Consider the following 104,973-nt stretch of genomic DNA (forward strand, 5'->3'; position numbering starts at 1 on the left):
CTACTTCGCTCGTCCAACTGCTCAGATTTTCTATCTTATTTGGCGGGAAACTCTACAAGCAGCTACAAGTACTGGAAGTGGCCTGAAAGGTAACAGATTGATGCATCTTTTGTGTAAATTTCATAAGCGTGGTTACTATCCTTGGAGACTTATGCTGGCTTCAATTCTTTAAAACCGTTTATCTCGAAACTTCTAATGTGCGATTTGGATTGTTTTTCCAAAATCCAGTCACAATTACAAACAAATTACATGAAAGCAAAGCAAAAATGATGGTCATTAATAGCAGTAGTAAACATTTCATTGTTTTGGTAATTATCCATTCCACATGCAATTGTGAGGGAAGTGTCTTTGTGAAATGTTAGGCAGATTAGCAAAGAAAGGGCATGTTCTAGTATCATGATGGTGGTGTCTACCAAACAGAATAGGTGGTTGTAGTGGTGGTATACACCACAATTCATGAAACGGGTGATGAGGCATAAAGAATGATACTACATTAATATTAGAGTAGCTTAGCATCAAATTTTGAGGAAATCGCTACGAAGTGGATAAAAGCACCAATTTTTTCTGAAGGTGTGTTGAAGCATTTGGACCATTTTTAGAAGGGGTGCCACGCCCCCATTATTATTGGTCACTACTTGTAGCAAAGAATCTAATTACTCTAATAGAGCAGTCAACCATCAACATATATAATATTGTAAATAGCTCCTTTAGTAAGCTGTAGGCTTGTAGCTAATAATGTATCACAATAAGAACAGTCTAAAATGTCACAACAGACCTTCTATAATCTAAAATATTCCTGGGGAAGATAAACCCAGACCCCAGAATGACATCCAAATGTGCTGTATTTTTCAAACTTCACTGTGTAATTTCATTTCCATAGTTACCCTATCCCCCACACTGCACGCTAAGAATATAGGGATAAGGAAAGCAACACTTTCTTCGGCTTCTCTTAAGTTACTTACTAAGTGTACAGTAAGTCTAATTTTCAACCTATTTGCCCTTAATTTTGCCAGTCTCATGGTAGGACAGCATATTGTAACAGTTTTACATCTTTGGTGCTAATGTTTATATGTGACATAATTACATTGATGATCTAGAAACCTATTATGCTGGGTAGTATAGTTTGTAAGCATTTTTTGAGTTTTTAAAATTACACTCAGCTACTGCATGTCATGGACAGCATAGTAATTGATTACAACCTCCTGAAGTAGGTGCACCTGTTATGACTATACGAATGCAATTTTACTTTGCAATTTTAGATGACACAATAGAGTGTCACTTGAATAGAAAGTCTACAAGGCAACCCAAGATTCAAAAAGATGCATGCAGTATATCTTAGCAAACAAACCTACATAACTGGTTATAATGGAGGTACTTGAAATGAAAAGTAGTCAACAGGCTGAATTGTCCATGTGGTTGCTTCAGAAATTATGATCCTCCATGCAAATTAGTTTACTAGTGAACATTGTATCATAACAATTTATTCTAAAGTGGTGGTGGCTCTGTGGCATTTAATATGCTACATGGTAATAATACAGCATGCAGACAGGAAAGGTTTGTAGACCAATGCAAAGCAAATGCTTGAAAAGTAATATTGTAGTATAATGCATCTAATTAGCTACGTATAACCAATTGTGGCTCAAATATTGATATAAGGTTTGTAAGGAGCTGGTGCTGAACACATTCTCTAAAATATTAAGGCAATTTTGAAAAAAAGCTTATATGTGACAGACTCTTTTCCACAACCTAACTTGTTTTCAAGGGAAAAGGCAAGAATGTATATTTTGGTAGTAGGTGTAGTTATAGTAATCATCCAAGAAAGTTGTCTACAATTTTGTGCATCTTTCCCAGCATCTTTTAAAGTTTTCAGCAATGTGAAAGATTTAGTATTGTCTCTAGTTTAAAGTAGTCTTGCCAGCCAGCCTGTATTTTTCTTTTGTCATTTGGTCAGGAAAAAATATTTGGGATTTGGTCTTTTTCGACCAAATGACAAAAGGAAAAATACAGGCTGGCTGGGGAGACTAAGTTTAAAGATGCAAGGGTAGGTTGTTCAGCAAATGAACTGAGAAATCTACCCTTGCATTCTTATCATAAAGACAATACTAATCATAAGTCTTTTACATTGGTCGAAGCTTTAAAGGGTGTCGGGAGTGATGTATAAACCTAATATTATGTGTGGGTTGAAAAAAAAGTGGCCATCAAGTAACCCCAGTATAGTACATTAACGGTATGCCATACACTTGAATGTGGAGTTAGTTTTCTTATTATATTGGGCATTCAATATGTACAAACTTGTCAAACAAATCAGTAAACTGTAGTGTAAGTTATCTTTTGCACATACACAATTTGCAATGAGTAGTCTTCTCTATGGGCTTAACGTTAACAGTCATCACCAAACTGCACTGTGTGTATGAGCTATACACTTTAGCTTGAGCCAAAAATTGTGTATTACATAGTCCAAATGCCTGTTGATGCATTGACCGCAGCACGGTTGTGAACATGCATCTAAAACATTGGTCACTAACTGGTCTAAGAAGGTTACTCAAATTGCACACATGCAAAATTACAGTGCCATTTGCTAATTCATTTGACAAGTCTGTACATATTGAATGTGCAATATAAAATAGGAAAACTACGTAAGGCCAGTCCAAGAAAATTCCTTGTTTCCCATTTCATTGACCTCAAAATACATGCGGGGCGGTTCATTATCCATTATCCATTATGGATCCATTACTCTGCCATCATAACAAGTGGGTGCTTGTCCAGGTCAGAAAACCAAGACATTGTTACCAATAGTGGATTCTTGTCAGCTAGGTGTTATTCCACTCAAGCTCAAAATCTTTGGTATCAGGTTGATCGTACCAAAACAGGTGTGACATATTGTTGTTCAGCAGTTTGTTTTGTTTCCTCTTTGTGCTAAGTTAATGTTGCCTAGTGATAGACAGTCATCTGTGCATATGACTAATTGTATGGTAAACAATAATTGGAGTAATTATCATGGACTGATATTTGTATTGATTATTATTGTACATAATTATACTATCACTTTGTGGTGTGGACTATCATTACATTGTGTTGGATAAAGAGACTGTTGATGAGAGTTGTGACCCCATGGGATTAAAGGGATTGGAATTACAAGAAAAGAAGAAAGAATGGTAGGCACCATTCCAGATGAAAGAATTGAGATTAAGAAGTGTGAGATAGTTGTACAATTGTGACCCAGTCTGCAAAAAGGGGTCTTATAGCCTTTCCGAATTGTCAAGTTTGACTAATCATGACTCCTCATGTTTTCAACCTATCACCTTCATATTACACCAAGCCATAGTGCTACGTATGTTAGGAGTATTAAAGGCGAAGGAGTTAGAGTGGGCTACTGCTATTGTAAAGCCACCCAGCACCCCAGAGAAATTTGATGTCACAAAGCATATAAGATTTGTTCCTCCTTTTCAGGAAACAGAATCAGACAAGTATTTTCCAAAGATTGCAATGAATTAAATTGGACCTTATTACTACAAAGTACATTAATTGGAATGGCTGGCTTGAGAGGTATACTCAACCTTATCCATGGACCAAAGCACTATCCTGAAGGCATGTGTACTGTATGTACCAGAGGCATATTGTCAATAGTTCCAAGCCACCAAGAAAGGTGTAACCAACACAGACATATGTAGAATTTGCATGGACCTAGTATTCATCCAGTTCCTGTAAATAAAGGTTTGAGAAAGACAGGTCATGAACAGTGCAGTGAGACTGGTCCACTGTATCCACACGATAAGAATCACATTGGCACATCAATCCAGATTACTGCATGTTATTATGAGTATACATGTTTAGGTTGAGTGTCCAGTCCTTGAGAGGAAGAGTAGCAAGACCAATTCTAATGCTGTTTTTGTACATCAGTGCCCAGGGAATGCTTCTGATCATGATTATGATGATGATGAGTAGATTAAATTATGATGTGCTCAACCAGAAGATCCCAGTTGAATATGACGAGTCTTTGTGTCACAAGAAACTTGTTGGCTCAGTGGAAGAGAGTCCAGCGACATTATTAAGAGTCACAGGAGCATCCCAGTCTCTTGTACTAGAAGGTGTTTTACCATTCTCAGGTGACTCAGCTACAGGAACTAGCATGTCTGCAAGGCATAGAACTGAGTGTACCCTTGCACAAGGTGCTTTTGAGTTGTAATTTGGTGAATGGCCCTGTGGTAATTGGTTGGAGTACCGTATACTTAAAACTTTTGAGGTGGAAACTTTTCGTAGGTCACCTTTCACCTATCCAGCAATTATGCATATAATTAGCTATTGTGACTGCCTAGCTACAAAAATTTTCCTCTGAATCTTGCCATAGTCGCTCATCTATGAAAGTTTTCACCTCAAAACTTTTTACATATACAGTAAGACTCTTTGCTGGTGGGAGGAATCACAGTACTCTTGGGAATGATCTAGGAGTAGTTGAGAACCCTCGTGTGTCAGAAATGCTGCAGATAAAATGCAACAGATTCTGGAGCTGTTTCCTGCCTGTGCTGTTACATGGGTTATGGTGAGAGCTACCAGTTAAGTTATCACTTGAACAGGGTGAGGTCTTAAGATTCTACACAGAATTTGATCACAGAGGACCAACAGCTGAATTTGACGGACACTTTTCTTCAGTGGATCCTCTGACTCCTTCAAGCAGTTTGGTAAAACGTTGTAGGTAAATTGAGGTAGATTTCAGCTAAATTTTATCTTGACAAGATCTTGTTAGAGAACAATAGGGTGATTCTGAGATACAGCCACACCTGTGAGTGAGAAGGTGGCTACTGTGGTGAAGGTCACAGGAGATTCCTGCTTGTGATGAATGGAAGGTGCTGTACCAGATTGTTCTCCCACAGATACTGAAGTATTGCCACAATGTATTACATCTGGCACATGAAACTCTTGTGGCTGGCCATTTAGGTGTCAGGAAAAGTGTTAAATCACTACTATTAGCCAGGAGCTCTTAGAGATGTGGAGAGTTATATTCGTGCATGCCACATCTGTCAGATGTGGGCAAAACTAATCAGAAGCCACATTTGGCTCTTGCGAAGCCCATCCTAGTGTTAGGTGAGCCTTTCTCATGTTCTTATAGATCATGTTGGACCACTTTCTAAGTCTCATAGTGATAACCACGTAGTTTATACTCACCATACTGTGTGCATCGACTTGTTTTCCAGAGGCTATTCCTCTCCATACCATTAGGACATCAAATGTAATGAAGGCTTTAGTTTTACAGTGTTGGGACTTCCCTGATCACTTCAGTCTTACCACTGTTCTAATTTTATGTCTAGCATATTCCAAGTGATGATGTTTCACCTAGAGCTGGGCAGTAGTGAAAAAATATCGAGTATCGCAATATTAATTTTCAAATCGTATCATGATATTTAGCCTCTACACTATCGTGATGGATGTAACACTTCTAAATGACTACTAAGTGGTTCTATTCATGAACCATATTCTTGTCTTTTCACAAGAAAGAAGCAATATTTAGGTGTAAACAATGTATAAATTAGCAAGTTTGTTCACAAAATTCTCAATTGTACAGGCAGCTAACTACTGATCTGTCATTTAGATACTATCGTGATACATATCGCTATCATGATAATATTCATTACTATCAATCTTCTTGTGAAACTTTTGCTATCACCCACTTCTAGTTTCACCTCGATATTAGGTAATGAAGTCAACCGCATACCATACTCAATCACAGGGTTTGTTTGAGAGATTTTATCACACAGTTAAAAACATGTCAAGAGCTTACTGTTTAAGGAATAGCACGAAGGCATTCAACTCCTACTGTTTGTAGTACATGGTGCAGGATATAAATCCTTCTGTTTGGCCTACACCCCATGTGAGGGTCAGCAATAGAGCAAAAATGGTGTCCAGGATCTCAAGATTTCAAACTTGGGATTTCTCTGGGATTTCAGGATTCCACAGAGACATATAGATTTCAAGATCTCATAAAAATTTCCAGATCTCAATGAGGATCTTGCTAGAAGATTTCACTTTTATTTCATAGATTTCAGTACTGTATGCAATAGCTAATAGTGAACAAGTTGTAACTAAAATGTATTTAATGGAGTTTAATTTGTATGAGTCTTTCTCTGAGTGTTCCTGGTTCCCCTACCCTCTACTGAATTCTCATCTTGGTTGCTACAAGTTGCCTGCTTCCTTCCCAAGTTGGCAAATCCTCCTAGGCTTCCTTTAGTTTGGCGGCACCCACCCCTTCACACAGAGTAAGCTTCCTCTCTATGCAAAGGGGTGGATGCTGCCAGACTAGGCTTCCTTGAGGCCTGCTCACTGTGTATTGGGCTATCAGCCATTGTTACACTCAGACTGTATATTCATTACTGTGCCTTGTAGCAATTGCTTGTGTTAATCGTAGCACGAGATTGCAAAGTTACGTGACTGTAATTTCTGTACTTTTATGGAAATGAAATAATTGGAAAATATTTATTAGTTGGGAATTCGGATCTCGGATTTTAAGCAAGATTTCAATGATAGGTGTCCAAAATTGCACTCCTGTTGTAAATTCCTCAACCTTGTGGCCTCTTAAAGCTTCTCAAGGAGTTGTAGTTAGATGAGGACTCATCTGATGGTCTCCTCACATGTATCTCAGATGGACAAGACAGATTATGTAGGCTAATGACTTGGCCCAACAGAAGCTTAACAAGTTGACCAAGTGTTAGTGTTGCTGACGATGAGGCAGTATTGGTTAGATAAAACTAAGCCCAAACAAGCTTTCAAATCGACCCAATATGCTTTCAACAAGTTGCTACGGAATTTTAAATATAATTTATTTAATGGAATTTTCTACTGCCTGGCTGACTGACTTACTGATACCTTCAGACAAGCGTAACTCAATGACGGCTAAGGTTACAGGCTTGATTTTTTCACTATTCGATGTCGGTTCAACCCGACAGGTGCCTTTTAGCATACCACAGTACGTATAGTGCATTCTTCATAGACTTACCAGTGTCCTCCTTTGTGTCTCATTCATCTTCACTGACAGCGAAAAGTATTGATTTGACAGTAGTACATCATGGCTTCCCTTCGTAACGGAAATCGTCCTTATTTTTCATAGTGGCTATTTTGATAGCAGAGGTGCTTTTCAGTAGGACTGAAAGTAAACGATCATGGTTTTTTAGTATTCAAGTACTCTCTAGAGTTAACGATCGAGTACTCACGAATACTAGCTATTTGTAGTCATATCCATTTGACATGTTTTGTACCAACCTTAAACAGTTTACAGCTTTTCAAGTAACAACAATGATACACACACTGTATTAAAGTACTGATGTTATAAAAAAATATGCTAATCAAAACTCTACAGCCTTCAATTATGATTATGATTATGATTATATACTGGGTCGAGACAGCATAGCTGATAATTGACCCAGGTAATTACAAACAAAAAAAAAACATTTAACACATACATGCATACATAAGATTATTTATTGTGTGATGACAAGGTGGTTGGTAAAAATTTCTGTGGATTGCTCTTCAATAAAGTTGTTAGATAAAGTGTTCCATTCTCTGATGACAAATACATCATGTGAGCTGGGTCACGTGATCCAAGTACCAAACCCTTAACGAGTACTCTCCGAGTATTAGTATTTGTTTCAGCCTTACTTTTCAAATATTTCTTGATTCGTACTGCTGTATAACAAGTTGAACATAGCCAAAAACGAAGCGTAATGGATCCTTCACTTTTCACACGATAATTGATATAACTTTTTTTTTTTTTTTTTAGGTATATATATATATTTTTTCTTTTTTACAGTACATAATAAACAAAAACAAACTATAATAAACAAAAACAAATTATCTTACATATGGGCCTCAGCGACCTGCACTGCAATCGGTGCCTCAGCAATGGGACAGCGCAAACTGGACCTGGCACCGCGAATGTAATTGATATAACTGGGGCACACGGCACCATTTCTGTATTTCGGTATGCGTGAATTGCAAAGGTACTTTTCGAACAGTTCTTGATTCAAAATGCTGTGTAACGTGTTGAACATAGCTGACAATGAAGCATAATGGATGCTTCACTTTTCAGACGATAATTGGGGCGCGCAGCACCATTTCAGATGCGGTGTGTGGGGGTTCACCAGTCATAATAATTATTTACAAAAAAAAGTTAACAAACAAGTACACAGAAAAATTTGGAATTTTCAACTAGAGTAGGGACCATAGCGCATCGATAAAAAGTACCAAAACAAACTGGAGTAGTACACAATATTAAATCACAGTAAAACAATAAGAAGTGTTATATCCCTACTGTGCATTTCTGTGTACTTGCTTTGTAGTAAAAATGAAAAACAGCAATCAGAGGTTGCTTTGGTGGAGAGTAATGATGTTTAAATACATCATGTTAAAAGATGAGATAAATGTGCTTGCAGATGCTCTGTGTAGAGCCACGTAAATGTGATTTTACAGCTTTATTCTAGCTTGTTTAAACCTTTCTTAGTGACACTGTAACTTTTTGCATGTTTTTTTTTTGGTTAATAACTCTTATATGCACCTGTACTCTGCTGCATTGTACGTACTTGCCATCCTGTTCATTTTGTATTTCACTTAGGGGTGTTATGGGTATGTGTGTTATGATGGTGTATAATTATATTGTGCATGACGTAAAGGAATTAATTAGAAAGTCATATCATACAGTACGGTAGTGCTGTATAATAAGGACCACAAAGGAGTGGGCATGGCCCATGGAGGAATATCACTCAAAAACCAGCCTCGCTTTTTCCTGACGACAACGAGGCAGTATTGGTTAGGTAAAACTAAACCCAAACAGCTTTCACATTAAACCAAAACATTTTCAACAAGTTGTTACAGAAGTTAAAAAAAAAATTAAGTGGAATTTCTTACTGACTGACTGTCTGCCTGACCGACCGACCGACCGACCGACTAAGTGTAACTTGGTAACGACTAAGGCTACTGGCTTGACTTTTCACTGTTCGACATCACTTTGGCCCGAGATGTGCCTTTTGGCATACCGCAGTACATACAATGCGTTCTTCATGCACTTAACAAGTTAAACTCAATTTAATTTTTTTGTAAAATAAAATTATGACTGGTGAGCCCATGCATACCGCATCAAACAAAAGAAATCACTCCACGTGCCCCAGCTACCAATTATTGTCTGAAAACTGAAGTATCCATTATGCTTCATTGTCAGCTATGTTCAACCAGTTACACAGCAGTACAAATCAAGAACTGTTCGAAAAGCACCTCTGTAATCAAAGTAGTCACTATCAAAAATATGGACGATTCTCATTGCAAAGGGAAGCCATCACATGCTACCACCAAATCAATACTTTTTGCTGTCAGCAAAGATGAAAGGGACACAAAGGAGGATACTGGTAAACAAATTAATGGAGGGAGATAGTTTGTGTGTTTAGTGCAGCAACACATTGCAGCTAGCCAGCATTAGATAGGTATGTAGCACACCTGCACCACAATGCTAGACCTACGTAGTATAGAACAGGAGGTATTAATTGGAAAACATTATGAATGCATAAACTACCGCATGTATGGGTCATTCCAAAGGTGTAACCAGGTGGAATAAAAGTCTCATTGGTGATAATGAAAAAGAAGAAAGGGATCAGCGATGTGGGCAAATTCTGGAGAGTCCAGTTTGGAAATTGCTTGTGCCACTACGAAGTGGGCAGGAGTGTATACGTGGTCAGTTGGGAGATGAAGTAGTTCAATATTCGGACAGTAGATTAACCAATTGCCTTAACGCCTGCCCGTTGAGTTCTTTCCATGCATTGCTGCGTGTGGCTTGTATGTTTGCCGGTAAACCAATGCGTTGTTTGTCAGCAGTAAGTCATGAAATGTCCCGCACGCTTGGAAATATTCAGTGTAATCCTGCAGAGGGTAGAATTATTTACCTTGACTTTAGGTACTAGGCATTGAATAAGGTAATCTTTGAAAATAATTACCATAAATGAATATCTCTATGTGTGCATCACCAAACCGGATCAAGTGGGATGTGTGGCCGCAACGTTCAGACGTGAGAATCAAGCTGTTATTTAGTTAGGTACTAACCTGGATGTGCCTGTTGTGGTTAATACACAAATATGAGGGGGCTAGGTGAGTAAAGTTAGTATTGCATGACAAGCACTGAATTTAATAGAGCAGTCTCACTGATATTGGTACTAATTGTTTCCTACTCAGGTTGGCAACTGGAATTAGGAAACACTGGTACCGGTAGTAGTCTAAAACCGTTGCTAATCCAAATAGCAATCAACGTAGTGTCCATTGCATCGGGGTTTTGGTGTACTGAATACCATAAAGAAAAACTGCCAGATTTAATGTGTGCAGTGGAAATGATTTAGTTACATATATTGACAGCAGAAGTCTAGCAGACCTGCAAGTTTATTAATTGTTGTACCCAGGAATCGTTTGTGCTGTAGGGAATTACCACTCTACCTTAGGTGCCAAAAGGAGTTAACACTCCTTGGTCTAGGGGCCCACTAATCCCTTGGGGTTCGCATTGTGATGGTCCACCAGGGGACACATGCAGCTTTGTAGCACCCTGTGTGTGGCTTCATAGCATTAAATAGTGTGTATATAGTAAAGGTGCCAGTGAGATGGTTCACTGAGTTGGGAAAATGTTGGTTAGTAAAGAATATAAAGCAAGTGGTGTGTGTTCCAGTAGTTGGCTGGCACTGGCATGACCCTCATTGTCATTTTCTTTTGTTATGGATCAACCTACCCCTTCTCCCCTTCCACAAAAAATTTCCCCTACTCTCCAACCAGTTACATTGGTTGTATATGATCCACCACTGAATCACAGTAATGGTATGTATTTTTTATATGTATAGTATCGTAATAAATGTGAACAATAGTCATTTGCTTTAAGGTCCAGACAACAGGGTATGTGCATGTGTGCCATTTATTATGTGCTGGCATATAATTTCAATCTAAACTGTTCATCTATGATGAGTAAATGTATGCTCTATTATAGTAGTTGATTTTGAAAATGTCTTTATAAATATATTAAAGTGATTTTTGGCTTACTTATTTATTTATTAATGCTTTACAGCACAAGTGCTGAAGGTCTGTAGGACACCTGGTCCTACAGCCTACTCAAAGACTTAAGCTACATAAGGTGTGTTTGAAACTTATACGCTTTGGTCTATAGATTGCATGGCAAATGTTAATACCACTGGTGGAGTGTTGTCAGTGGTCTAATAATGGGAATGTACTTCAGGTTTTCATTGTAATATGATTGTAGTACTTATTGTATGTGTATGTGATTCTGGAAGTGTGGCTTGCTACAGTAGTATGTATTCAGCTATCTATGGGTGTATGCCTTGAGCCAGATTGTATAAATGACAACAAACAGTAGACTCAAAAGATATTGTAGGTACTACAACAGTTTGTGGGTTTGCTATCTTCATCTAAAGTTTCTCCTACATTCTTGTTTGTTGTTTACTGTCCGTGGCCTAGTTAGTTCTAGATGCCCCTTCGATAAGGATGGATACTTCATTGCCTGCTCTTGGTGGTCTAGTGAGGAATGGATATTTGCTCAGGTTCTTGAATCCTCTATTACATCATCATGCACAATACTTCATTCTTACAGGTTATGTCCCATCTCCAATGCAGGGATCAGTGCTCTGGTTATTGGTGGGTACAGTGTGGGGTTCCTAGGTTTGTGCGGCTTGGCGGGAAAGTCTGTAGCCTTTCTATGGCCATGTGGCTTCAAAGTTGGGAACCCCCAGGTATTTCGCCCCCAAGCCTCGTGCAATTGGGAGCCACAATTTGTGGCTGATCATATCAATGGTCCTATTGCAAAATCATGTAGGAGAACCATGGAACCCTGCACAACTACCAAAACAACCACCATCATTGTTGGACAGCGGTTGACAATTGAACAATATCAGCTTGAAACAAATAGCAAATTATTCGTGGTTCTTTATTTAACAACCGACATTAACAAACAAGTACACAAAAAAATTTGGAATTTTCAACTAGAGTAGTGACCATAGCACATCGATAAAAAGTACTGAAACAAGCATGGAAATATTAAATTACAGTAAAACAATAAGAAGTGTTATATCCCTACTGTGCTTAAGATACCATAACAGAAATGAACAGTAGGGATATAACACTTCTTATTGTTTTACTGTGATTTAATATCATGCATTACTGCAGCTTGTTTCAGTACTTTTTATCGATGTGCTATGGTCCCTACTCTAGCTGAAATTTCCGATTTTTTGTGTATATATTTGTCAATTTTTTTTGTAAATAATTATTATGACTGGTGAACCCATGCATACCGCATAAAAGAAACGGCGCTGCATGCCCTAGTTATATCAGTTATCATCTGCACTGTTAAAGTTGGGTGCTCTCAAACACCCATGTTGCTGTGTTACCTAAACACCCATACCTGTTATGGTGTAGTAGGAACACCCTTGGGTGTTTGCACTGCACTAATTCAATTTTGAACACTTCTTGGTGTTTGTCAACACCCTTTGGTATTTATGTACACCTGGTTTAGTTTAAAAAATTAACACAATTCGGTCACACATTAAGTTTGTAAGTCAATAAGAGCATACAAGCTAGCATTTACAAACAAAAATATCTGCACATACATTAAATCATATACAATGAAGGAGGCAAAACAATGGAAGACATAATAGCATGTGACTCTACCGCTGATGTGTCTCATGCACATGCATAAGATGTACATGGCTACTACATGCAATAGATTTGTGTAGGTGTTAATTACAGTGAGATGACATTGTAATGGCATTATCATGTACCTGTACACTGTATTATTTCTTGTGACAACCATGCAGTAATTCATTTCAGAGCCTTTTAAAATGAAACCCACAATCGAAAGTCATGCTTATTGGTTACGTTATAAATACAAATTGAAAACTATAATAGGTAGGAAGAGTTGATGATACTGAATGTATGTATTACTATCATATATCCATGTTTCTTGTGTGTTCTTTGTGTCAATGATTTGATGATGTTTGAAATTGTTCAGTGAAAATGTGATTGGCTGTATAACAAAGAAAATAGTTCATTTCCATTTTCTTTTAAAATATCTTCTACACCCCATTGGTGTAATTGAAGTACCCTATGGGTGTAACAGAACACCATCAGAGGAGCCTGGTATAAATGGCAGCCATAGCACCCCAAAAGGTGTTTTACAAACACCTTTTTTTTAACAGTGTGAAAAGTGAAGTATCCATTACACTTTGTTGTCAGCTATGTTCAACCCATTACACAGCAGTATGAATCAAGAACTGTTTGACAAGCACTTCTGCAATCAAAGTAGTCACTATCAATAATACGGACAATTTCTGTTATGAAGGGAAGCGATCACGTGCTACTGCCAAATTGACACTTTTCGCTGTCAGCAAAGATGAATGGGACACAAAGGAGGACACTGGTAAGTCCATGAAGAATGCATTGTACGTACTGCAATATGCCAAAAGACACCTCTCAGGCCGAAGCAATATTAAACAGTGAAAAAATTATCCCATAGCCTTAGCCGTTATCAAGTTACGCTTGTTTGAAGGCATCCGTCAGTTACTCAGTCAGTTAATCAGTCAGTCAGTAGAAAATTCCGTTAACCCTCTCACTGCCACAACTGCCATGTGGCAGTTTTGATATATAAATGCCCATAGCATCACATTCTAAGCGCTCTGTAACTTCTGTCGAAAATTTTATTATGTCCTGCGCTTATCCTGTAGCAGCCACACCCTTAAGTGAACTGGAACAGGGATAACTGGTCTCTCGTGCATTATTGTGCGGTTAGATGATGCAATCATGTACTTTCAGAGTATCGATAACAAGCCATGTAGATGATTCTTTGAAGTGATAATGGCAATACTAATGAAGAGAAACAGTAAGGAGAAGAGTTATATTGGTTGGAGTGGCATGTTGCTACTTTTTTACGCTTCGAAACAGTAACCTCGTGTCTGTATGTGTATGCTCACTTGCTTAAATTCTGGAAAACCAGACTTGGTGATCATCGCTTCAACTATAAACACGTTAGGGATGTTTATTGTGTTATTATAAACAGTCCTAACCTGTAAAGTAGTGAAATTTCACATTTGGTTTCACTTAGGCTGATTTTTGTACTTTGAAGTTATATAATAGCTTTGTGGTTACTCTTGTGTAAACAGCAACTTGATAATCATATTCCTTGTTCTATAGCGATATATAGTTTAATAGCATTATATGGTACGGTGTGTAAATTATAGCAGTTTAGAAGCAGTAGATTGGAGGCCTCTACATGTTTGGCGGTGAGGGGGTTAAATAAATTTTTATTAAAATTTCATAGCGACTTGTTGAGAGCATTTCAGGTCAATCTGAAGGCTTGTTTGGGCTTAGTTTTGCCTAACCTATACTACCTCATTGTTGTCTGGAAGGTGAAGCTGGTTTTTGGGTGATTATTTTCATGAGCCACGCCTACTCCTTTATGGTCCCTACTATACAGTACTAGCATTCTGTATGATATGCTAGTGGAGTGTCCAAACATAGCTCTTTGTGGATGTTTTGGTTGGTTTGATTTGTCAAATCCTCAGATTGCTATCCGGGTCAGTAAATTGTCCATAGTTACCCAGTTCCACTGCTGGTTTTGTACATGAGGCCTCTTTATTTGTTTTGTATTTGTACACAGTCAATCTAAGTATTCACAAGCACATATACTGTTGACAGGTATTGACATCATTGTGGAGACAGCCAGAAATGAGTTATGTAAACGATATACACAAAGTAGGTATATACCATCAACAGATGACTGGCCACCCTACCACCCTAAGTATTATACACCACTGACTATTGTTCATCATGAAGGAAGATGTACTGAATCTGAAGTCATTAGGACAGCAGAGGAGATGGCATTAAGCAAAATGGGAACTGACAAATAATACCATAACAAGGCCATAAGAGATATTAACAATCTTTTTGCTCAATTTGATGGGACAACACCTGCTCCTTACATTATTCTTATTGAAGGAGCACCTGGAATAGGAAAAACCATTCTGAGTAAAGAAATCTCATTACAATGGGCTGATAAGAAAGTTTTAAGAAATAAAAAGATTCTTTTTGTATTGTTTATGCGTGACCCTCAGGTAAAACAAATAAGAGATATTAAATCACTTGTAAAATATTTTCATTTGTGTACTTCAGTGACTGCTAAATTTCCTGATTGGCTTATTAAAACTAGTGGAAGATATCTTACGTTTTTGCTTGATGGATATGATGAAGCCTCTGTTGATAATAATTTTATTATTAATGATATTATTGGCCGTAAAGTGTTGACAGAGTGCGGACTAATAATTACGTCTCGTCCTGCAGCTTCATCACACCTCCATAATATTGTTGACTGTAGAGCAGAAGTGTTGGGTTTTACTCAGGAAAATCGACTGAACTTCATTGAAAATGCTTTGCAAAATGATAATGATAAAATTGAAAAGCTTCAGGAATTCTTTCAAACAAATCCATTCCTTAATACACTAGACATATTAAAAATTTAAAATAAGAAATAGGGATCGCTGAAAAAAGCCACGAAACAAGAAGGGATCACTGGGGTGGTAATGTAATCCACAAATCCCTATTTTGACTTTTTATACTCAAATGGAGCATTTATAGAGAGTCAAAATAGGGATTTGTGGTTTACATTACCACCCCAGCAATCCCTTCTTGTTTCGTGGCTTTTTTCAGCGATCCCTATTCCTTATTTTAAATTTTTAATTTTTAATATGTCTAGTTTGTGTACTTTTTTCCAAATCCATTTATGGATTATAAGTTAATTGGCACATTAGTGTAGTAAGCTAACAGAGATTCCTTGGTTTAAAAGGCTAACTCATTAGATATGTTAATGCAATATTAATTTTGTAATCCATGATAAAGACTGTATTTTCATCCTGATTCATTTGTATACACACACAAAATATAAGGCAGGACCATAATTTCAGGCTCTGCAATGAACAGTCACTTTTGGCTTTCAGATAATCAATGTGTTTGGATAATTGATGCTGTAGTCCACTGCATGTGTAGGCTCCTATATCCAAGTGAACTCTGTTCAATAGAGCCACTTAATGGAACACCTACTGTTCTCAAAATACTCTAATTGAGCAGTCACGTATATTGTACAGTTAGGTAGTAATAGTTACTACAATGTTTCTATGGTTACTAGGTCTGGTTCAGCCAATGAGATCACTCTTGCTGGCAGGATAACATCATTAGACCTGTCTCCAGGTATGTAACTTTTTTATGCATGTAATGACAGAGCCACCACATCTTTTAGCAGCATTATGGGCTCCTAGCTTGTAATGATTTACCTATATCAGGAGCATAGGGAGGAGTTTGTAGTATGGGATTTGTAGTATAGGGTTTGTAGTATGGGATTTGTAGTATGGGATTAAGTGTCAAATACTAATGGCAATTAGTGCAAAAGAAAGTATTGCTTTAATGTACAAAGCACAATTTAAAATTCATAATTTGCTAATTTTGTGCTATGAATATTGTGAGCTCATGAAATTCTATGTACGTAATTAAGATAATATTTTTTTTACATTTCAACCGTTATCTAACTCCTGACTATAGTCTTACAAGGACTGTCTTATTTAACATTTCATTATTGTTATAGATGAGAGGTTGTTGTTATGCTGCTCACGAGATGATACCCTAAGGCTAATTGACTTGAGACAAAACTCCATCAGTGCCACATTTACTGCTGATGGGTTCAAGGTCAACGTGGACTGGTCTAGAGCCTGCTTCAGGTACTGTACAGCATATGTTAAATACTGTATATACTGTATATACTGTCAAACACACCTTAAGTAGTTAATGTCTTAGTGTCTAATGTCTTTGAGCAGGCTGTAGGACCAGGTATCCTACAGACCTTCAGCACTTGTGCTGTAAAGCTTTAATAAATATACTGTATATGTTGTACTGTGTTCCTTACACACCACTAATCTTTGTGATGTTGGTGTTATCCACCATACACTACTTTATATACAGTCTATGAGTTACTCACATATGTCATTAACTGCATTACATGGTTTATGTCACAAATACTTAATTAAATGGGATACTATGATTTGATTGGCTCTTAGCACAAGTACATACCATGTAGTATAGTCACCTACTGGGAAAATTTATACTGGTTCTGTACAGCCTTCATTTCTCACATACATACAGGCTGTTTTTAGCATATTGGTCCTAGCCCTAACCTAAGCAAGAGTTCATAATAAGAGATAGTAAACCCTTACTATTTTAACAGGATATTGGTCCTAACCCTTACCCTTACCAAGAGTTCATAATAAAAGATAGTAAACCCTTACTATTTTTAAAGGAACATTCCCACAGCCCAAAAGCCAGCTGTGGGTGTGCGCCTGGTTTACTGAAAAATTTTTCCAAAAAAATGTCTGTGTTTGTATATTTGTTTGAACCCATGTGAGCAAAAATGGCTTGTTATAGTTTGAACGTTCGTTTTGTTCCTTGCTAAACTACTAAGCATTTTTCTTTATGCCAAAATTGTTATTAATTTCCACTTTTACATATGTATGTCTTTTTGACCAGAAATTCCAGAACATCAGCCGAGAAAATATTCAGTCGTTTGATTTATTGTTCGTAAGCTTTTTAGCAAAATTGTAATGATAAAGAAAATTCAAAGCTTCATTCATTTACACCCAAAATGTTCAGTAACTCTATAAATGTTTAGTAACTCTGTTTTCTCTTTCTCTCTCTTATAGCTTGCATGGGTAATAAGTACAACCTCTAATGTACAATTAATCTACACATACAGTATGACTTGTGGTTTTTCACCATTTCACCACATAACATCCTTGTGGTGGGAAAGTGGAAATAATCAATGCAAGTTTTTTGTTGTTGACTATGTAATTTGTTTAATATGGCATTGTTTAAAGAATATACATCCTTTTATAAAGTGATCTATTGGCCACCAGTATTGGCCGCAAATTACATTCAAAAATGGTACTAGCTCAACTACATTTGTCACTCCATGAAGTCATTTATGCTTCAAGTACTGTATATACATATATGGTAATGGATAGCTACATACGTACCAGTGTATGCAGGGTTATTGCATAAAGTGGCCTTAGATCTTGGTGATCACGAGAACGTTAGTAGAGTGTGGTACAGCTACTGTGCATTAATCTTGCCTCACATAGGCTTGTGCTAGACTCCATATTGTAGTCTGCCTGTTTCATGGATCATCTGGTAGCTACGTAGTTAGAGAGCATGGTATGTAGATTGTAGGGATTTTCTGAGGTTCAGTACTGTAAGATAGTCACAATAGCAGTGTATTCAATGTTTAATAGGCTATTCTTGCCATATCCATACAGCTTAACTTGTGAATGCTCTATTAGAGTATTTTATTGTATAAAATGGTGTAGGTAACAGTTGTATTAGAGAGTATCGATGGCTCTATGCTGGCATGTAGTCTAAACGTTTTGCAACGATAATGCACAGTAGACTAGTTCTTTTACACTCTACTAGCGTTCTTGTGATCACCAAGATCTAAGGCCACAAGGCTGCTTTATGCAATAACCCATGTATGTGTGCTCCTAATGTGTTCACATCATGTTACCTTTGTGTAGTCCTGATGGTCAGTATGTTGCTGCTGGTTCATCTGATGGAACATTATTTGTGTGGGAGACCATCACTGGAAGTCACAAGAATCCCAAACAACACAGGTAATGTATGATGATATGTATGCCATATATGTATATACAACTTTGTGTATGTTTGAAATCAGTTAAGGATCAACAAGCATTACCATTTATTTGACATACAAAATAAATGGTAGCCAAACTATCAACAAATTTTCTTTGATAAAATTTATTTACATATTATAGTAACTAATGGCTCCTGGTAGTGATGCACTATTACTGACACTGCTTTTCAAGATGACGGCATGTGTTAGTAGCTGCTGAACAGAGTTGATAAAAATCATTAATTCTTTGAAAGAAGCCAGTGGTTATTAATACAGTGGAATGAGCAGTTAGCTACAAGCATGAAGTACGTACGTATGAAGTAGTCGTTTAAAGTCTCCAGTTCCTGTTAGGTTAGGTAATCCAAAGGCTGCAACACATGTTGCTGTCAGACCTTCAGTGCTGGTCACTGTAATGCGCTAATAACAATAACAATTCGTTTCAGCCTAATATTAATCCTTGCATCACATGACTGATGGCTACTAAACCAGCAAGCAACACTTTCATGAGTTGAGCTAATGTGTTAAGGTGGCTTGTTAGTTGTTTTTGCATCATGAGCTCATAGTGGTTCTAGTAGGACTACTTGAGTGGATGATGTTGACTGGATACCATCATTTCCTTTTGTAAACCTGGCTGCTGTTGATTGCCCAGGTTTAACATGCAGTGCTTGAAATTGCATATTTTTGGTCAATATTGCATATTTCGGGTCAATTTAATTGTTGTCCAGACATAGTGTCTGGATAACTCAGAATGATGATGAGCAGCCTTACAAAGACAGTGGAATTTCATTAAGTAATTTGTTGATATTTTGTGGGTGACCACAAGCCACAAGGTGTATACTTCAGACAAACATTGAGGTTTAAACACTATCCTACTTGTACTTGTCAGCTATATATGAAGATATAAAATGTATTTATTTAACCTTGTTTACCAGTGTTACCTTTGACTTGTGGGATCCTTGTAACTTCATCATACAGTACGATAGTAACTGTATAGTAGGGACCACAAAGGAGTAGGCGCGGCCCACGAAATAACATCACCCAAAAACCACAATTTTTGCTGACAGCGAGGAGGCAGTATTGGTGAGGTAAAACTAAGCCCAAACAAGTTTTCAGCTCAACCCGAAATGCTTTCAACAAGTTGCTACGGAAATTGAAAAAATTTTGTTCGACGGAATTTTCTACTGACTGAGTAAGTAAGTAACTGACTGACTGATGCCTTCAGACAAGCGTAACTCGATAATGGCTAAGGCTACGGGCTTGATTTTTTCACTGTTCGACACTGCTTCGGCCCGACTGGTGCCTTTTGGCATACCGCAGTACGTAAAATGCATTCATCATGGACTTACCAGTGTCCTCCTTTGTGTCCCATTCATCTTTGCTGACAGGGAAAGGTGTTGATTTGGTGCGAGCACGTGATGGCTTCCCTTCGAAACGGAAATCGTCCATATTTTTCATAGTGGCTATTTTGATTGCAGAGGAGCTTTTCAAACAGTTCTTGATTCGTATTGCTGTGTAACGGGTTGAACATAACCAACAGCGAAGCGTAATGGATATTTCACTTTTCAGACGATAATTAATAAAATTGGGGCACGGCACCATTTCTTTTGGTATGCGTAGATTGTAGAGGTGCTTCTGGAAAAGTTCTCGATTCGAAATGCTGTGTAACGGGTTGAACATAGCTGACAACCAAGCGTAATGGGTACTTCACTTTTCAGACGATGATTGATATAGCTGGGGCACGCCGGCGGCACCATTTCTGATGCGGTATGCGCCAGTCATAATAAAGTTATTTACAAAAAAGTTAACAAACAAGTACATGAAAAAATTTGGAATTTTCAACTAGAGTAGGGACCATAGCACATCGATAAAAAGCACTGAAACAATTTGGAGTAGTCCATGATATTAAATCACAGTAAAACAATAAGAAGTGTTATATCCCTACTGTGCATTTCCTTTATGGTATCTTGAGCACAGTAGGGATATAACACTTCTTATTATTTTACTGTGATTTAATATCATGGACTATACTCCAACTTGTTTCAGTACTTTTTATTGATGTACTATGGTCCCTGCTCTAGTTGAAAATTCCAAATTTTTTCGTGTACTTGTTGTAATAGTATAAAACTCATATTTTTCTGCTATACTTGACTAGAAACAGTGTGTACATTATGTTATGACATTGTTACAGTACTTTCAGTACTTTCAGCACTTGCTCCATGTGTTAAGCTGGTGTATGGGTCAAACTAGAACCGTGATGCAGGACAAATTTATACTTTGGCAGGTCATTTACTGCTTTGTCCAGACATTGTGACAGATCATTTTTAATACACTATTTCGAACACTGAACACGTTACTGCAGGTAATCTGCATGAAGTCACAATGTCTGAAACTCCATCTAGATGTACACCAGCAAAATTGTTGAAGCAGTGAATGGCGACCTTGATGAAATCTCAAACAAAAATGTCATGTGCAAGGTCATCACGTAAGGTACAGCGCACATGGAAACTGGAACTGAAATTGTCCAAGGCGGCGTCAATGTTCATGGTGATGTTTGCTACCAGTTAGCTGCCTGCCTATGTCTTTCCCATTGTATCAAGCAATGTGCCATACTGTTCTTTCACTCAGTTAGCTTCGATTCAGTTTCTTCACAGTGTACGCACGCATGCACTCACTTATAATTAGTCACCAATCAACACAAATCACAGTGCTGTTTGGACAATGTCATATGACTTTACAGGCTCATTTTTCACAGCGTATAGCACACTCCTTTCCCCATTATATACTCTTGGTAGTGTATATATTATATACAAGTACTCAAATCCAGCACACTAGGGATATAACACTTCTTATTGTTTTACTACGGTTTAATATCATGCACTACTCCAGCTTGTTTCAGTATTTTTTATCATGCTATGGTCCCTACTCCAGTTGAAAATTTCAAATTTTTTTGCGTACTTGTTTATTAACTTTTATTATAAAATAGAATTATTATTACTAGTGAACACATGCATACCGCATCAAAAGAAATGGCGCCGCACGCCTGTACCAATTATCGTGAAGTATCCATTACACTTCGTTGTCAGCCATGTTCAACCTGCATTACAAATCAAGAACTGTTTGAAAAGCACCTATGCAATCAAAGTAGCCACTATGAAAAATACAGACAAATTCCTTTACAAAGGGAAGCTATCACGTGTTACCATCTAATTGACACCTTACGCTGTCAGCCAAGATGAATGGGACACAAAGGAGGACACTGGTAAGTCCATGAGAATGCATTGTACGTACTGCAGTATGCCAAAAGGCACCTCTCAGGCCGAAGCGACACCAAACAGTGAAAACATCAAGCCCATAGCCTTAGCCGTTATTGAGTTAAGGCATCAGTCAGTCAGGCAGTCAGTCAGTAGAAAATTCCATTTAATAATTTAAAAAAATTTAAAAATCCATAGCAACTTGTTGAAATTGCTTTGGGTCGATCTGAAAGCTTGTTTGGGCTTAGTTCTACCTAACCAATGCTACCTCATTGTCGTCAGGGAAAATTGAGGCTGATGATTTTTTCATGGGCCGCGTCCAATCCTTTGTGGTCCCCACTATACAGTACTATCATACCGTATGATACAATGGAACCTGTGTTAGTCACCTGAATGAAGCGGTCACCTTTGTGTAACAGCCACTGTCACAAGGTCTCAAGTAGTGGCTTCCTCAGCCAATAACATGGCACCTCAATTGGCACCAGTTTCAATAAACTTACAGTTATTACACTTCCTGCCTTTCACTCTTTTTATTTTTTATTATTATTATTATTTTTTTTTGCGATATTTATTGTTTCTTGCACACTTTATGGAAGTATTTTCTATCATTTGCAGTCATCCAGTTGTAGCATGTGCTTGGCATCCTAATGGACAAGTAGTTGCTAGTGTTGAGCGTCACAAGAAGATGCTACAGCCAACTCTAATAGAGCAGTCATTTCTGTGGCTCAGATACCCAAGAATCCGGATAAGTGAGGTCCGGATAACTGAGGTTCTACTGTATATACGTATAATAATTACTAAATTGCATTATTACAAATGCACAAAAGTAAAATATCAATTATAAAGGTGATAGTTTTATCTCTTCCAGATGATCAAAAAATAACTGATATTTTTACAAATGTTCTTTATGCTATGGTTATTTATACATAGTTTCAGAGATGTGGACTTTTCAGAGTTATATACCACTCCTGGTCTCAAGGGGTTCAGATAACTGAGGCTCCACTGTAGAACATGTTGGAAAATGCATGTTGTTCAGGCTGTTTTGTTCAGTTATGCTGTAGGATTAACATTAGTTATGTGGTATGTATAGCTAGGAGTACTTAGATGTGTGTTTTTATATTATTTAGTGTTATTGATGGTGAATATAAGTCTTGCACAGTCCTGTATAAATTTCTATTAAATGGTAGCCAGACGATGTGGCAAATAGTACTTTATTGACTGATTTTATCAGGCTTGTATATGTACTTGACTGATCATTGACCTTCACTGCATGTCTTAATATTGTCTCACAATTCAGTGTTGCACTATACAGTTTCATTACCAGTGCTAAGCACTCAGAGTTTGTGCTAATTTGGACAGAGCATGTGCAGGTATTCAACAGAATCTGACATTTTTCAGTATCTAATTAAGATGACTTATAATTGATCAAAATTATGCTAGTCCTGTGGTCATCTTGCAAGTAGCCATACCATAAAGGATTAAGTTAGCTCATCAAATATCTAGCTACGAGCACTAAATATATTATTATTGCATGTATAATGGTATTATGTAGATTACCTCAAGATTTTTATACCAACCTTGTATGAATAATTGAAATGGCCAATGTCCATATGCATGCCATCACTGTGCCAGCAGAAACAAGCAACCTATTCATAGTAGTTATATGTTATATTTATGTGGCATTTACAAGCACTATATTATACTGAGACAAAATAGCTTGGAACACTACATACAGTGCATGTGGTAACTCTCAAAGTGAGAGGTCATAGCCATTTTTAATTCTGTGATCTTGCAATTGCATCTGGTAAGCAATAGTCAATAAAATAATATTAAACAAATGAATGAATAAGAAAACACCGCAGTATAGAGGGATCGAAAACTTGGGTGAATTTGGTGATTCGCTACAAATTTGCCAAAGTTTAACTCATAGCTCCTGATATTAGTAAACTTGACAAATCATGCTGAGTTTCTTGAGTTGATGACAATCCTTAGTTTTAGGTAATATTTCTCTGTATGTACAGTAGCTATATGTATTGGCTGTAGTTGTAGCTAGTATAGTAATATTTTTTTAAGGGAGACTGCTTCAGTATAAAAATGCTGCTTTTTGGCAGTGCCCTCAACATACATACATACATACATACATACATACATACATACATACATACATACATACATACATACATACATACATACATACATACATACATACATACATACATACATACATACATACATACATACATACATACACATACATACATACATACATACATACAATAATTAAAATAATAGACATCTAGCTACCTACATATATACAGTTAGTACACACAGTAAAAACAAACTCTACTAAATGTAGTGAACGTCACTACTAATGTCTGCCACAATACTCACTATATTTTTGTGTAGTGACGTTCACTACTAATTTTGTAGTGAACGTCACTACATTGACCACCAAGTAGTGACGTTCACTGCAAAAAGTAGTGAACGTCACTACTATATAAGTAGTGAGTATTGTGGCAGAGCAATTCACTACTAAATTTTTACAGTGCAATGACTAGTTTCCCTTTTGAATATTATTATTATAGCTAAATGAGGATTTAATGAGCTCCATGTCTGTGTTCCTCGGAAATAAAAACTGTAAATGAAACTGAAATTTATAGTGTAAGTATGCTTTGTTCCATTGTCATTATTGCATTCCAAAATCAATCACGTGGTATCAATTTCAAAATTTCAGCGATTTTTCATATTTTATTGGGCAGGGCTTAATACGCCTGCGCACTGCACTGAATGCAAATGGGTTTCGTTACTTTCACATCGTTTGGTGACCACGTCATAATTCGTAATAGCAATTAATCCATGACAGGAAATGAGTAGCCACGTAACATGAGTGTGCCCGTGCGAATGCATTGAACCTGAAAGCCTGAGCAACGCCGGATTGAGACTACTGCGACAGTCAACGCGTAACTACCACTGTAAGGTTTGCTTTTTGTGTTTTATAAATTAGAGATGTCTGAATGTAGTTAGCCCAGTTATACCCGGTATAATCATGACACGCCGGTGTGTACTGTGCCATACAAACCGAGATATAAACAACTTCTTCTGGGCATAGTTAGTGCCTAAGTGGGCACACAAACTAATGAGCTAATATTTAATAGTCTTAAACACACCAGTCACTCTTTACAGTGATTGTAAACTCCATGATGTTGCAACTGTAACAAAAGAAAAGTTACCAGTAGGGCATGCATTTCAAAGGGGTGACCTGGCGGTTGATGTATGACTGGTGAGATTCAGTAGACATTGAAGTCCATGCACAGCTGAGTGGTACTATCTAGCTGGGTAGCTAGCTAGTGCGAACCCATACACTAGTATGTTGCGATCAAAGATAGTAGGGGCGGATCCAGGGGGGGGGGGGGGGGGGCTTTGGGGGCTGAAGCCCCCCCCTTCATATTTAGGCTTTACTTGATCAATATGCTGAGTATTATAATGAAATTTTGTCTTAGCATAATTATATGATCACTAATAATACAAATACTCATAAAACCACCTTATAAACATCTTTCCAAGTGGATTTATGCTAAAGTTTATGTAACAAGGACCCGGATCAGCATTGGAGGTGTACAAGATCGAGATACTCTAATAGAGCAATCAGCTAACTACTCTAATAGAACATTCACTGGAAACATGTAGTTGGTTCTGTTATGGAATTTTTCCAAATCTGCCTGCACCTATACATATATACAATGAAGTGCATTGGTTTGTTTAAAGGGCTTCATTCATCCACTTGTGTAGTTAATATATATGGCAATACTTAATTCAGGTACACAATTTTCATTGAAAATGCTCTCAGATTCAATCTTGTATTGTTCAAATTTCAAAATTTTCCATGTTCAACATTATATTATTCTAACATGCACCTATTGGATGTTGTGCAATTGTGAGAGGGGTGCATCATGTACTTGGTTGTCTGTACGTACCCAAACATTTTGATTAACAAAATGCTTTAGAAAGCCATACCTATAATCTAAAGGCAGTATATGAAATATCTACAGGCAGAAAATATTATGAATTTTATGTGGAAATGTTTCCAAATTGCAGTATTTTAGCATCTATTTTTCAAAAATTTCCTGGGGGGCATGCCCCCAGATCCCCCTAGTTCCAGCATGCTTTGCATGCTGGGAAGTATGATTTGCACACCTCTACCCAACAGATTAGTACCTTGAGTTAGCCCCCCCCTTTTATAAATCCTAGATCCGCCCCTGGATAGGATCCTCAATCAGAAATATCAACTTTACAAATCTATTCCCCGTTGCTAGATCCACCATGAAACCGGAAGTAAGATGGTTGCCTTCACAGAAATATCAGTTGTAGCATATCATAAGGCAAACTTTATTTGTATAATTCCGTGGTGCACATCAGTGAAACTTGCTATTTAGCCAGGTCTTATCTATAGTTAAGTATATACACAGTAATAGGCAACTGATTTGCTGGATGCCAGGCACAGGACTGCATTCTCTGAAAAAAAGTGGCAGACAATGAAATACAATTGTTTTAATTCAAGCTTCACTATGTACCATCCAAAAAAAGCCAACCTTTCTTCAAATTGTTGAGATAAGGTTGACTGTAATGAGTATAGTATGTCTATGCTGTAAGTCTGGGACTTCTCACAATAGGAAATAATTCATGCCACTAAGTTCCCAGAGTTATAGGTGAGGCTGATTTAATAGGCGAGATTTTATATATATGTGAGAAGTTCAAGTAAAATCCAAATTTTATTTCTTTTAAACAAATCTTTTAAAAATGCAGATTAAAATTTAGCATTATGATGTCATCATTATGACTTCACCATGCACAAAATTATCAAAATAAGTTATTATGTTGATACGACATTCCTCACAGACTAAATTATATAATTGTATTTAAAAAAATAAGTTTTTAAAATATGGCAATAATACTTGGATTTTACTTGAACCACTCACATATATATATATATATATATATGCAGTGAATAACTGTCAATATTTAATAGTGTTTCAGCCTAAAAGTTCACCTTTATCATAGATAATCTACTCCCCTGTATTAGAAACTATATGTATTCTAAAGAAATGGCTGCATCCACACCTTCAGTTGATTGATGTTAACTTGGAGCAACTTCTTTAACTTCTGTTGTATAGTGCAAGTCTATGGCATCAGCAGTGGGAAGTAATTTATATGTTATGTGTTTATGCAGCAAGCATAGAAAGCTGTAAACAGAGGTTCCGTCAACAACCATGCAATTCCAATAGGAAGTAGAGAATCTATGCCTTTATCTGTTAGATTTATATCAATTTCCAATGTACTATGTTAATCATCCTTGTGATAACCATTGGGCATGCAATCCTTGATTTCACTTAGGTCTAAAAATTTCCTTAACTTATTAGTATAAATAATTATGTCTTTTAATTGGCGTCAGCATGACTATTGCACACTCTTAACAACTACAATTTGCTGTAAAGTAATAATGTTGTGTAATCATTGCATGCTGGATAACTGTCTGTTTATTAGTTAGGTACCATACTGACTTCTTGTACTTTCAATCGTAGCTGCATTTCAGAGGTGCTACAGTCAATTTTTAAACTATGAGCTTAAAGGTCGTGTCAAATAGTGGTTGAGTTGTTTGAATAGTTGAGTTTAAATATATAGTAGTTGATTACATTTTTTTAAACAAAGGAAATAAATGCTGGGGCATTTAACCAAGGAAATATGATAATTATATTGTTATATACAACCTATTAGGTGAATGTAGGTTTAAATGCAGGTCGAACTCTTTAACTCATGTGGTATCTCTTGGCGGCCAATTATGGCAAGTGGCTTGCTGAATGTTAAAGTAATTATGACAGGTGCATTATTGAGGATGGTATGGCAGGAATTACATATCACCTTTAGATGTAGTATCCCATAGAGGTGTGATAAAAACTCAACAGTAGATATTTAACGAACAAACATTGAGCAAGCTCATTAATTATATTGTAAATGGGAGCCAATAACAAGTAGCAACTGAGGCAGTACTAGCTACAGTAGCTGCATGTACTATTGTACTGCAATAGCAGTTTAATAATCTCACCCAAAATCCCCACCTTCTTATTAATGGGTGTTAATGTGAAATGGGTAGTGCTGTAGAATGGTTTCAAGTGGTAATTATTAGGTCTTGGTCTTAGTATCAGGAATTGCTACGTAAGTCATGATCTGGTAGAAGGCATTCATGGGCTACATCACATCACTTGATTGAAAAAAATTACTAGTTTGATAATTAGGTCACATAGATACACTTGATGAGCTGACTGCTGATGTTGTAAAGATTAATGAAACAACACAAAACCTAAAATAACACATTGCGTTTACATCAATTTCTTCTCAAGTATTTCTTTCATCATTTTCTGCCGAATAAGTTGCATGTCTTCCTGTATATAGATACAAGCAAAGAGTACAAAATTTATAGCGTGTTTAGCTAAAAGAAGCATTAATGAAATTTGGTATTAAATTGTGAGTAGTGGTACGTATGTACGTATACTGTCAACCTTAAACATTTGTGTAACACCAAGAAACCCATGCAAAATAGTTGTTCTTGTACAGTATGAATAATTGACTGTTCCAAATATTGATTGGATTTTATAATATGTGATTGAATTTTGGAAAATCACCCATATGGGTGCATTTGACACCTAAAATATTTAATGATCAAATCACGAACTTTATAGTGCAAATCTACTTGTTGATGGATTTAAGCCATTCTCAATACCTTAAATTACAAGAAAATTCTTGAACTATTTTCATAACTGTTCCCTGTTCTTATTAGCAGCCCACTAAACATAAAAATTCTAATTATTTCATGCACGCCCATATGGGTGATTTTCCAAAACTCGGTTACATATATGAATGGGAAAGATTTATAATAGATGAATGGGCAATTCATTAATCTACTAAAATATTATTGCACATACTGCAATACGGTGGTAGAGATCGTGGAGGTTTACTTTTTAATTGCACTACTTTCTCACAAAAAAATTCAGCAGAAACCAACCTCACAATACCTTCACAGTGCCTTGGCAGGATAGGTTAGGTATAACCAGTGCCTTCAGTGTGACCCAAAACACTTCTAGTAAGTTGCTGTGCATTTTTTTTTTTTTTTTCTGCCTGATCGACTAAAACTGACTGGGTAACTGCCTGACATATGAAAATTTTTGAACAATGCATACACCATGGACTTGCCTTTTCCCTCTTTTGTGTGTCATTTCTTTTCACTAACAGCTCAAGGTGCTCATTTGCAGTAATGCATGATGGTTTCCCTGTCGCTGGCTATGGCTGCACTATGTATTGGTTTTAATTCGAGACGTAATAATCAGGAATTAGATGCTTTAATTTTATAATGTGTGACTAGCTAAATGGAACCAGTCGTTATACAAGTACAAAACTGACTACCATAATTTGAGAAACATTGTGTGCTAACCTGATTGAAGTCATACTGCTTTCCAAAAACTGCATACTATAAACACAAACATACACATAATTTATTATGCTTTATCTGTGGCTATAACTTTGTTTCTTACCATGCATGCAAAAACACCACAATCGGAACCATTGTGTTGAAGTGGTATCCCCTATAGAAAATACAATGGAGAAATAGGATCAACCTATCATATACATTATTAATTTAGTTTCTACCTTTGCTACTTGCAGACGAAATTTCTTAGCTAAAAAATGTACTTGTCTCTCATGTGCTTCTCTAACAAGGTAATCTCTACATTAAGCAAGAAATGAACAAATAGTATACGGTATAGTATTTATGTGTACATTGATAGCATATGTTTCATCCATAACATTAAGGTGGGACTGAATCTGAGAAACTTGACTTCCATGCACACAATCACATAATTAACCACAAAAGGTTTGCACCACAAATTTCCATTTTTATATTTTCAAGTATAGTTTCTTGAGCATCATAGAGAAAATTTAGCGCATGCAAATTGTTCATTTCGCCAAATATTGTTCCCATAAATTTTCTGCTTCTATGGTATCTCATTACGCTTTCAAACAAGAGGCAACTTTACAAATGGCGATGAAAAATAAGTTATATTTTACTGTAACATAAACAAACACATGTAACTTCATGGTACAAAAAGGTATTCTTACGTACTCTCCATTAAGAGGTAAATCCAATGGTTAGATCAGATTCAATCCTTAATCATTTCACTGTTTACCAAAGTGATTGGAATGTCTGTAAATTTATTTTTGACACACAGTTGTATTTTGATGTGATTTATTTCAAAAACTGATCATGAAACATGCAAACTGGTCAGGTTTTTGCTCAGAGGTGGTACATTTTATTTAGTTAAAATCATTATCATGGAAGACTAAATTTATCTTAGAGGGAGGGATTGATGTATAGCAAGGCTTATGATTAGAATTTTTAAGTGTCAGGACGAATTTGTTGACTAACTTGTAGTTGGTCAGACAAACAATGCAGTTGACCATGACTGGACACACCAATACACTGGAGAGACAAAAATGCACTGCACTTTACCTATTGTACTGCCAAGTAGCATGAGTGTTGTTTGTTACAGTCGCAAAACTGCATTTTATGTGCTTCAGGGTTTATTTGTGGTCCCTGCCTTGGTTTTGTAAGAATGAAATGTCTCCTAGTAACCAACTGGTAGTTGGAATACCGTATACGGCAAAACTTTCGAGGGGGAAAACTTTCGCGGATGCACAGAAGCAGTACAATTCGTGGGAAAATATTTGCGGTTGCATAGAAATCTTGCAATTTGCGGGGAAATATTTGCAGATAGTGGCTAAGTGCCTGGAGAACCATGATAAGCACTTAAGGACTCCTCCAGAACTGGCAAAGTCGGTTTCTTGAGCTTGACATACTTAAGAAGCACCATGTGTTGAGTGTTAAAAAACGAAGCATTCCCAAACAAACACTATCTTTTTCTCTAACTAAAGAATGTCAAATGTGTGAGCTTGCAAAACCGCTGCTTTGCTTTGAAGACCTACAAAAATGTAAAAAGGTATAATTATATATAGTTTTTAGGTTTTTTCACACAAAATATTCGAGGGGAAAACATTCGCAGTTGGCAGCATAATCGCGTAAACCACGAATGTTTTCCCCCTTGAAAGTTTTGCCGTATATGGTATAAACAGCACAGACAGTAGGTTTCTCCTTACTGTTTGAAAGAACATAAGGCCACTCCAAATAAATTCTCTGTTTCCTGTCCACCGCTCGCATCTGGTTACTGTCACCTCTAAATATTCCATTATTCCATATTCTTCCATTATTTTCCTGTTATTCTTGCATTCTGTACAGGAACTTGTAACAATGTCAGCTCACGTGTCAGCAGCGAGGTCAGCAGTGCTATCAAGTCAGCACAAATATTCTGTGTTATTTTTGCAACTAAATTAAAAAGGAAGCTAGGTACAAGCTTAAGCAAGCTTTTTTATGGTTGTGCCAGGCAAATAATGACTTGAAAACTTGCCAATCTTGTAATGGAATAATGATAATGAATCGCCCGCCCGTGTGCAAATATGCTTGAGTCCAGGACAGGAAACAGGGAATTTATTTGGAGTGGCCTAATGTCCTGCCAAATGGTTGGAAAATGGGCAATGTGTCAGGAATTAAATACTGTTATCACAGACCTGCAACTATGGCATACCATAATTTATGTATAAGGTCACATCCCAATATAAAATAAAATATCTGTATGTATTACAAAGCCCATTAGCTTTTTAAAACAGTTGAAAAATACACAGTAGCATATGTAATTGTGATAAAAGTTAGATGTACAGTGGTACCATTTTTTCACTACTGATCTGATAGTCTGCAATTTAGGTAAAAAATGGCCAATACCATTTCACTACTGATACTTTGTACAGACGTGTTATTCACAAGAAGCAGCCAGCCATCCACATGCAAAATTCTACTTAAAAGTTTATAGTGATCTCATACCGTATGTTGTACAGACATGGAGGAGTGGCAGATTTCTGTGTAGGCTTTTTGGAGTCATAGTAAACAATCTTATTAGCAACAAAATCAATGACAACAGTAGCCCAGTGAATGCCAAGGTGAACTGGAATAAGAACCAGTTGGCGTGCAAAGAGATCAACCTGGAAGCAGAATCAAAATAACTTCCATGAATAAGTACAACAATTTGACAATCTGTACTTGATTTGTCCATCGCCTTACTCCCTCATAGCCACTGACAGTAAGCTTAGTGTAGAAGAAGGATGCAGTTGCGTACACAGAACTTTCTAAAGATGCTATCAGCTTAAAATAGAAGTTAACGATCTAATGAAAAAAATTAACCATAATCAATCGTGTACACCTTTATGTATAGTACCTGATCGTTCAGCCAGTTTACACCCAATAATGTTTGCATGTCCATTCTGGTCACTGATATATGAAAATCTGAACAGATTATCTCGTCTCCAGGCCCACTCAATACTCTGTCCATCTGTTTGTGTGATTGAAAAAATTAATTCATACAAAAGTAGAATGAATACTTCAGTTGTAATATCTAATACAGATCAATTATGTAAATATACTGCAAGGAAATGCTACTTACCAAAGAAGGAAACAAAACCTCTGTGTGCCTGCTTGTCACTGAAATATCCATTACATCAGCTGCATAACCTGATTAATAATTTACAAATTGTTCACTGTCAGTTATAGCTGAACATAAAGAAATTCATACCATCATACCATTACATGTACAGTGGCCTGCATGTACCTAATTTCCTAGTACTATGGCAAATTGTAATTGAATCAGACATTGCAGCATTTGTGCGATGATGAAGCGTGCAATTATGGTGCAAAGGTTGTGAAGAAAATTGGAGCACTATATAGCTACATAATTAGCAAATGCATAGTATAAACTTGAAGATTTATTATACCTGCTTGATGCAATGTTTGTAATGCACAGTCAAGAGTATGAATATTTACTTTCATGCTAAAATGTAGTTACGCTTCATACCTTGTGTTGTTACACTGGATCTACAATCATCCTGCAGTACAAATTATATACTTTTATACACTGTATATATTTTACGTACATACCTTTGTGTTCTGTACTATAGCAATGCTACATGTATCAACTGATGTTGTTTTGGTGAAATGTAGTGTGCTGCCTTGTAATTTATCTGTTGGATTATCTTGTGTGAACTTAAGTCTTTTAGCTGGAGCAATGATACTGTGTTCTTCAAACTTGCGCTTTCGAAGGCTCTTATATTTATTTGTGATCTGAGTAGCTCTGGTTAATATAGACTTTCTGTGTTGCTCTGTAAGGTGTATTTTACATCTTCCTTCTATCTGTGCTGTTGGTTTCTTTGATTGTTGTTTGATTGGACTCAATGGTTTGATACATTTTCTGAGCTGACAGCATTGCTTTTTCCTCCCACTTCCACCAAATTTCACCATGTCCTTACATGATAAACACTTGCCACAGTCTTTGCGACAACAAGGTGAACATACTCCACACCGTGTTCGTCTGTGTCTAGATGCTAAAGAACACACACACACACACACACACACATATATACATGCAGTAGTTGTAGGATCTTTACCTGACTTGGTAGTTGAACCATTCTGCTGTTTACTACTTCTTGCCTTTTTGTATTTGTTCACTGTTTTCTCTGCTGCCTGTTGTGATTGAAGGTGTTATATTAATTTACATATTTGGTCTATACATACTTTCCTGAGGACTTGTGCTTTCCACCCCACACGGTTTCTATAAGTTGACTTCTTTTTTTTTCTTCCTCGCTTTGCTTTGATCGGTAATTGTGATACAATTGCAGCTGCATTTTTTCTCTGACATGATTGTTTCAGTGCTTTCCTGACCTCAGGGCGAATCAATAGCCCTTTTCCTGAGGAAGACTTGCCTTGAATGTAGCCATCAACTTACTGAGCTCGCTGTTCATTTCCTTCAAAGGCATTCGCTGTTCTTCTGTGCAGTTGTAGGTCAAGGAAATAATGCATTTAAGGGTTGTTCTGGTTTCTTCAGCTAACTTGTCTACAGATTTCTTTTCCTGTATATATGCATGTATTTTCAAGGATTAAAACTTTTTCACAAAAATTTGAGGGGTTCATTGAATAACTATAGCTAGCAACAAATAACGAACCATTTATAATCAAAAGTTTTTGAAAATTTCAACTATACTGTAGATGGCTCAGTATTAGTTATCCACTTTGGTAGTTAACCTGTATTATCAATGTGTATAATTGAAATACAAAGGTTTCTTTATAAAAAAGTACTAAAATCAAGCTTATTGTCATTGCAGCGAAACTTCTCTAATTCGACATCTTTGTATATCCAGAGTACTTCTATTATTTAACTTTATTTTATGTATCAATAACACTTTTTCTATGTAACACTATAATAATCTGACACAATTTTTTTATCCCAATGATTTAGGTATTGATAATTCTAGCTATTTGTATGAATTACATAGGCCATTACACCAGAAATGCTTAAGGCATATTCTTACTGAGACAGGCATACATTGATCCACTTAAGGTTTACTATTGTTATTTGGCAAATGCTACACTCTATCTGGTTATATATACAACTGTGGGTTTACCCTTGCAAGACTATGTACAGGGTGTATACCATACAAATAAAATTATTCTTACCTTACATGGGATTTCCCCTAGAAGTTGATCACCTGTTTCATCCTCGTCATGAAGCAATCCATCTACTTCAGAATATTCATCACTTTCCTCTATATTAGCAGAAATCCGGTGAGGCTCAGCAGGACTTCCATTTGACAGATCACTGTTACACTGCATATAGGTGGCTATAGCATCTTCGTCCAAACAGAGATAGGGTGAGCTTTGATAGCTCTTAGGAAATCGCTCCCATCCCCATTCTGGAAACCAGTTAAACACTGCAAAAAAATGTTTGCATGGTATTCTGTGTGTCTCCCAGTCCTTGCAAGTGCATGTTGGCACATCTGAAGTTAGTCCAAAATCTATGGTATGAACTTTATGCTTGCCTTGCACCTCAAATTTACCATCATCAATGATTTTTACCATAGACTTGTTGCTTGTAGCTCGCCTGTGAAGACAATGTAACACTGTACGCTTTGGACGGCCTTGTAGATATGAGGGAACCACTGCAGGATTGTAGGATCTGTATGAATTTGATTGCTTGAAGTTTTGAAAAATGTACTTATAGTGAAGAGCAGGGACAAACTCTTCAACAATGGTACGAATCATGTTTGACAGCATCATACGCTTTCCTCTTGGCAAGTACTGGTATTTCAACAGCTTGTTCAAAGCTTCAGCTCCGTTGTTGGTTTCCACTGCTGCATGGTACTTGTTATCTCTGTAAGCTCTTGCCCACCTCTGCGATAACAACCATATATTATATATATATATATATATATGTACTTGCGATGTATTATATACACAGTCCATACCAATAAAATTAATCTGCAAAAGAGTCTTATGTTATATCACTGTTGTAAAGTGTACCACATACACTTTTTGGTCATATAATTACTGTTGTTTTGTAAAAAAAATGCATAAATCTACATGTAACAATGCTAAGATGGAATGACACACAATGTTTCTACATATAAAAGTCCTTTCTTTTACCCAAGGACATATATAGTTTACAGTTGTACAAGTGTAAAATGCTCAATCCCTACTATACATACTATTAAGTGAGAGCACTGACAGAATAAATTTGTCTGCAACAATGTTGTTGACATATTTGACCGGATTTGACAAAACCAGGCTTCCACACACTCCCAGATTTAAAAGACCATGACTCAATTTTATCATTTGACCTGTTATTGCATATTATAGGTCAGTAGCATACTGACTGCCTGGTCAAGTTACAAGCGGTTAAAGTCAAAGAATTGGATGTGTGTAGAAGCTTGGATTTGTCAAATCCAGTCACATGTACATGCACTGTAGCAAATATATGATCTAGATCTAGAAATAAGCAGCTAGAGTTTTGTTTTATTTATCACTACAAATTACACTAGTTTTCTTGCCTTGCATGACTTCAGCCAAGTACCATCAATCCAGTCACGAACATGTTGATTTCTTTTCCACAGGTTTGTGCTCTGCATGACCTTGACACACTGTTGGTAATTATAATCTAGTGGTAGCTCAGAGTCATTGTCATTTGATGGGGCCCAGGCACATGCACGAAGGTGGTCCAGCAGTATCTCAGCATCAACAGGACTTAATTCATGCTTCTTATCACCAACCCATCTCTCCCAAGCCTGCTCCCTGTGGAAATCACAAAGGTATACAAAGCTGTTGGGAAAGGAAGATTCCAGTGCTTGGATTTCAGCTTCTGAGAAATCAGCCATGAAGAACTCTGGACACCACTCTGGGTTCCACTGCCTCAGTACAGAGATTGCTTCTTTGATACAATCAGCAGATTCAGACTGCACTATAAACTCTGCCACCACACAATATCCGTTATTGGTTCGAACACAGATAAAAAACAAAGGTAAATCGTAACGTGTTGTCTTATAAGTAGCGTCCATTAGTGAAATAATATTCCCATATTTCACCATGAGCTGTTGTTGCCATGGTTCCTGGTGTACCCATAGTAAAGTTTGTTCAGTGTTCAGTTGTCCTTGCGATGTGTTGTCATCCTGTTCATTTTCATTGTTTTGTCCCTGCATGGTCGAAATGTATATAAGGAATTGGGGGAGTCTTTGGACCATTGCTCTATCATCCTAAGAGCATTTTCCTGATCAATAACAGAATATTGCATTGCCTTCTTTGCCCTATTAATGTGATTACATATATCTTCCATATTTGGGTAGTATGCTCTGTCATTTGGGTCAGGAAGATGCTCTGCACACATAATATTATAATGGTGCACGTGATGTTTCAGCAGTCTTTTCATCTCCATAGGATCTGTTATGCCTGCACAAACAAGTTCCTGTATTTTGTTGATAAGTTCAGGATGAACTTTTTGGGAGAACCCCATGATTCCTCGCGTTTGGTGACAGGTGTGATGGGCATCTTCAGTTGGTAAGTTCACATAATATTTCCTTGTAGTCTGTACAGCTACTTTCTGCTGTAAATTAGACTTCAAAGTTTTCAGTGTGTCTTCCCTTATTTGACGGATTTGCTTTGCAGATGATTCTGGGGATACAAGAGAACTTACATTATATTCGGGAAAGAGATAAAATTCTCGTAGTTCAACATGAGCTGAACATCCTTGTTTCCTTGTTCCTTGAAGGTAAATCCGATCGGTGTTTTTAGGAGTATTCGGTTGCTTGTATTGAACTCCATATTGGCACTGCATTAACCGCTTTTCTCCTAGAGCAAAAGGTGTATTGTTAAACTGTATAGTATGATCACCAATGGAGTGTTTCCAATATAGCCTCTGGGAGCATGGAATCTAAAAGAGTTGACATGATTTTATAACTGTACATTATTATAATTGCTATTACTTACGTTACATATTCTTACTTATCACATGTACATGTGTACTGTTTGTTCTGTACTAGGCTAAACTGGCACAGAAGCAAAGAAGGGCTGGGAGTTCCAAGTAATGATTTACTTGGAGAAACTAATCTATTAGACAGTTTGATAAAGATGGTATATGCACTTGTATCAATATTGATTAACTGTATATCACAGCTATCAACTACAGGCTGTGTTTATAGAATGCACAAAAATAACTATTACTTTTGCTGCACATTCGACAACTTGGTCATCTATACAGATGATCTACTGATATGCATGTAGCTAGTAGGACCACAGAGTTATGTCAGAGGTGACCTGGAGAGGCTGCCAGACATTTGTGGAGGAGTAAAAGTGCAAGTGCCACATATTAATTGCCACATTTATTGGCTTCTACAGTACAGACATGGGGCCAAGTACATGAGTACTTATACTTAAGTACACTTAAGTACAAGTTTGAAAGTACTTGTACTTTACTTAAATACTTTCTTAATTACCTCAATGTACTTGTACTTATACTCAAGTATTTTGCTATGTACTTGAGTACTTAAAGTACTTTCGAGTACCGTAAACATTGTAGTTTGTACATAGTGAATGTTAATAAAAATAAATTTGATGAAGTTATAGTTTTTTAGCTTGAAATTCTTTAGTGCATTTTACAACCTCACTACATATCATCTAGCCATGAGCAGCTGTTTTGTTGGAATTCTGGTATATATACTGTACAGTGTAATAATTTGACGGGGGAAATTTTGATGAATTCTCTATCTCTTGAATATTGATGAATGTCCTGCACCAGAAGTATTCTAATTGACTAGTTACGTAAGCTTTGATGAGGAAAATTTTGACGAATGGCAAGCATTTCACCACATTCGTCAAAATTTTCCTCCGTCAAATTATTATGTTGTATGGTAACAAAAACAATGCTGTTGTATAAATTGAGAGTTGAAGAGAATGGTTGATAAAAATCCTGAAAGTATACCTGCTGTCATGAAATATTTTGCAATTCCTGAAGTTTTATCTAAAGGAGACTGAAGGCTAAATGCAACTACTGTAATGAGGGGTTTGTTGAATTGGTGGTAAGTAACACTTGGTATGAAATTATCATTTATAGTGCATGTATTCTTCTACATCAGACAGCATTCCTTGTGAAGAAGACAGTTCAACTATGGTAACTGAAATTACTTTACATGCTGAACTTGATGACTACTAGCAATTTTTGGAAACCCCATGTGTACAAAAAACCAACTCTGCAAACTTTTTGGAAAGATAATCGCATAGCGTATCCTTCCCTTTTCCATGTTCTTTTTTGTACTCGTATCATTTATCCCAATTAAGCAGTTATTTAGCATTGCACTAAAAAAGAATTTAGACCTGAGCACAGTAGACTTATATTGATTTAAAAATTGAATGATTACTAAGCAGTTCTGTGAATATAAAAACTGTACCTTGCATGTTTGTACCTCAAACTTAAGTTATTATGCATGGCTGCATAAATTTTGCTATAGGAAAATGTACTGTACTTTTACCCAAGTACTTTCAGTATGTACTTGTACTTTACTTAAGTACTGTCGTGATTTCAATTGGAGTACTTGTACTTCACAAACTCAAAAGTACTTGTACTTTACTTATTTACTTAAGTACTTTTAAATGTACTTGGCCCCATGTCTGCTACAGTACTTCATGCCCAGCACGGTATACAACTGTACATCTATACCTTACTGAATTAATATGGCTACAGCTATGTATTAAACCTGATAGAAGTCATAATCTTCCGTTTCACTCTTTGATTTGGCTGGTGCAGCTCTGCAACTATTTCGCGTCCCAAATGTTGAAACTGTGTCTCTTCTGTGCAGTTCAAGTAGTTGATCTATCTTGTTCTCTTCTACAATCCCCGAGTAATAATTTCCGTACTTTGTTAGACCGACAGTCCACTCTGCCATATGGCTGAGCATTCAAGCAATTCCCGCCTTAGTGTACACCATGTAACGTGACTACTCATTTCCTGTCATGGATTAATTGCTATTACGAATTGTGACGTTGGTTACCAAACGATGTGAAAGTAACCGGCGAAACCCGAATGCAAATGGCCGCTACGACGAAACTTCCAAGGGCGGACAGTTCACCAACTTTACCAGGAAGGATGTTGAACTTGCGTAGGGATGAGTCAGAAAGTTAGTGAATACTATATAGGTATTAAGCTGTCGTCCGTTTATGTTTGATTGACATTCTCCGACTGAGTAGCCGCTACTGATCCTGGCGGTCTCAGCATGCAGCGCCGTGTGCCCGATACCGTGCCGGATGTTAGTATTGTGTGCAAGCCCTTTAATTCGATGCCTCTGTTTTGTTACGTGGTGTGCAGTTCATTATATCTGCATTGAATTATGGCATAGATAGTATATACTACGTACCCGGGATTGTGTACCGCCGGTTTTCAAAGGAACGATCATCGTTGTACTCGTTAACACTTTTCCTTTGTAGTGTACCGCGCAAGTGTTGTACTAGGCGGCATAGTACTGGAGCTCAACAGCATCATATCTGCTACCCTCTACAGTTCCAATGGCTAGAGAACAGATTCTGATCGGCTAAGTGTCAAAGCCAGAAAATCGGCACGAGCTGAGTGGTAAAATAGTGGTATCCGCTTCGTGTTGCTGAAAGGTGTTTGGGGATCTCAGCTCTTGTTAAATGGCTAAATATGTCACTTACTATGATGCTTTTGGTTAAGTGGACACAGACGAATCGTTTGAGGTAGACATGACGATTGTAGCTTGGTTTTTTGAGTCGTTATTTGATGAAATATGGTAGCGAGTTTGAGGCTTGTAAAATCACTTACACGATGCTTATGCTGTATTTCAAGCGTTTTCCTAGTAATTCAGTCTATTGAGAAGTGTTCGAGTGTATCCTTTCACTGTTTACATAATGTTGAAAAAGTTAAATCTTTCGTATTAGTATAATCGCCAGGAGGTGGCCAGTTTTACGGGAAAGGTTTACGATTACTAACAGAAGACCGCATATTGAAGTACAACGCGGATTGGCAGTGTTGATAAGTGTTAACGAAGTCGGTACGCAATCCCGGGTACGTAGTATATAATATCTATGATTATGGGTATTTATGTATGCAACACCATCGCTAGCTACGCCCTTACAGTGGTGACCTTTGCAAACTGACTGTGGTCAGGTATGGATAAGCCAGTAACCGCAAAGCTTTAAGTAAGTCACGTGTCTATAAATATAACGAGCAGTGTCTTTTTTTGTTTTGTTGTGAAGATACGAAATTTTCTGACCTAGAGTGGACAGTTTTAATTTTCCTTCCACCCTTCAGTGATTAAGGTGGCGCTGAACCGATTAAGTCCAGCTGCACAAAACAATGTTTCAACCCACGCGCTTAATGAGCTATTTTAGGGTGGCCCAAAACTTCGCTAGTGTACAACTTAATCTATGCCTTAAAAGCTGTTGTGATAGCCTGTGATACTTTAGTTTAGCATACAAAGTTTCGTAAAATAACATGCCTTCATTTTTTGCCTATAAAACTAACCCGATTTTTAAAATAACTTGGCCAGTGAACAACCTAGCGCTAAGCCACTTCGGTCCCAACCATTTCTCACCTTGTAGAACAATTCTACGCTTTCCTTTTCACTGATAACAACATGGAAAGTAGTGAAAACGCACACCTGTGGGCTACAGCATTGGCTAACAACTCCAGTAAAACTGAATCGTGAAAATTTGAAGCGTACTATTGTAGAGTATCGCTTACCCAATGCCTATACCAAATTTTGATGATCTGTGGTGCATAATTTTGAAGTTATTTAGCAAGAAAGGAGATGGTATGGCTAATCAGGACGCGGTCCGTATAACAGTAATCACATGATGGCAGCTGGTGCCGTTCGCCAGTGAATTTACCAGAGTTGTGACAAGCTAATAGTTTTAAAGCATGAATAACATTAGTTGTATCAACAAAAGTAGCTGGGCGGTCTGATAGAGCTTGTTCTGTTCGTCCTCTTCGCTGTGGTCTATGAATTTCCACGTTTGTTCACGCATTACCACAAACATGCTGTACAATTAACTTTGTGCGGCTGCCCGTAATCGGTTCAGCGCCACTGAAGCAATCTACCCCAGAACAATGCTAACGCTCCTGAGTTTTGTGATGATTTATAGATTGAGCCTGTGTATTATAATCAGACATGTATGATTCCTGCACAGCATACAATATAATAATAATGATAGCTGTATAAGTAGTATGTAACTATTAGCTATGTATTAATATGATTGTACGTATGATTAATGTAACCCATAATTCATTGTACGTGTGATCCGATATCAGTTGTCACCTTGGTTATCACATGGCACTGCGAGCAGGGTGAAGAAGAAGTCTACATTCTAAACCCAAAACACAATTCCCTGTACTGAAATTTTTATTTTTTAATCCAACAGGAGAATACCAGGTGACCTCTCAGCTGGGCAACCCGTAAGTGTCATGTCCAAGCACCACCACATATTTCAACGATTGACTGATCATAAAGTATGATAACTTGTGTACAACTAAAATATCGGGCAGTCTTGAGCCTGCAAGATCATGCCCACTTACAACTACGTAACAAATGAATCAGGTGTGTTAATAATCAAGACTATAGGAACAACAGTCACTGTTCATGGAGTACTCAGCTACTTTGAACGTTTTGGAGCTGTGGAGCAGGACAACGCAGAGTGAGGCCCTCCACAAAGCCAGCATGTATGTGAGTATGGGCAGCTTGCTCTGTCACATCGTCCTCGGAAATTCCATCGGAAACATGCCTCTTTGGAGTTTGGGTTGGATGATTTTCTGTTACCTGGAGCTTGAGTTGGTCTTGGGTGAGATGACGTGCCTGAGAAACGCTGTTGAGCAGATAGGCAATGCCCGTATATGGTGAATTTCAGTTCTCCCCACTGGCGTACGTTGCGTGCTGCTGCCCACTGGCGATAGTCAATGCCATACTTCATCCATTGGGGGCCTAGTTCTTGGGACAATTGTAAGATGAGGTGGAGGTGGGCCACTAGACCAGTGGTCTGAGCTGAAGTGGTTGAATCACAAGAAGTCAACACTGCCATATAACGTGAAAAGGCCTTTAGCCAAGTGAAAATATCTGTGATCTGCTTTCGGCAATGCTGCACCTGATCCTGGTCTATAACTAAGATCTGTTCCCCGGTAGATGGTTGAAGTGTGTATCCCTCAGGCTGTCGATAGTCATCCAGTAGTTGAGCCAAGTCCACACATTCCCATTTCCGTATCCGCTCAACAAGTTTTGTTGGGATGGGTGGTAGACCCTTGTTGATTACTGTAGAGCTGCCGCTAGTCGAAGTGTGAGGTGGTTCATCTTCGACTAGAGACCCTAACAGGGGTAGGGATGGCCCAGATGACAGGAGTGGGTCCACTGGCAAGGGGAACCTGATGCCTCCTCCTTGCATACCTGTGAGATAAGGCATGACAATCTGCTTATTCATCCTTGTGGAATATGCGAGCCTAGGCGGCTGTAGCCAATTTGTCAGGCGACGGGGAGCCTTGATGTGCGTTCCTGCATTCGCTGCCAGGACTGCACGTCTACCTGCTTGGCTGAGACTACATGTCTATCAGCCTTACAGAGACTGGCATCTACCAGCTTGTGCGAAGACGATAGCATCAAGGTCTTTGGAGGTGGGATTTAACGTCTACCACCTCCGAGCATGATACGCACTAGAGTAGCACGTGACGTCTTGTCACTTTGAAAATGCTGGCTATTTTTGGGTGCCCAGCCGCCCATTTTCGTTGTCACCTATAAAGATGCGTGCAAATATGGTTTCTGGAATGACTTACCGGAAGTGGATGGTGAGGATGCCGGAAGAGCGGAAGTAGCGACAGGGTCTGTTGCTGTCAGCGGGTTGCTGCTCGGAATACAGCGAGACTGGATCAAGTCCGCCACCGCGGTAGCTAACTGTTGCACAGTAGAGGTCGACAGCGTTGGTAATGATGGAGAGGAAATTGTGACTGTAGGCATACTGGAGGTTGGAGCAGTGGCTTCTGGTGACGAGGAAGTGGGAACAGGAACCGAAGGAACGGAGTTGGAAGCTTCTTCGCTATGCATCTTTTCTGGTATCACCGAGCTTGAATCGAACAACTCCTGAATCGTGTTTACTCGAATGAGCTTGCACGCCTTGGGATTGCTTTGAAGTGAGCGCATAAATGATAGGAATGCTACCAAGGGGGGTAGTCAGACAGGTTTAGGGCCTGAGCAAGCATTTTGGACCTGCCCTGCTAGTTAACCCTGTTTAACCTGCTGTTAAACTTGCATTGCATTGCAACTCTTTTTTGTGGTTTAAAAGAAATCGGGATAATGGGTACAACATTATAAATATGTGCACCAAATGCACTATCAAATTTGCTGATAAAAATAATTTGTCATCATGCCTATATACCTGACATCACTATGTACATTACATCGATTAATAGTAGAATATATTATCTTAGAAGAAAAATACAAAATCCAAACATGAAAAGTACGAAATGAAGGTATTCCTACAGTGGATTTACCTAATAGATCCACTGAAATGGTTTAGCTATTACTACTAGTGGGATAGGTTGGTGCATGTGGTTTAGTCAAATTTACTCTACTAGATATAATGCATTTTAGGTTTGCCAATTAACTTGCATCATAACGCATCATACCAAGACACTTCAGTATGCATGCAATGCACAGAAGTATCTTTCAAGTATGCCAGTCATAAAGAGTTACATGTACTAGTCTATGGAAGTGGGTTAGCAGACGTGTGCTGGTGTGATGGTGAAGTATACACTTGATAACATCCTGTATAAATAAATAGTACAGTGTTAGACAGATTGTTTTTTGCAGGGCTGGTTTCTTGGCTGTTTTGAATACTGTATCCTTCAGGTAGAGTAGTCGAGAAGCAATTGTAATTGAGATACTGTCCTGAGCGAGCCAGGTACATGTATTGTTACCATCACTTCTATGCATAGTACTGCTGCCCCGACTTTTTATACCAACTGAACCAACAGTGCCAAGAAGAAAGTGAGCTTTAATAGTGCTAAATGTGACAACTTGCACTACAGCAACACCTTCACAATTTCTTATTAGCGAAAGTCTCCAGTAATCTTGGAACACTATGATGTTGCAAAGAAATGCTTGTTGAATAGAAATGCTTAGTATCACCACCTGCACTTTAATTTACACATGTTTTTTTTTGATTTTATCACCCTTTACCATTGTAAAGTGCATATAAACAGTACTTCTGGTTCTTGATCTTACACCACAATGTGATGTAACTAGACTTTGTAGCTTAATGTCCTAGTACAACAACATAATTGAATTATTAAAAAGGTGTTTTTGTGCAATGCATGATAATGTATTTATTCAGGAAAGTGACAAGTGAATTTCAGTAGACCTTCAATAGAATGAACACCTGAACCATTAGTAATATTGTTAATCAATAAGTTTAGGGGGAAGACACATTGATCTGCATAGCTGGCACAAATTACAAAAAACTGACTTACATACATTCCAGCTATTTGCTTATCGTTCAATGCCACGGTTATGTGACATTATACTAAACAAGTAGTGACAGCCTGACAATAAGCATATGATTATGTACAACCATTAGTAAGAAACATGCCACCATTCAAAGATCATTTACCTGACAAATAATTAATGCAAGTTCTACCATAAAAACACGGCCATGCATACATACCTCAATATGCAGGTCCCACAAGAGGGTGTTGTAATGGCATTAAAGGAAAATAAACAGGAAGTTGAAAACTGACAAAGGTTGATCAATAAAGCTAGATAGGTTCGAGACCATGTTTATTAATGTGATCTTGGTTGATTAAATAATGGTCGAGCACTGACACCACACCTCTTAACAATCTAATTACTTGATCACAATGACACAGAAGTAGAGGCTGCAGGAGGTGAGTTTTAACCTTAGTTGTAACTTTGTGGGTGTTTGGACACCTTCAAGCATAGAGATACTTTCATTGTGCATAATGTTGGTAAACAGATTTGGGGTATGTAGGGGACAGGAAATTTGAACCACTAATTTTGAATCCTCCAAGTTGGCAGCAGCGTGCATGTGGGCAATTCTTTTACTACATTGTCTGATAATAGTTTTCACTTTGCAATTCTCGCCAACTTCTTTACTCATAGTTAAATATGTTCCTTTGGATCCTAAAGATGCAGATCCTCATGAAGTTGTTATGGACAGTTTATACACATGGTTGAATTCTATGTTCCAAGTGGTTATCATGAAGGGGAAACAAGGGCCAACTGATTCAGAGTTGTTTGATGAGGCCATCACTATTCGCAGCTGCTGTGGGGGAGACAATTGGACCAAATTTAGTAACTTCGGTACCCCTAGTTGCTATGAAGATTGCTACTGGTACTTCACCTAATAGATTTGGGAAATTCTAGTTATCAAGAAGTTCACCACACATTGAATTCACCAATTTGTCATCAGCCTATAGTTAAGAACTCTTATTCATCCTGCTTATCAAACAAATTCTAAATTTGATACAATGCTTTACTGCAACCATTTCCACTCATCTAACCCAATTTGTGCACCTTCAGGGTCTTCAACATTATCCAAGTCAAATAATTCCTTCAGTTACTGATAGTTTCTTGCCAGAGATAAATGTAATACCATCCCTTCAGCCATTCAGGAACTACACACCTACTGAAATAATTTTTTCATTCAATCATCAAACTGTGCCTCCAGTGGCCACTCCACCCTGTGCCTACTTCTCCCCTCCACGACCATTGTTCCATTTCCTGCTTGACTTTATATAGCTTAATGTTTTAGTCTATTTTATTTTTGAACATCACAATAACAAACCCCATTATTATTGGTCTAGCTGTATTCATAATGCAAACACATAGAAATGTGAAATAGTGACACACCCCCTACGGATGAAAGACTGACTCAAGATACTCTAATACAGCAGTCACCCTAATAGAATAATCATACGTGTATAGCTGTATGCTATAACAAAAAAACCAAACAAACTAGTATTTTAAAATTATTAATTTAAAAATAAAAGTAGGGATCCAAACGATAAAAGTAGTGAAACAAGAGATAAATAATGGTATTACAGCATAGCTCAGTGGGAAAAAAAATCACTATACTTTCAGGCATTGAATAAATTGCCAATGTAGGGATTTTCCTACCGAGTTATGTTATAATACCATCATTCATCTCCTGATTCACTGCTTTTTATCGCTTGAATCCCTACTTCATTTTAAAATCAGTATACTAATACAGCACTACCATATACTGATTGATACATAACTATTTTCCTAGCCAATCGTTCAAAATATATGTATGTATGTGTTTTATTGCTATATAAATAAAAGCCTTTAGTTATATGTACTTTAAATAAAAGCCTTTTTGTTATATAAATAAAAGCCTTTTAGTTATAAAGCCTTTAGTTATATGTAAGTATTGTCAACTTATTCTAACTCTTTTCAGCAGTTAGTAATAGTTACTGCCACTATAGCAGGGTGTAACTAATCACTGGACTGGACTACTGGACTGACATATTTTTGGTTTTTACACATTCTGAGGTTGGTTTTATTGAGTCTTGCTAGCCAAGGGCCTTCAGATAACTTGCAGTCTGCTACTAAAATGATGAGTGTGAGGAGTGGGGTAAGCAGAAACTGACTTCTAGTGATTTCTCTTCTATTTATTATGTTCTTCTACAGTATATACTCCTTATCAGTATGCTGCAGGGAATGTGCTAGTTATGGTTAACCAACAATAATGTCTTGGAGATAGTAGCAAGCTTGTAAATTTGGTCACATATTGTAGTACACCAACTAGCACATGTAAGAACTAATCATGATAGCAGAAAATACCTACAGTTGTACAATGAGTTTGTACATTGCATGTATGAATGAACTTAGCTACAGTAATCTTAGGAAGGGTAGGTTGTGTCCCAGTAGTCTGAGCTATTTAGTTCAAGGATACAGTGTATCATAGGTAGTACAAATATAGTAAAATGATTTTTGGTTAGCTATTGCTAGATATTACAATCTCCAAAACACAATACTATGAAGTGTATAAATGCTGTAGAGCATAACAAGTAGTGAGAAGTCAGTTTTTGCTTACTCCACTCCTCACACCCATCATTTTAGTAGCAGACTGCAAGTTTTCTGAAAGCCCTTAGCTAGCAAGACCCAATAAAACCAACCTCAGAATGTGTAAAAACCAAAAATATGTCAGTCCAGTGTTCCAGTCCAGTGTTCCAGTCCAGTAGTCCAGTCCAGTGATTAGTTACACCCCACTATAGCATGCAGTATTTTGTCAAGTGGTCACACTTACAAGGGCAAGAAACGAACAATTTTCTATATAACATGTAATGTGTTTTACACAGTGTATAATAATTATAGTGTATTTTCAATTTCATAGGTGGTATCTGTGGAGATTCTAATCTGGAGGAATTCACAATACTACAAGAGAACTATGCTGTGTTGTGTAATACGATGACAGACATCGATGACCTCCTAAAGTATTTTGTTGCTGAGAAAATAATCACTTTAAATGAAGAAGAGGAAATTAAAAGCTCTGCTACAAAATCAGATAAAGTCCAAAAGTTGCTGTTAAATATTTCAGATCTTCTAAAAGCTGGCAACAATAATGGATTTTACATCATGCTAAAGATAATGAAAGATCGGGGCACTAAAGCTACTCAAAATTTAGCCACGCTTCTGAGTTCCAGGATAACCACTAAAGATGAGACACTACCTGAGCATTTTGAAAGTTTGTTTCTATAGTGTATTGCTGTTAATTGGTAACATTTCAATGTGTATAATTACAAGTTTAAGGAAAATAAGAAATTTTAGGAATCACAGATTTAAAAAAGTAACGAAACAAAGGAGGTTATCTGTATGCACCTGCAGTTATCTAGTGGACATTTAATCATTTAATTCCTACTTCAGCTTGTCAGTAGTACTGTATAGCTATGACTGAAGTAGGGATTAAATATCAACTATATAGTAAAGCTGCAGGTGAAGATGACCTACCTTGCTTCATTTCTTTTTTATCTGTGATTCGGACTGATTCCTACTGAGTTGTAAGATTTCTAAGTTTTTCTTGTACTCTTTTTTCAGTAAAATAATTCATTATCATCGTATACTACATCAAAGAAAAAGAATGGCATCAGACCAGTGTTGCAAAAGTTGCTTTTTATAATAACTCGTAACTCATTACTTATTATTATCACTTGCAACATAAACTATTTAATTAGTTACATATTACCCATAAAACTCATAGTATTATTACTTTGTGTGACCAGCCTTAAGCTGTCAGGTACACAACTTATCACATTACATGATCGCGTTGTTTGACCAGATAATTGTATTCATGAGAAAGTAACTGGTCAGCAAGCTTCATGGTGGACTTCATTACTGCTTCATATGGTGATAATATTATGTAAATGTGTTACATCATGAAGTAATGCATTACCAAAAAGCCCCCGACGTTATGTCAGACATTAATTGCATGACCCAATTATCAATGACTCCCCTTCTTTTACAAATATGTTCCACCAAATACAAGAAGCACCTCTACAATCAATCCTGTTACACTACAGAAAACACAGCACTTTGAATCCATGCCATGAATTATTAACACCTGTGTTTTAGTACGGAAAGAAATGGGACACAAAGAAACATGAAGGTAGGTCTGTGATGTGTGTATTGCCATTGGCAAAAAGGCATGTCTCGGGCTAAAATACTGTTGAACAGTGAATAAATTCAGCCCATAACCTTATCCATAAGCTTGGCTAGAGGCATCAGTCAGGCAGTCAGCAGTCAGTTAAGGTTACGGTATAATCACAGGCAATCTCTTATTTCTTCTGTTATTTGCAGCATTGCAGCACATCCAGAAATTTGGCAAGGATGGTTCCACTCTGAGACCTGTGAGGAGGCTTGACTAACTATAGCTACAGGGAGAAGGAAAATTTAGGAATTTTAAGTTGGATTAGGGATCAAAGAAATGAAAAGTAGTGAAACAAGTGAATAGCTAGAAGGGGTGAAACAAGGAAGGTTGCCTATACCTACAGATATATAGCAGTCCAAGTCATCATGCACTACTGCCAATTCGACACCTTTAGCTGTCAGCAAAGATTAATTGGACATAAAGGAGGAGTCTAGTAAGTCATGACTTCATGAAGAATGCATTGCACATACTACAGTATGCCAAAAGGCACGTGTCCGGCTGAAGCGACGTCATCAGACAGTGAAACAATGAAGCCTGTAGCCTTAGCTGTTATCAAGTTGTGCTGGTCTGAAGGCATCAGTCAGTCATTCAGTCAGTCGCTAGAAAATTCTGTTTAATATATTTTAAAAAAAATTCCATAGCAACTTGTCGAAAGCATATCAGATCAATCTGAAGGCTTGTTTGTAGTGTTGTGTGATATCAGGATTTTCATTTTGGTACGATGTCAATATGATAATTGGGTAAATATTGAAATTTCAATTTGATTTTTGAAAATTTTTAATTGTGTGGGTAGAGTAATTGTGTGGGCGGCCGATATTAATATACTTCAAATACAATTGACACACTAAAACTATTGCATAGAACTAATAATAAGCCTAGAAAACTGGTAGACAAGCTTTTAAAGTGGCTAGATTGTACAGAACCAACCTTCATTTCTAGCGTGATTGCACAATCACACACTAAATGCTGTAGATTTATTGAAATGTTCTTTAATATTTCGATAATTATTGCAAAATATTGCCTTTTCAATAAATATTGAAATTTGCTAAAGTAGTATCGAAAATCGATATGATAACGATATCAACAAATTATCACAATACCAATATTGTTTGATATATCGTACACCACTACTTGGTTTTACCCAGCCAATACTGCCTCATCATTGTCAGGGAAAAGTGAGGATGGTTTTTGGGTGATGTTTTTTCATGGGCCATGCCCAAACCTTTGTGGTCCTTACTATACAGTACTATCGTACTGTATGATACATCAACTTATGATTGCTGCAGTGAAGCATGTCTTATATCAATAGTCACCATTATACTTGTCAACATGACAGGTGAATTATCACACAGTATATTATTATTGTACATTAGGGATCATGGAAGTTTTGCACTTTTTCACAAAATATATTGACCACAAACCAACCTCACAATGCCTTCATAGTACCAAGAGTTAATAACAGTGGGAGGGAGAGTATCCAACGCTCAATAGGCATGTGTAAAATGAGGGCGTAGAACGGATGGCTTCTGGCCAGACACGTTAACAAAATCAAAGGGTAAATGGAGGCCTTGCAAGGCCGTAGATATGTGCATTGATACTAAATCGTGACGTGAGTGCGTGTGTCGTGACCCAAAAATAATGGCGACCAATTCAAGGAAAAGGAGCCAGAAAGCGTCGAAGGAAGTTGCCGAAGTGGAGCAACCGAAGAAAAAACAACAGAGAAAGTAATGAACAAGAAAACTAGAGAAACGTTTCAAGGTTCTTTCAATTCAATTGATACTAACGTTCTTGTTCTTGAAGCAGTTACTCGAATAAGAGAAGAGTTTGACTCGGATTGTACACACTTAAGTATGATAGAGGAATTGTGTTCGTCGAAGCAGTGACTCCAAGAATTAGCAGAGTTTCATCGCGATACATTTGACTCCAAGAATTAGCAGAGTTTCATCGCGATACATTTGTGGAATTGCATGTTAAATGCAAAAAAGAGAAGAATTCCCACCTTCAGTTTCAGTTTAATTTAAGTGGTTGTCATATTGTAGTGTGTTTCTGCTAGAAGAGCAGTACTCTTTAGCAGTTATCAATTTTGATGACAGTGCCCATCCAGCGTTAATGGAGCTCAGACAGAAATGGATAGACTTGTAAAGAATGCTGCAGCTAGTAAGCCAGTAATGATGTCCTTTTCGTCAGCTCTATATAATTCACTCCTGGAGCATGTGGCATCATTTCAAACAATCAAACTTAAGGAATAGGCAGTAGCACTGTAGTTCCCACTGCTGAAGAAGATGGTGTTTTCTATCGTTTTGGAGGAGGAGCTGTTTGTGAGATGCTTCATCATTGTTACAAACAAATACATACTGCAAGTAACAAAAACTTGATGTCTATTGAAATTAGTATGTTACATTCCATAAACACAAAGGATAAATCAGATATTCCCAAGTATTTGCAATGCCAAGACCATGGTTTCATGTACTTTCTGCACAAGATCTTTATACCATTTCTACAAAAACTAGACACAGATTTAAAGAAATTTGTAAATATAGAAAGTTTTAATAAACATGGAGATAATTTGATCAAGGTATGCCATAATTGTTGTCTGCTGTAGCCATATCGTTTTGTTTATTAGATTGCTAATGATGAACTGAAACAGCCAACGTACAAGGAAATGTTTGTTACAGCATTGAAACAAACGTTACCTGACCGCAACCTTGACAGTGAATGTGAAACGTACATTGACAACATATTTGAAGAATTTACAAGGAAACTTTAGGATCCAGGAATTCCTGTCAGCTATGAAGCAAGAGTTTGCTGCAAAGAAAGGAATGGCATCCACAGTAGATGTTAACTTGCGCACTATTTTATTGAGTTATCACACTAAATTGTCTAGTAAAGTTGGTAAATAAATAAATAATGTATGTTAATAGATGTATTTAATGGAAATAAAACAAAAACGCAACAAACAATTTTAGAAAGACAGATATAATTGTACAAACATTTGGAAAAACAATTGGTCAGCTTGTGTGTTACCATACTTCTTCTTTTGTAGGGGTATTTCCATACAGCTTAGTGTCTGGTCGTGGTAACCAGTCCCACTGTGATGTCCAGCTGCACTCTGCTTCACCAAGTGTGCACATCTAGTGGTTGCATAGTTACAGGCATCCAGCTTCCCACAAGCATTATGTTTAAACTGGCTAAACAAACTTTCTACTGCCGAGCCTGAAATCCTCAGTGGTGCAATAAAGTAGCCAGGGTATCTTTCAGAAAAAAATTCACTGAAAGCTTTGAATCCATAGACATATATATGCAGGAGATCCCATGCTTATGGTAACTTTTATAAATTAAAATAATTTTATGTAACCACTTACTTTGCCAGGAGAGAAATACCTTGTGTGTGTTAGAAATATGAGTAAAACGTGCATCTGTTAAGTGTTGAACAAGCTAAATGAACACATGCTGATAAGTGAATACGTACAAGTTAGCAGGGTTGAAATCCACTGGGAGAAGTACTCAAAGCCACTTGAGATGTTTTTCAACACAGCTGAATCCATCCTGCAAACATCTTCATGGCACAGAAATCCCCTTTCAAATATCAAATTACATGCCTCTAAATATTTATGGATCTCAATACATCAGAAGGTGGGGGATCTTGATGGATGTAAGAGTACAACTCTGTCAACACCTGTTCTTGCTGTGGAACACAAAATATGTAACAACTACATATGCATGTCTACATAAAGCAAACCTGCATGATTTTAACTGGGAGACATTAAGCTTAGTCCATGCATCCCTTAGTACATGTACCTCTTTCATGCTTGGAACCATATGCATTTGCTGTTGTCCAGCTCAATTAACATCCCAATTGTACTTGTCAATAATGGTAGACCATCCAAAAGAACTCTTCTCTTTTCCTTGCTGAAACTGTTTAGTTCTCCCACTCTTTGATAAAAAAAGAGTATTTATCATGTTCTTGAGCTACAGTGTGTACACAAAAAGTGAAGTACCAAATGGTATTCTAATACAACATTACCTGGTGTGTTGGGCAAATCATCCAAAAGATTAGATCTGGTGGACTGTATGGGTTGATGAACCATGGCTTGATCTCAAATCTATCTGTAGCACAGTCATCTAGCACAGAATACGCACCATTCACTCCAGGAGTAGACTTGATGGCAGTGAGATTTGCAGCACAGCCATCACACATTAGTAAGCTACTTTAGAGCCCATGACGTTGGAACAATGTGATGGTCTCCATTACACAAGTAAGAACAAACTTGCAGTTGACTGACTCAGCACGAGTGAAGTATGGGCCGACGTGTCATAGCTGCTGGTCAAGTCGCGCCACAAAAACTGTAGAATAGTTGCTGTTTGTGCTGCAGTTTGTGGAGTCTGCAGAAGTTGGTAAACATCAGTCAGAGATGACATATCTTTACTGGTCATGGCTAGGGTCCGCAATCCGAAAAATCAACTTTTACAAATTGATCCCCCTACCATTGTGGGATGTTCATTGTGGTATCCCATTGCTAGATCCACCATGAAACCGGAGGCATGATTGTTGTCTTCACAGAAATATCGATTTTAGTATTTCGTAAGATGCAAAAATTATTTTTTAAATTTCGTGCTCCACACAAAGAACAGGATAAAACTTGCTGCTTAGCTAGATATTATCTAGAGTTAATGTAGTTAAAAAGTACGCACAGTAATAAGCAAATGATTCACTGATTTCTCGGCATATGGTTGCTTTCTCTCAAAAAGCAGAAAACGAAACACAAATTTTCGAATTCAAACTGCCCTACCAGCCAAGACAAGAAAAGCCAACTCTTCCTCATAGTGATGTGATAAGGTTGGATGCATAGTCTGTCTATGCTGTTAGTCTGGAAAGGATCTGAGACTTCTCACCATCTGGGTGAAGAACGTCAAAAATTTCGTGCGTCATTTCAAGATATTCTCTCAATGCTACCAAAGTGCTTTCCAGTACTTCTGATGCCACACTGGTCACTTAATTTTGTTTAGAATGATGATAAATGATGGATCAAAACGTTTGGTAGTAGTAGTAGTTGGTGTTTCTGTGATTTCATATGATGCAGTATACCAGCAGCTCACCAGGAGCTCCACCCAGCTCGAATCAAAAATGAAAGATTTTGTGCTTTATTCGGTTTGTTTTTGGGTGTTTTGCAGCATAATGGTGATGTAGTGTGATTTAGTGCAGAATTGAAGCTGCTGTGGAGCGTAAGAGGTGAAGTCAAATTTGGACGATTTTGCTGCCTCCATTGATGCATAGCTTAAAGTGAGGCGTGGAAGCCGTGGATGAAATAATAATTGACAACCGCTGCTACCAAACGTTCAGGGACATCTTTTGCCATAGTTTTAGTTTATAATTGATGATCGGTGTGGCTGTAGAAGCGCTGGAAATGGCTAGAAAGCGCGACACAATTCTTTGATGCTGCAGAAAATTTTGACACTCGTCACCGAGATGGTGAGAAGTCTCAGATCTTTTCCAAACTAACAGCATAGACAGACTATGCACCCAACCGTATCGAAACACTATGAGGAAGAGTTGGCTTCTCTTGCCCTGGGTGGTAGGGCAGTTTGAATTCGAAACTTCGTATCTCTTTGTCTGTTTTTTCAAAGAAAGCAACCCTGTCACATAAGAAAGCTTACCCATCCGGATTGTAATCATACTCCATTGACCGCTGCATTTCCCAGTAACTACATAGGTGAATAAAACACATTTAACACTTATAATGCTCTTAAGCTACAACAACAACAGGCAACATTTCTCAATAGTGCGAAGAAATCTTAATGTTTTGCTTACCATTTCTAGCCTTATCTTTCTGAAACTGTTCCATGCTTTGTCTTTTATCTGTCATCCAAATTTCCTTAAGCTTGCCACCAACACCATGAATCTCACCATCCTTCCTTCCTTCTGTCACGTTTCTCACCTAGTAATAATATATTGCTAATCAATAAAAAAAAAAAGGTTAGGGGGGAGACACTTTGACCTGCATAGCTGGCACAAATTACAAAAACTGACTTACATACATTCCAGCATTTGCTTATCGTTCAATGCCATGGTAATGTGACGTTATACAAAACAAGCAGTGACAACCTGACAATCAGCATAGGATTATGTTCAACCATTAGTAAGAAACATGCCACCATTCAAAGATCATTTACCCGACAAATAATTAATGCAAGTTCTACCATAAAAACAAGGCCATACATACATACCTCAATATGCAGGTCCTACAAGTGGGTGTTGGCATGGAATAAAAGGAAAATAAACAGGAAATTGGAAACTGACAAAGGTTCACTGATAAAGCTAGGTAGGTTCAGGACCATGCCTATTATTGTGATCTTGGTTGATTAATAACGGCCAAGCACCAAGACTACACCTCTTAATTACTTGATCACAATGACACAGAGGTAGAGGCTGCAGGAGGTGAGTTTTTGCTCTTAGTTGTGGATAACTTTGTGGGTGTTTGGACACCTTCCAGCATATAGATACTTCATTTGTGCATAATGGTTAAGGCATTTTGTTATCTTGTTGAATGACTGAGTGTTCAATTATACCAGTGTAATGCTAAAATGATACTGATTTTGGACTCTGCACCCTCACTCAGAAGAAGACAGGTTGCAAGGTTACTGAATCGGGGAAGATAGTCACCTAGAGGATTTGTCTCAAGATGTTGTCAAGAGAGATAATAATCAGGATTATGCTAGTGTTGGTGAACAGATTGGGAAGAAATATGTAGGGGACAGGAAATTGGAACCACAAATTTTGAATCTCCCAAGTTAGCAGCAGTGTCCATGTGAGTAATTCTTCAACCTGCAGGCATAACAAAGTATTGCACTTACAATTTTGGAAAATTGCTCATAACTTTACTCCTCTTCTATCAATCTGTACACAAATTGGAAGATGAATATATTACAATATGTTCTTAACACACTCCAATTTTGAAAGTATCCATTAAAGCATGCACGAGTAATAGCAATGTTTGTAAGTGTACTCATGTGGCTATATAGTGCTTATCCACACAATTTTCCTGGGTTTCCATGGGTCTTGTACGGTACATTACAATAGAATGACCTTGCAAGAAGAGGTGAGCATTATTTGCAGTGCTCTATACTGATGTTACCTGTGAGCTGTACTGTACATTAGCATTTATTCTCTGTTTTATTATTTTGAATGTTTACTCTTTTTTTTTTAAAGGTGAGTTATTTTGGCTTTTAAGTTTTCAGTTTTCAGGTAATTCCTATCCGTCCAAAATTTTGATATTGACTAATGGTGTTACTTGTGTGGTCATATACAACTATGCCATGTTTGCAGCTTTGACTGATGGCCTAAACACATAGCATTGAGCAATAGCTATGCGATAGGCTAACCATCGTAGCATGGATCTTTTGTGATTTGTAAGTACTGAGAGTATTACATTGCTAAGGAGAAATAAAGTAAAAACTAAACATGTGAAACCAGCATGATTGAGATACTCTAATAGAGCAGTCACTAAAAGTTTAAAAAATACCCTGCATAATAAATGGCAAAAAAAATCATTTAGGGTTCAAACCACTGCTTTCAGTTTCTCATGTCACTAAATTTCTACCTTATAATTGGAAGTTCTAGCTTACTGCATGAGAATATAATTTCATAGATCTTTTCATGAAAACTCTATATTATGAGTTGTACAAGTGCTCAGAAAAAATGTGTGCTATATTGGAGTATTAATAGCTAGGCTACATACCAAACATATGCACAAGTCATGCGATTGAAAAACTCTAATAGAGCAGTCGGTTTCGCTGTGATTTATTGTCATGCCTTCCAGCTAAACCACTTATGCAAATTAGTTGCACATGGTAATTATCAAGGTACAAACCTTCAGTAATGTAATGGAAATCTGTTTAAATACCAATGAGCTAAATATCGAGTTTCTTCTACTTTCAAAAAACCATTTGACCTCTCTATACATAGTGCTTTATTACAATGGTTAGCCATATAATCTTTAAGACTTATATATTTTACCTGTAGTCCACAACATTCTACTGCATTGATAATGGATGCATTGTGTATGACTTGATAAGAAATTCCCAGTTGAACTGCCCTCAAGATCAACGTGAATACCAACCATACATGCACGTACCAAACATGTTTTGGGATCCCTTTATGCATGTGGCATGCAGTAACTAGTTAATAAGAAATGAAACTATAGTACAAATGTTTTGTAAAATTTATTCTGTTTGACTGGGAAAAAAGACAAGCAAAAGCCAGCATACTGTATGTAGTTATGCAAATATAAAAAGAAATGATATGCAATCCAAAACTGCTACCTTTGATATCACATTTTTTCCTACCAGCCTATTTTTGGAAGGCACACCCTTTTTCACAGTTTGGCTAGCAGCCAAGAATTGGCTGCAATGATATGTCATTTAATTTATGATTTCACAAATTCAAGTGACGGTATAATAAGTGACCGGATCTGCAAAAACCCTACATAATGGCACATTTTTCAAATTCTTAATTATTGAATATTTATAATGTACTTAGCCAAGTGTATGCTCTGGCAAGTTTTAGCCTCGTATGCCAACAACTTTTGGAGTTACAGCCCTACAAAGTAGCAACAACAGAAAGATAGATTTGTACGGCAAGTATTTAGAAAATAAATTACATGTGCTTACAAAAACGGCTGTAACTTACACACACAATGTAGTACAGAGATGCAACTTGCACCATTGTGTTCGCCATGAATAGGGGTGTCCATTACTTGGTAAGTTTTATTTTCTATTACCATTTTTCACTGCATACAGAGACTAAATCAGTGAAGAAAAATCGATCGCGTACAATCGTTTCGACGTGACGTAAACAAACGCCCATAACTTACGTATTCTTTAGTCTACTGCAACGAAATAAAAATGTTTGAATTCCTCTTTATTGGGCGAATAAGATGATATCTAGGTTTTTATCATTGGACTCTTTCTTCACAAAGAACAAAGCATTTAAAACTATTACGATTTTTTTTCAATTACACAAATATTTTACCCATTGCAGTCAATGGCTTATACTGAAAATTTAGGCTTGCGCTGTTATTATTTACGAGCTTAAAAAAATTTGAGGATTTCTCGGATTGTTTATTAGCTGCAAAAATAAATATCCTCGAAATTCTGTTCTGTTGAAATCTCAATTGAATTTGCAGCAGTAAATTTTTTTTGCGTAGGTGGTGGTGAAATGGCTCAGTGGAAATTATTGATGTGCAATAATATTGATAGTGTGATAATCGTATCGCAGAGGTTAATTATCATGATATGATAACAGCTTGTGATTATCGTGAGCACAAATATTAGATATTCTTACCTAGCTGGAATTACTCTAACAATTAAAGTATTCGTTGATTACTCAATTATGAATGTATTCTCTGAGATTGCACTTTGCTGTATTTTGGTATGGCATATATACGAGCATACATACATAGAGAATAGGCTGTTGATATTTAGCCGGTCATTGCAATTTAAAAAAAAACTTAGAAAAAATCATGACACAAAAAGGTTTAAGAAACGAAGAAGAAAAAGTGTGGCAGGATCTAGACTTGAACCCACACATTCAGGTTTAGAGTACCAATGCTCTACCACTGTACCACCGGTGCTTGCTGGATACTACCCTTGTTTTTGTACTATTTAATGTTACAAATATAAAATACTATATAGTCTAACTATACCAGTGAAGAAGAAACCAAAGCTGAACCCAACCCTAACCCTAACGCTAACCTGACGTTTGCCTGTTAAATGTAATGATGACTTTCACTGCCTGTATGAAGGTAAGTTTTTGGGTGAGTTCAGGGCGAGCTAGGGTTGACCCGGCTTCGTCGGGACGCTCGCTTCGCTCGCTCCAACCCTAGCACGCCTCGAACTCACCCAAAAACTTACCTTCATACAACTAGTGTGTTTGATACTAGAGTTATAGGTGACACTTCCCAACAATTGACCGGCTAAATAAATATTTGAACTGTGACCAGTGACCGGCTAAATATCCACTTCGTAGAAAATAATTATTGGATTTATTATTGTGATAACTATTGTATCATTATGCACTTTTCATGATTAATTGATATAGTTGCAAACTTATATTCGCACATAACTAGTGGAAATGCTTAGTGTGAAAGGTCAAGGCTCCTTTTCCATCACCTACACCGGCTACAGTAGTTACTGCTCAAATGCAATGCTGATCGTCTCGTGTGATTTGCTAATTAGCTAATGGGCGGGCATTCATTTTATCCTCAAGTGTAGAGTGTTTTTAGCATGTGATCAACTTTACATAATAATAAGTTTCGCCTACGCGTCTGACATTTTTGTGTACAGGTTAAAATAGTGCAATGATATTTGCTGTGGTTCACGGAGTGTATCATGTCTATAGTGTTCTAGTGATGAAGAGAAGAAGTGTTTGATTTTGAAGAGAATTTATTTGACAGATTTTCAGAAATTTGACTAAAATGCATCAAGGGCGGACTGAAAGGGGAGTCATTCCACGATGACATTGACAGATATATCTTATTACAGATCGTGCTTGTTATTCCTGGCAACTTTTTTTAGTATAACGTGACAAGACAAGGGCAGAAGGGTATGTAAAGAGGCGTGCTGTACCAGAGTACTCAGTGCAGGGATGCGACTGAACTTGAATCTTGATGAGAATTAGGAACAAGTGGTAGTGAGTTTGTAGTAATACATGAGTTATAGTTCTCGACTTGGAAGGTCATCAGAAAACTTGAATGGGATGCTGTGTCATGGCTGGTACATCTGAAAAGCTAGCTAGCTATCCAAAAAAATCTGAAGCTAGCTACACCATCCTTTCAACCACTATCCACACAATTCTAAGTGCTGACTAGTTGATACCATATGTTGTTAGTGCCAGAGGCAGTGTCTACAACTTGTATGAATATGTACACAGTAAATTCAAATGGATCAATTTGACCTCCATGGGTAAATTTAAACTGCAGAAGTTTTGGTTAAAATGACCATCTAAAAGTGGTAGTAACCCGAGTAGGTATTTGAACTAAATCAGTCAAAATAACCAGGGAAGGTCAATACAACTGTTCACTTAAGATGTTGAAATAACATATTTTGGTGATTTGAGTGTGAATTGTCAAGTCTACTATGGTAAAGTTTAGATGACCAGCTACATGGTTAAATTTACAGTACATTGGCCGTTATAACAGTTGTGTTCCATAATCAAAAGTGAGCATGGAGAACATAGGTTTTAAATACAATTTGAAAACTCTATAAGACCAGGTATGTTTAAAGTATTAAAATGCAGTATGTAACAATTATTGACGTAGATAGATTAATGTATGTTATTACTAATGATGACTGACTTGTTAATTAATGCAAAAAAAACAAATAAACAAATCTTTTGTGACATGGGTTAATTTTACCACAGATGGTTAAAATGACCATGATGGCAAGGTTATTTCAAACACCTGGCTAGAGGTTGAAGAGACTATAGAGCATCTGGGCAATATGACTGTATCTTACAAAGTTAAAATAAACGAATACATCCTTGGGTCATTACTACCAAAAAATCGGTAATTTGAATTGCAGGTAAAACAACCCAAAAATTTGGGTCATTTGTATCCATTTGAATTTACAGTGTATCAGTAGCATCATTGTACATCTCGTCATTACGGAATTGGCTATCATTGAAGTTACCACATCTGTGTTGCACAAACTATTATACTATAGGTGATTTATTCCACTAGAACTTTAGCCATTCAACATATGTAACTTGACATGCTGCTCATAGTGGTGGAATAGATTGTCCAATAACATTTTTATCACTATTAGATTATTTTTTTCTCGTGTGTGATTGTGATGTCTTTTATGTTTACTGGTGTATGTACATTGTAGTTGTGTGCATGTCTAACTGTATCTGTATATCTAGCTACATGTTCCTATAAGATATGGACATGTTAAATTATCTACCTATGGAACTTGTCATGTGCAGTGCCAATCATATGGTCCAATGCTAATAATACTTCAATTTTACCAAGCCATTTATAATGGTAGCGTATATGAGGAGGGGCTCTGGCCTCAGTACTAGTTGACAACAAAGGAGGTTAGTCATGGGTCACCATACATCTAGTGACCAAACCTATTCATGCAAATAATTCTAATAGGTCATTGGAGATCTGTGCAACATACTTGTGTAATGTACACTTCCCACATCCTTAATAACCTCCTTTCAGCAATCCTAGCTAAGGAGCAAGTCACACATTACCCACACTGCTCATGTGGGATATAAAAATATCGGTACCACTTCCATGTGCCATATTTTATGCACATGCAAATACATCAAAGGTTATTCATCCTCCAGAGAGTAATCATGGTGGCTGTCAATGAAACACTTTTAACCAGATTAACTAACTATTATGCACTGTTTTCAAGAACAACTTTAAATATATAATACTAAAGGACCATAGCAGAAATTTTAACATGTAATAAAGAAAAAATACTGCAATGAAGAGCAGCACGCTGGGTGTTGAATGACTATGGCAGATTCAGTTCAGTTTCTCTAATGCTAGATCAGCTAAAAAAACACGTGATTGTGTTCCTTAATTGTGATTCTGTGATCTCTTGAGAAATTTACTCTCAATCTTACCTAATTGCTGTTTGGACTGTGGCTACTATTGGAAGAAAGAGGTTTACTGGTGATGTTATGTCCCAACAAGAAGAATTGGAAGTCTCCGTGTGTATAAGTGAACTTTAATTAGAGTTCAATTAGACGAACTAGGAAATGGCGTCTCTCCTCTAATCCTGGTCGAGAGGACAAAAGCTCTGAAGTCCAAAGAACTACTTCTACTAAAGGAACAAGTAACAGTAGCAATTTCACTTTCTGCTGTATCTGTTCAAAATCATTGATGAACATGCAGCTAATGCCCAGGATGAACAAGCAATATACTGTGTAGGTCATTGTCAAAGCTGGATGCACAGATGTTGTGCAGGTCTATCAGCTCGTATTTTTGCAGAAATCTCCAACAACTCAGATGAATCTGAGCCATTTCTTTGTGTGTTTTGGCTAACCACGCAGCTGAAATTAAGCAATTGAAAGACTCATTAAATGCTGTTTTGTCTCGTTTACCTTCCCAAAACTCTACAGCACATCCTCCAAGTGCAAATCCTGTTGCTAATGTTTTGCAACCTCAAAACAACAATCTTTCTCTAGACATATCAGACAATAATCTATGAAAGCATAATGTCATCATGATCTTCGGTATCAAAGAGTGTGCATCTGGTACTGACAAACTAGAAAGAGTAAAGCATGATTTTTGTAAGGTGTTAGATGTTTGCTCTGCCATTGACACTTCAAGAACTTCTGGCAGTGCCATACATCATACTGTGCATCTTGGCAAATACTCTTCGATTCCTAGACATCCTAGACTTATCTTAGTGAAACTCAACTCTACAGCATATGCTTCTATCCTGTTGGCCAATAAAAAGCAATGCCCTGAAGGCATTAACTTGAAACCTGATTTACCTCTTCAAGTCAGACGAATTGAATCTCTGCTCCTAAAAGAAAAATGGCAACTTATATAGAACGTAGGCGACCGGAAATCAATTAGAATCAGAGAGTGCAACATTTTTCTAAATGGAAAGATATTTGCTAGTGTTATTGATGGTAAGGTTCAAAAGGATTCTAATGCTGTAAATATTCAGTCATTTTCTCCAGTACTTAACAGCCAAAGCAGATCTGTTAGTGCCTCTCCCCCAGCCCATGATGACCAAAGTTCACATACAGGCACTGAAACCGTGAATTCCACCTGACTAGCCCAGGGTGTTCACCATTGTCAAGGATTACCTGAACACACTACAGTACCTTTCTGTCTTTGGAACGCTCATAGTCTAGTTAATAAACTGAACAACTTTCAGCACTATGTGTATAGTTCTGATATCCAGATTATAGCTATTACCGAAACCTGGCTAAAGGACTACATGCTAAATAATGAAATCTTGCTATCTGGTTATATCATTTACAGAAATGATCGACAGTCTCGTGGCGGAGGAGTCATGCTTGCTATAGACAACAACATCACCTCAAGACTGATAGAATCTCACAATATACTGGAAGCCATCACAGTATCAGTTTATCTGCACAACAAAGAAATTGTCATACGTTCCACCTGATACTAACCAAGTTTATCACTCCACTCTTCTGACCTATTTGTCTACTTTGTCCAGTTATGATCATTTAATGATCTTAGGAGACTGCAACTTGCACAACATAGACTGGGACAATTACCAAGGTCACTCTGACTTTTCCTGTCATTTCTGTGCATGATATTTGATATGAACCTGGAGCAGCCAGTCAACAAGCCCACTCACATCAAGGGTAACATCCTTGATGTCATATTAACTAACTTAGATATTGATGAGCCAACTGCACTTGATTCTGGTTCTCTGGGCCTCTCATCTGCTTTTTTATGGTACAAGTCCATCTCACTGTGGACTCTTTATACATTATAGAAAGCTTATTAAAATGCATGATTGTGCCTAGCTAAATATACTGCTATACACTATTTTTGCAGCTAATTGACACTACAACCTACACTATTGTATGATCAGCTTGCAATTTTACCCAATTTCTTATACAGCTCTCATGGATTACTTCTTGATCCAATCATTAATTGACTAACAACTTTTATTATCAGCTCTGCACTAATGATGATCTGCTAAACCATAGCAGGCATTAAAAGGAATGTGTATGCTACAGTGCATGTGGCTCGTCACCTCGAAATTATGAAACATTGACAATCTCCTTAGTATCATTGATCTGATGTCCAATCACTAGCATCATTTTTATTCGCACCATTAGCATCATTATCAGCTCACAATTCACAATCTTTTTGTGGCAGGCATTAAAAGGAATAATCTCTTAACTGTTTGCATATCTTCTATATAAAGATGAACACCTCACTCAACACCTCAGTTATAGAGTAGTGTGTTATCACAATAACTTGATATAATTGCAATGCTCACTTACTGACAGCTTCCCTCCAACTTGCTTATTTTAAAACTCGTGATTGCATGATAGTGGGAATTAAATGGAATATTGAATTTTTTACCTAATGATATGTGCAGCGGTGATTTTCATATAAAAACTATGAGATAGCACTGTGAGAGATTGTTACGTTAGATCATGTGAGTTCCAACATTTACTGATGATGAAGCCTAGAAAGCTGACAGTGGGGCACAGGCCCCAGCGGGCCCTTGTGTAACTACATCACTGGATGTTTACCCAAACAAGTGCTGTCTCTCACACTGGAGTGTTAGCACGTTGCTCTTCATGAGCAAGGGTCAGCTCCACACATGTCAGAGGGCATACCAGCATGCAGTCACATTTGTGACAATGTTGGCCTTGCCACTCTAAAGCACAGCATTTAATGGGCTCTAGCTGCATTTGCAGCATCTCCATTCCTGATAGAGGGAATGTGACAGTACCGAGTTTCAGTTAGGATGGTTGTCACAACTTCAGACACACCACATGTGGCCTAAAGGGAGGAAGTTGGAGCATACTACACCTCTGCACACCAAATTCCTTCCTTGCCCACGTATCTTGAAATATAAGGGCCTTGTAAACATTTGACCTCAAATTTGGACTAGATAATTTGAACTCCAAATGACAGCTGGAGCCAGTACATTTATCAAACCACCACCACTAACACTAGTTTGTGGGAGGCGAAAAGCTACTGCAGCATCCAAGAGGCAAAGATACGTGTTGAAGGTTATACTCAAGTGGTCAACATTAGCTGGAATTTGCTTTACCCACACAGGACAACACATGGTGCCATGCACAATATTACCACACATTTGTGAAGTTATAAATGGATTGTACTTGTAACTCTGTGAATCTTGACTGCTGAAATTTACTTTAATAACCCTTTACTTTTGCCAGATTTCAGCATGATTGGAGTACACATTTGAGTGGTTTTGCAAACTGTGCAAAAACAAAATAGAAAAAGGAACAATAACAAAGCAAAAAACTAAAACCTTGGCTGCCTGTATCTTGGGAATGGCTGTGGTGATAACCTTCAAATGTATTATGTGGACTCCTGCATCTCTACAGCAAAATTAGTTCCAATCAGTTAAGAAATCATAGAGCTACATATGTGTGAAAACCACATTTTCTTTCTTGTTAATATACCCACGGTGTAGCACATCAGCTACTACCATGAATCTTGATACTATGTATGGATAAAAATTGTATTATTGCTTTGTTTTCTGATGTAGTTTCTCAACACAATACATACCATTTGTCTTGATAAAAAAAATAATGTTTACAAGCTGATAACTTTGTAGAACATTGAATTTACAGTATCGGACCACAAGTACATTAGCAACTACTCTTATGCTATTAATCATGCAAATTTGATTATTGGATGGTGCCTACTTTGTGGCATAGTGACCTAAGCTACTGAATTTTGAGGGAGTTATGCTACCTGTCTGAAAATTGTAGTATTTGAAAATTTGATAGTTTCTGTGACCAAATCTGCTAAAGCCTGTGGCATAATGGTACATTTTAAAAATAGTTATTGCTAAACATTACATCACCAAGTGTATGCTGTGGTAAAGTTTCAGCTTTATTTATGTAGATCAGAGGTGATTATAATTTTTCAGTAACAATCAGACAAATGTCAGACCAGCTTTATGGCAGCCAACAACACTATTTGCCTGTAAATACTTGTTTATGGGTAGTTGGAAAAGGCAGATATGGTCGGACACGGATGCAGACACAGACTTTTTAAAAATACACTTTTATATTTGTACAACAGTTATTTTTCATACTAAACATTGTTCTGTGCAGTAGTCTTCGCTTTCAGACACAGAGATCGACTTCGAGTAGCACTTATCTATTATTACTAGTATATTAAAAATTATAAATTTAAAAAGGAATCCAAGCGATAAAAAGTAGTGAAACAAGAGAAGAACGATGCTATTACAGCATAGCTCGGTGGGAAATCCCTACTTTGGCATGATGTAGCCATTATTTTGTGTTCAATGCCAAAGTAGGAATTTCCCACCGAGCTATGCTGTAATAGCTACCATCGTTCTTCTCTTGTTTCACTACTTTTTATCACTTGGATTCCTACTTTATTTTTAAATTTATAATTTTTAATATACTAGTTTATTTAGTTTTTTTCTTAAGGCATACAGCTAGCTGTAAACATATGACTGTTCTATTAGGGTGACTGCTGTGTTAGAGTATCTCGAGGCAGCCTGCAAGATGTGCGCTTGCCCAAAAAGAGGCGTGGTTTCAATTGATTATAGAGTATGTCGAGTCAGCCTTCCAAATTGAAGGTGTGTGGTCACTGAAATACAGCTAGTGCAAAAGGGATATGTCATCGTGGTTTCAATCGATAGATCGATAATGCGTAGAATGAAGAATGGTCGTGATCTTGTGACCTATCGTGAAGCTATCTAGTACCAGTACCTCCGTATAGTACCCTCCGTCATAGATTATATCAGTAAGTAATATAATCTATTCCTCTGTACAGTAGCGTAATCTAAGCGCCTTAAATAATCTTGTTACGTTTATTATGCTGCTTAAAGAAAATATTGATACGGAAAATTAATGCCTCGATATGGTTTCGTTGGATGAAGAAGAAGACAAGCAGCCTGATTGAAGATAAAAGAAAAGACAAGGCGCAGAGGGCACACACTCATCGGAACCCCAAAAGGCACATCCCACTGGTGAGTTTGTTATTGTTGCATAAAATGGTGGCCGTGCACTACTTTGTTTGGCCTCTAGGCTTGCGACTGTGGTCAGGCATTCAGTCTAAAATTCAAAGTTTTGGCGATTTTAAAAATTCTGTAACCGGCCACCTGTAAGCGTTTTGTTGTATTTAATGCTGTTTTATGTATTATATGGACTAGTACTATTCTGTAAAAGTGATTTTCGTCTCGTAAGATATCTCTAGGGTGATTTTAAAGGTAGGATTTTGGCAGCGTGCAAAAATTTCACATGGATTTCTACTTAAATGGTACGACTGTACCGTTTGATAAGTGCATGTGCAGAGGATAGGCTAGCACACTACAGAGTACCATGCACCATATACTGTTGTACACAGGCTATAGAAATCCAATGCATAGCCCCAACTTAGTCTCGCAAACCAGAATCTTACTAGGTATAAGCGCCTGCGCCTTATATTGAAAGCTGAGAGCTCCTGGATCTGGCCTACGACAGTAAACTAGGGTGGGTCTCTACAATTAAATAACTACATTAGATTTCTTGCAAACTTGTACAACAGTACAGTGCATATAATACTTGTAATGTGCTAACCAATCCTCCCTACATGCGCTTATAAATGGACAAACGCTACATGAAGACCATGTCTGGGCCTAGAAACGAAGACTACTAACAATGCAGGTGAGAACCGCAGCCTACACCCAACCTTCCCTGACTTGACAAATGTCAGACCAAACAAGGAAATGTTTGGCAATTTTGCTAATTGGTTAGTAAATGCCCCATGATCAACTGTTATAGTTACCCCTGGTAGATAACTTTTGGAGTTACTGCCCTATAATGTATCTACACATTAATTTTTGTCCTTTTGACAGCCAAAGTCCAATATATTGGACACAACCACGTAGGATTGTAAAAACCCTTATTACTTGTATCTGTACACAGTAGAAAGAACTGGCTAATACCACAATACTCATCATGAGATTCCTGAAAAATTTATACCAATCATTGCTTTGAATTCATTCAAAGAATATCTTCACTGGTAGGCCACCCAAAGAAGTAGCTCTTCCATTGTCATCTGCCACTGCTTTATACCCATTACTTTGATTGGCCATATCTGAACAGTCTTCATCCTGCGCCATTAAACTAAACACCATTAGATTGCTTAATTACTGCATTGCGGTGAGACGTTCCTCAGTGGATTAGCAACTTCATTACTGCAGGTTATTAAGTAATAATTAGTTACGGGCAAGTAAAGTAACTGGAGTTGTAATACTAGTTTTACAGCTAATTGTTTCATTATATTACTTAGTTACCTCAAAGGGTAATAATATTATAATATTATGTATCAGTTTCACACCTCAGATCAAAGGAGCCGCCTGGGCTACATTTCGTAAGTAGCCCCGCTAACCAGGCTACATACAAAATGTAGACTGGGCTAAATCTGGGCAGCAGTTATATAGGTGTTTGATTGTGGGGATCAATCAATACTCACGTGATTAGTATATGCACGACTTGGATTTCATCATGAAAAACACTCAGACACACAGCATTTTGTTATCCTCACTATCCTACTAGTTGAAAAGCATTGGGCTATGGTGAGAACTAGAGCTACAGCTTATTCATTTCCACATGTTTCCAAATATGAATTATACACCCATCATGAAGTAGCCACTCTACAAGCAAGCTTACCTATCAAGGCCTTTAGTAAACTCCACAATTATGCCATGAATGATTTATTAGCAATGATTATGATATCTTTAGGATTTTTCCATTCATCATAATGGAACCTAATCAGAACATACTAGCTGCTGACCTATAATTGAAACTTTTAAGCATGCATGTATCCAATGGTTGTACTCGGGACTGAAATTGATTAAAACTATACATTATCATATTGTACTGTGCATGGGAGGATCAAAGTGATGCCGCGGATCGTATTGTCCATACAGTACTAATCAACTGCATAACTGTACTGTATGAGTCGTACAGTACAGTTGTTTGAGTACTAGAGAAAATTTCTCCGAGCCAGACGACCAGGAAGTACAATCTAATCCGAAACAGCGAAGCTGTAAAAAACGAGAGTGTAGCCCTCAAAAAGGCTATGGTAAAAAAAGATGTGAAATCCAAGGTGGCGGCCAAGAAATGACTGTGATGGTAGGTTAATGGTAAAAATTTTAATAACAACAATTCAGGTGAATTTTGGTGCCGCTTGGTCTTGGCACAAAATTCACCTGAATTATCGTTATTAAAATTTTTACCATTAACCTACCATCACAGTCATTTCTTGGCCGCCACCTTGGATTTCACATCTTTTTTCACCATAGCCTTTTTGAGGGTTGCACTCTTTTCTTACAGCTTGGCAGTTTTGGATTAGATTTCACTTCATTTTGCATTTGTATACCCCAAAGCCGGCCTATGGCCGGATTTGGGACTTTTTTTACCTATCTTTTTTTCCTTTACCACAGGAATAAGAAAAGATGAAGTAGATGTTAAATTAAATATTTCTGATTTTATCAGTAGTTGTTCAATTTAAACATATAATTCTGGCCTAATGTATTTCGCAGACTGGACTCGCGCACTGAGCTGGAAACAGTTTTTAAACAATAATCCAGACATTATCCATCTCTTGCAACACTGGAGACACCACTATCGAGCTACAACTGCTGATACTGCTCTTCCTTACAAGTCTACAAACTAGTGCATGCACTAATTAATTAGAATACGCTTACGATACACGAGTACTGGCAGTGATAAAGCGTGATAGAGGCTATTGTTGTAGCATGGATGTTTTCCTTTATTGTTTTGGCACTAGTGCTAGGGTTGTAGAGATGAGTCAGTAACAATTCTTAGCAGGGTAGCTGTAGATGGCACCACCCGGCGAGGTGATGGGGCTATGCAAATAAACTGGCTCATCACTAACACTAGTGCTAAGTACTGGAGCAACAAAGGAAAAACATCTAAGCCACAACAAACGGCCTCTATCACGTTTTATCACTGCTAGTACTCGTGCATCGTAAGTGTATTCTAATTAATTAGTGCATGTGCTAGTTTGTTGACTTGTAAAGAAGAGCAGTATTAGCAGTTGTAGCTCGATAGTGGTGTCTCCAGTGTTGCAAGAGATGGATAACGTCTGGATTATTGTTTAAAAACTGTTTCCAGCTCAGTGCGTGAGTCCAGTCCGCGAGTCCAGTCCGCGAGTCCAGTCCGTGAGTCCAGTCCGTGAAATACATTAGGCCTATAATTCTTATATTTATTACAGAATTATCTACATGGTTGTTTCTTTGTAACTGAACACTCTACAAGGTGACTTCTTCTAGCTGATGTCTCTACAGGGTCACTAGTTTGTAGCTGAACTCTCTATAGGTGATTTGTTTGCAGCTGAACTCTCTACATGATGGTTTCTTTGTAGCTGAACTCTCTACAAGGTAACTTCTTCTAGTTGATCTCTCTACTGGGTGATTTGTTTGTAGTTGATCTCTCTACAGGGTGACTTGTTTGTAGCTGAACTCTCTACATAGTGGTTTCTTTGTGGCTGAACTCTCTACAAGGTGACTTCTTCTAGCTGAACTATCTCTTTCCGTAGTTGAACTCCCTACAAGGCAACTTCTTGTAGCTGATATATATCTACAGAGTGAATTGTTTGTTACTGAACTCTCTACAGGGTGATTTGTTTGTAGCTGATCTGTATACAGGTTACATATTTCTAGTTGATCTCTTGAATTCTCTTCAGGGTGACTGCTCTAGTAGGATGACTGCTCTATTAGAGTTTCTCGATCTTGCACTTGCTACACCAAGTTGGATTTCGTGTTATAACTCCGTGGCTTTAAGTCTGATTCTTCTACACCATTGAAGAGCCTTTCTAAGATGATTACTCCATTTGTACAACGATTTTAAAAGCATTACCCCAAGCGGTTTTTCTGGTAGGCGTGACAAGTAATCGTTTTATATTAGCTAATCTCAATTGCATAATTGTTACACACTGTTGGTTTTTTGGTTGTATCTTCTTGGTTGTTTAGCTCGATTTCTTTCAAACCACAAAAGGTTTGAGGTTCAATAGTTAACCTATTCACCCACCGATTTTCAGCTTCTTCCCGTAAGCGGTTTACCCTGTAGGCATGACAACATATTGGTGTTATTTTTCGTGAATAATCGCTAATAACTCTTTGCCTGTTTATCGTATTCCAGCCAAAGTTGGTACCAAGATGTGCCTTTATACCCCCTTCTGTGTGCCAAATTTCAAGGCAATCGGATATGCGTTCACATTTTATGGCAGTTTTTGTAAGTGTGCAAAAAGAGGAAGAAAAATAAGAAAAAAATGAAGAAACTAAGCCAATTTTTGAAGTCACATATCTCGGGAACGCCTGAAGCGATTTTGCTCAAATTTGGTATGTGGGGGAAGGCACGTCCACAGCAAAAATCGTCTTGTTTCATCAAGGCAGCACAGAGCTACGGAGGTGCAAAAAATTGTGTTTTCATTCTTCCTGTCAATATACTCATGAGTGTTACACGCTGGCTTCTTGGGACGCACAACACACGGTAGTGTGTCGTGATATAACAGTTAAAGCACCACCTGTGCTTGTGTGTATGAAAAATACAGCACTTGAGGGGTGTCTTAGGGCAAATACAGCACTCAGCTTCGTTTCGTGCTGTATAAGCCTCTCGACATGCCCCCTCATGCTGTATTTTCCATACACACGTGTGGCGGTGCTTTAACTATAACTTATTCACCTACCCATGGAGAGCTTGGAACTCTTTGTTTTGTTTCTGCAGCCCCAACGGTATGCATGTCATGTGCGTTTGTTTACAATGTGGTAAATGTACAAAGTATCATTGTTATTTCTTCAACTAAACTACCTTCATACCAATATGTGTACATGTAAATGACTACAGAGCTACCACTATACCTTAGCTGATGTGCTAATCTATGATGAACATTTTAAGCCAAAGTTCAATGTTGTAGACTAATGCAAGCAGAAGTTATGGCTGCGAATGTAAGCGCCTGCAGTTTATAATAAATATAGTTGCTGTATCTTGTTCCTCCTTCTGTCTATCACTATAATTCCTAAACTGCTTACCACAGAAGGCTGAAACTTCGGTGATCCATTCCTTGGATACTGCAGATAATGCTGAAAAAAATCGGAAGTTGTACGAACAAGTCAGGTTTTTGCTGAGATGATCAATTATGACATTTACATACACACATTCTCTTTCCTTAAGTGAAGTGTGAAAGTATTACATTTACTGGTTATTAAACCAGTCCATGCCTAGTATCCAGAAAATGTTCTCCAAAATAATTTATGTGTGTGATGTGTGTACATGTGCTGCACACGCAATTTGTGTAGCCTGTCTATGGAACCTATCCATATAGACACTTACCAGAGATGGGTGAAAACACCTTAAGAATTACTTAAAATTTTGTAAGACTGGGAATACAGCGAGACTGACTGTAATAAGCGATCTATTCATTATTCTTTACCAAATTACAGTTAGTAGCATTCATATGTACATAATAAGGTATGTACATTATATTATTTACTGTAGCGACCATAACAAAAGTGGAGTGTGCAATAGTGATTGATCAAATTGAGAATAGTAAGTGAATAATACTATACCACTTTTAATATCATTTATAAACTATAGAAAATGTTACTCCCAACATGAAAGATCTCAACAGACATGTTGTTAGCAAATTTGCAGCTGATTGGAAAGACATTGGCTTAGAGCTTAACTTGGAAAATGATAAACTAAATATCGTTGAGAAAGATTATCCTGGGCAATGTAAAGTTTGTTTTCAGAAAACTCTAGACATGTGGCTGAAGGGGACTACAAATGCTACCTGGAAAAAACTTGAAGTTGCTCTTACAAATGTGAGACAACAAAAAGTTGGTCTTCCAGTTTACGATGTATATGGTAAGCAAGAACTCTTGCGAAACTGCAACAAAGTTTCAAACATGCAACTGGTTGTTGTTGTTGTAAATTTGCTAAACCTTATTACATATATAGAATGTTAACTTGTATGCAAATCTATATTGTCAACTAATGCTAGCCTGTTTACATCCTGTAGCTAGCAGGTCTGTAAAAAACTTCAATTTTAGTGTGTCATAACGCAAATGTCCTAACTATGTATGATTGCAATGATCAGCACTACAATATTAATGTACTTTATAAAGGGCTACGTATAAGTATGTGCAAACATGAATATTAATATACTGCAATCCTCCTCTCTAAAACAGAAATTGGGATATGTAGTAATATCTACCAAATCAAGACACACGGTAGTGTGTCGTGCGGCAAAGAAGCCAGCACGCAACACCTGTGAATATATTGACAGGAAGAAAGAAAACGTGATTTTAGCACCTCCGTAGCTTTGTGCTGCCTTTGCGAAACAAGACGAATTTTGCTGTCGACATGCCCACCAACTTCAGTACTCCACATAACAAATTTGAACGAAATCGCTTTAAGCATTCCCAAGATATGCGACTTCAAAAGTGGCTTAGTTGCTTCGTTTTTCTTCGTCTTTTTGTACGCTTACAAAAACTGCCATAAAACGTGAACTCCATATCCAATTGCCTTCACTTTGGGACACAGAAGGGGGGTATAAAGGCACATCTTGATACCAAGTTTGACTAGAATATGATAAACAGGCAAAGAGTTATTAGTTATTATTCATGAAAAATAACACCATTATGTTGTCACGCCTACAGCTCGATTTCTTTCAGACCACCAAAAGTTTGAGGTTCAATAGTTAACCTATTCACCCACCGATTTTCAGCTTCTTCCTGTAAGCGGTTTACCCTAAAAACCACAAAGATGCATCGAAAAAACCAACAGTGTGTAACAATTATGCAATCAAGATTAGCTAATAAAAAGCAACTACTTGCCACACCTACCAGAAAAACCGCTTAGAGTAATGCTTCGAAAATCGCTGTGCAGATGGAGTAATCATTTTAGAAAGGCTCTCCAATGGTGTAGAAGAATCAGACTTAAGGCCACAAAGTTATAACACGAAATCCAATTTGGTGTAGTAAGTGCGAGATCGAGATACTCTAATAGAGCAGTCATCCTAATAGAGCAGTCACCCTGAAGAGAATTCAAGAGATCAGCTAGAAACAAGTAACCCCTATAGAGATCAGCTACAAACAAATCACCCTGTAGAGAGTTCAGCTACAAATAATTCACTCTGTAGAGAGATCAGCTACAAGAAGTTATCTTGTAGAGAATTTAGCTACAAAAGGATCACCCTGTAAAAAGTTTAGTTAGAAGAAGTCATCTTGTAGAGAGTTCAGCTACAAAGAAACCACCATGTAGAGAGTTCAGCTGCAAACAAATCACCCTATGGAGACTTCAGTTACATTTAAAGTCACCCAGTAGATAGATCAGCTGCAATGAAATTTTCTGTAGGGAATAATTGACATGTAATAAATATTATATATATATATATAATTTGTACATTTACTGATAACATCAGAGTATTTAAAATCTGCTTCATCTTTTTCTTGTTCCTGTGGTAAAGAAAAAAATATAAGTTAAAAAAACCCCAAAGCCGGCCATAGGCCGACTTTGGGATATACAAATGCAAAAAGAAGTGAAATCTAATCCAAAACAGTCAAGTTGTAAAAACAGAGTGTGGCCCTCAAAAAGGCTATGGTAAAAAAGATGTGAAATCCAAGGTACGTGCATGGCGGCCAAGAAATGGCTGTGATGGTAGGTTAATGGTAAAAATTTTAATAACGACAATTCAGGTGAATTTGGTGCCGCATGGTCTTGGCACAAAATTCACCTGAATTGTTATTATTAAAATTTTTACCGTTAACCTACCATTACAGCCATTTCTTGGCTGCCACCTTGGATTTCACATCTTTTTTAACCATAGCGTTTTTGAGGGCCGCACTCTGTTTTTACAGCTTGGCTGTTTTGGATTAGATACCTAATTACAACAATGTGGAAACACACATACACTAGCAACATTGCAAGCACATGTACTTGCCTCACACACAATATGTGACTGGATTTTGGAAAAACGATCCAAATCACACATTAGAAGTTCCGAGATAAATGGTTTTAAAGAATTGAAGCCAGCATAACTCTCCAAGGATAGCAAGCACGCGTATGAAATTTACACAAAAGATGCATCAATCTGTTACCTTTCAAGCTACTTCCAGTACTTGTAGCTGCTTTTACAGTTTCCCGCCAAATAAGATAGAAAATCTGAGCAGTTGGACGAGCGAAGTAGTATCACGAGTGCTCACAAAGGGGTGGAGGCTGGGGGGTGGCGGGGAGGGCAAAAGTTAGACCTCAAAATGGAGGCAGACCACGATTGGAGTCCAGACACGAGATTACAGGGCTGTGCTGGCTCCTTAAGTGGCTGATATGTAGCAAAATCAACAGAGAACACGTCTGGCCAACATTATAAGGCTGTCCACCAGTAAACCACTGACTCTTGCCAAGCCAGGTCCTTCACAAGGCCTGAAACCGCCATTTGAGCACTCCATACCACCCAGAAAAGACGTGTGTAAAAACCAGCCTCGTGTAGTTTGAGTAGTGCTGAGGGTCAAAACTTGTAGTACGATAGTGTAGCTATCCACTGGTGGTGTTAGTTTGATTTTGCCTGATGTGCGATTTGGATCGGTTCTGTAAAATCTGGTCACATATGTGACCGGATCTGCAAAAACCCGACATAATGGTGCATTTTTCAAATTCTATATTATTGAATATTTATAATCTACTTATCCAAGTGTATGCTCTGACCACATTTTAGCCTTGTATGCCAACAACTTTTGGAGTTACAGCCCTACAAAGTAACAACAACAGAAAGATCGATTTGTACAGCAAGTATTGAGAAAATAAATTACATGCACTTACAAAAATGGCTGTAACTTACAAACGCAATGCAGTACAGAGTTTCAACTTGCACCATTGTGTTTGCCATGAATAGGGGAGTCCATTACTGGGTAAGTTGTGTCTTCTATTACCATTCTTCACTGCATACAGAGATGAAATCAGTGAAGAAAAATTGATCATGTACAATCGTTTTGACGTGACGTAAACAAACGCCCATAACGTACGTATCCTTTAATCTACTGCAATGAAACAAAGCTTTTTGAACTCCTCTTGAGTAGGCAAATAGAATGATATCCAGGTTTTTATGATTGGATCCTTTCTTCACAAAGAACAAAGCGTTTAAAAAGTTTACGGATTTTTTTCAATGACGCAAATATTTTACCCAGTGCAATCAATGGCTTATACTGAAAATTTAGGCTTGCGCCATTATGTCGAGTTTTCGCAGATCCGGTCACATATGTGTTTTACATGCAATTGCCTCCCCCCACATGCAAGTAGTATATTGCACCTGAACAATCTTGTTTGTGTCAGTCTGTGAGAGAACAAGCAAGGCGTGTTGGAACAGGCCACTGAGAACTGAACATTGTTTACTGCTTTTATGATTTTTGTGGCACAATGTATGCTAATCTAGCCAGTTCCAGAATGTTCTGTATAATTTAGTATAAATAGGCTGCTAATGTTGTATTTGGTACTTTCTATTTGCTAGTCATTGAATGAATTGCTGTTAGTCAAGTAGTTTGAGCTTGCGCGTTTCCTGGTGTAGAGAGTTAGGGTTTCTTTTGTGGGACAAGAAAGTTGACTGATTACCGTAGAAAAAACAGTTGGTGAGACAGCCGTTGTGTTGTGAGGGGTTTATTGGATACTGGTTTTTCTAGGACTGTGAGGGAGGAGAGTCATGGTTTGAGGAAGACTGACGGTGCAGTGTGCACATGGAGATGCTGAGGAGTGCTACATAATATATAAATATAATTTTTTATTTATGATTGTTTTATTAGGTTAATGTTGGTAGTAGGATTAATGGTCCTTGGATGCAACCCCCATCCTAGGATGGTGGTTGTGTTTGGTAGATGTACAGGTTCCCAGAGTCCCACTGCAGCACTTCCGGTATTCACAAAGTCCATTCTCCCTTTCTACTGGTATAATACTACAAACCTAAGTACCACACTGGTCTCATTTACCAACCAACCTAATGGCTTGGGGATGACCTGTCCATATTTTAACAGGGGCTTAGCAGCCGCACTGGCTTACCACTTTCTAGCTATCTATACCAAAACAATTAGGATGTAAAAAAGAATCGTGTGCAAGTGAATATACGGTTGGTATGAGCACATGGTGAGGCATGTGATATTAATGGATATTTCATCAACACAATTTCCTGAAAAGCCGCACCAGCCTAGACGATTTAACTTTCCTAAACATACTTTTGGACAGACACAGCTGATAAGAAGGTCGTTTCAACCCTGTTGGCTCAACACTTGGACTTGGCTCCATTATGACGAAAGTAATGATACTGTATATAGTTTGTTTTATTTGTGCTAAAGTTGAACAGAAAGATTTACTGAGGTTGAAATGTAAGGATATTGCTTTTATTTCTAAAGGGTTTACGAACTGGAAAGATGCAACCAATTGCTTTTGTCGACACAAGCAAATGCCATTTGGAATCTCTTCAAGTAATAGTAGAGTTTCCAAAAGGTGTTGCTGATATTGGAGAATTGTTAAGTAGTGTTCACGCTCACAACAAAGCATTCAATCGAAATTGTTTTTTTTTGAAAATTTTGCAAAACATACAGTTTTTAGGACGTCAAGGCATAGCACTACGTGTTCATTTCGAGGAAGAGAGTAATTTTATTCAGCTTTGTAAGCTTCGGGCTCACGACAGTAATGGAATGAGTAGATAGTTAGATAAAACGGGTGACAAGTATTTGAGCCCTGACATTCAGAATGAATTGATTCAACTGATGTCATCAAGTATGTTAGAGTCAATTGCTTTAGATATACAGAGTGCCAAGTACTTTTTAATTATGGCAGATGAATGTGTTGATGTGTCAAATTGTGAACAGCTTACCATCTGCCTTCGCTGGGTCGATGATTCTTTGGAAGTCCATGAGTGTTTGTATAACTTACCAGACACAACAGCGGATACTATAACAGCAGGCATTAAAGATGTGTTGAGTGAAATGAAGCTTCAAATTCAGAGGTGTATGAGACAGTGCTATGATGGTGCTTCTAGCATGGCTAGTTCTAGACTGGGAGTTGCTCATCAAATTTTAGATGAAGAAAGCAGAGCATTATTTACACATTACTATGGACACTCTCTGAATTTGGCTATGTGTGACACATTGAAAAACTGTAAATTAGCTCGTGATGCATTAGACACAACCAATGAGATTAGCAAGCTTATTAAGTTTTCACCCAAATGCAACCACATGTTTGGGTGAGTGGGTGGGTGAGTGAGTGAGTGAGTGAGTGAGTGAGGCAGTGAGATGAAATTTCGAGTTTTAATGATTTTTTTAAGATTCTATATCCGGCTGCCAGTAAACGTTTTCTTGTTTTTAACACTACATTTGATGCTAGATGGACTAATATTATTCCGTAAAGGTGATTTTCATCACGTAAGAAGTTTCTAAGTTAATTTTTAAAAGGCGATATTTTTGGTGGTGAGCATCATTTCGGGGGATTCCTACTTAAATGGTATTACCGTACTGTTTGATATGTGACCGGATCTGCAAAAACAGGACATAATCGCATATCTTTCGAATTCTTGTTTATTAAATATTTATAATCTACTTAGCCGAATGTACCCACTGGAAAAGTTTCAGCTCCATATGCCAATGACTTTGGGAGTTACAGCCCTACACAGTAGCAACAACAGAAAAATCAATTTGTACAGCAAGTATAGGGAAAATAAATTACAGGTGCTTACAAAAATGGTTGTAACTTACCAACAGATTGAGGTATGGAGCTACAATTTTCGCCATCGTGTTCACCATGAACAGGAGAATCGATTACTGGGTACGCTTTTCCTTTACTCACTTTTGTTCACTGCATACAAAGGCAAAATTCATGAAGAAAAATCGATCGTGTACGATTGCTTCGACATGATGTAAACAAGTGTTTGTAACTTCCGTATCCTTGGGTCTACTGCAACAAAACAAAGAGTTTCCAACTCTTCTTGAGCAGGCGAAAAAGATGATATCCAGGTTTTTATTGTTAGTCCCTTTCGTCACTAAGAAAGAGGCATTCAAAAAATTATGGAATTTTTCAATAATACACAAGTATTTCACCCAATGTATTCAATGCTTTATACTGTAAATTTAGGCTTGTGCACTTATGTCCTGTTTTCGCAGATCCAGTCACATATGACAACTTTGGACCTTGATGTCTAGTAAACATGGGTACCTTTCCGCATGTGACAAGATGTTGTGTAGTCTCCCTGCAAGTGATGTAGCTATTACAGGAAACAGGCAAATAATCCGTAAGCAATCTACCACGGAGTTGGAACAAGGTGGATGGTGGTAGTGGCAATGAAACCCAAAGGTGCACACAGCCTGTAGTCGTGCATAGGTAGTGCATAGCTTCACAGGTATATTCAATCATAGTATCAACATTGGTAAAAATGTGCCCTACAGTGCAATCCTTTATTGTTTACTTTTTATTTTTTATTTTTTTTACATGGTATAGTTGGTGACTGTGCACAGAACCACTGTGATACACATATACAAACTCAGGTACTTAACTTATGTATGCACACGCCAGAGATATATTTTATTAGTGACTTGGGTTCACTCTCTATGTCCATGTAAATATGCCTTATTATTAGAACAGGGGCGGATCCAGGGGGATTCAAAGGGTTCCATGAACCCCCCTTTTGAAAGAGCCTCTCTTACTCGAGATACTCTAATAGAGCAGTCAAATCGAGATACTCTAATAGAACAGTCACAGTAGTCTTTTGAGGAGCAGTGTAGCAAGCTATGTATCTAGTTATAAGGAAATGTGGTTGGTGAGGGCTATTGTCAGCAGGTGATGACCTTTTTTTTTTTTTTTTTTTGGTCTTCAACTTACAGTTAGGCTGAAGTTGCAATTCCAAAGTGGAACTCCCCTTTTTAAAAGTCTGGATCTGCCCCTGTAGAACATGGTTAGTAAAGCAAATATGCAAAAATGATGGAGAGTAGCATATCGGATTTACATATAGGCATGATTAAGCAACATGAGAGGACAAGTGAATGCTTCCATATTGTGATTGGCATAGCCAATGAGCGACAGATGTGCCTAGATAATGGAGATCTGGATAGGAATGTCCACTGTATATTTTAGTATGCAATGTAAAATGCTCTAATACAACGTTTAACTGGAGCATTTAGATTGTTACATTTGCACCCTTTGGATTTTTATTTTATTTTTGTTTGTCTGCCATCTAGGGCTTTGTCCTAGAAAGCACGTGGTTTGTAGCCTATTGAGGTTTTGTAAACAGAAAGAGGTCTAAAGAGGTGATGTTTAGCTGTTAGGTGGCTTCTTATTCCAATTACTACCTCGGTAAATTAATGACACAATTTCCAGCCAAGCATACAGTTTTATTGCCCAGGGAGATGACCAACCATTTTGTATTCTACCTACAGTCAATTCAAGGATTCTTTGTTGGTGAATTTAATTACTTTACTCGAAAGGCTAGTTTATCACTAAAGGACGCTGGCTTCATTTACTATAGTATGGTATGTAGATTTGCATTGCATCCATTCTGTGCCCACACCAAGGCGTGTTAACTTCACGTTGCAATAAATTACATTTTAATAGCATTATATGGTATGGTGTGTAAATTATAGCAGTTTAAAAGCAGTATATTGGAGGCCTCTACAGGTTTGGCGGTGGGGGGTTAAATAAATTTTTATTAAAATTTCATAGCAACTTGTTGAAAGCATTTCGGGTCAATCTGAAGTCTTGTTTGGGCTTAGTTTTGCCTAACCTCATTGTTGTCTGGAAAGTGAGGCTGGTTTTTGGGTGATTATTTTCATGAACCACGCCTACTCCTTTATGGTGCCTACTATACAGTACTAGCCTTCTGTATGATATGCTAGTGGAGTGTCCAAACATAACTCATTGTGGATGTTTTGGTTGGTCTGATTTGTCAAATCCTCAGATTGCTATCAGGGTCAGTAAATTGTCCATAGTTACCCAGTTCCACTGCTGGTTTTGTACATGAGGCCTCTTTATTTGTTTTGTATTTTTACACAGTCAATCTAAGTATTCACAAGCATGTATACTGTTGACAGGTATTGACATCATTGTGGAGACAGCCAGAAATGAGTTATGTAAACGATATACACAAAGTAGGTATATACCATCAACAGATGACTGGCCACCCTACCACCCTAAATATTATACACCACTGACTATTGTCCATCATGAAGGAAGATGTACTGAATCTGAAGTCATTAGGACAGCAGAGGAGATGGCATTAAGCAAAATGGCAACTGACAAACAATACTATAACAAGGCCATAAGAGATATTAACAGTCTTTTTGCTCAATTTGATGGGACAACACCTGCTCCTTACATTATTCTTATTGAAGGAGCACCTGGAATAGGAAAAACCATCCTGAGTAAAGAAATCTCATTACAATGGGCTGATAAGAGAGTCTTAAGAAATAAAAAGATTCTTTTTTTGTTGTTTATGCGTGACCCTCAGGTAAAACAAATAAGAGATATTCCATCACTTGTAAAATATTTTCATTTGGGTGCTTCAGTGACTGCTAAATTTCCTGATTGGCTTATTAAAACTAGTGGAAGATATCTTACACTTTTGCTTGATGGATATGATGAAGCCTCTGTTGATAATAATTTTATTATTAATGATATTATCGGCCGTAAAGTGTTGACAGAGTGCGGATTAATAATTACGTCTCGTCCTGCAGCTTCATCACACCTCCATAGTATTGTTCACTGTAGAGCAGAAGTGTTGGGTTTTACTCAGGAAGATCGACTGAACTTCATTGAAAATGCTTTGCAAAATGACAATGATAAAATTGAAAATCTTCAGGAATTCTTTCAAACAAATCCATTCCTTAATACATTATGCTACATTCCATTGAATATGAGCATATTACTTTGTCTTGCTGAAGGTGGAATAAATACTTTACCCACAACCCAAACAAGTTTATACCAGAAGTTCATTGTTATAACAATTATTCATTTTCTGAAAAAAAATCAAGAAATTATTACTACTGACATAACCAGTCTCAATGACTTGCCTTCTCCTTACCATCAAATTGTTAACGAATTGTCAAAGTTTGCTTTCCTTGCCTTGCAGAAAGATCAACTAGTCTTTACAAAAGCTGAAGTTAATATAACTTGTCCCAATCTTACTCCTGCTAACTGGCATGCACTTGGATTACTAAAACCTGCTCAATATTTCAAGCCAGAGGATGGCTGTGATCATGAGTCATTTCATTTCCTTCATTTTTCTATTCAAGAATACATGGCAGCTTACCATATTGCCTCACTACCAAATGCTGACTTGTTACAACTTCTCAATGATACATTTTGGAACATTCGTTATTTTAACACATGGGCAATATATGTTGGCATTACTGGTGGTAATGATTTCGGATTTAAACATTTTCTGTCTGGCAATTACTTGCAATTTTCTAGTTGGCTATCTGGAGCTCCTAGCATATCTAGAAAACTATTAAAGGATAAAATGAAATGTCTTAACCTTCTATATTGTTTAACAGAAGCTGATTGCAAAATTTTATCATCTGTTGAAAGTATCTTTAAAGAAGGAACACTTGATTTCAGTAAACAGTCCTTGTCTCTTAATGATGTCCGAACACTTGCAATTCTGCTTTTAAGACTATCAAACAGACAGTGGAAAATATTTGATCTATCAGGCTGTAGTATTGGTGATGAAGGCTGTGATATTCTGTGTGAAACTCTTCAATGCAAGCATTCGTTGTTTCAAATAAAAACTGTTGATCTTTCTTGTAATAACATCAGTTGGGAATCTCTGAACAAATTTTGTAATGTTCTAAAGTCATGGCATGTTAAAGAGTTCATCTTCTCAATAGATATGTTATGTGACCGGGAAAAAGTTAGAATCAAAAACTCAACTAAAACTATAATTTTGAAAAGCTTAGACAGAAATCCATTATTTACTGGATTTTTGCTAGTAACCTTCTTACAAAGGCAAAACAAGGTAATAGCTGTGTATTCTTCACCAAGGTACATCAAAAGCACACAATTTGGTGCAAATCGTATGATCCCAGGATTAAGAGACTTTGTAGGCTCTTCACCTCTCACTGCACCTCTCACTGCAGTGTCATTTGTATACCATCAACCTGTGGAGGATGTGAATACCAAATTAGCTACAATCTCTTCCCACATTGATTGTGTAAAGATTTGTGGAACAAAACTGCATTCAAAAGGTGCATACTTATTAAATAATGTTACAATAATTGAGTCAGAGTATAGTTCACGTCACCAACAGTTAGCAGATTACTTGTCAGCTGTTATGTGTCATAATATACTAACGAACACTTCATATTTAGGATCACTACCAACTGAACATGTTGTAAAGGTAAAGAATAGGTTTCAGAGTATTTCTAACGTACCAATATTTGATATTTCATACAATAATATTGGTGTTGAAGCAGCAGATGATATTGCAACTGTTTTATCTCATAACACTAAACTACAGGAGTTATATCTAGCTGGAAATAGTTTACAAACAGAAGGTGCTATTAAGATCTCAAGAGGTTTACAAAATACTTCAACTCTAACAGTACTTTACGTTTCAAACAACAATATTGGTGTTGAAGCAGCAGATGATATTGCAACTGTTTTATCTCATAACACTAAACTACAGACAATAGAGCTTGGTAACAATTTACTTGCAGCAGGTGGTATTAAGATTTTTAAAAGTTTACGATTCACTTCAACCCTTACTTCATTTGGCATTTCAAACAACAATATTGGTGTTGAAGCAGCAGATGATATTGCAACTGTTTTATCTCATAACACTAAACTACAGAAGTTAGGTCTAGCTGGAAATAGTTTACAAACAGAAGGTGCTATTAAGATCTCAAGAGGTTTACAAAATACTTCAACTCTAATAGTACTTCACATTTCAAACAACAATATTGGTGTTGAAGCAGCAGATGATATTGCAACTGTTTTATCTCATAACACTAAACTACAGGAGTTACATCTAGCTGGAAATAATTTACAAACAGAAGGTGCTATTAAGATCTCAAGAGGTTTACAGAATACTTCAACTCTAACAGTACTTTACATTTCAAACAACAATATTGGTGTTGAAGCAGCAGATGATATTGCAACTGTTTTATCTCATAACACTAAACTACAGACAATAGAGCTTGGTAACAATTTACTTGCAGCAGGTGGTATTAAGATCTCAAGAGGTTTACAGAATACTTCAACTCTAACAGTACTTTACATTTCAAACAACAATATTGGTGTTGAAGCAGCAGATGATATTGCAACTGTTTTATCTCATAACACTAAACTACAGACAATAGAGCTTGGTAACAATTTACTTGCAGCAGGTGGTATTAAGATTTTTAAAAGTTTACAATTCACTTCAACCCTTACTTCATTTGGCATTTCAGACAACAATATTGGTGTTGAAGCAGCAGATGATATTGCAACTGTTTTATCTCATAACACTAAACTACAGCAGTTATATCTAGCTGGAAATAATTTACAAACAGAAGGTGCTATTAAGATCTCAAGAGGTTTACAGAATACTTCAACTCTAACAGAACTTAACATTTCAAACAACAGTATTGGTGTTGAAGGAGCAGATGATATTGCAACTGTTTTATCTCATAACACTAAACTACAGAAGTTAGGTCTAGCTGGAAATAGTTTACAAACAGAAGGTGCTATTAAGATCTCAAGAGGTTTACAAAATACTTCAACTCTAACAGACCTTTACATTTCAAACAACAATATTAATATTGAAGCTAGGAATGATATTAAAACTGCCTTATCTCAAAATACTAATTTGAAAGTACTGAAGTTGTGACTGAGATAACGTGTCCATGACTGATGCAGTCAACAAATGTTTTATTTGTAGCTAAGTATACAGTATGTATTGTGTAGCTATGGAGGGTTGCATTATGCATGGTTGTATTTAGTGGTATCAAAACCTTTTATAATAATTCTAAAAAGGTGTAATTATAACCATTAGTTATACAAGGGAAGTGTATTCTACTTACATAATAGTTCATGTGAGGATGCTGATAAAGCTGTTGAAATCTATTATAGTTGCATGCGGAACATGTATACAATTGTGTAATTTTTTTGTATCTTAAATAATTTATATGCATTGAGCTGGTGCTGGAGGAAACAACACTTCGCTATATCATTAGCCATGAAAAGTTTGGTTTAGGAGCACATCAAACTGTATTATAGATGAGGCTTCGCTTATAGTAAAACATTTATTGGACCATAAAATGTTTAATATTAGATATTTAACCTTGAGGATATTTATAGCGGATGATTTATGATTCAATCTACGTGACTACAGTATGCCATGATCAGTTCTACACAAAATATACATGGTATATAATTGGTGCAGGTCTACAGCATGTTCATTGGCATTTAGAGACTGGTAACCATGCACCTTGTACTTGCAGTACGCAAGCTCTGCTTTTTGTGTAATAAGTGTCCAGCATAGTAATAGAAGAATTAAATTTATGTACTTTTTTACTAGCTAGAGAAAAACTTGTCTGCTAAGTGATCCTAATTTTGTTTTATGTGTGACTTGTTTATGAAGGTGTATTAGTCCCTGTCAATCCCATTAAGCTTGGCATACTGCTGAGAATATCATTTGCAAGCCAAGAAGTTTCCGCATAAGCATAACTAGGACACTATGCTCTGAAGGCTAAGAATCATAAACCCAGAGTTAGGTGAGGATATAACACTGCTTGGAAGCTGATGCTTTACTACGCAGTAAAACTTCAGTAGATATCAATTTACTGAAAGTTTACTGTGACGTAAACTTATTAGTAAGCTTCCAGTAGTTCTTAGTAGATGGAACATACAGTTTTACTGGATAATTACCACCCTGGTATTACTTCAGTTGTTTTGCAGTAAAACAGTACTATTTCAAGATTATTTGAAAACACTTAATGGAATCAAAAAGAACAGTTTACTGATAACTGATATCAGTCTGAAGCTGAATCAACATCATTGTGTTCTCCTGATCCTGATGAACTGCACACAAGGCATCCATGCTCTAGTGAACAGTAATAGTAACATGCACACAAACACACACAAAAAAATTGAACACACGTCTTCTCCAGTTTTTACTAATTGTCCATAATGGAGCACTAGCAGGGGGTATCGTTTCTGCGACGGCTCCATCTCTTCTTGGTTTGCATGGAGCAGCATGATGCTTGGATGACTGAATAGCTGCATCAGCCAGGGTTTTCAAATACTCCTCAAGTTCTAAAATATTTCACATGAAAGTAGGATAAAAAAAGGAAGCTAAACTTTTTGATTGCCATGATAAATGGTGCACTATGTGTGTATCATCTCCCTCATTGCTGGATTCTAAACTCATGTACTCAATTGACAACTGGTTCCACCATTCTAATTCATCACACCAAACATATTTCTTGCACCGATCAAACAACTAAAGAGTAGTACACAATTAATCTCATCAAAAATGGACATTAATTTTTTAGTTATAAAATTAGGTGCTGATGCTTTAATCTTCTTTTTCGTTGCTTTTCTTGACCATTCACCCTCTCCTTTTCATTAGGCTTTGACTCTCTCAGTATTCGCTTCCGTGATTCAAAGTAACACTTGATGGCAGCTGCAGAAGAACAAACATTTCAATTAAATCTCTACAGTTGTACAATAAGCCATCACAGTAATGAAGAATACTTATTTTCTTTATCAAGGATGATCTGTTCTTTCTGTGACTTCTTTACTTCAGTATTCCAAGCAGAAATAGACCTATGAAACATTATTATATTTTTAGAAGATTTCTAACGAACAAACCTCTCTTCCAAGTTGAACTGCTTTTCCTCGGGCAATGCCTGATAAATGGCAACAATTTTGCTCTAAAATTCATATAAATATAAAACTGGTCAATATAGCAACCGATATGTTTACACTTAAGTCTGAAAGCAACCTCTTTAGCTTATCATCCGGTGTACTAGTACTACTGGACGACAATAATGAATCTGCCACCTCAATACCAGCTTGATGTTCAATTTTATCAACTCGAATCATTATTCCATTCATTTCAGTGCTGCTTCAGTTTGTTTTGTGCTTTTTAATATCTTCCTCAAAGTATCTTCCATTGATGTAATTTCATCACTTTCAGTTAATGGCAATTGCCGTACAGGTGGAGGCTGCAATTGCAATTGTATTCTAGTTGGGGTATCAGGTGGTGTACATCGGGGTGTTGGGTAAGCCACAGCAGTACCAGACTCTTGTGTAGATGGAGAAAACGAAGGAATTACACTACCAGGTGGCCAATAGGAAGAGTTTTTCGGCTGCTCCATGTAGGATGACTTTGACGAACGTCGCACCGCATAACTCGCCTCGAAATTTGCTGTCTGTAGTGGCTGTGAACAAAACATGGCGGCATCAGTGTTACTACTAACCAATTAGTCTAAACTTACATTTCGTCTTTCTTCCATGTCACGGTGGCCCGAGTGAACTGGGAAATAATACTCGCCGTACTGCCTGTGTACAGGCGTCCTCTTCGAGGTCCTCTCAGATGTCGCGATGCCTTCTCTCTACACGTGTGTGAACACGCGCCAAATGCAAACGAAATACGGTGGGGACTATTCTACGGAACGGAACGGAACGGAACGGAACGGAATGATGGACTAAACCACGGAAAGGAACGCTTTCTCAAATTGAAGCTTGCAACTTACCATTGCTGAAACTTCCCTTATAAGTTAGCAGTGGCATCTCCGGTGGGTGATTAAACATAAGATAAAAAGAATTAACGGATAGGCACCGGCCTATTATGCCCGAAATTTTACCTATTATGCTTTTGAGCATTGCTCAAAAATTAAGCCTATTATGCTCAAAATTATGCTTTCAAAATCAAAATTATGCTCTAGAACTGACTGTTTTATTAGAGTATATCAGCCTTTCCTGACTGCCCTATTAGAGTAAGTGACTGTTCTATTAGAGTATCTCGATCTTATTTCTGCAAAGTGTGAATAACCAACAAAGAAACGGTTTAATAAGTTGTATTACGTGTTTTTGATTATAAAATGCACTAATAATACTATTGGCAGTGAATATTTGCTTTCTTTCAGGCGCGCGTATTGCGCATTTAATTAATTTTTCAAACATCGTCCCTATTATGCTGGCATTATGCTTGATGCTTTTGGCCACCTATTATGCTTTAAATTATGCCGGCATAATCGGCCGGTGCCTATTAACGGATCGATTGTGGGTTTTTGTTGGTTGTCATTAGTAACGAAGTATTATTGTGGGATGAGCTGTATCAGTGATGTTCATCCATACGGAAGGGAACTTTATGTGAGCTGTTTTTCTTATTTAGACTTTAGAAAACAGTCTGGGCCGGTCTTTCAAGTCATAAGTCAGTGTATAAATAAAGCAAGCAGGAAGATACTAGTAACAGGAAAGAGCCAGCTGAATTAAAACTTGAAGAATTTTGTGCAGCGTGTGAGGAGCAAATATTTTGGCAGACCGCAAGGAGGGTATATTCTGCAAACATCACTGAAGTGTATGCATGGAGTTATATATATATATATATTAACAGCTGGTGCAGTGGACTAATGCCGTATTCAATAGTGAGCTGATTTTATCTGTTGCACAATTCAAGGATGTGTCTGACTGCTAGCCTTGAATCAGGCTAAATGCCAAAACTCCAAGATCAGCCAAATCTCTATTATAAGCCGCATGTGAAACCATGCCCGTAGCCACCAGGCAAACGTGATTTGGACCAGGATGTGTGTGTAATTTCAATGTATCTAGTCAGACCTGAAATAGAACACTCACATTAATTACATACCACCTAAGAATCCTAGGATTTCTTAAGTGTAACATTTCACATGCTTCACTTCAAACAAAACAGGTTAAATTTGTTCGTCTATTTTCAAGTGATTCTCAGTCCAGCTGGTCCATGAAATTACAATGGGATCACATGTATTTGTTACAGTGCGAGCTGTCCTGTGTTGGATCTACTCTAGAGTTGAAATTTCAAGGTAGACTCACTGCCAATGTACTGACACTAGTACTGTTGTAGCATGTTTAAGTGGAGGACAAATGAAATAGTAATGCTAGATTATTTATGTATACAAATTTTTCATAATGAAATTGATATCCCATTTTGATTTGTACTTCCACTTTGCAACATATTCAAGAACAAGAAGCTACCACACTTAATCTCCAACCACTGTCATTAATCAACCAAGATCTCACTAGTCTGTAATTCACCTTACTGTAGTGATTTTATTGATTCATCTGTATGTTTTCTTCATTTTCCTTTGAAGTTGTACCAAGAGTTCATAATAAGGTGGAGAGTGTCTAACTTGAATACATTCACCAAACACCCTGCTTAAAGTAACACCTCGGCCTTATTCAGAACAAAGGCTTTACCTTCTTCAGCAACACTAATCAACAGTTTTCTATCCCCCAGTAAAGGTATTGATTTGATGAAAGGTGAACTTTACGCAGGGTGTTTGTACAGGCCATACTGAGAGTTAGACACTCTCCCCCATACAAATCAGTATTACAAACTCTTGGTTGTACAGTATAGGTAAACAAAGATAAGTTTCTCTCCCATCTTATTCTAGGATTTCTATTGACAAGGAAAATTCAATTATTTGTATACAGGCTCAAAATTGAGAAAATATAAAGAAAGTGAATTAATATTATACAGTCAGTTTGCTTTTGGATATTTAATGTCTCCAACCACAACAAAAATTCGATGAATCCATGCATCTCATCACTGGTCGTCTGAACATTCTGAGTGATGCCTCACTCAATCAACCATATATTCTGTTTATTAGACTGAATAAAGTCATGATTACCTAAATAATCACTTAATCAATATTTTATAATTATCCTATTCCATTTTCCTGGAGGTTCCACTGATAAAATGCAATTTCAGCAATGATAGCAGCTATCCAAACTGCAAGTTGATTCAGAAAGCATTCCATTCTGTAAAATAGGCCCCACCCAGAATTCAACTCAGTACTCAGGCTGAGATATCTGACAATAGTCCACTACTCTGTTAATGAATCATTGATGTTCACACAATATAGCCTCCTTGAGGTATCTGAATGTTTACTCCTCACACACTGCACAAAATTCCTTTAGATTCTGCTTAGACTGAGTTGATTCAGCTTGTCACCATACTTGTTTCCTTTGTAGTGTAGCTATACACATACTGATTTATGCCGATTAGAAAGGCTGGGCCTCAGACTGTACATTCTAAAGTCAAGTAAAAGTAAAAATAACTCACATACTAGTAAAAACAAGTCATGCATTAAGTTCCCTACTTGATATATCCAAAGATGAACACACTGAGTCAGCTATTCCCACAATTAGTACTTCGTTACTAATGACAACCAACAAGAACCCACAATCGATCCTTAAATTCGTTTTATCTTTCTTGGGGTACGTTTGATTACCTGCTGGAAGTGCCACTGATAACTTGTACAGCAATGGTAAGTTGCAAGCTTCAATCTGAGAAAGCATTCCGTTCCGCAGTTTAGTCCATCATTCCGTTCCGTTCCGTTCCGTAGAATAGACCCCACCACCACAGGAAAATTTTCATAATTCCCGTGATGGAAATTATAAAGGGAATGCTACTATTCCCATAACTGATTCCCATTATGGGGAAAGTGGAACAATTCCCATCATGGGAAAGTTTTAAATTCCCATCATGTGTGTAAGCAATTCCCATAATGGGAATACTAATTATTCCATTATGGGAATCCTTATTCCCATCATGGGTACATTGAAATTCCATAGCATTATTTCTATTCCCAACATGGGAATGGTGGAGTTCCCATTGCATAAATTCTATTCCCATCATGGGTATATTGAAGTTCCCGTTACATTAATTTTATTCCCAAAGTGGGTATATTGAAATTCCCATTGTGTAAATTCTATTCCCTTTGTGGGAATCGTAAAATTCCCATTTCATTAAATTGTATTCCCATCATGGGTATATTAAAATTCCCATCATGTAAAGTCTATTCCCATAATGGGTATATTGAAATTCCCATAATGTATATTCTGTTCCCATTATGGTAATGCTGAAATTCCCATTGCATAAATCCTGTTCCCATCACGGGTATATTGAAATTCCCCTTATGTATAGTCTATTCCCATAATGTGTATATTGAAATTCCCATTTCGTAAGTTCTATTCCCATCATGGGTATATTAAAATTCCCGTTGTGTAAAGTCTATTCCCATAATGGGTATATTGAAATTCCCATAATGTATATTCTATTCCCATTATGGTAATGCTGAAATTCCCATTGCATAAATCCTGTTCCCATCATGGGTATATTAAAATTCTCCTTATGTAAAATCTATTCCCATAATGTGTATATTGAAATTCCCATTTCGTAAGTTCTATTCCCATCATGGGTATATTAAAATTCCCGTTGTGTAAAGTCTATTCCCATAATGAGTATATTGAAATTCCCATTACATAAATTCTATTCCCACCATAGGTATGTAGGTAGGTTTCACTGTACACGAAATAGCAGATACGGAAGATAACTGTATAATATTATCATACATGTATATGTGAAGAGTACAATCATAGATTAGAATGATACGCATGTAATCAAACGTACAGCTAGTCTCTGAGTCAAAAAGATTCTATTTCCTTTAGTACATCCTCTCTACTTAGGTTATTAATATCGGCTTCATCTTTAACACTGACAACACCCTCTCTCAAGAGTAGGGAAGCAAGCGGAATTATTAGATTTTTTTGTCACATTTAGAAAGGTTTTTCTTTTCCTCGCTGGTACAGTACAGTCTGGCAGCAGAATACAGTTGGGATCGTGACACATTCCTTATGTTGTTTATACTAAATGCACAGAAAATGACAGCTGTGGCACTCTGCTTAGTCAACTCTATAATTCAGAGAAAAACACAAAACAGACAGGATAATTTTTTGGTAAGTAATTGTTAATTATAATGTACATGATTATATCAAGTATTGTTATAATAACTGCTTAAAAATTATGTATCTACATGGTTGAAGTGAAACATAAACATGCAAATGTTTTCACTGGAGTTGATTTGCATTATGCAAAGTATAATATGCCAATGAAATTATTTAAGCACACATGTATCTACATAGACATACCAGGTGGCAATGTCCTGCCTGCAGTACTAGTGGGATTGTCAGACACCTTCTTACTCTTTCCTTTATTTGTACTCCCATTTGATTCCTCACTCTCCTCTTCACCAGAATCTGAGAATTCATCACTGGGTATGACAACCTTAAGCTTGTCATGTGACGATGTCCTGCCTGCAGTACTAGTGGGAGTGTTGGACACCTTCTTACTCTTTCCTTCATTCTTACTCCCATTTGATTCCTCACTCTCCTCTTCACCAGAATCTGAGAATTTGTCACTGGGTATGACAACCTTAAGCTTGTCATGTGACAATGTCCTGCCTGCAGTACTAGTGGGAGTGTTGGACACCTTCTTACTCTTTCCTTTTTTCTTGCTCCCATTTGATTCCTCACTCTCCTCTTTACCAGAATCTGAGAATTCGTCACTGGGTATGACAACCTTAAGCTTGTCATGTGAGTCATGGGTTTGTGAAGAAGACACCTTATAATCATCAGGAAGAGTGGCCTTACTGGTTGACAATTCTGCAACTCTTTGTTTTCCACTATCATTCTTTACTATTTCGTCAGCATGCTTAGTAGCAGATCCTTTTTCTTTCTTAACTCTTGACCTCTTTGCAGGTGGCTAATACAGTATAACAATATACAATATAAGAATAGCATGTGTAAAAGTATGCATGTGTTACAGTAATAGTGTGTTAATTTATTTTGTTTTATTATACAGCCCCCTGTACTGGAGAAATATATGCTACTGCACATATATGTGCAAGCATATATTATGGTAGAATGTGATTTACCTTTTCATAATCATAGCCCTGGTTAATCTGCCTCTTCCTCTCATGGAGACAATCTTTAATGTGTTGTCTGATGGCCTCTTCACCAAAACCATCCATTGAATAGTCTTTTGCAAGCTCCTTTGCAAAAGCAGTGAGCACTTCTTGCAATGCTTTATTGTTGCGGAAACTAGGAATATTATTTCCTGGCCACTTCTCTGCAGCCTTTGTGGACACCATGTTTCTCCTAGTAAATAATCAGCATAATTAGGTAATAGTACAGCCACTTGTACCACTAACTTCATCAAGTACATCCGTTTATCCATATCTTTCATACTTCTCATGGCATGCAACGTTAGTTTAGAATTGCGTGTTAGGTTTTTTCCTACTGGGTCTGCATTTTGAGAATTTGAGGTTGCTGGGTTTGTGTCAGCTGAAGAGCTAGCTTGTGATCCAGCAATGAGTTTGCGAAGTAACAGCTGCTGCTTCAGAGTACAAAGACCACAAGAATTCAACATCTCCATAGTAGCACAGCTCCCAAGCATCAGTAAGGTTTCCCCATCAACTTCTTTCTCTAGGAGATGATGAAAAGACAAAGTAAACATAATTATATACACACACGTGCTAAATACAATATTGTTATTCACAAGTATGTTATATAAGACTTGTACAAGTAGCTTACAATTAAAATGCATGCTCACTATGTCCAAGATACAACTAAAACCAAACAATGTAACAAAATCACCACCATTTGACCAGTTAATGTTCCACCAAGAAACTTGGACAACTCTTCAATTCACCATACACACTATAGGGTACAGACTTAGGTTCATAGTTATAGGTTTTTCATTGGTCTTGTCCAGGGTTGCTAGCTAGCTATATAGTGTGTATGATACTTGAGTAGAGGATTGCCAGAAGAATAACTAATTTTCAGGACCAGAATGAGACAAAATTGCTAGCAACTAGGCCATATAATAAGTGCTACAAATATATAGAGGCACAACAAAGACAGCATAGGTGACAACAAGTAATACATAGTTTGTGAAGTGTGAGTAAACAAAAATACCAACACCTGATATGTGTTTACGTACAGCAACTAATTCCATACCTTCAAAACGCTTCACAACATCATCACTGAAGTGCTCACTAGCCCATCGCGCTGTCTCCTCACAGGTCCAATTAGCGATTTCAGTCTCATTGCTCGCCATAGATAACGGTGATGAACAACGACGGACGGCTACAAATAACCAGGGCTCAGGTGGCAGACAGTAGCTAAACAGCTCAGGTTTTGTATTCAAAGTATCGTCCTACTTGTTTCTCGAAAGCCTCGTCGAAAACAAACTCGTTAACAAATAGATCCTGGAGCAAATCACTTCTCACGCAAATGAAAGCGTGCGCCTCCGCGTTCAATGGATCCGATTGGATAAAGTTATCCATTACGAAATGCGCGCGCATAGTATTCCCTCCGTTTACTTGCCGCGAAAAGAGTCGAATGGATGGATGGAGTAGAAGCGAAATTACTTGCTGTAACTGCGCAGCTTTGAGCTATATTCATGTCCACTGCCCTTGCTATCGGTGTAGAAAGAAAGCTCTTTCTAGGTCAGTAGAGTACCGCCATTGGAAGCAATCCAAATTGCTTTCCACAAGCCAGACTTCCACACTGGACATTGCTATGCTTAATCCCAATGATGTCAGTACGGAAGAAAGTCCTATTGGTGAGCCTTTCTACATTAGCTACCTATACAACTAGCATGTTGGGAGGTTGATACCGTAAGGCAAGAAAATTTCGCGGGGTTCAAATTTTCGAGGGTCCCCTTATAAAAAATTTACAGAAAACGTATTGAGATTGATGTCTAAGCCATGAACATTTGTCCACGGAAATTACTGATTTAACCTCATTTTGGCATTCCTTGAAAATTTTGTTGCCTTACAGTAATTTGCGTGAATGTGTAGCTATACATGAACTTAACTCATAGGTGATGTAGAAATTAACAATATGGAAACAGAAATGGATGAAGTAGTATATGTAATGAGCAACCTGTATCAAGTAATGGGCAAAATAGTGGACTTGTTTGTGACAATGGGGCTGAGCACAATATAAGTGACCGTAATATGACTGACGAGCTTGACAGAAATGATTGTGGATCAAATGAATCAACTACTAATAGTGATGATGCTGAAGTTGTACAGGCAGTACTGAAAGCTTTTGGACTTGCTGAAGAAATGAGTGCGTCAGAAAAACTTGATGGAAATAATAGAATATGGACGTGACTTATACTGTCAAGGGATCACAGAAAAACTAAACAGGTGGCCAAAAAAATTATGGAGCTTGCTTACAAGTTCTAAGAAATGCTGGTTACAAAGATCCAACCATATATCGAGTATGTTTGAATGAAGCTCACCCTAATTTATGGAGCTGCATTAAAGATCAAACTGCAAATTGTCAGTATTGTGGTCAACAACACTGCTTGAAGTATCTTAGTTTACTACAATGGTATATCCCCAGTATATGGAACAGTTAATTGTTTGTTATTTTAGTAGTTTTTCAGTAAACCCGCATTCACTGATGTTTTACTGAGAGTTTAAAACTTAGTAAAATAATTATGTTCCATATACTTAAGTTTACTGACACTTTACTATCAGTATAACTACAGTAAGGCATCTTAATAAATTAGTAAACTAAGAACCTTCAAGCAGTGCAAGGGTCTATAATGTATTATTACTTAAGCTTAGAAGACAAAATCAAAAGGTGGTGTTCAGATGAAGAATTTTGCTACAAGATGACAGCACATTGGAGGGAACGTGTGACATGGATGAACTCTGGATATTCAGACAGTCGGCTAATGAATGAGGCATGGCACGGACAAAGGTAATAGCCATTGTTTTAAGATATATGAATTGTATGCATGCAAGTTGTCTGGTATAAAACTTGAAGACTCAAAACTTAGCCATGTGTTCCATTTTTAGGCCATTTTATCTATTGATTTGTATTACTTTATTACCACATTAATTATTATACCTACTTTCAATAAATTTTAATAACTACGTTCTTTTTTGGATATATGTAACACAATTTTAGGTTTGCTGAATTGAGTTGGTTTTGGGACTTGCGTCAACAGTGGATGCTCCCATTTAGATGCACTTCTTGCAAGCATGTTATCAGTACTGATCACATCACCAAGAGTCTAGGCCAAGAAGGTTTTCATGGGCAAGCAATATCTCTGCTGTGTCCCCACTTCTGCAGTCGAGTTGAACATACACTTCATTATGCCACTGGTGACCCTCGTAATATAGCACTTATTGCACACTGGGATGGCTGGCAGCCATTTTCTACATCACTGAAGCATAGCTGCGGTATGAATTCTACTAGTTCAAGTGACAATATTTTGCAACCATAAAAATATTGTTTTTTTAGGATCTTTTGAAGTGCAAGTAGCTACAATGACTAAATTGGAGAGGTGCAAGGTTGACGAAGTGTATGTTTGTGGGTTTGTGCCGAGCTATGCTTTGCCTAATCGAGCACCATGGTCATTAGACCCATTTTTGGACCCACTCATTACAGAATTGGAAGATGCTTTTATTGATGGTATATATAATTATTATTAATAAAGGACATATACAAATTGTATATATACCAATTATTACACGTATAGGTATTTCAGTCAACTATTCTGCAACGATTGGGGGCATTGAAGTTGGACCTGCTGTAATTCGATGTATTTTACTATGTTGGACTGGTGACCATCCTGCCCAGTGTGAGGTTGGAAAGTTTTTAGGAACAGGTGGTGCACATCCTTGCAGACGTGATAAAGTAGAAGGTACTTAGTTTCACCTTATTATATCATCTTATTTAAGTAATGTAAGTATAGGAGCTCGATCCAGCAGTGGGAGCAACCAGTTGTACTACGGAAATTACCGTTTCCATTCCCATCATCAGTGGCTGCCAAGAACATTGGATGAGTCGCTGCCAGACATGGAAGAGGTTGATCAGAAAGATAGGGTAACTGTGAGACGTCAAAAGGCTAGCGAGAGTGGCTTCACAGGAACATCCATTTTGCACCGCCTCCATGTACTATACAATTTTAATATCTTGGAGGATTTTGTATTCGATGCAATGCACACTATCCTTTTGAGGAATATTAAAAGGCATCTGGATTATTACAAGGAGAATGGTTTTTTAAATGATAATGTTGAAAATAGTTTAGGCAATATTCCATGGACTGCAGGTACTTATAGAACTTTGATACATTAGAGAATAGTGGTGATGCACAGATATAAAATTGTTTATAGATATTTCTATCAACAGATAAAATAATATTTAATGGCCATACAAAAAATTAGGTTGGTTTATTTTATCAGTTGATGTCATTAAGTAAAATGAAAGCATCACTAGAGTATCTCAACTTTGGCTGACAAGTTTGTGTGCATGGATTTTTATCATCTAATTCAAAACTACACGTTTACTCAAACTATATCGCCTGTAGCTGTTTGTATATATTTTTTTAGAATTGAAGGATGGACGTATACCAGAAGGTATCACACGAAGAATGGGGTTCTGGAAGGCTGAGGAATACTTAAAGTTCACATATCCAGCCTCAGAGCATATTCTTGGTGGAGTGCTGCCTGAACAACATTACAACACCTGGATTTTGATGGTCAGGATAGTTGAGCTTGTGTTTGGATGCTGCAGGAATGGGTGGACCCCAGAATTAGTGGAACTGTTGAAACAATTAATTTGGCAACATAATATTCTAACGGAGGAAGTCGAAGGGTTAGCTAATTGTACTATTTCCTTGCACAACCTCACCCATTTGCCTGATGATATTGTACGACATTCTAGCCCTGACAATTACTGGTGCTTTGTGTTTGAGCGAGCAGTACACAAGTATGTTGAGAAATCATCAAATAATAAAAATCTTGAGTATACATTTTCCAAGGCCGAATGTAGGAGGGAATTGTTAAAATTTTGCCAGTCTAGGTCATCTGAGGCAATTGAACAGCATCAACCTGGGAAGGTAATCAATTTTTCTTATATTTATAGTTATATTTATGTGTATTATGTATATTCCATTCAATTAGGTCAGGTAAACTTGATAACTTATTTCATTGCCCACAAAATTATTTTGGGATTCACATTCGGTCTAGGGCATTTTTCATTGTTCATTATTGAAGAAAGACTCCACAACACTACAACAAGAAGCTAACTGTTGCTATAAAGTACTCTAAATGTTAGTACCTCCATTTTAGCACCTTTGTTGAACTGCAGGGACATTTCATGTGCTTAAAAATTAACGATAGTTAGCTTGAGCCAGCTTTCTTTATGTGCGCATTTAATATTTGCAATTTGAGGTGGTAGGGAGTGGGGATGAGAATAAGTAATCAAATAAGTGAGTAAATGCACATATAAAAATATTTATCACTTAAAACACATTGTATTTACATATGCATATACAATTATGTAGCTCCTTCATGCAAAATCTCTGGCTGAGGCAAGAAACAGGTATAAAACTGTCACTTTGCCAATATTACTTGGTGGGAAGAGGCAAATTTTAGTCAAGCCTTCTGACATTTTATCAGTTGGTGAAATCAGCTTTGTTGATAGTGATCAGGATATGATTGCCACATCTTGTCGAAGCATGTTGATGAATGCTCATGGGGTTAATGGAACCTTATACAGAACTGGAGAGCATATATTATTGAAGAATGATGGTGAGGACTCTGTTGTCAAGGCAATTGAATACTTTGCCATTTACAATTCTGGACAGCATTACACATTAGTTAAGGGGAATGTATACCAACTTGATGGCCATGTACATAGTTACAGTGGCAGTTCAATTGTGCTGCCAACTACAATAAACAAAGTGTTCCCTGCATCTAGTGTACTAAGAAAGGTCATGCTTTATCCCAATTCTGTAGATACTCCAGAATCATTTGTACTAATAGACCACTTAAGACCAACGCCTCCAATATGTGTAGATGATGTAATCGTTCCAGTATATCCAGAGGAAGGAGACATGCTTAACGTCAGAGGTGAAACTGATGAGATATGGTTTGCCCAAGTATTGTCTAGTGATGAGAGAGTTAAATTAATTAAAACAAGCAAGGTACATTTTTATGTTGAAGACCCTCGTGTATCTAACAAATACGTTCGAGAGAGCATTGGAAGAATGTCAGTAGAGACAATACATTGGGATTCCATTATTCAGATTGCATCTGGGCAATGGCATGGTACATCTTGGATTAAACTATAGAGTGATGATATGTACAATCTGAAGCTTATTTTTGTATGGTAATTAGCAATACCGTGACATGTAATCAAGTAATATGCTTATACTCTATCTTATTGCTACAGTTAAATTGTTATAATTATTAATTTGTATATGCACATATATATAGCATTAATAAATAAACTAAGCATTAATAAATAAACCAGTGTCCATTTGATTCTACTTGGGGTACTTAGAGATAATAAGTTACTCTCTAGAATTCCTATGGATATAATTACATGAAAATAACAAGGAGAAAACATCCTGACCACCTGATAGACTCCTGTAAGCGTTTGAGTGTAAATCGGATGGTTGCAGGTTCGAGGCCACCTAGGTCCAGTCATCGATTTTATCTCCTTTCTCCAACTTTTCAAACACACCTTCTGTAGCTAAAGTCTTTGAGCAGGCTGTAGGACCAGGTGTCCTACAGACCTTCAGCACTTGTGCTGTAAAGCATTAATAAAATATATATATATATATATAATATGTGTAGCTGAGAAACAAGACAATTTAATATAATTCACATTAAATTTAAACTATAACAACTTTCATAATATCAAACCTGTAACATTCACTGTCATGGTTCTGAGGATTCCCATGATGGGTATAGAACCAGTAATATATTTCCTCTTCATGGTTTTAAGAATTTCCCATGACGGGAATATAATCTGTATTGTTTTCCCTTCATGGGTTCAGAATTCACATGGTGGGAACAGAACCTGCATTATTTCCCCTTCATGGGCTTGAGGATTTCCCTAGAATCTGTATTATTTCTCCATTACTGGTTTGAGAATTCCCATGATGGGAATAGAGCCTGTAATATTTCCCCTTCATGGGCTTAAGAATTCCCATGACGGCAATAGAACCTGTATTGTTTCCCTTCATGGGTTTGAGCATTCCCATGACGGGAATAGAACCTGTATTGTTTTCCCTTCAAGGGTTGTAGAATTCCCATGATGGGAATATAATATGTATTGTTTTCCCTTCATGGGTTTCAGAATTCTCATGGTGGGAACAGAACCTGCATTATTTCCCCTTCATGGGTTTGAGAATTTCCCTTGATGGGAATAGAATCTGTATTATTTCCCCATCACCTGTAATATTTCCCTTTCATGGGTTTCATAATTCCCATGACGGGAATAGAATCTGTATTGTTTCCCCTTCATGGGTTTCAGAATTCACATGGTGGGAACAGAACCTGCTTCATGGGTTTCAGGATTTCCTTAGAATCTGTATTATTTCCCCATTACGGGTTTGAGAATTCCCATGATGGGAATAGAACCTGTAATATTTTCCCTTCATGGGCTTAAGAATTCCCATGACAGGAATAGATCCGATATTGTTTCCCTTCATGGGTTTGAGCATTCCCATGACGGGAATAGAACCTGTATTGTTTCCCTTCATGGGTTTGAGCATTCCCATGACGGAAATAGAACCTGTATTGTTTTCCCTTCATGGGTTGTAGAATTCCCATGAAGGGAGTATAATCTGTATTGTTTTCCCTTCATGGGTTTCAGAATTCTCATGGTGGGAACAGAACCTGCATTATTTCCCCTTAATGGGTTTGAGAATTTCCCTTGATGGGAATAGAATCTGTAATATTTCCCTTTCATGGGTTTCATAATTCCCATGACGGGAATAGAATCTGTATTCTTTCCCCTTCATGGGTTACAGAATTCACATGGTGGGAACAGAACCTGCATTACTTTCCCTTCATGGGTTTGAGGATTTCCCTAGAATCTGAATTATTTCCCCATTACGGGTTTGAGAATTCCCATGATGGGAATAGAACCTGTAATATTTCCCCTTTATAGGCTTAAGAATTCCCATGACGGGAATAGAACCTGTATTGTTTTCCCTTCACGGGTTGTAGAATTCCATGATGGGAATAAAACCTGTAATAATTCCCCTTCATGGGACTGAGGATTCCCATGACGGGAATATTGAATTACTTTACTCCCTTCATGTGTATTCTCTATTCCCATTATGGGATTTTGTTGCCATGATGGGAATTAATAAATTCACACCCTAATGTGATATATATTCCCATGATGGGAAGTATTTTATCATGGGAATATTGTAAATCCATTGATGGGAATTTAAGATTTTTTCCTGTGCATGAAATACTGAGAATACGCGCCAAAATATACGGAAAGGTCCACGAGTGACGGCTATGAAACTCGGAGAGAATGGCTTTTGACGAAAAGCGACATTATGCCAGGAAATATTGTATGTAAGACAACGTGGTACAACCATCGACATCGTCTAGGCATGTCTTCTCAAAGTCTCACAACAGTGGAAACTGAGGTAGTTGCTGAAGAAACAGTGTCGGAAACCCCAGTGATTGTACCAGCATCAGCAAGGTACATATAGGGCATGGTGAGGTATTTGCTGCTACGTTGGTAACTACTGTATAGCATGTCTTATATCTAGCTACATATCATGGATTCCCTTGCCTACCACACCCAGACAAAAGCTAGTACACACTGAAACCAAAGCTAATATAGTCAAGGGAGGATTTAGGGGAGGGGTGCTTGGGGCGCTGAAGCACACCCCCCTCCAAACATTTACAATGAGCAAGCTAGGAAGCTCCTAGAAGCTGTAGTATAGGTGCAGTTGCATTTTATACACATGTATGGGCAATGAAAAGATTGAAAGAGTAAGGGGAATAGCTAATCTTATCCAAGAATTACTAAGAGGGGTTCAAAATTATACTTTTGGAGTAAGTCTTACCTTAGAAGTTGCTAAATCCGAAATACTCTAATAGAACAGTCAACTACTCTAATAGAACATCCAACATGAAAACTATAATTTTCAAGAAGTTACCAGAGTGTAAGCTGAAATTAAACCTATTCTTCTAGACCTGCACACTGCTACCCTCACCATTGTACCAAACATCCTGCCATATACCAATCATTTCAGGTAAAAGATTTATACCTTTAATGTACTATAAATTGTATAAAACATCATTAATTGAAAATAACCTTTTCTGTCGAATAGTTTAAGTTTTTTTAGTCTCTGCTACAAACTTGATTCTTGGGTTGAAATGCTTCTCTTGCAAGTAAAACATTAGTCTTATATAATAGTGAATTTCTTAGCTTTTATATAGTTCACAAGGCTGCAATATCTGAGAACTGTTCATTTTTGTTTCCCTTACTTGATCAAATCCCATGCTACATTTGTATAAATCTAGCAGCTTTGGAGTTTGCACTATCAAATCCCTTGAAGCTCAACTTTAAGCTTAAAATTATACTGCAGCATTTATGTTGTCATGATCGTTGTGTGCTAAAAAGGGGTTAGTTGTAGCCAAAATCTAGTTGTATTTGTAGAGTAGTTGTAAAACAATTATAATGATGGATGGATCCATCATTTTAAAAGTTAGATTGAAATAGCAACCTGCACTTCAGAGCAGTGGCCACATATGAAGTAGATCCAATCCTGTGTTTTAAATATTCTCCTTGACCTTACATTCAATTAACTATACCCTCTTTATTCTCTTTGAGAAGCCACTATTATACATTTTCTTAAAATCCAATAACAAGAAACAGTGTATAGTTCTGTTTTTTTTAATTAAAATTACTTCCAACTGAACTCGTTCAAATTAAAATTACTTCCATCTGAACTCATTTATCTTGTACCAGATTTGGTTAAAAATAGCTTCTAGATTCAATCTTGTGATAGCCATTTTCCAAAAAATTCCAGGGGTTCTGGGAGTATATATGCCACCAGATCTAGAGCCCCCTAGCTGGAGAATTATATACAGCTGAGTGCACATGCACTCCATACAGTGGTGAGTCAGTCTACTTGCCCTCTCCACTCCCACTTACCCTCTCTACTGTTTGGACAGCTAGTGTAGTTTGAGCCATGAGACTGTATAATTATGCTATACTTCAAAACACTAAATTTGATCATGTGCAGCTGATACCCATATGTTTCCACTACTAGTTCTTTAAGATGTTAGTCTAAGATTGAATTTTAGCTACATGGCTGTGCCCTTTAGTTATATTGACAAGCTGTGGCAAAATAAAATTAGGGCTGCTTTGATATGTGTAGCATGTGACTCACCTGCCACAAGAAAAGTTGGAGGATTTTTGTCACATACAGCGAAGAAAGGTTGTTTTAGGTGTCATAAGACGTTTCCATGTGAAAGATTTGGTCAGATTACAGTGGGTTTGATCGTGAGAACTGGATTTTGAGAACACATACAGAATGCTTTGCACTTGGTATGAAGCACAAACATGCGGAGATTGCTTCAGACCAGATTTCTATTGAAAAAGAACATGGAATTCGGTATACAGCCCTGATAAATTTACCATATTAAAATGCAGTGAACTTTTGCATAGTAGTTTCTATGCACATTGCACATGGCATGCAGTGAGATTTCCTACACTATCCAGAAATTTGATATTTACTTAAGATTACCTTATTCAAGGACACATGGCATGCAGTGAGATTTCCTGTACTATTCAGAAGTTCAGTGAGATTTCCTAAGCCAAGGATACATGGCATGTAGTGAAATTTTAGTCCAAGATCGTCACTCCAGCTGCTGTCATACCTGATCATGACTACTGTAACACTTTACAGATTAGGATAAGGTCTCGGTGTAACCTAAATGCAATATATACGGTAGGCCAAGGACATGTCATGTAAATTTCAAGAAATATCATATTTACTGGACATTTCCTACATTAACAGGAAATGTGGTAACCCAAACCCACAATGAAATAATATCTTGGTAATAGGTTTCTTATACATTTTGCAAACTCTATTAAAGTAGGTAAGCTAGCTATAGTTGTAGTAATGTACTAATGCTGTCTGTTCCTTGCCATTTAGGAAATGTCCATAAATATCATGTGTCCTGAACTGGTGGAGAGGGTAATGCACACTTGGCACCATACTGTCCCCCATCTATACTGTGCTTAGGAAATGTGTTGACACATGACATTTCCTAGACAGGAAATTTGCATTTTGACACCACCTATCCTGAGTGCAGGAAATGTCAAGAAATGTATGAAAATTTGATCTTTCCTGTGTTCCAGAAATGTCAATAAATTTCATCTATCCTGTATTAGGAAATGTCAAGAAATACCATTAATCCTGCTATTAATTAAGAAATGTCAAGGAAATTGTGCCCTATACTACTTCAGGAAATGTCAAGGAAATGTGCAAATTTCATGAACACTGCATGGAATATGAAATTTCTGTACATTTACTGGGGATTTCCGAATACCTGAAATGTAGCTTTTCTTCCTGTGCCCAATAAATTATTCATGCTAAACCGTCAGTGCATGATACCTGTACTAAACACCACTGTTCCTAACTGTACCCTTACACTGCTTGAAAGCTGCTTATTTACTTTTTTAGTAAATTATAGTAACTGAGCAATCCACCAAAAATGTACTGACAGTAAACCACCTGAATACTAACTGAAAGATTACTATGAAGTAAAGCTAAATCAATTTGTTATACTGGTAAGTAATTTTACAGTAAACAAGACAATACCATTAAAGGAAAAATGGTTACTAATTGTTAAGCTAGCTATTATGCTGATCATAATGCTGGATAGTGTAGGAAATCTCACTGCATGCCATGTGTCCTTGACTAAGGAAATCTCATGTAAATGCCAAATTTCTGAATACATGCAGGAAATCTAACAACACGTCAAATCTTTGGCAGAGGAAACATGAAGGAAATGTCACAACATGTAACATTTATAGTATACAGGTTTGATATAGTAAATTCAACAGTTACATTTCCTGTACACTTCCATGCTGATTTTTGTTCCGGAAATGTCACTTTTTTTTCCTGTGGGGAATTTGGGGATTTAATGATTGTGAGACTTGAGCCAAA

The 104,973-nt window shown here is 37.3% G+C and overlaps 3 protein-coding genes and 2 long non-coding RNA genes across 8 annotated transcripts; 2 read left to right on the forward strand and 3 right to left on the reverse strand.

Moving 5' to 3' along the window:
* Positions 1-24,827: 24,827 nt before the first annotated feature.
* LOC136266333 (uncharacterized) lies at positions 24,828-38,035 on the forward strand. 2 transcript variants are annotated; one of them, XR_010706065.1, is made up of 5 exons: positions 24,828-24,964; positions 36,079-36,482; positions 36,896-37,015; positions 37,124-37,226; positions 37,498-38,035. It is a non-coding gene; the product is annotated as an uncharacterized lncRNA (long non-coding RNA). The 2 variants fall into 2 exon arrangements; XR_010706064.1 differs by lacking the exon at positions 37,498-38,035 and adding an exon at positions 37,311-37,491 and having other exon boundaries at positions 24,829-24,964.
* On the reverse strand, positions 29,507-35,048 carry LOC136266332 (sentrin-specific protease 1-like). Of its 2 annotated transcripts, XM_066061349.1 has the most exons (11): positions 34,646-35,048; positions 33,707-34,041; positions 33,580-33,655; positions 33,074-33,516; positions 32,991-33,021; positions 32,583-32,650; positions 32,358-32,471; positions 32,183-32,305; positions 31,967-32,124; positions 29,686-29,761; positions 29,507-29,621 (listed from the first exon to the last, which is right to left on the reverse strand). In XM_066061349.1, exons 4-11 carry the CDS (start codon positions 33,431-33,433, stop codon positions 29,535-29,537), a joined length of 1,017 nt encoding a protein of 338 aa, XP_065917421.1. In that variant the 5' UTR covers positions 33,434-33,516; positions 33,580-33,655; positions 33,707-34,041; positions 34,646-35,048; the 3' UTR covers positions 29,507-29,534. The 2 variants fall into 2 exon arrangements, with proteins under 2 accessions (XP_065917421.1, XP_065917422.1); XM_066061350.1 differs by lacking the exons at positions 33,580-33,655; positions 33,707-34,041; positions 34,646-35,048 and having other exon boundaries at positions 33,074-33,546.
* A 954-nt stretch (positions 38,036-38,989) lies between the features above and the next one.
* On the forward strand, positions 38,990-84,995 carry LOC136267236 (NACHT, LRR and PYD domains-containing protein 12-like). Of its 2 annotated transcripts, XM_066062321.1 has the most exons (5): positions 38,990-39,627; positions 47,879-48,229; positions 72,447-72,497; positions 72,546-72,815; positions 81,014-84,995. In XM_066062321.1, exons 1-5 carry the CDS (start codon positions 39,534-39,536, stop codon positions 84,784-84,786), a joined length of 4,539 nt encoding a protein of 1,512 aa, XP_065918393.1. In that variant the 5' UTR covers positions 38,990-39,533; the 3' UTR covers positions 84,787-84,995. The 2 variants fall into 2 exon arrangements, with proteins under 2 accessions (XP_065918393.1, XP_065918394.1); XM_066062322.1 differs by lacking the exons at positions 72,447-72,497; positions 72,546-72,815.
* An 866-nt stretch (positions 84,996-85,861) lies between these two features.
* Positions 85,862-87,657, reverse strand: LOC136267140 (uncharacterized). The gene is made up of 4 exons (XR_010706539.1): positions 87,401-87,657; positions 86,772-87,343; positions 86,259-86,726; positions 85,862-86,213 (listed from the first exon to the last, which is right to left on the reverse strand). It is a non-coding gene; the product is annotated as an uncharacterized lncRNA (long non-coding RNA).
* Positions 87,658-91,705: 4,048 nt separating this feature from the next.
* On the reverse strand, positions 91,706-94,065 carry LOC136267488 (uncharacterized). Its single transcript, XM_066062654.1, has 5 exons — positions 93,966-94,065; positions 93,158-93,431; positions 92,882-93,104; positions 92,097-92,709; positions 91,706-91,860 (listed from the first exon to the last, which is right to left on the reverse strand). The coding sequence occupies exons 1-5, from the start codon at positions 94,063-94,065 to the stop codon at positions 91,706-91,708; spliced, it is 1,365 nt and encodes a 454-aa protein (XP_065918726.1).
* Positions 94,066-104,973: the final 10,908 nt, after the last annotated feature.

This window comes from Dysidea avara, chromosome 9, assembly GCF_963678975.1.
Source record: "Dysidea avara chromosome 9, odDysAvar1.4, whole genome shotgun sequence".
Classification (NCBI taxonomy): Eukaryota; Metazoa; Porifera; class Demospongiae; order Dictyoceratida; family Dysideidae; genus Dysidea; species Dysidea avara.

Bases quoted from the DNA above. Each gene is read 5' to 3' on its own strand.
- LOC136266332 (XM_066061349.1), bottom strand. From the start codon at position 33,433: ATGGTGAAATTTGGTGGAAGTGGGAGGAAAAAGCAATGCTGTCAGCTC. The intron at 33,022-33,073 runs GTATGTACGTAA...TTTGTACTGCAG, and splicing joins CTATAGTACAGAACACAAAG to GATGATTGTAGATCCAGTGT. The intron at 32,306-32,357 runs GTACTATACATA...TTTTTTCATTAG, and splicing joins TAAACTGGCTGAACGATCAG to ATCGTTAACTTCTATTTTAA.
- LOC136267236 (XM_066062321.1), top strand. From the start codon at position 39,534: ATGCAAATGGCCGCTACGACGAAACTTCCAAGGGCGGACAGTTCACCA. The intron at 72,498-72,545 runs GTAAGTGAATAA...TATAAACTATAG, and splicing joins GATTGATCAAATTGAGAATA to AAAATGTTACTCCCAACATG. The intron at 72,816-81,013 runs GTAAGCAAGAAC...TACTGTTGACAG, and splicing joins TCCAGTTTACGATGTATATG to GTATTGACATCATTGTGGAG.
- LOC136267488 (XM_066062654.1), bottom strand. From the start codon at position 94,065: ATGGCGAGCAATGAGACTGAAATCGCTAATTGGACCTGTGAGGAGACA. The intron at 92,710-92,881 runs GTAAATCACATT...ATACTGTATTAG, and splicing joins AGGGCTATGATTATGAAAAG to CCACCTGCAAAGAGGTCAAG. The intron at 91,861-92,096 runs GTATGTCTATGT...TCTGAATTATAG, and splicing joins AGGCAGGACATTGCCACCTG to AGTTGACTAAGCAGAGTGCC.